This window comes from Diadema antillarum, unplaced genomic scaffold, assembly GCF_040938485.1.
Source record: "Diadema antillarum isolate AM-2024a unplaced genomic scaffold, OU_Dant_1.0 seq00000082_RagTag, whole genome shotgun sequence".
Taxonomy (NCBI): domain Eukaryota; kingdom Metazoa; phylum Echinodermata; class Echinoidea; order Diadematoida; family Diadematidae; genus Diadema; species Diadema antillarum.
In genome coordinates this window covers 68,794-197,500 of record NW_027271175.1, presented here as the reverse complement: position 1 = coordinate 197,500, position 128,707 = coordinate 68,794, and the positions used below count along the sequence as shown (strand labels likewise).

Below are 128,707 nucleotides of genomic sequence, written 5' to 3'. Positions count from 1 at the left end.
GAGACAGAAAGAGAGGTAGAGAAGAAGACAGGTTTATAGAGAGATATGAAGGCAGAGATATAGATGTAAAATGTGAGAAATGATGTGCTTTAGTGAGGGGGAGATATAGAGACAGAAAGACCAGGTAGTGAGGTAGAGAGAGAGAAAAAAAAATTCAGAGAGATATCAAGGTATAGAGAAATAATGTTTCGGTGTGAGAGGGAGATATATATGGAGAGAAAGAGAGGTAGAGAAAGAGACAGATAGAGAGATATGAAGGCAGAGAAAAGATGTAATATGAGAGAATGTGTTTGTGTTTGTGTGAGGGAGAGGTATGTCGTAGAGAGGAAGAGATAGAGACATTTAGAGAGAGAGAGGGAGGTAGATAAAGAGAAATGATATTGTGATATAATGACATTTTGTGAGGGAGAGATACACAAAGGAGGAAGATGGAGAAAAGAAGTGATATGAGAATTATGTGTGTGTTCGTGCGTTTGAGAGAGGGTTGTAAAGAAAGAGAAAAGATATGAGACAAAATGTGTGTACTGTGTGTGTGTGCGTGTGTATGTGCGCGTGTGCGTGTGTGTGTAGACGAAAAAGAATCTACCAAAAAAACTACAATTTAACATAGCTTTTGCTCACGAGAATGGCGAAAGGAAGAGATATCAGAAAGTCTTTTTATGAAGTTACATTTCTTATGAAATGTACAAGATATTGAAGCTTACAGAAAAAAAAAAGTCTTTTACATTTGTTAGTCAGCGAAGGGTTGTGATTGTTATTATATATTGTTGTTATTGCTGTTGTTGTTGTTTTGTTGTTGTTTAAATTTCCGAGTGATTTTTTTTTCCACAAAGCAAGACTAGATTTGATTCGCCTCCAGTAGAGCCAAGGGCAACTGCTTTGTACGCCATTACGTCATTAGGGAGAACAAAGTACTATCATTTTATGATGCACTGAAATAATGATTTTACACCTCTGTTATTTTAGATGACATAGACAAGAGGGGTTATATATATATATATACATATATATATATATATATATATATATATATATATATATATATATATATATATATATATAATTTGAGTGTGTGTGTGTGTTTCGTCGCCATATTCATTTGTAGAAACAGCTTCGGCATGCTTGAAAGCTTTTGAAAATTATGTATTGATGAGGAAAAACAATACTGTATATTCTCTCCAATAAATCATGATACCTAACAAGTACTTGATATTTAAGGGTGAAGACACCCCAATTTGTCATCGACCGATTAAGAAAGGCACTTAAACGTTTTGGTGATGACGCGAATGGGCATAAAATCTGGAACACGAGAATCGTTTGAAATCTGTCAAAGGATGAGGGCACGCTACTTTCTGGCCATTACTGACAAACATTCAATTCAGCGTAGCTTAACCATGACGGCAAATGCAATATCACACCCGGCGGTACCATTTGAAATCAATTAACGTCGCTGGAGTCCAACAGTTAGCGGGCAAAAGACGAATGACATCGGGGTCTCGAATTGTAAAAGTGCACGGCGACCGAATTCAAGAAGCCCTACGAGTTAACGACCCATAAACGCGTATATTGATTCTTCGCTACTCACTAACAGGGTGCAATTACATCGTAAACTCGAAGAAGTATCATCAATTCATGGAGCTGCTACCATGATCAATTCGAAAAAGGTGTGAAATGTGAAGAAGGTGAGACGCCTTGGCGATTGATACACGCCACTGAATCTATTCATTATGTAAGAAGACAAGCTATAAATGCACGTGGGTCGTAAGCACATCCTCTATAATAACCAAGGCTATACCAAGGAGGTGGCTAGTATACTGAATACAAGGCTCTCCTCGTATACCTTGAGAATTAGACTGAATAAGACTCAATGGTGTGTTTTTTTAATGAACAATTCAAATATTTTTATGTATGATGTTTGTATAATTAATGATTATTTTGATTTCTATATTGATCTTGATTTGAATAGAAGATAATATTGAATATCATTATTGTTATAACAAGACGATATAACCCCTCCCCCCTCCCTCTTTTCTATCGTGTTTTTTTTTTCTCTCTCTTCTTTTTCTTCTTCTTCTTCTTCTGGTCCCCATGGAAGACCAGTGACTCTACAACAGTGTCGCTGAATATGGGTTTTCCATCCGTTTTCCTCTATCTCACTTATTTACTTTGTCTTTGTTATCATTGTTTAGGTTCTCTGTTTGTAAATTTATACTCTTATTGTTTAATGATATCATTTTTGTATATGTTTGTATAACATTGCATTTCTGTAAACTCTGTATATTTGCAAAGTTATTTCATTTGTATGCCTTTTTATGACGGGAATAAAACCAATCCAAACCAAACCAACCTTCTTCATCTATAGTGAGCAATCCGATAGAAGACTTGCGAACGTCAGAGAATTTCATTTCAATGATTTTTTTCCACAGAACATAACATGATACACGAAGATTACACATGATCTTGAGTACGCAATAGTTGACTTTGCGATGAAAATTAGCAGTAGAAAAAAATCAAAAGCATGTACATGTATATATACAGTAGTTTCAAACCTAAGTCGTTAATTATCCATGTTCTGAAGGGGGAAAAAAAGAAATGAGGGGTCCACCAAAAAGCAGAGCTTGTACACTGTGGACAACTCGTACAATCGGCGCAAAAACTTACAAAAGGATAATATAAAGTAATTCAAAACATCACAGACAGAACAGAAAAGACAAACATGAATAAAAGCACAAATAAACATAAAAACAGGACACAAATACAAATTAGTACGACATAGAATAGAAAAAAAAGAACATCGTATATAAGCATGATTCGGACAACAACTAAATTTTGAGATGGAAGAAAAAATATAACTCTATACCGTGTATCCACCACTACTATACCTACGACTATGCAATAACTGTTCATAGCAGTTTCAAGAGGAAACTAACGGCCTCTTTTTTCCCCTCATCCTACGAACCATATGAAAAATCTGGATATAGATTACTCAAAAGTGCCCAAGAGAGTAATTCATGGAAAAAGGCGTCTAAGCATAAGCTATATGTGATGCAAGTGGAAGTATTCTTGTCTAGAAATCGGACTGAAAGATAAATAACAAGAGAAAATGATGACCGATTGAGCTTTGAGGATTCTTTTAAAATATTACAACTGACTAATTCACCGAGGGCAAACATATGTTAAACAATGACATGTTTGGCATATTTCTTTATCACGTTGTCCGCCATGTGGCAGTGGTCTACCACGTGGTAACAATCCCATTATTATAAAATACGACGAGATCGATCGAAATATCGACACTCTGACACTATAGGCATGATATTATATAGTGTACCTTTTCTTGATTCAACTATGCAAGTTCTATTGACGATTTTCCTCTTAGACATATTATTATGCACATAAGTATTACACATTCCGGAATATACTATATAAGACGGCTGTAGGTGAGCTCGTTTTAGTACCTCCTTAGTATAACTAAAGGCATCGAGACACAGGTTACATGAATACCTGTGCAAAATAAGTGTAAATAGGTAATTAAAGAATCTATTTGATGTGTACTTACATAATGAATATCACACAAAATACATATATTCTCGTTATGTACATGTATACAAAAACCACTGTGTATATAATTTAAATAATGTTTACGTATCACATTAACAACAACGGCTGCAACGCCCTGTGTGTGAGGGGAAAGTGTGTATGTGCTCAAAGAAAGGAAAAAAGGAGAAGTATTTCTTAAGTGTATACAAACAGTTCTTTTGTAAATCCAGTCGCAAAGCGTAGTGGGCGCGTCGTTAAGTCTCTCTTCCTCCCCCCCCCCCCCCCCCCCTCTTATTGATGGGCATTACAGACTAGCTGACAAAACGCAATACTCTTGACATTGGCTGCTAACATGAAAGGCAATCGTTTTCTGTTACAGTGGAATGAAACGTCACGCAGTGCATGCAATGGAGGAAAAAAAAACAACATTTTCTTTGCATGTCACATCAAGAGGTTACAAGGCTCGAATCCCCTTTTCTCCTGCGACGCCAAATGGCAAGAACGGAATGGAGGTTTAAGCGTGTTGCTAATGCTCTATATGCTGACGATTTTTAGCGGCTCTGGAGGTTATTGAGTATTACAGTCACGTGATAATGGTAGCTGTATTAGAAAGAAATGATAGTGGTGGCGGTGGTTGAAATATGTGATTGTGTAAGTGATGATGATTGTGGTGGTGTTAGGCCTTGTTAAGAGCTCGAGTGTCGTGGTAGTGGTGGTTGGTGATCGTAGAAGTGATGATGGTGGTAGCGGTTATAAGTGGTTGGTGACGTTGGTGGTGAAGGTGGTATAGTTGTTGGTTTGATGGTAGCAATCATGGTGGCGATAGTAATGGAAATATGGATGATAGCATGTAGAAAAAGGTATGGTGACTTTAGTGGTGATGCTGTACTGCTGGATAGTAGTGGCTAACACTATTAGTGGCGGAAGAACTATTAGTGGTATGAGACAGTGGTAGCACTATTGATGTTCGTGGTGGTGTTAATGTGATGTTGGTTGTGGCGGGGACATTAACAGTGGTGCTGGTTGTGGTGTTGGCGCTTGTGGCGGTGTCACCTGTAATGGTTATGCGATGGTTGTATACAGGTGGGAGGTGTTTGTTGGAATAATGATTGGGCGTGGCGGTGTGGTCAGAGGTGCAAGCAGCTACTATACATTGTGATGTACAACAGAAACAGGTGTTTCAGAATCAGGAATTGTAATACTGATCACTTTATGGCAGAGGTCACGGTAGATTTCAATGACGAATTACAGAATGGTGCGGATTGGAAGGAAAAATCAGTTGAAGTAATAATTTAAAAGGGAAAATTCCCTCAATTGATGAAGCCCAGGTCCGCTGCTAGAGGTTTATGTTTTCAATCGTTTAAGGAAACGATTACGATCAATGATAACACGCAGTCTCATATGGATGTACTGATACATGCATGTATGTATGTATGTATGTATGTATGTATGTATGTATGTATGTCTATATAATTACATGCAGTTTATATATAATTCATTACATATGACAAACAGAGACATTAATTTAAGTCTTTATCTGACCTGCAATTTCTATGGCGGTGGCTGCCACTCCGTGCAATAGACGGGCGATAAGAAACACGACGTATGACTGGCCAAAGGCGTATGCTGAAAGAACAACAGTAAACAGTCGGAGTATTATGTATTGTTATCATACATAATGTTGCAATCATTATTCCTGAAGGCTGGTGGTTTATGTATAGGTATGGAGCTTTGGATGTTCCATTGCTTTACGTGCCTACATCCCTAAACGAATGCAGGAGAATTTGATGTCCCCGCTATTTGGAATGCATATATTAAATTTTCAGCATGTTCGTCTCCAAAGATATATACAAATAACATGATCCTTACCATGCTTACTGTCGGGACATCGTAGTCATGCTTTTTCGGAATTGACAAGACAAAGATGTTTACCTATAAGAGATTGATTTGAGACCTATTCCCCAAGAAACAGCGGTGAGGAATACGAGGCGACCATGAGACCGTTTACTTAATGAGACATATCACTCAGTGATGTCAAAACCTCTTGAGTTAATTGATCCCGACGCAATTCTGTGATAGCATATTAACGTTAGTTATGATAACCCTTGTCAGTTAACTTGTGTCTGATCCACCGGGTAAAGGAAACAGAAAACAAACAAAAAATAGATAAAAATGAACGAAAAACTTCAACTTCCAACCAAAACCGATACTATATGTACATTTTACTGAATGTCAGTATAATAAGGCTGCATAATCAGACATTATCTATACACAAGACTGAAAAATAACACCTCCCACCCACACCCTCCCCCTCCCCTCCCCCCAAAAAAGAAAAAGATAGAAAGTGGCAAGAGCACAAATTGACTTTAAGTCTTGAACAGCATACAATGTATTTGTACATCCAATTGTGTAGCATGTTGTACAATGTATGTACACTATGTTTGTATGTGCGCGTGTTTCTGTGAGTACTATGAATATATAATATACATTCATACACTCATATCTGGCATATGAGTATATCCTAGTATATATTCATATACCAGTGCTCAGTGTAGTGTGAGGACAAGTAACTGTCTTAAGGTACGCAATTTCCATGTACACGTTTATATTTATTATTCATAACAAGATGAGTCAGGACCATAGAATGTTACTTGCTGAAACAAATATTGGAGAGATTTTTGGGAGATGGTCACTTTTGCGGGGACCAAAATCATCAGAAATAACTAAACCCAAGTAAGTTGTAGTTACTAAAGTACTCCAGATAAAGACCAAGAGTAAAACAAACAAAAAATGTAAGGCGATATAGGGACTTTGTGCTAGTGCACGCCAAATAATGTCTGTATTCAACCCCAACGCAATCTTATTAAGTTGGTTTGGTTTTTGTCTTTGTCCGTCTGCTTGTCTCTGTCTGTTTTTAGGACGTGGGCAGACATATGAGGTTACTCCTGTCAAGTGGATCCTTTGTGCCTATCACAACGACAAATATTGATCCGCTTTGGATGTTCAAATATTCGAAGACCAGAGCAAAGGGGAAGAAATCCCAATGAGATTTGTCTTTCACCCTGATATTGCAGCGAGCCTGAGATCTTCTTGGGTAGTTTTTATTACCCTACGACAAAGACTCCAATATCCATCCAGGATTTGAATGTTAACTCTTTTAGTACCATCGGTAACATAGGCCTATTTATATACAAAGTCAATGGGACTTATAAGACTCCTGGTCCCATGTTGGTTAAATCGCGTTACGATTAAAAAGTGATACGATTCGATCAGTCATGTTGATAACACTCTCCATTTTTTACTACAAAAGTAAAGACAGTAGGAACTCGAGGCAAAATCTTTCCCAAAAAATTAGCAGCTCTTGCCCAAAATCAGATATTCCAAATACATTTTTTTCTCTTTCAGGATACATTCCATTGATTTAAAACTATCAAGAAATCATTTCGGTAATTCAAAATGAACTCATCTCTTTATATTGGACGTAACGATATTGCTGCATAGCAATCGTATTAATCGGCAATTTTTAATCTTTCATTTCATGATGTGCCCAAAGCTCATACTGTTAAGCGCACACACACACACACACACACATACACACACATACACACACACTCCAGAGTATATAACAATAAAGTTATGAATGACGATTGGAAGGATAACTTGAATATCATGTAGGCGTGCATAAGTTTTAAGGTTTCGACAACACGTGGTCACAGAACAAATACATCAGCGGTTGTATTTGTGTTGGGTATATATGGTCTTCGGCTAGATACGTACCTACCTTTTGTTGACAAGTCTAACCGGTGCACCGGACCCGCAAAATACCTCACATTGTTGTGGAGGATTTTTTTTTTTGCCCAGTAGCAGAGGAAACAAATAGCAAACTCAAACTTCTCTTCCAAACAAAATCAAATTCGTTAAATGATTCGTAACAGATATGTGACATATTTTGAAATAATTGTATAGATCTGCTTTAAAGGAATTGTATAGTTTTAGTTGAGATGCAGATTCAGGTCTTAAACATTTTGCGAGATTATTAGAAAGTAATATTGAAGACCATGCAATCCTAAGAGGGAATTGAAAGTTATTTGATAAAAATCAATTTTGACATTGCTCAGATATTAAAAAATAAAGTAATAAACTTTTCATTCCTCATAGAATTGTATGCTCTTTAATGTGGTTTCTAATAATCTCACAAAAAGTTAAAACCTGAGTCCCCACCACAACTAACACTATACCATCCCTTTAAGAAGTCAACTTAAAGGGACTGTACAGTACTGGTTGAGGTAGGGATTCATGTTTTGAACATTTCTAAGTGAGATAATGAAAAGCCTATCATGAAATATGAAAGAACATGTAATTTTAAGAAAGATTCAACGTTTACTTGATGAAAATTGGTTTTCAAATGGCTGAGATATCCAAAAAAGTGCTAATAATAAAAGGCGACATGCCCCAACTTTATTAGTATCTCTTTGTTTCACCTTGTTTTTGGATATCTCAGCCATTTCAAAACCGATTTTCATCGAATAAACTTTTGATATCCCTTAGAACTGCATGCTCTTTGACATCTCATAGAGTGGTTTCTGAATATCTCACAAAACGTTAAAAGCCAAATCTTCACCTCGACCAGAACTGTACACACCCTTTAAATCATGTGCTGCAATGGGTCTCTCTCTCTCTCTCTCTCTTTCAGTTCCAACCATGTTATACGATATACAAATGTGAAATATGTGTATATGTATGCATATGTATGTATATAAAGTATATATATATATATATGTATACGTATATATATATATATATATATATATATGTATATATGTGCGTGTGTGTGTGTGTGTGTGTATGTATATGTATACGTATATGTGTATGCATATGATAGGTATATGTGTATATATATATATATATATATATACACCTATATATATATATATATATATATATATATATATATATATGTGTATATGTATATGTATACGTATATGTGTATGCATATGATAGGTATATGTGTATATAATTTACTCCTGAGTATAACGATAATTACATTACTTTGATTGTGATCAGTAATGAATGAATATGACTCACCCAAGCACGAACCAATCAAGATGATTGTACTGCCAAAGAGGGGGAAGAAATAACCAATCCTGTGCGTGATCAAAATGAAACAAATCACAAAATATAATTCCGGTAGTTTTATTGAGTGTTAATCTAGTCGCCCCTATTTCATGCTAACCCCATACGCACACCATGCAGTGAACATTTTTAACACATCAAATATGATATATACTATAATATTTGTCAAAATGAAGATCCACCTAGTTTCAAAGCCTGCAGCAATGTCGTCAGTGTCGATGCACAATTTTGTCTGGCATTTCCGAATCCTGCGAAGCCGAATATTCAATCAGTGCAAATAATACATCTGCGACCTTCGCAAGACTATAAAATATTCATCGCTGTGTACAACTGGCAAATGCCACTATACCAGTATATACCTTGCCTATGATACAGAACAGAGAACGAATCTCGTCAGAGCTTGTATCGTGCTCACTTCATCAGTTCATTCCTTGTCACAGAAGATTATAGTGTGATTTCAATTGATACTTCGTTTATTTGAATTTATTTGATTCTTATCTCTTTTCAAACATTGCACGCACACATACGTAATTTGATACATTCTACAGCTTGAACACCGTTTGCATTTTGGAAATCGTGTGATTACGTATTGGAGGAAATAGGATGGTTTTTAGGTATAATATGTATACATTATATTAACACCTCTGGCATATTTACCGGGCACCGATCCGATAATGATCATTACAGAGTATCATACTTTCGCATACCATTATAACCAGTATTTCCAGAAAAATCTTCACAATAATAACATATAATGCATAACATACATTTAAATGTATATACCTCTTGGAATTTTCCACGTGTTGGACTTCGAATGTTATTATTATTATAAGAAGAAGAAGAAGAAGAAGAAGAAGAAGAAGAAGAAGAAGAGAAGAAGAAGAAGAAGAAGAAGAAGAAGAAGAAGAAGGAGTGTCGAGGACGCCATTTGTAGTTCCAACAAGGTTTTTATTAACAAAATTTTCGGCCCGCCTCGGTTCTTCATCAGTGTACATATGAATATATAAATATATATAGGCGTAAGATAGTATAGTATTCCACGGGAGACGTAGCTTCTTTTTCCTATTTCCTTTATTTTGTGTTCGAGCTTTCGGCCGTGTCAGCCTTCATCAGGATTTATACAAGCAAACAAAATGACAAATGTGCCACTGCCAGTGATTTAACGCGACTTGTGGGTGCTCTTTATATTTACACACGCCATGATATGGTACTTTGTAGCTATGTTATTTCACATACATGTAAGTCGTGTTATAAATATCATTGGCAGTGGCACATTTGTCATTTTGTTTACCGAAAGCTCGAACACCAAATAAAGGTAATAGGAAGAAGAAGCTACGTCTCCCGTGGAATACTAAATATACTGTCTTACGCCTATATGATGTCTCCACGACCAGGAAGTTTAAACGTTGGCACAACATTTCTTGCATATATATATATATATATATATATATATATATATATGCAAAGAAATATCTAAACACATATTGGGTACATCAGGTTAGCAATGACAACGCGATATGAATTTGCCCATCATCAGACTATAACTGACACATCACGTAAACAAAATGTACATACAGGATTTAATACGCAGACCAATCGTGATGAGGAGAATTTGCCAAGTAAAATTTGTTCAAGATGTTTACAGGCTCTTCGTTCTCACGTCACTTGGAAATTCCATACCTCATGGTAATTTGAATGCCGTGAACGAAGTGCAAACTTCATGTCACAGCGTATGGGTTGCTGGGAGAGTTGTACTCTTGCTCTGCTAATGAATGAACTTATTTCGTGAACGCGTTTCGCTACCAGGTTAGAAATTGAGGTCCCTGACGTCAAAGTTTAAAAAGACAAAAATGAGAGAGGAAAAAACGTGTCATTGGATGGATACTCTCCTCTCCTGTGTTATTAACGTATTCCTCTAGTAGGAAAGGAAAGGAAAAAAACATGCTACCTGAGCAGTCATGCCTTCGTGAATACACATGCGGACGTGACTGTTAAATTGTCCTGGGGATTAGGCGGTTACTGATTAAAATTTGCCTTGACGTAGCGGACGCCTCAGTTTCTAAAAAGTCAAGCCGCCGCAGTGTTTGCCGAAAAGTTCCAATATATCGGTCGCTGTGACGGTTCAGGCAGATTTACTTTTCAGCTCGTACATGGGAGCGTAGTGACGTTGGCCTGGCCTCATAACCACGGGCATTTTTTTCCTCCTTTGTCCACTCATTGTCTCTCTAATTGGGGGGGGGGGGAGGGGAACTAATAGGAAGTATTTGGTCATGATCGCCTGCTACCAATAATTTCCCGCCTAAACGGTCAGAAAAAAAATTCCCATGATCCCACGCCTTAAAACTTGCACTTCCATGATGAATGACGGAAAAATCCAGAGTGATGTAACTTGGACGGATCTGTTTTTCTTTATTTTTCAGATGTAATGAATGACGTTGTAATTACATCACGGCATTCGAAAGTTTGTCAGTTTTGATGAATCGTTTGAACTCTACTTCTGGCGACAAAAAGCTCGAAAATGTAACTATTGACGCTCTTCTCTGCAATCAAGGTGTCACTATCATTTTTTTTTCGCCCGTATGAAGTAATACGATAAACATAATCATATGCATCCCGTATCCCATAAGTTTGAATTCAAATTTCCATTGAATGCTTCTTCTCCTTTTTTTTTTTTTTTTTTTTTGGGGGGGGGAGCTGGAAAAGAGTGATACTTAAAGAACTGGTTTTGTCTTCAAAGAGAGGTGTCTGGTTGGTTTATTGAAGACAAGAGTTGATTCTATTACGGAACTAATACGTGTTCTGGGCCCCGTTGCATAAAGGTCGAGATCGGACATAAGTCTGAAATCAAACATAAATCTTTGAATACTCAGCTGTGATTGGCTGATACCTGACTTATATTCGATTCTTTTACTGTATGTGTGATTGCATCGTTTTATGCACCAGGGCCCTGGTCATCAATTGATCTGGGATTATCGCCCTCGACAATTAACTTGACCTACTTTTTGCTCTTTTTTTTCGGTTGGAAATTAACTAATTCCTCTGCTATTTGCTTGACACTATATTTGACTCTCTCAGACACGCCGACATTACAATGAAAATGCATGTATTCAGTAATTGAGCCTACCTACCACTGCCTAAGATGATAAATATTTGAGTGAACTCTCCCTGTCCCTCTCATTTCTAGCTGCCTTTGCAGAACGATGGAATGATGTTTATCAAAGAATGAAAAGTCAAATACGATTTTTGTTGACCTTCATCAGCTGACATACATTCCTGAGCCAAATTCATTATAGTTTAACCCGCTCGTCACCAGAGGTTAAAATTTCCATAGACGTTGAATACGAAATGCCATCTGGTGGTCGTAAGTCATGGTTATAAACATCTACTGTCGCCTTTACCATATTCATTATGCTACATGTCTACACTATATGAATTGTGTGCATGGTTTTTCATACAAAATTGGTGAGATCAATGGCACTGCCTTAATCACGTTAACATTATGAAACATCTAAGCCTTGTAAATTAATGAACCTACCAAAGCTTTACCTCTGATAGTTTGACCTCTGATCTTTCATTCATTGCTAGTGATTATCATTATAGTCATTAGAAATTATACATATATATATATATATATATATATATATATATATCCCTAGTTGGCACCTTAGGGAGACATATTGGGGGGAAGTGTTTTCATTAGGGAGACAACTGGTCATTAAGGAGACAATTTTCGTGTCTCCATTGCGTAAATTGCCATTGAACATGTATTTTAAAATTTGCATATAAAACAAATGGAAATGTCTTCCAAATGACCCATCTAGGAGTATATATATATATATATATATATATATGTGTGTGTGTGTGTGTGTGTGTGTGCGCGCGCGTATGTATACATGTAAACATATATACTTGTATAATGTCGTTGGAGTTCCAAGACCTTGGATCTCAAAATTTGATGAAAATTTCTTTTTGGATTAATTGTCGGTTTATCAATTAAGTGATGCCACGTCCAAACCCTGGCTGTCTTACCAAAAAAGGAAGCCACCACAGCATGTCAAAGGAAAGGCGATTCCATTTGATAAAGTGCTTGGGCTGCCATGTTGTTGCTCTATTTTTTTTTTGGGGGGGGGGGCGGAGGGAGAGATCGCTCTGCTGAACATTCGACATTTTTAGATACGAGATTTTGTCACCCAAACAGATACATTATGCATACGTGACCTATACAATATCATAATTCATGATGGCGTCTCACCATTCTGTGAACATTCCAAGCGGCGCACTGAGGACCAGCCGCACCATGAACTTGGACGCCAGGAGCAATCCGGTCTTAGTGTTTACGTGCTGGCTGCACTCCTCCTGCTCCGCGCTCTCAAACCTGGCTCTCATCACCGACACGTTCACTCCGTTGCCATGGTGACCAGTGATATTTGCCGCATCCCTTTCGCGTGGGTCGTACCAGGAGTATTCCTCCAAAATCTCGGCGGCATTGTCCTCGTCGTACCAGGAGTAGTCCTGGAGCCGTGCCGGCGGCACCAGCTCTGAGCGGCCGTATGGTTGGTAGAGAGGTCCATAGTGTGCGGATGAATCACCGGCAGCAGTCGTATTTCCACAATATGATTTCATGAACAGATCCGGAATGATTGGAACTGTGGTTTGAGAGGACATAATTCAATGAGCTAATAAACATAATAATTTCTCTCTGAAGTCAGAAAGTCTTGCCATGAAACAATAAGCGCGAAATAAGTTGAGGATTAAATATATTCCGGGAATCTCTTAAAGTCAAACACAATTTGAATAGTTTTCTTGCTTTTCTTATGGCTACCATCCCTTCAAGGAATGATACGATATTAGATAGATTTCTTCTTCAACTAGAAAAAGAAGAAGAAGAAAGAATCTGCGCAATGTGAGAGTTACAACCATGGCAGTGTAAGAGCAAACACACAGTCCATGATTCACTTTTTTGATGCGCCATTCTAGGGTGACAGAATTTTGATTCGTTAGGCCATATTTGACATGTTTGACCCACATTATTGAGATATTTATTGATGCAAAAAGAAAAGAACGCGCGCGCACACACACACACACACACACACACACATACAAAAAAAAAAACACAAAGAAGCATACCGACTACGGTCATCAACGTTTCGTCCAGAAAGAGGGCGAGCAGGATGACGACCAGGATCACGGACCTCGACGACCTCAGCTTCGACGTCGCGCTCGACATCCACGGCGCCATCGGTATGGACTATGATTAGGTTCACGTCCTAGAACCCGTTATCAGTTCTTTAACAGCGGAACGGTTGCCTGCGTATGAAAAGGAAGCGGTCCTCTAAATATGATAAAGGGATTGGATCAACTCCACTTAGTGAAGAGGAAATTAGACCAGAGCATCCTACGCTCGGCAACATGTGCTGTTAACAAATCGTGTTCTAAAGAACGTGTATTATGTTGTAGTTTGCCTTTAGATCACGTTTAGATGATCTCAGAAAAAAGGCGAGATCTTTACCACCTCATAGTGGGGGCGCTGTGGCATAGTGGATAAGACTCTCGATTCCCAATCGCAGGACCCGAGTTCGAATCCCTCCCAGTGCTTACGTCCTTGGACAAGATGTTTTTACCCACAATGTCCCTCTCGACCCAGGTGTATAAATGGGTACCTGGCAACGCTGGGGTAATATTAATGGCAGGGCCCTCTGGTAGAGCAGTGGCAACACTGAAGAGGCTACCCTGGATAAATAAGACCTTATTGTTATTATCATTATTAAATAATTCTCGAGTTTGAGTTATACTGTCTGAGAGATAGTTTAAATGGCTGCTTTGACCATTTTGCTCAGTGTCTAACATGCATAAACGCATTAATGTATGAATATGACATCAGATCATTATAGATTATACTACAGTCATTGTTCAAATCATAGGTTATAATTGTCTCAATTATAGTCTAGCTCCGACGGAGGCTTGTGACTGATATTTTTTTTTTAAAATTATCCCTATGTACAGCGGTCTTATGTGTAAACCTGGAGAATGCAAATCCCTAAAAGGTATAGTTCTAAGCCCACTCATTACCGCGCCCGTGTACACACAGAGACACAAACGCATAACATAATTCATGTAACCTTATTGCATTCCTGAGTATATTGAATAGTCTATAGAGATACTGGTTGGTGATTGGTCACAATGCATTCACGAGACTAACGTAGCAAGGATTGGAATCGTTTTATTGCGAACAGTGCCGTCACGTCAGGTAACATGATTCCGAAATTTGACCGGCTGCTGATGGGGCTGGAATGAAAGGATGTGTATTTATGCGGACCATACGATATAACAAATATTGTGTTGTTTATTGTTGTAATATAACGCTTGACAGCCCATTGGGAGTTATATTTTTTCGTCGATAAATGAGACATTTTTTTTTTTTTTTTTTTGGGGGGGGAACATAATTCCAGCGGCTATGTCGAGTTGTGTGATATTAAACTTTAAAAAAAAATCAAGTGTATGTATGATATCAGATCGCATTATATTGTATCATACAATATCAAATCAACCTACAGTTTATCATAATCATTTTATTTTGTTATATCATAATATCGTCGGCTTTATGCCTAAAGGGTCGTAAAGAACTTCCACCGCTATGCCAAAAGGGCACTTAAAGCAGTGTACAAAGTCCATGTCGTTAAGGGCCTTTTTGCATAACAGTGAAAGTGGTTTAAGGCCCTTTTATTTGGCATAAGACCGACGATATAGTATGAAAGATTCCACATTATAGTTATGGGCCGACAACGATAATAGTATACTGTGGTATGACCATGTGATATCATGTCAATATGCACTCAAAACAGTATAATAATTATATTAGTCTTCACAGTCCCGCACTGTCATCATTTCCGCTGATATTGCTGCACTGCATATTGTGTGTACATGGGAGTACCGAATAATAAAGCATACACTTCGCTGAAATTGAATTCAACTGATCTTTCTGTGAGTCTATCTCGCGCACAGAGATACCGTGACAGATTACAATAGAATTTGACGCCGACGACTGACATTGACGCACATGCCAAAACGTGTGAAGAGCGCGCTGCCGCGTTAAAATTTACACTTTCTTCGTGAGTGGAACCATCTCCGATAAGCAATATTATTTCAACTGAACGCTAGTTTCCACAAATAATTTCAGTCGAAGCTTTTCAATAGCACGCTCTACCTCTATACCCTTTTTCAATTACGGAGGAAATCTGCAAGCACACGTGTAGGGGGAATATTAAAAGTCTGTCTGCATTGCAAAGTCAAGTCTGTTCCATAAAACAAAACAAGAAAATTAAAAAAGGAGAAAATTCAACATTACATCTTATCGTCAAATTAACAGTAACACACACCCAAACAAAAACAAAAAAAATCAGGTGAGAGTTTCTTCACTTTGTCTCCCTCTACAAATTAAATTTGTTAAGATCGCACTGGCTGCTGATCTGTAAATTAACAAACATGACGGAAAAGGGAACCCCCCCAAAAAAAAAAAAATCGTTGTTAAAAGTTGAACTACAGTTCAAAAGCTCGTTTTATTGTATGACATAAGGAGAACCTGATTCAAAAGGATAGATATGATAATTTTTTTCTTATTTGATCTCGTGCAAGAAGAGGGAATTTTAGTAAATATTTTGTGTTCTCATAAAATATTAGGCCTGCATGACATTATCACCTGACCTAATCTGCATATGTGATTGCTAGACTTATCACTGTTTGGTAAACCGCAAAGTTCAACGACTTTCACATTTCGGTCAGATAAAACCAGAAATTCCTGTTCGATTGGCATTATTCATCAAAGTCAATTTGACCATAAAATGGCATTGCCCTCAAAGGCGTGCATCAGCCTTTGATCTGCCCCCTTTTTTTCTATACTCGGTCTTTATCGGCAGTTAATCCTTTGAGTGCTGATTGACACAGAAAACCTCTCAGTGTTCTACACAGTGTCCAAAGTCCCGGCTACAGAACGGTTAATGCGCGTCAAGTCTAGCTGAAGTAAGAGATGAGAAGCACACTGTTGCTATATGGTTCTTTAAGCGTCCAGTGGCCGATGAATGACAACGAGTAAAGAAAGAACGAAGTTGTGTAACGTCGAATTAACTCGATGTTAAAACGACAACATAATAATTTCGATGTCCTATTTAGCGTCACTGTACGCGTTGTTGAGGCATTTTATGCATATGCTTGCAGTTTAATACTCCGGTAGCTTCATCCAACCAATAAATAGCTTCATGGCCATTGCAAAAGGGAAACATTTATTATACTCCTTTCCCCCATTTCATTGAATTCTTTGGTTTGTATGCAATTTAAGACACAAAATTGATGACGCACCGGCTAAGGTCAAGAGTCAGTCTGCATTGTGAGAAGCAAGACCAAACTGAACTCACTTTCACTCATGTGGTACAGTGACTCAGTCTACTTCGTTCTAGGGAAAGTGACTAAAGTCGTATTGTAACTTAATTGAGTATGATATAGAGGGTCGTTTGAAAAGTGATCCATATTTACTAAGATTAAAAGGACGACAGGATGTAATTCGTACCAGAATCATCCAAAAGTCATGGCCAGTGTAATAATTATTCCCTTGTATCATGGAGTTGAATTCAGTTTCCCCTTTGATTAAAGCTATGGGTTCTTCCCAAAAATTCTTTGAATATATCGTAATAAGTCATATTGTCACTTATATAAATACCCTAAGTCATACTGGTTACGGTAGCTACCACGTGAAATTCAGAGCACACTGTCTTAAACAAACATTCCACATTAACTGTGTTAATTTTTCTTTGTTTTCATCAGTTTTATGGCGGGAAATTTCATGTCAAAAGTGACATACTATAGAGCCTCTGATTTTTCGCGTCGCAGAAAAGCGGACGAATTTAAGTGTACCGCGCGTGATTATGAGTCAGTCTGCGAAGAAGCAGTAAATAATGAAACGCAAATAGTTTCACACAGCTGCTGTGCAAACATGTGTCCGGACATTCAGCTACGGATAGTAAAATCGATAAACACTTGGGTGATTGTTTATCTTTGCTAACAAGCAGAAAAAAATGGTCATTTTTTTTAACTGAGAGGAGAAAAAACAATAATCTAAATCAATATTTCCACCATGCAGCTATTGAACGTAGAACAAAGGCAAGTAAACATATACATACATTGTCCACCTCAGCAGGAATGCAAAGAATGCCTATAACTACTATAATGATCCATTACAATTAAATTAAAGAATGTGCCAATGTTTGCCAATTTCTCCTTTTTCAAAGCTCTGGTTCATATAATATAATTATTTGTAAGAGGAATTCAAGAGACTAGCAAGATAGCAGATAGCACAGCCCTTATGTGGGATTTTAGAATGAAATCTATGTGTAACTAACTGCACATGGAATGTTTTGATGTAGTTGTTAGAAAATCCAATATCTCTACATACAATCAAAGAGGTTATGTAATCCAGCATCCTTGGTAATTAATCTATGACCTATGAGTCAACATAGGGTGAACATAGATTTAGTCCTACATAGTGGGGGATCTATAAGTATGTCATTCCTTGAAAATTACAAAACAGGAGTCCTAAATTGTCCTAAGACACGACGTTCAGTTTGCAAATTATACCAACACGAAAAATTGTTGCAAAGCAATTATCGTGTTTGACGTACATGTAAGTTGCTCAACTGGGCCAAACCACACAAGGTCGTAATTTGGAGCTCTTCTTCTCCACGATATTTAGTTGTATGCAGACAAGTGCAGATAGGCCTACTCAGAGATAAATGACTAGACGTATGAAGAAAAAAAGAATGATTAAACAGGATACAAATATTTAAACGTACCATCGTTGTATCGCTTGCTCCGCTTCTACGAGAAGAATAAGACGGTTGATATGATTGTTTGCGAGTATCCTTTATTCTGGTGGATCGTTTTGGCGGCGGCAGCGGCGGCGGCAGCGGGGTATACCAACAACAAGTTGTAACAGTCAAAAGCGAGGAATCAAATCCTTCAGTAACGGTTATATTCCTCAAGTCCTGTGGTCACAGCATTCCTCCATCGAGTGGAATTGCCCAGGGAAAGAGGAATGATGCAGAATTTGGCACGCGAAGTCTTCTTTAATCTTTCAGTGTCGTCTGGTATAATCATATACCCTTTCTTCTGCAGGGTCATACTTATGGGTGAAGCGCGCGCGAAGAGTTGTGAGCTACGAACAGCTTATGTCGGGCTATCAACACAGTTTGACGGAGCTTCTTTAATCGTCAGACACGCTGGGTGTGTCCGTACGCAGCGCATAATATATCCATTACGTATTGCCGTGTATCATTTTCAAAATCAGGGGGAGAAACACTTAAAACCACTATTTACCATTTGCAGATTAAAAAAAAACCAGCTTGGTGCTTCAAATGGTTCTATAAAATGTGAATAAGGGAGAGAAACAACCAATGTAAAAATGTTAATCGGTATAATCAATGATAAGTTTTGCTAAATATACAAAATGTGAATAATAGTTTTACTAAAGATTGTTTCTAGAATAAACAGTCTACAGTTATGGTTTATTGAGAAAATAAATGGCATCTCCTTATATTTGTGGCTTTATTGCAAAATTTTTATATGGTAGCACCATGATGTTTTGTGATACAACTAAACTATGCATATGCATCAAAATGTGGTAACTCAAACATTGTTTTATCACTGCTCCCCATGGTAACCAGTGGCTTAAACCATGATGGTTATGCCTAAACTGCAATAGTATACTGACAGTTTACGAAAATCTATATAGGCCTAAATGTTATTGCTCGGCTCTAATGTATTCAAACAACTCTGAATCAAGATTTGAAATAATATATGATTATATTTGATTACATGACTTGTATTCATTACCATTTGACTCGCATAGCTCTTTCGGTTTATGTGTGTGCGTGTGTGTGTGTGTGTGTGTGTGTGTGTGTGTGTGTGTGTGTGTGAGTGTGTGTGTGAGTGTGTGTGTGTGTGTGTGTTAAATTGATTTGGTTTAGTTTTGTTATGTCTTGTTTTCATTTCGATCCAAAACGAAAGGGTATATAGTCTTGGACAACCTTCACTTAAAGAGAGGGAAAGAAAATATAAACATGTAAAAGGTATAGAACGCAGGCAGAAAGCAGGAGTAAAAAAGAAGATAAGGCAAGCCTGGAGAACTGGAAAGTTAATAAAAAGGGGGAAGGGAATTGAAGAGAAGAGAGTGAAAGAGGGAAAGACAGCTATAAGAAATCAGAGGAAAAATGAAAGCCAAACAGCCAGGAACCGTATACGAGAGCACTGTCACGCTTGCACATACGCCGGTTTCACCAAGAACTGATCAAATTTGAGCTCGTCCGCGCGGAACAACCAGTTGACAACAGGTGTTTACCTTTCGATTTCTCCAGAGGGGGCTAGGCAGTGCTAGGCGTACTTGTTCCGAATGGAGGGCGGAAATCGAGCTACTTCAAGAGCCGACGTTCTAAGTGAGCGCAAACATTCGTTTCAGGATATACCCGGCAATTCACAAGATCAGCGAATCATATAAACTAGAATTATGAGGAGGGATAACGAATCACACTCGAATGGATGAATCGCTTCGAATATATACTTCACAGATCACCGGATTACGACAGGGGCTGTAGAGCAATTACTGGAAATGATTCTCCCCATCAGCAACTGCATGGGCGGTTGGATTTGAAGTATCTAACGAGCATTTCTTATCTAAGACGAACTCAAGCCACTGAGAGATTTTTATCTTTTCTCCTGCTACCGATGATGCTAATGCTATATTGCCATTTCTTATGATGACTACGACAATAATTGTAAAGATGATGAGAACATGACATGAATCATGATAATCATCATGGTAGCGGCAGCATCAGCATCAGCGGTAGAAGTGGAAGAAGTGGTGTAGCAGTTGTAGGACTACTCACTACTCGAGACAGTAGAAGTAGGGCCTACTTTCTTTCGAAGTAATAATAAAGACAGGACATTACAACAAAAGAGTATTTACAATCTACATTGTCATCACGAATTGCGGTTTCATGTAGTTCTTGATATAGCCTGTCCTCATGTTTGAACAGAATTTTCTTCCCCCTAGAAGTCAATATTTCACGTGACTAAGGAATGCAATGCGCTACCAAGAACTTGTGTATTTGAACGAAATACGGATTATTTTTTTTTTTCATTACATTGCATGTACCAATTGGTTATCTTTTCTAGTGAGGTTTGGTATTGTATGGTACTGATGTTCTTGATGCATGTATATATTGCTGCGCCCATACTACATTCTATAAGTCATTCATCTATCCTTCGATCTCGTTGCTAGGATACATATTGATGCTCGTAATGCATTTCTTTTTTAATACTCATACTCAATAGCAGGATGAGTTGTAAATACTGCATTTTTATAAACATACACGCGTGCGAAATAATGCATGTATTGGATAAACGTTGCACAGCGTGTCCCAGAAAAAAACGAAACCGAGTTTCATTACAATTCTTTGCGATCATAATCATATATTTGCATTATGAGATATGCACGAATGGGAAGATATACATCTCTTCTTGCATTTGATGCACAACTCATAGTTCTTAATTCATGCATGACGGAGTTAGAACAATACCTAGTAATGCCACTAAATTTTCATTTGCACGAGCAAATAGCAACTTTGAATTAGATTTTCAGGCTTTTTTCGGCAATCATTTGGAAAAAATATAATCATAGCCTTAATACCCATTCTTTTTCCTTTCATATGACATCTCATGCGTAAAAAATGATCTACGCCTGTTCGAGAAAACTTAATTTGAAAATATGCTTCCATTTTACCCAGAAAGATGGATAGTAAAATAAGGAGCCACTTTAACTTCGCGACGCCTGCCTGACTTGGCAGATAACAATGGCCTTCATGCCTCAATGAATTTACACAAACATGAAGGGAGGTGCGGGAAGGGAATGTTACCAACGATTCGTATATAGGGACTAAAATTAGCACATGATCATGAGCTTGGCTGGCCATGCAGCAAACCACAGAGCAAAGGGTGTTCATCAGCGGAATGTTGAACAGACCGAAAAAGCCCTCTGAGCCCCCCCCCCCCCCCCAAAAAAAAAAAAAAAAAAAAAAAAAGAAAAGAAGACGACTTTCAACCCTGCATTTGTACATTTGAAATGTTAGAAGCACACGTTCAGTGATAAAAGAAAAAGTGATGTACCCCCTCTTTCTGCTTCACTTTCCCCTTCAAAAACTTCAAAACCCTGTCAGTGATGAAGGATGAACCACTCGTGAGGGAAATGTGGAGAGGAATGAAAACAGTGAGATGAGTTTTAGGTATCTTCAATTATTAGTTAAGTCGCCTAGCTTACTCTAAATAAATGACAACAAAGGTCTTTCCGTCTCACACAGCATTCTCTGTAAATACCCCCCACCCCGAGCAGTATTCACTGTAGCACTGTCATTGTTTTGTGTGAATTCAATGGCACTGGTGAGCCCATTGTCTAATGCTAAGTCGGGAGAGCTGAATGTTTGTTTTTCGACAATCCGTATAAATCGGTAGAAATGAAGCATGTTTTCATGCATATTTTTCTGAAGCATGTTTTCATGCATATCTTTCTGAAGCATGCGTTATTCATATTTGATGCATAGGGTATCATACGACAGAAGAAAATATGGATATTTAGGTTATGAACTTTGTTTTTCGAAAACGTAACGTTAAAAGTCTGAAAATTCACTTAAAATCACCATTTGCGCTTGCAAATGAAAATTTGGTAGCACCACTGTTTGTTGTTCTAACTCAGTCATGCATGAACGATGAACATTAAGATGTACGTCAAATGAAAGAAGAAAAGTTCATCTTTCCATTGATGCATATTTCAAAAAGAGAATTTATGATTTCAATAGTAAAAAAAGTTGCAAGGAAACTCGGTTTCGTTTTTTCTGGGACACGCTGTATATTCATTTTTCGATAAGTCATTCATGCACATATGTATGAGTGTATGTACTACAGACCACTCATTGGTTCAGTTGTATCGCTACCTTAATTCACTTTGTTCTTTTTCTTTGTTCTTTTTTTTTGGCATCAGCGTTACTGTTGTTGGTGTCATTCCTATTAAGCCATTGGCATTCCTGCCTCAATTATGAATATAAAGCTCCGTCTCAATGATTTTATGTGATTACGTTTTCCTGAATGTTGTTCCCCGATATGCTCTGTTCGTAAAGAACGAAAATAATTACTGTTAAACTTGTCCGACCTACGTTACTGCTATAAGCAGACCTCCCAACCTATCTGACATAAAAGTAGGCTGTAGGGATAATTTGGCTCAAAAGTAGGAAAAGAAAGAGCAGATCCCGTAAGAAAGTAAAATTATCAAAAAAAGTAGCAAACTGTTCATGAAACAAGAGCTGAGAATGGTCAAAATTCAGATACTTTCCTCCAAATTCAGAATGGTAAGGAGGTCTGTATTAGCATTGCAGCCGGTGTGAAACCGAGATTGCTCTGTAGTCGTCATAATCACATTTACAGGCGATTACATGTGCGTTAATCATATTATTGTAACGTTTGGCTCATCATCAGTGGTTGTGATCATCTTCATTAAGGCAATCAAAAGCATCCTATCGTCGTGACCATCACCATCATTTTGGTACCAAACATTATTCTCGAAATAACCAAGCACCATTATACAGATCAGCAAATCATACGATAGATCGAAGTTATGAAGTCATATCACATTCACTCACACGAAAAATCATCATCATTATCATCATCATTATCATCATCATTATCATCATCATTATCATCAGAAGAAGAAGAAGAAGAGGAAGAAGAAACAAGAGGAGGAGGTTCATTCAAATCGAAAAGAAATGCAAACGTCACGGAATTCCCAGTCATATGTTTTCATGAAACAGTGAAAGGAGTTTGCCGAAATCGGTGAAAATACAGAATATCGACTATTTCAGCTCAAATTACTGCAGATTTTGTGACTTTGGAAAAAAAAAAGACATTACGGCAAAGGCCGTTGTAGTTGCTCTCTCTCTACTAATTTGAAGGGATGGTATAGTTTTTGTTCAGACGGGGCTTTGGGTTTCCAACTTTGGGGGAGACAATGAGAAACCTCATTATGAAATAATTATGTAAGAGCAAGAGCATACAATTCTGAAGGGGAATTCAAAGTAAATCAGATGAAAAATGGCTTTGAAATGGCCGAGATATTCCCAAACAAATTAGTCCTATTAAAAGGTCAGACCTATCTCTTATTAGGATCATTTTGTTTTACCTTGTTTTTGGATATCTCAGCCATTTCAAAACCGATTTTCATCAAATAAACTTGTATTTCACTTACTCTCATTCATATTTCAAAGTGGTTTCTAATCATCTCACGAAAAAGTTAAAATCTGAATCGCCATCTCAACCAAAACTACTAGTATCCATCCCTTTAAACTGAACGACTTGCACTTTGCTCACACCACACAATGAAAAACACGAGGAGACACAAAAGAAGTAAATCCTCTTCAGACCATATGTTTGCTATTTAAAGAATTCATCATCCACAATCATTCTTTAATTGTGCATATAATCTTGACTCTTTTTGTCTTTTCTCTTCCTTTTTTTTCTCTCTTTTTCTCACATGAATTTCATCCATCCTTGATCTCAAAAAAAGTATGTCAAACAAAAACACGACATTCATGGTTTTGATATCATCTTATAACAAACAACTCACGAAGGGGGGAACATCAAACTGGCCAACACATGATGAGGTCCCCTACCACCTCCACACTCGGATTGCACAGACTTAACCGGAGGATATACACTCAAGTGAAGACCAATACATTATTATCAGAATAGTACGAAACACACAAACTTGATCCACGACCGTGTACACAATTCTAGGAAATGTTGCATGCATGCATATACTTCATCACATCTTTTCATTGCTGGAGTCAACGATTCATGACGTCATTACACAAAGATGCGGTCAATATGGTGGAAAACATGATTCAGTTTGCACTCTTAATTAGACACTCTACTACAGACTTTTTTTTTCATTATCATTCAGTACAAATACTTAAGAAAGTGTTCTTATTTCTTTCCGTGGGAAAAAAAAACCACATCTCTCGAGAGGATATATTGTTGAACGAAGTAGTACATACAGATCACGCAGTCGTAAAATTGAAAGAATTCACAAACTGCAACATACATGGAGCTCTCTGTACACTGTGAACAAGAGAACTCATTCAATAAAATACACAGCTATTTATCATCTCATATACATCCATTGGTTCGTCAATAATTAATACATCTTATTCACAGAATGTACAAAAAATCAAAATAAAATCAACTCTGTTCATTAGAAATCTCTTTATCAAACAACGTCTTCACTATTCTGTAATAAACTCTCCACAAGTAAACAAAGTTTTTCGCAAAAATGTAGTACAAGTAGGTAAAAGCTACTGAAGTTTGGCATACTACTACGAGATAAAAAGGAAACAAAAAACTTCTGTGACTCTTAATTACGGAGGTAATAAAATAACATCTTCAAGATACTAAGCTGCGAACCACATTTAGACTTATTGTTTGGCATAAACTATCATTAACAGCTTGAGCCCATACAAAAGGCAAACAAATCATACAAAGCAAGATTTCTTTTCACACCCTATCTTAGGGTATGCACCAGAACAGTCCACACTTGTTGTTGGCTGCCTTAAAAATGGGATCTTGAATATCACTGCAGGCAGTCTGGGACTACAGCTTTCCTTGACTGAAGAGATGCAAGAGCTAAGGGAGGGGGGGGGGGGGGGGGATTGTTGTCAGAGAAACCCACTCTTAGAAAATAACTCCACAATTTCTATTTTGACTGTCCTATGGGTCTGTATCAAACTCTTATCTCACTAAATCAATGACCAAGTATTGTCAAAATTCAGAAGTAATATTTTGAACCAAATTTGGCTTTTCCTTTCATCTTTCTTCTCTACTGCTCATTAAATTAAGGCATGGGGAGAAAAAAGGCATGGCTAAAACATGACAGGACAGTGTCGTGGACATTGTTGAGAGACTTATCAGTAAACAAAACTCCTTCCAACAGCTTGCACACATTACACTGAGCAATGATTGATAACAAAAAACGTTGATCCATGGTTGGACTTCAGCACTCAAAATCCAAATTCATGATTTCCATTCCTTAAGTTTGAAGCTTCAGAAAGGGATTTCAAAAAATAAAAAATCTTCTACCTCCCCCCCCCCCCACCAAAAAAAAAAAAGCAAGCAACTAAACAAACAAATAAACAGCATTTGTATCCACAATACCAAAGCAGACAACATGCTCAACAATGATATTATATTGATGCATACTACATTTGCATTCATTGTGGTAAAAAAGCCATAACACAACAATAAAAGCTTATTTTCTGCTTGATGGGTTTCAGACGGGGGAGAGGGGTGGGGTAATCAGTGACAATATGGGTGCAAATGACCTTTGAAATAGCTCACCAGCACACAGGTGGTAAAACATCTATTCAGAATCACAGGCACGCACACGATATATGTATATCTATTGCAGAGCTACATGTACATGTACGTCTATTAATCTGCTGTGTACTACATTGCAGACTTAGATATGTATATACTGAACTACAAGAACATTATAAGTTGCTGTTTCCATTGCTTTCTGAATCTGCATATTAAAGGGTTGTTGTCATATTTTTTTTTAGGCATAGCATTGTGACAAGTCATTGGCAGAAATGTTAACATCATGTTAACTTTCACATCAGTGCCGGGGGATTTCCCTCACAGGTTGAGAGAAAGAAAAGAAACAATTTAGAAAAAAAAAAGAGAGTAGATATAAAAAAAAAGGGACACACATGGTTGGTGTGTTAACTAACAAAGTAGTAAAGAAGTCTGCCCAACAGGCAAAGGTTTTTCCTCCACATACACACATCAACAGGGTGTGATGAACATCTACCGAAGTACCCTAGCTCCTTCCTACAAAGTCAAGCTATAACCCTAGCTCATAATCACAATGAGTGTGTACGCACAATTATCACAAATTGTGGACGAAATCGAAAACGATGATGTTAACGATACGCCAACGCAGCGCAAACGGCACTTTCAGGAGTTCAAATCTATCCAATCAATTCTAATGTAATTATGAACTCATATGACTCATACAATGGTAGAGTGATCATGGCCTTATTAACACAAGCTAACAGATTCCCACGCCAATAATAAGCTGTTAAAGGTGTCTTGCTGTAACTATAAAAAAAAAACCAACACATTTCCTGATGTTCAAATGCTACAATTTCACACAGAATATACAGTCACTTCACTATCTATGCAGACATGTATCAGATGACTCGACCTCTCAATAAACCATGTGCAACAAACAAAAAAAAAGAAACATGCACTGTATATCTTTTGTTTATACAGAATGTCCATTCTTTTCTTTGGCTACTCGGTATCCCCCTCACAATTGTCCACAAATGAAAAAAGAAAATGCTTTACAATTGAATACTGCAGACTATTTCCTCCTATCTAATTACATGGTACACTAGATAAATTGGCAGCCTATACATTTCCTTTTCAATAAGTGCAAAAATGAGGTCCAAGGTGCAACTGCATACCACATGCAAGCATTTTGAGGCAAACATGTTCCTCAAACTAGAACACCTAACAATGAAACTTATAAGCAGGTCTATTATATGACAAATTGCGGGTCTGTGTGTCTGTGTCTGAGCAAGTGCACACTTATGCTTATGCAAACTACACAAACTGCGATATGGGCAGTGATTCAAAACAGGATGCAAGTTTTATGACCCAACATATGACACTGTATGCAATTCACCTTTTAGTACAGCAAGCTACTGCCTGATATTCTGTTACGCTACCGTTCAGTGCTCGGAAAACTAGCAAATCACGCAAAAGCTCAAAATCTCTGTGACTAACTAGGTTAGTGTGGCTTTGTTGGCGAGAGCAAATAAAACAGAAAGACACATCACAAGTGGATATCGAACACATGCACCATTTTTACCTCCACATGGAATTTGCATGATTGTCCTAGGTGTCTCCAGTCAAAACCCCTCCTAGTACTATGTATTTCACATGACACGGGTGCAAATAACCAGCTAGCCTTTGAGACAGACTTTCCCATTTTATGTCGACTGAGAAAGCTAATATTCTACTGGATTGGACGGTATGAATACAATGTTCAAACTTAAAGAGAAGGGTTTCAAAGGCAAGCCAGCATCAAACAAAATACCAAAGGGTAGCTTTTATGACTGCTTTGTATTCCCATATTAAATGCCAAGTCCCGCTGAGCATAAATTGGCACACAAGTTAATGACATATGCTGGGTCTTAAAATGACATACAGGGCTTTGGGGTTTTCAGCATCATGAAAAAAAAAATCAAAATACAGCACAGAATGCGGGCAACACTGCACAAATGCCTGGCATCAAATATGCATTCAAACTGAACATTCTGCCTGCGAAACATACCCATAAAGGAAAACGCGATTTTGATATATATCCTCAAATACATATTCCTATACCCCTTACCATCCCAACCCACTCCATCCCACCCTACCCTTACAAAGAAGAAAGAGAATTCATGTCAATAATGAACTGCATTACATTAACTAGAGAGCCGCATCAACTTTCTCTCTACTGCCACACTCTAAAGCTATTCTTTTGGCCATGATTATTAAGCAACTAGAGTCCACGCTTCGAAAAAATAAATCCATTGTTCATGAAATGTCTTTGGTTTGGAGCATTCTGTTTTTGGACGATCACTTTAACAGGAAAGGAAAGAAATGAAAGTATGACGTAAATGTAATGGAATACCTGGAAGGCCAGAACAAAAATTTTGAAATTAAAAGACCTAAACATGAACACTTTTATATCACAGACACCCTATCTCATGATCTGTACCTATGCAACTGCACAGGGATCCTAAAACTTGTAGAACATATACTCCATAATCAGCTACAATTAACATTATTATAAGCTGAAAAGTAATCAAGTATTTAAAGCACAACACCTGCTTCAACGTCATGGGCTACAAGAAGAAGAAGAAAAGAAAAAGAAAAGGCAATACCATACGCTTTGTCTTTTTTACTTTCACAGGAATCTATTATGAAAGACTTCCATTGAATGGGTCTCAGTTTGTATAACATTTATTAGACAACAGAAAAATACACGTATGGGACTGTCCAACTTAAAGGACTGCAACTAAGTCTACACCTAGACAGAATTGATCATTCTGACAGCAATTTATGAGAAATTTTGAGTGGTGCCAATTCAGTCCAATGGAATACATTCCCTAAGGTAAGACCAACAAGGGCAAAACTAGTGTCACACAGACTACCGAGCTTCCTGATGATATTTTGGGAGAGTTGACCATAACTCATGCAGCACTCAGACTTTCTCCAGGAGACTGTAGATGTATAAATGGTGCTTCTACATCTACAAAATGTCTGGTGGACTGCACCACTTCAAAGTTGACGAGTGAATTTTATCTTAGTATTGCTGTTTCAATCATTTTTTGTACATATATATATATACTCATCAGAAAAATGGCTTGCTTTTCACCCCTTGCCATTAGCCCTTTACGTAATCTCAGTTTGTACGTACAGATGTAAGTTTCCACAAAAAGTCAAATGGAATATTTCACAAGGGTCTGCACACATTAGGTTGTTTTACTGTTGATGCCTGGTTTCAAAGGCATCGCAGACATCTTTCAGGTGATGCAAGATTCTCAGAATAACTTTTTGCTCTAACACTTGGCAGACTTTTGGTGGTTTCAAATGGAAATGACAGCTCCAACAACCGTTTCCTGCACAGGACTATGAAACACCCATTCATCAAACATCGAGTGTCAAGTCTGACGGGTGATCTCCTAGCACGGGTCATGTGCACTCTGGCAGGCAGAAAACACCCGATAGAATCCTACGTGAGCATACTCTAATTACAGACCTCAGGCTTCATTCTACAGTTGACACAGATGCACGATTTGAAAAGTATTATAGCTTTAAAGGCGTGATGAAAACGGAATTACAATCACAATACGAACTCACTCGATCATATGCCGATGGTGTTATCCTCAAAGAAAATACTGATATACCATCATCAAAGTTGTGGTTTCTAGAGAGCTCAAGCATGCTCTTATGACATGACCAGAGAATGTACGAGGTGGTTGCCATGCATGCAATCACAATCAGTGTCAGGAGAGTGAAATAAAGAAATGTGTGTGTGTGTGCGTGTTTTGTGTGTGTGTGTGTGTGTGTGTGTGTGTGTGTGTATAAACATATTGAAACAGAAAAGGCTTCAATCACACTTACTAGCTTCTTCTTGCTTTCTATAACAAAAAATTTGAATGAAAGGAATGTTGCAACGGGGGGTATGTAATAAGTATCAAATCCATTCAAACCCAAAGTAAGTTTGAACAACAGTTCAAAAACTTGGAGAAAAAAAAAGTATGAAGAATCATGAGCATCAAAAGCATGTTATTCATGTTGCCATGGTGATCATCAGACACGCCCCCGGCCATCACTGAAACAGAATCAGCCAACATAAGGCTTGCTGCTCTCTCTCTCTTTTTTTTTCTTCATTTTTTTTTCTTCCATTTTTTTTTTTCAAATCTCCTGGTCAATTCAGATGGATCTTTGTGACACAAAACAAATATGAATATTGCTGAAGAGTTTAAGTATAAATCACAATTCGTGCCGATATCATCAAAAAAGTACTTGTCGGTTGTGCTCCATCTACATATCTGTGCGAGGTTGACAGCCCAAAACTTGTAAACAAAACCACAAAAAAAAAAAAAATCACGATTGTCCACAGCAATATGAAAAGAGACAGGGACCACAAATATCTCATTCAGTAGGGACACCGTAAGGTAATGCTGCTACATTTAAATGCCCACGTGTGACACTCTCGTAATGATTACGTACGTTCTTAAGTATAAAAACGAGCAACTTTTTTCTCTTTTCTGCTCGCTATTAAAGCATACTCAATAAAGTGATCCTATATCATATAAAGTGAACAAGAGTACAAGGAAACATTACCACTACAGTTGTTAAGTACATCTTCTGGGAAGACTGGCGTTTTTTGTTTTTTTTATTCTTGCTGTCGACTCGCAAGGCAAACTGGGAAGGGCCAAGGGGGCGGGGTCTACTTATCTCACAAGACTCATCAAATATATTAAGTATTTCATCTCATCTCTGCGTCGGACGGGACAGATTTACTCCTCCTAACTCCTCGATACTACTGTCGATTTTAATCCCTCACCAACCCAACCACCCTATTAATCCCCTCCCCCCCCCCCCATCCCTCATCCTTAATCAGTTGTGGCCATCTCTTTGATTTCTCTCAAAACTCTGGCATCCCACTGATCGTTCCTGGATGTCACGTTTCGTTCGCATTTCTCAAAACCTTCAACAGTCACACGGAACAAGCGAGACACACTTCTTCACAAAATGTTCACGGACGGTTCTCTGTACAGCTTCTCCCACGCTGAGATGAGATTCTGTACATTAGGGCAGTGATTGTTTTCTTGTATGCGTGTCTGTTATGTTTTTTGCTCTTAGACACTCGGTACAGAAGAATCACAAATAGACCAACTGGCGCTATATGGCACACTCCCTCAGAGAGTGATGGAACGAAACATCAACAACCACAACAAAAGATTTTTCACATCTGTGATAATCCTGCACAGTGAGAGAATTGGATGACTGAATACGTTTAGAGTACTTATCTGCTGATTCTTTTCATTTTTTTTTCTTTCTTTCACATACCAGTCCTCAGTGTATACGTGGAGATCAGAGAGCTGTTTCAAAAGCCTGGGAGAAATGAAATGAGTCTCTGAAATCTAAAGTTTGACGAGAACATCAAGTGTGACTTTGACTAGAATGGGACTGCTTTGGTTAGAAACTGCCATGCTATATCTGAACTGCCTCTATTTTTTTCTTTCCAATTCAGTTTTCTCATAAAAGGTCTGTCCAATATTCCCTCACTGTTTTCCCCCAAGCTGAGCTATCATTTATTCAAGGTGTTGAACCCTCTTCACAGGAGGGGAGAAAACCCTGTAATCGATGTTTAATCAGGAACAGTTTGTCCCATTGTCTACCAGTTCCCTTGATATCTTTAGCTTTCTGCAAAGCTACTGCTATCAACAGCAGTTCTGCACCTCTCACTTCCCTCCGCAAAGAATGCCAAGAACCACGCCCTACGATCCCAAACCTTTTCCCAATTCCGTGCTAACAACCTCTCTCTACTCCCCACCCCCACCCCCATAACCACTCCTAATACGTCTAACTCCCATCTCTCGAATAACTACTGACCACCGCAACATCACTTGACCTTCTTGTGGCCCATGGCCCGCATGCCCTCGCGGGCCGCAGTCCAGAGCCAGAACAGACCCGTCCCCAGGACCCCCCCTAGCTTGCCTCGCCCCGCCAGTCATTGGATGACGCAGAACTTGCGGTAGTCCGCCTCGATCTCGTCCTCGATCGGCGTCATGTCCGGGTGCTTGCCGGACGTGTCCGGGATGTACTGGACGTAGGACATGGAGCGGCACTCATAGAACAGCATGTAGGCGTTGTCCATGTCGATCTCCTCCTTCACCTCCTGAATGGGGAGTGACAGAAGGGAGAGAGAATACATCACTCTGAGTAAAATTGGTAATTAGCATTTCTTCACGATCCCATTCCAGTCTTCATTGAACGCTTTGTGTGTAACATTCGTATACCAGACTCTGCAGACAGCTTGCCAACTTTGCACGTTTTGCTCCAACACATAACACAATCACGCACAAACCGATCAATAATTCACAATATGTCACAGTACACTGAAGGAAGGCCTTTTGAGATCTGCTTCAAACATTATTATTCATGGAACATGAACCCTACTGAATAGTCATATCAACAGGCTCCGGTCGACCAATGGAATGGCGTGCTCCGCACATCCTCTGTCTTGGCGTTGTCCAGCCTGTTTGAATGCATCTTATGACCACCAGTGGAGGTCTGTGGCGTGTATGCGCCATACAATATGCAAATTGGGTTCGGGCAGTTCGGGGAACAAAAGTTGGTAATTCAAAGGGCTAACATGAGAATGCGAACCAGATCTCAAAAGGCCCTCCCACAGTCCAACTCAGCTGAACTCGCCTCGTTCACCCCCACTCACTCACCACCATACAGTGAGTACGGCTTTGACAAAAGGCTAGAAGAGGATGGGTAAAATGCACATGCACTCACCTTGACACTGCTGTCATTGTAGCAATACCACTTCTTGTTGGGATTGACTGCATAGGACACGTAGTGTCCACCCCCGAGGATGCCTGTGTGGCTCTGTGGTCAAACAAAAACAGTGAAATTTTAGCATTTAACCTTGACCTTTAGCCTCTGACTTTGTGCATGTGTGCCCGATAGTTACTAGGCGCAGCTTTGTCAACTCATACATGTACATGCACATGCCAAGTATCAATTGGGTTCCTCTGACAGTTCTCAAGTTCTGTTGTCCACAAAATTTATAAAAGAGACACACAGCCCGAAAATATACTGCATCTGGCGACACTTCATGCAAAGGAATAAAAACAGAAACAATTCCTCCAACTCTGAAGGTTGACACGAAAACTGGATTTCTCTCCCTCCCTCTCCATCTCTCTCCTTTTTTGGACACTCTTTCCTACTCCCCTCTACCCACTTTCTTTGTTAGCATTTTAACTTCACAAAAAGGGCTGCCAACATTTATCTGTCTTAAGCCACAAGATTTCAAAGAGCCATCTGAGAGGTACGATGTACTTGTGACTTTCATGCATCACAATAGGCCGTAATCCCTGAATGAGGGAGGTTTTTACAGTCTCCTGTCACAACACAATGAAGTACAGGCAACTCAGGCTATAATGGAAGTCCTCAGGAATGGCAGTTTTCTTTAATTTCTTATTTCCATATTTCCTTATAACTGAACAAATAAAGCGTATAAAGATATTGTGCAAGCAATAATTTCGGGGCCTGAGTTTCTACTTCCTTGTCACAAAATTTTGTTGCACCCATGTCGGTTCATTATATTGGGAGTGCACTGTACTCTAGTTCTCAGGGAGTTGCCGCAGGTCAGAATCTGTCAAGTGAAGACATTTATGAAGAATCATCAGTATGTGGTGCACAGAGAGCCACAACAAGAGACTTACCACGACGCCGTACAGGTCGTACATCTGATTGTCGTCCACGTCTTCGGTGTACGTCTCGTGGAGGAGTGGGTGGGCGTCCGTCGCGTCCACGGGCGGCGTGAGCAGTGAGGCCTGCTTCTTTAACTTGGGTTTCCTCGGTGAGCTGCCCCCCTCCGAGCCCGCGGCATCTCCCGATCCCTCCCCCTGCCCGCCCTCCAGGGTGCTACACCCACTGTCCTGGTCCTTCTGCTCCACCCCTCTCTCCGCCGGATGGCCATTGGGTAGATCGGAGGCGGACCTCGCCTGACCGAGTCCGTTCACTACCTGTCCGGCATCGTCGTCCGACTTATTATTGAGCTGAAGGGCTGATGGTCTGTCGTATCTGCTCTTGTTGGTTCCTGCATCCGAGCCACTTTGGTGCTCTGCTTTGCTCGTTTCTCTTCCTCCAACCTCCGCATCTTCATTGGTTGTCTTTTCATAGCCTTGATGGCTGCTCTTCATTTCTATCGTGTTCACGCTGACTCCGGTGCTGGGACCCAGGACGCTGTCTCCATCCCCGTTCTTCTCCGGTTCTCCGCTGACGTCCTCTGACGACGACGACGGGTCCCTGTCCCTCGGCACCACAAAGTTACTGATGTTGAAGTTCCTCTTCGGGAACTTGACTATCTTCTGGGACTTGACCCATCGACCGTTGACAAATTGGAATCTCTTCAGGTGCACAATCTGCATTCAAAAGAATGACAAAATTGAATATTAGCTGCTGGTTTATTTTTCATCAACGTGCAGAGCAAACCAACATTTGGCTTTTAAAAACAGCAAAATTAAATCGCAACTGCTGATTTATTTTTCACCGATTTGCAAAGCAAACCAACACAGGAAAAACAGATTTGTCCAATTCCTTTGCTAGATCCTTTCTGACTTGATTCTACAGGTTCTAACATTGTAGTAGTTAAGTAAACAAACTGAAGATGTTCTTAGTTTGTTCTTTGTAATTGTCATAAAAATTCAAGTGATTATGATAGAAGTAGCTCTTTAGATTAACAGTGAGAATGACAAGGGTGATAAATGTTGAAGAATAATGATGATGAAAATATTGATGATGATGATGATAATGATGATAATGACGATGATGATGAAGGCAATAGAAGCAGTGGAGATGCTGATGGAGACGGTGGAAACAGTGACATGTATAATGGTTATAATATAATAGTAATGAGAAGGATGATAATGATGCTGATGACAATGTTGGCATGACAACTGACTTACCAGTATTGGTGGGAGTTTCCATATGTCCAATTTCTTGGCGGCTAGCCTATGTTGCTTACACTTGGAGCAATAGTACAATTCATCCTCCCCCAGCTCCTCCTCCTTGGTGAACGCCCGGAGGCAGTCGTCCAGGTTGATTGGTTCCGTCTGCAACCGCCGGCTGTTCTCGCAGCTCCCGTGCTCGCTCACGATCTATACCAACATCAAACACAGCGTTTCAAAGCCACCCTATCATAGAGATTCGCATCTGCTCAATATTAACCCGTTGAGGACGGTTTGACTTTGCTACAACACACATTTCCCGTAGACATCTGCCCGAGTATACTCGGGACTCGTCCTCAAGGGGTTAAGTTGCATACACTGCCCAGTGGCCTAGGCACAGGTGCGTACATCCCAAAGTTCACTGTGATTCTATTTAATACTTCACAACTACTTGACAAGCATTACACGTATTGCCTTTTCAGTGAGTCCCTCCATTTTTTGTAAGAAATATTCTGTATGCTTTGATGATTTATGACAATGTTTCACTATTGTTGCATATTCATTTTGAAAAGTATCATCTACATTATTTACTCCTTTGTTGGGTGAAAGAGTGAAGTGTACAATGTTTACTGCTATGTAATGTTGAAAATGAAAATAAAATTTGAATTGATTTGAAATGACATTCATCACAGCCTTTTATCCAAGGGATGGTAAGACCATAAAAACTTTACTTACTTCCCTTCCAATTCATTTCCTAATTGAGCCAAGAGCTGTGCATAAGATTTCATGCTCTTCCCGCATCTTCTAATTACACCACACATCTTCAGTGAATGAGATGGAACCGTGTTTCTACCACTCACCCTCTCCTGAGACGTCTGATACCGGAGGTGCAGCGCCGTGGGGTCCCACTCGATGGCTAGGTAGGCCACGCCCGTACCAAGTGCCTCCCCGTCGCATTGGACCTCGCACCCCCTGCAGAACCTACATGGGCAGGAGTTGGCATGGTGAGAAAAGGAGAGGTTTACCAGCAATATTGCATACAACATTCTATGTATTCTAGGTAAGACGAGATGAGATTGCTTTGCAATCATCCAAATTTAAGCACACATTATAAAAAAAATCTACAAACTTAATACCTTTGATACAACTGACCACTTTTTAACACAAGCATTTGATCTATCCTCAAGCCAAGAAAAATGTAGGAAACTCCTACGACTTACCAAAAATAATTCAAATTGTACCCTGCTTCATACATTTCCTACAAAAGTAAAACGAAGGAACATCAAGACATCTTTTCAGTCATTCACTTGAAAATGTACTGAATGAGAAGTTCAGCAGTTTTGATATGGGAATACACACTGATTTTTTTCTTTTTTTTTCTGCAGCCTTTGAAAAAAAAATGCAATATTCAGGGGAAAAAAAAATCTCTGTACTTGTACTTAGCTCTGACCCATCAGATTATAACCAATACACACTAAAAAAAAAAAGAAACCAACAGCACATACATGGTTATCTTTTAAATTTTGACAAGTTGGCGGCATCCGGTATCAAAGCAGATTGAAATGGTGGGAATTCACTGTCTAGGATAACCTAATGCTGTGCTGGGCAGTGCCATTGCTGTGTTACAGGTGCTGTCTGAAGCATGGGCAGGGTGCCAAACAAACCATGCAATCAATGCGACTTCCCTTGGCAAATCAATCAAGCATGTACATCAAGCTGAGGAAACATTGCATCTATATCTCTCTTGCCTTCCTTACACCAACTAACCCATCAAGCCTTTTTAAACGCAATCTGCAACACAGCCTATCTTGTCATAAACCCCAATTTAACTCTTTATGTGCCATGGTATAAACCCCCTGTGTGCCACAATATTGTGAGACTGTAGCATAGTTATGCTTTGGGGAAAAGGTTCTGTTTTTCAAATCTATGAAGCTTTTATAGATTTTTGTTACCCTGGACATGTAAGGCGCAATGTTGGAGAGGAAATGCCACGCTTTCTTTTTTATGTAAATTCTACGACAAATCTGTGATTGCTTTGACCAGTAGCTACATTATTGTAAAGGCATGATTTTTGCACACAAAACAGTGACAGAAACTTAGAATTTACTTGCAAATCCAGTAAGGAACACCCACTGATAGTCAATCACCACATTAAATACAAGCTACATGTAGCACAAATGGAATCAGGAGAAACGCGTTCACTGTACTGCGGCATTTGGCGATTAATCGATCAGTCTGGGCGGGTTTGTGCGTTTGAGCAGAATATGTGAAGTTGGCATGCCGTCGACTGTGTCAGGCGTGTGAACGTGGCACATAAAGAGTTAAATCTACTTGCTAATAGTCACTTCGTATCAAAACGAGGTGGCTTGTCATTCATGCTAATGTTGCAACCAGAACAGCAGAGAGGCTTTCAGGGCTGACTGAAGTTTTTAACACTGTTCTAAACCTCAGCTGATCACAGTTTACATGGGATTACAAGTCTACATCAAAGCAGTTCATACTCTTCCATTAAAGCACACTGATTGATATCGATTTACAACTTCTGACACATCTGTAAGCAAATCGGAGCACACACATTAAATTCATATTATTAAAAAAAAATGCTACAAATTCACACCAACTGGACATTATCCACTCACTATCAAAAAAAAATAATAATAATAGAAGAAATAAAAAAACAAAGAAACATTATTCTGCCTAAACAAATATATTGATCATATCAAGACTGTATGATAATATCTAGATTCTGGCAGATATACAGGCAGAGGGTAATACACTTAAATGTTTCCCAACTGGTCAAACTTGCAAATAACCAGTATCTTTTTCTTCTTCTTTTTCAGTTTTTTATTGATTGTGAACCTGTTTGAGGCTCGGTTGCCATTTAATGCACCGACGTCCTAGGATCTTTCTTCACCAGTTTGGTTAAAGAAAAAAGCAAATGTTGAGGAGTACATCTGTAAAAGGAATGACAGGGCAAAACACAAAGAAAAGAAGGAGGCTTGTTCGATGCATGCATGTTCTACCATGAGCAGAGCTTAACTGCACTGCACGATGAGAAGGCTAGAGAGGGCGATAAACACATCTCGTCAGTAGTGGAGGGAGAAATGCAAGGAACATAAGAAAGAGAACATATCATGCACACATTTGCATCGCATGCAGTTGCGACTGAAAACAGGAATAGCTGAATATATGAAAGAACCAAAGTCCAGAGAATTTTCAAGAAAAAAAAAATCAAACGACATCTTCAAATATGGACATGGACCGTTCTTATATTCAGGAAAACGTGCCACCCAACAGACGTAGACGTGAGCGTGTATTCTCTTGAGCAGAAGATGTGAAATCATGTAGTCATCTCCTTCATGTCTATCCGATCAAAATCAACCTATATGTACTTAAATCACCATGATTCATGGGTCTACATGTAGCATGTAGTTTGTTTGCTTCCTTTTTTTTTCCGCTCTTTTTCGACCAATTTTGCTCATTGCTTCCTTTCTTGATAGCCAACAAATTCCTAACACTTCTGTGAGGTTACATCTTGAAAGATTTAGTTACGTATCTAGGAATTCACTTCTCTCTGCTCACTCCAAAATTTATCTGTCACTGAGAATACCAGCCTATGTCTAGATCGTCATTTGGTCTGATGACAAGTGCAACATTGTCTCTTTGTTTTCACACTATATGCATACGATCTTCATCATGCATACGATCTTCATCATGCATTTACTAAAAACGAGAAATAATTAAAAGTCATGCTGCAATATAATGAGTTTCTATCTAGACAACAAAAATGAAGAAGTTTGTAACCTCTTATGTCACAGAGAAAAAAAAAAGAGTAAACTGTTATGTTATCAAGTAAACATAAAAAGAGGAACAAAAGACCAAGAAAGTCATACAAGTGGTTAGTCTACAGTGAAATTCACATCGAGAATGAAATTCAGTCAGATGTTACTGCATGTCACAGCAAAGTAAAACAAAAAAGTCATGAAAATGAGAGTATAGAATAACACCAGTCTACAGGCAAGTACAGCTCACGGATGCAGTTTGAAAGCGCAAAACTCGCACATCTAATTGTATACTTTTCATCAAATTTTCACCCCTTTTCCATTTTTCAGACATTCTCTGTATAAAGCGGCTGCAAACACTCTGAAAATAGTTGACAACCAAATTTCATCTGGAAAGGAAACTGCTACAGCTTAATCATTCACCCACTTGGCAACATCTCTAAAGAGAGCTTATTACATATAAAAAATGTCTATAACTTAAAAATCCGAGTGTCAAAAAATCACATAGATGAATAAACTGTACGTTTGACTGCTCTGCACTAACCAGCCCTCCATCATGCACCATCAAACTGCATCCGTGATTCAAGAGATTGAAAACAAATATATAAAATGATGTTTATTAATGAGAGATACAAATCAAGACAAGATAAATCTGCACATTAAGTGAGAGAGTGAGAATCAACAGACAAACTTCATTAAACAGGCGTGTCTACCGAACGGACCCGTCGGAATGAGCGACTTACCGATACCACGGGCACCACGCGCAGGTCAATCCGTCCTTCAGCACGGCCTTCAGCGTGAACGGGTACTTCTGGCGAGGACTGTCGCTAGCAAACACAAAAGACGTATTTTACATTGCACTTGGGCAGTTTGCACTGTCACCTCTCTTAGCAGGCTACAGTGCACTTTCATTTGCAGTGGCAAACGGCCACCAAATAAAATCTCTTGCTTGAAAAGGAGTAAGCTTCTTCAATCTGAGCTACATAGTGTATTATACATCTACTACAGTATTAGTGATTTATTTATTCATTTATTTGGCAATTTATTCATTTCTTTTTCATTTATATGTCTCTTCATTCATTTTTCATTTCACCTGTAATATTATCTTTAGCATTTATTCAGTTACTCATTTATTCACTTATTCATTCATTTCTTTATTTTTCTTGATTTTGATTTTGTCATTCCTTCACTTATTTGACCTTCCAGTTATTCATTCCTTTATCATTCATTAAGTAATCATTACAACTATCATCAATCAGGGCTGCCAATGTGCACCCAGTGAAATAAGGAAGGTACCAAAGAGCTATATGGGATGTATTAGGGTGTTCAAAGTATTTCAAAATGGTGAAAAATGATTCCAAAGAAAAGGAGGATTTGATTCTCCTTCTTCCAGGACATGAAACAGCTGTGTTAAATTTTACAGGATGATTTTTCAGGAGGAATCAGGAAGACTTTGTACGTCTGCCATCCTTGGGCACCCGCATCATTTCTACAAAGACGGACCAAAGGATGGCCCACTGGACTGTGTGACCATGCCTGCAGTGACCACTGACCATCTCATGAGTTGACTAAATTCCTACTCTTTGCATCCAGATGCAAAAGTGTCACATCCATGCCAGAAAGTCGGAGCAACAAGACGCAAACTGTCTGAAGAGAGGGAGGGGGACAGGGAGAGACAGAGATACAGAGTGGGACAGAGAGAGACAGAGACAAACAGAGACAGACAGAGAGAGACTGAGAGAAAAGGGAAGAGGGGAAACGAGATACCAGCCAAGACCTCAACTCACCAGTCCTCGGCGTGGTTCTTGTTGTGGCCCGTGGTGTGGTCACTGGGCTTGGATGGGCTGACCAGCCGGGCCACCTGGGTCCAGACCAGCTTGTAGAGGTCCTCGCGGGCCGTGCTGGGCTGGCAGGGCAGGATCAGGGGCAGGCCAAAGAGGCACGGCCGACTCTTCTGCCACGCCAAGAAGTACATATCCATACGAATCTGAACACAAGAGAGACACACAACAACAACAACACCAAAATGAGATGGCACTTGGTTATTTCACATGATCTGGTGTAGCAAGAAGTAACTATAACATGACGCATGTCTACATTAATATTGAATTAATATTGCAATAATACTGTGAAGAGAAAAAAAAAACTACTATACTTTCTCTTTTGTAGCACATTTACAAATGAAATGCTTCAGCCACCACCGTAAATTGTGTGCAACCACAAAAACAGAACACACACTTAACTTCTGTCAAACATTTTTCCGGGCTTTGTGACCACAACTCTCACTCTCTCTTTCTCCCTTACCATCTTGCGGTGCATGCCCACCACGAAGCCGTCAAATTCAGCCCCGGGCCGGGTCTGCAGGGCGGCCACCGAGCTGCCCACGCTGGCCGTGCTCGGCGTGCGGCTGTGCTGGGCCTGCGGACTGCTGCTGGACTGGCTGGGTGACGACGGTGAGGGGTTGCCAGCAGCAACGGACTCCCTGCCCGGACTCATTGCCTCTTCTGTGTGATGTGGAAGGAGGGAGCAATTTGTTTGCTTGTTTTCTTGTTTTCATCGTTCAGAATTTATGGAAAATATAATGTACATATACCAAGCACAGTAACACTAAGGTAATGCACACATAAGCTCTTGACCCATTGAGGACGGGCTGATTTTGCTACGACACGCATTTCCCATAGACCCTTGCACGAGTATACTCGGGACTCGTCCTCAACGGGTTAATAGTGGAAAGAGTGGCCACGCAAACAATGTGATGTGGACAACACAAGCAACACTGGTAACTATCCATGATATTAAATGGGTTAGTCAAATACCGATTAGTGATTGGCTAAACACAGTCACGTGATGGAGGTACATTCGTTATGGTCGCCCTATGGGCGAACATTCTTATGAATGTTCTCCCATGGGAAAACATTTTCACATATTAAACAAATGACAGAAGGCCTAGGACCACGCGCGCACAGTGAATTTGGCTCTGCAATACGCGAACGAGCGATCGAGTGTGTTGTGCTGGTGGTTGACGTTGACGTATTTGACTAACCCATATAATATAACAGATGATGACTTTTGTTGTCGGGAACATATACCAAACGTTCCACCCTCAGGGTTTGAAATGCTGAAATTTGAAATGAATTGATTTCGGGAAGCTATAAGTCCCTCAATAGCATTTCAAACCCTTCTGGTGGAACATTCGGTATGTTCCCTCCCATGCCAGTCATCGTTTATATAAAGTATTACTGTGTAACTTCTTTGACAGTAGAAATGGTCCAAGTTCATCTCAAGACAACACCCTTAAACAGAAACTGAAGAAACTTGAGGTGAGGCCAAAGAAGCAGAAAACATAAAAACTAAAAAAGAAAACATCGCTAGGTAGAAAGAATTTCTCGTCTCTTCTAATTAAAGCATTCTTACAACTTTATGCAAGAATTCATTAATTGGAATAAATATGCAGTACACTGTACCCGCTGCAGTAAGGATTACAACCTGCACTGACTGTGGGGCGAAAGCTCTGTGGTCTAGTGGATACAACGCTTGTCTAGCATCAGGGGGATAATGTCATGAAGCATTTTGTCAAACTGTTATAAGCTACTGAAACCCATGCATCTGATTGGCTGAACGCAGAATGCTCCCCAGGAGATCATTGGTTTGAGTCCAACCTGAGTATGTACTGTATGGCCATGATTTTATCATCATGGTTACTATGCTAAAACATTGAATATTCAGTGCTTTTTCACGTCGATCAAGGGCAATTTGTCAATCAGTTAGATTTTTCATCTTTACTTAAAACAGTGGGCAGTACCCTTTCTCCATGGAAGGAAAGAAGGAAAGAAAAGGAAAGAATGACTCTCTCTCTCTCATCCTCACCCCTCTCTTCCTTGGTTGCCATGCCATTCTCCAATCTCCGCCTCTCCGCCCCATCCGCTCTGGTACTGCTGGAGTGCGTGGGCGATCCCTGGCTGATGCGGGGCACGTTGCCGTTGAGCGGCCTCGTCGGCGCTGTCTCATCTTTGGTGACAGCGTTGATTGGCGGCAGGGGTTGCTCCGTGGGCTCGGAATGTGACGTCACACCTGGGGGGAGGGAGGGGCACACGAACAAACCCAAAGTGAACTCAAATCAGTTCCTTTATCTTCCATAAGTAAACGCTTTCACAAGCAGGTGACCATCTTCTACTGTAAAATGGGATCCTCAAGTAACAGGGCTGACATTGTAGAAAACAAATGCCATGTAGATACTGTTTCAAGACCACTGCCATGATGATTACTCCTAATTGGACATGAGAAGAAGATTAGAAAGTTGATACTTTAAAGGGACAGTACAGTACTGGTTGAGGTGAGGATTCAGGTTTTAAACATTTTTTGGTGAGATAATGAGAAATCTCTTCTGAAGTATGAAAGAACATGTAGTTTTAAGAAGGATTCAACATTTATTTGATGAAAATTGGCCTTGAAATGGCTGAGATATACAAAAAAGCAATCCTAACAAGGAAAAGTAGAAATTACGCGGTGCGTAATATATGTCCCCGCTGGAAGTAGCATTTTGTAGCAAAATGTACGATATAGGTAAAAAATCAAGGTCAAAGGTCAAAGAAGTCAAAGGTCAAAATCCTGTGTAGAAGTTTTGAAGCCCTCACCTTGTAGTGCCATCACATAAAGCAAACGGAATCGAAATCGGGTTAGAAATGGCGAAGGAGTAGCATTTTGTAGACAATGTACAATGTAGGTCAAAAATCAAGGTGAAAGGTCAAAGCAGTCAAAGGTCAAAATTCTGTGTATAAATTTTGAAGCCCTCACCTAGTGCCATCACATAAAGCAAACGGAATCGAAATCGGGTTAGAAATGGCGAAGGAGTAGCATTTTGTAGCCAATATACATCACAGGTCAAAAATCAAGGTCAAAGGTCAAAGAAGTCAAACGTCAAAATTCTGTATAGAAGTTTTGAAGCCCTCAACTAGTGCCATCACATAAAGCAAACGGAATTGAAATCGGGTTAGAAATGGCGAAGGAGTAGCATTTTGTAGCAAAATGTACAATATAGGTCAAAGGTCAAGGTCAAAGGTCACAACTGAAATTCTGTGTAGAAGTTTCAAAGCTCCCATGTAGTGCTCTCATATAAAGCAGACAGAATCAAAATTGGCTCATAAATGACAGAGAAGTAGCAAATTGAACATTTTGATCACACACGGACGCACACACGGACAGACGGACACACACACGGACACACACACGTACGGAGCCCGTTTCATAGTCCCCTGCTCGAACTCGTTCGGCGGGGACAATAAAATTGACAGGCCACGACTTTTATTAGGATCTCTTTGTTTCACCTTGTTTTTAGATATCTCAGTCATTTCAAAACCGATCTTCATCAAATAAACTTTTGATTCCCCTTAGAATTGTACGCTCTTTAGCATTTCATAGGGTGGTTTCTAAATATCTCGTACAACGTTACAACCTGAATCCTCACCTCAACCAGTACTGTACAGTCCCTTCTATACCAATATGATATGACTGGACAATTTGCTGTTGTTGTATCATATTGCTGCATTATAATTGTAACATCTTGGATTAGGCATAGAAACAGATTCATTTAGAGTAAGTTTGTGCTTTGGATGGTCCCACCTCTGCCCCCAGTATTACATACCTGTGCTCCGGCCGTTGGTGCTGTGAGAGTTGAGTGAAACTTGGCTGGACGACTTGGTGACCTTGGAGGAGGAGGAGGAGGAGGCAGCAGAGGAGGAGGTGCCAGGCTTTGGGGGCGGGATCTCATAGGCATAGAGAATCCCCCCTAGGAGGGTGCGGATCTTTTGTGCTTCGGACGGAAAGCTCTGCATACGGTCGAGTTAAACAATGATGGAGAACTCGAATGAACGCACTGCCTCACTTTAAGCCCTGGCATCTGATACTTGCTACATTATTCTTTCCACAAAGAAATCCCTTATAAGCAGTAGCAAACACCCATCATTCAAGATTAACAAAGTCTGTGATCGTTCCAGATAGAAATTTAGTAATTTTTTAGAAAGCAAAATTCACCATCACAGGACAATTCATGATGGATATACAGTTACGATTTTATTTTTTTTTTCTCAGCGGATGGGATGCAGGGTCGCCCACATTTACGCATCGGGATAAGGGCAGATAAACACCCCACCAACACCCCCCCCCATCCTCATGAAAATACATAAATACATACACACACAGCTTATCTAATTCATCAACTACAACAAATTCAAGAAAAGTTGTGATGGCTCATTACTACATCACAGCCCAGAAAAAACACACCTGTCTACATCACATACATCCTTATTTAATATCATATACACGCATAACTACGTCAAAGAATTGGTACTTGACCCGTTACTCAAGTTGGGATCACCAAGCCACACTCACCCTAACCATGGCTCCCCCGATTTCGGCCAGAACGAGCTGGTCAGCGGTCAGGTCACACAGCTCGGCCAGCTGCTTCTTGAGGGATTTGTACTTGTCGTCTGTGTTTAACCGTAGACCGTACTTCACTGGAACACTGCCATCGAGTCTGACGACTGGCGGGCATTGAAAGAAAGGCAGACACAACAATACATATGCATTAAATGGAAACTCAACTGTGTGGTTAGCCGAAAAAATAGATAAATTTATGACATTTTGAAGTTTAGCATGTATTCTTTAAACAGTCAATATCCCACATGCCTTTCAATTGTACTAAGGCCATGATGTCATCCTCTTACATCTCTCCAACAGATTTGAACAATGATAAAAATTCAAACATACCAAACTGTCACTGGCATATAGCTCACAATATGTAAAAAACAAGTGTATGAACACATTTTCAGTTTCACATGCACTTCTCATTTTCCTTACCGACAATCTCGGTGTGCATCGAGCTCTCCATGGGCAGGGGGAGAGACAGGAAGGTGAAGGGGTCAAACCTGACGCTGATGTGGCCGCAGGTCTTGCACCGCACCTGAGACTTGAGCTGGCCCTGGAACAGGTCCACGATGATGGACTTGTTCCTGATCAGGTGGTTCTCCCACGCCTGACACAGTGAAACAAAGAAACAAAAACAAAAACATAAGCAAAGATAAACTACGGACATCTTTTACACAGAAAAGTTCTGGCACAAAGAGACCTCTGACACATGGTCACATGATGTAAGATGATGGTCATCCTCCAGGCTACTCCATAGAATTTTGTGATTCACAAAAAAAAAAAAAAAAAAAAAACATGCCACTTCCAGATTCTGCTTTAACCCTACAAACAAACAAAAAAAAGAAACAAACAAAACAAACTTGCACCTCCAGATTGTGCGGCAACAAAGTCGGAAAGTACCTAACAAAAAATAATGAGAATGATGACGATTATTATGAAATAATTAACAGACACTGTCACAATAAATGTCACAGTGCCTTACAAAAAATGTGTTTATTTACATAAAATCATTAATATCAACTTTAGAAATCATACACAGTACAGAAAATTAACAATTCAGTGCCTGATAAAGAAACACTTACGATTACAAATCCATTACAATTTAAGGAATAAATAAGTTTAAAGTGCATTTTGCAAATGAGGTACTAGTACACTTGTAATTGTAAAAGATTCTCTAATTGACTGAGGTAGTGCATTCCTTACTTCAGGGGAATAAACACAGAAACATTTACCTGATTGAATCTAAAAACTACCAGATGTTCACGATCATGACTAGAACAGAGATTACACACTGATTTGTTGGCAATTAACCCTTTGAGTGCATGGAGTGCCAAATGGAACATAAAACCTCAGTGTTATACACACTGCCAAAAGTCCCTGGCACAGGAAGGGTTAACATGACAATTAGATGCCGTGGTCTGAGATTACTCATGATTTTGAAGACACTCAAACAAATTTCCCGAGTCAATGCGGCTTGACCGACTGACCTCCGTGGAGACCTCCTCATCTGGCCGGCCGTCGCTGTCCTTCAGCTCCACGTAGGGCTTCTCGTGCACCCTGTTCAGGTCTTCGTGGAGTCCGTCCAGGAGGAAGGCGAGGAGCTCCTGCGAGTCGTGCTGCTGGAAGCCACTGAAGCGCGGCGCGTACTTTGCTATCGTCCACTGAGGGTGAGAAGACAGGTCAAGGTTTAAGACTTTACTCTACCTCTGGCAAAATTCAGAACTCAATTTCGAACGAATTTAACAGATATATTTATAAGGGACTTCTCATGCAGTTTCGGGGTAGAATAAGAGTCGTGTATATGTAGTATTAAAGTAATTACACATTTCTCCTTTTGGACAGGCAAATGAACGTCACAGAATTGATGTGGAAATTTTCCTTTGTCATTGCTTATCGTGACATGCAATTACTGTGAATTCACTGGATAAAACTTGTTCTTATTCCCCAGAGTCTATTCATTGAGCATATTCTTCAATGTAACAAACTTCACTTGTCATTATGCATGGTCTAAAGTTTAAAAGTGTGACAGTAATGAAGGAATACAGCAGCTCAATACAAAATTTGCTTTAAAAGGTTATACAAAGGATATCCTATACCAACTCCATTGAACCAAGTACAAACAGACAATTCTGCTGCATTTCCACACCAGTGCTTGAAAGCTTGTCACTCACCCTAAGCTTCAGGGGGGCTATACTCCTGGTCGTTCCTGCCCAAAGGTCGTTGACTAAGTCACCATACCTCTTTGCTAGGTGCCCTTTCATTCCAAGAGGATTTGTTCTGTCAGGGAAAAAAAATAAGAACACATTTACACTAATCTACTGAAGCAGAGATAGGAGGAGGTGTATTTCATCTGTTCAAGAAACACACCACATCCTTTTTCTTCTTTTAGTTTACCATTTCGTATGATAACAACATTACTTTGAAGACTAATGTGATGCAAACTGGAAGACTTTGGAATGCATTTTTTGAATGTTTTCCAGATGTCCCGCAAAAATGTACTCATTCTCATCAACTGGCAAACTAAGGAGGGAGAGGGGGGATCTTCTTGACTAAGAAATCAAATCTGGTAGGAAAACAGAAAGAATAAACTTCTTTTTCTAATCCCTAAGTTACAAGCTAAAAAGACCAATCTATTACCATATGCTCAAAAACCACAAAAATGCCAAATTACATTTGACAGAGGCTCATATCATAAATCAACCATGTGATTCTGTAACCTCGAATCTAGCTTCAAAATCATACTATGTTTTATGACACAAAGAGCAATGAAAAGCAAAGCTGGAGAAAGAGCAAATGAACAAAATACTTACGGATTGAGCTCGTAAAGGTAGGACTTGGTCTGGAAGTATAGCCGGAGGGGCTGCGTGTTGCTGATGCACTGGACGGCCGAGTTCATGAAACAGGTGTTACCTAGGTTGCTGAGGCCTGTCACTCCCTTCTCTGTCCGAACGCCTGTCGTCGTACATGGGAATAGCAAATGAATGGCATTAAAGGCATTATTTACAAGTTACAGATGAAACAAAAATCCAGCTTTAGTGCTTCAAAACAGTTATAAAATGCGAGTTAGGGATAGAAACAACCAATGTACAAATGTTAATCTGTATAATCAATGTTAAGTAGTGTTAAATATACAAAATGTGAACAATAGTTATAATACAATTGTTTCGAGAATAACCCATCTACAGTTATGGTTTCTTGAGAAAAATAGTGATATCTCTTTATATTTTAGAGTTTATTGCACAATTTTTATATGGTAGGATGTTTTGCGATACAACTGACCTACACATAAGCATCAAATGTGATAATTCAAGCACTTTTGAACTCGCTGCTCTCAATGATAAACAATACCTTTAAAGGCTTGCAGTAACATTAGAAGGAGAGATATTGACAGTGACCTTACCACTGACAAAAGACAGAAACCACATGTACTTAGCATAAAAGCAAATTGTCCAATTCCAATATCTTAAAAATTACAGTTCATCTTCTACATAGATACTGTTTAAGTGTCATTCCTTTTGTAACAAAACATCAACTCACTGCTGCATTTTCACAGAATTATACACGAAAGGTACTCTGCCACTTTAGGATATTTTCAATTCTATCTCAAATTATGTCAACCGTATTTCCATCATTTGATATTTTGAGTCTATACAAGTGCATGTGTAAGTGTGCATGTTTTTTTTTTCTCTTAGAAGGAGAGTGGGGGATCTCTTGAAAGAAAAGAACACAATAAACGTATCGAAGAATATTCCCGAGAGAAAATTCTAATTCATACTATGAGAGTTCAACAAGCTGACAACAATAATGAGTTTTTTCTTCACACCTTGGCACTAAAAATTATGATATACAGTAACATCGTAGACACAGCAAGTGGAATCTGGATCAAAGCTGCATCTACACAGCTCACACTCCCCTACCTGGTGACAATTCAAGCTGGGCTCCGTCATTTTCGGTTTCACACGCACGTTAGCGTCCAACAATATGAAAATCTAGCTTTCTACTGGGTACCTACACATACACGCAAACCATAGTAAGGAGGGGTGTTGTGTATAAAATGTCACATTTGAGGGCACACAGACAGGAACAATCAAATAGAGTGGGAAAGAAGTTGGAGTGGAATGGGGTTGGGGTGGGGTTGGGGTGGGGGTGGTTACACTCACTCTGTTGTCGGTCAGCTTTCTTCTTGGCCAGCAGCGACATCTCCTCAGGCCAGCTGAGATCCTTGTTCCTGATCTCGATCAGTAGGCTCTGCTCGTCCACTATGCTCAGCTGTTCAAGGGTGCAGGCGTCTTCCTCTAACACCACTGGGTTGTTCTGCAGGTGGTGGTGGTGTGTGTGTGTGGGGGGGGGGGGGGGGGGAGAAGAAGAGCACATGTGAGGGGGTAGATGTGTGGTGGTGGGGAAAAGATGTATATTAGAGATGTGGGGGTGGGGTGGGGAAAAATAGAAGGTGTGTGAGGGGGTTGATGTGATGGGGTGGGGCAGGATGTGAGGTGGAGATGTAGGGGAGGGGTAGGGGAGAGGGGTGGCAGGAGGGGGGAAGAAGAGTGCATGTGAGGTGTTAGATGTGTAGTGATGGGGCAAAGATGTGCAGTAAAGATGTAGGAGTGGGGTAGGGGAGAAAAATGGAAGATGTGGGAAGGGAAAGAGTGCATGTGAGGGGGTTGATGTGATGGTGGTAGGGGAGGATGCACGGTAGAGATGTCGGGGCGGGGCACGGGAGAAGGATGGAAGAGAGAGAGAAAGCATGTGATGGGAGAAGAGTGGAGGGCAGTGGGTGTCATGGAGGTGGGATAAAGATGCCAGTGGGGTCGGGTAAGGGTGTTTGGGGGGAAAGGAATATATGGGTGGGGTGGAGAAGAGGATATGGGTAGAAGATATATGGAGGGGGTAGGATATAACGGGGTGGGATAAGGATGCAAGAGACAGGGGGAGAAATGTGTTTAACAGGCGGAACGATGTATGTGTTTTGCATATGGGGGCAAATGGGATGTTAATTAATACCGTCTAATGGACTGATCTGCCTTTGCTCTTACAAAATTTTCCAAGAGAGGGTGGGGGGCTTGGGTAATTCTCACTGTCTCTATCAAGGATAACTTGTCAATTAAAGGTGTAATAACATTTATGATCACCACACACACATACAATGTGTGACATTGATGTGAAGAATGTCATTGTCACCAAAGAGTTACTGGCAGGTAGATACCTTACAAAGCCGGTAAAAACTCTGCTGCATTAATCTAAAGAAGAAAAAAAAGAGGCTGCAAATTCCAGACCAAAATTTGCTGCATATTAGACTATTGTATTCTATTCTTAACATTTCAGTGAATCCCACACAGCTCATCAGCCTCACAGCACTATTATCAATGATTTCAATAGGTCATTTGGTGCTCAAAAGATACCTTGCTGTATGAAATTTCCCCTATGCTATACAAATCAGAATGATTTTGCCAAATCGTCCTTGTTGCTGTATCTTTGGATAATTTCTTATACCAGTCATTTCTAGTGTTTCATAAGGTGAACAGTCTCCTTCATTTGAGTTTTTGGTTTTCATGTATACCAAATTTGTTTTGGTCACAGAATTTTCAACAGCCTTTTGATTGCTAAATTTCGAGAGGATGCTTCAATTGGCAACATATTTTGATAAGATCAAAGTTCTCATTTCTATTCCAGATGGGGGCTCCTTGTTACTTTCTTTCAGATTTTTTTTTTCCAAATTTGATCAATGCTGCCAAATTCATCAACCAGTAATCATTCTCCAATATAAGATATGCAGAAAAAATTCAGAGTTGCCCATTTTGTGGTAACAATATAAATTCAGAAACGAAAGAAAAAAAAAATATCCTCACCTCATCCTTGAGATTCCAGAGGCGCATCTCCTCCGTCCGGACCCGGAGCCGCGCCGAGAGGAACTCGTGCACCTGCAGCAGGGTGTGCATCTTGCTGAAGCAGGCCATGTAGGCCAGGTAGCGCTTGGGGGCCTGGGGCGTGCCGCTGTTCCCCGAGACGTTGATGCCCAGCCCGGACGAACTCAGGGACAAGTTGCCTGTCCAGAGAAGACCAGCGTACAACAAAAAATGCAACGATGGTATTGATAGTGACAAGCAGGACAGATGGTGACATTAGAAGTGAATTATTTTTATTTCATCCTTTCAAACATATGCTTACAATATGTGGTCTGATGCATTTTCCTCGTCATGAACATTTCTTTTATTTGATGACGATAACCATCGTTGATAATAGATTTGCAAGTTATGTTTATTGTATATCCTGTGGTCCACAATGTTGAAAAATATTATCAGTGATATTATTTTGTATTGAAATGTAAAAAAAATATATATATATAAATGATGTCATTTGGTATTGATATGATTACAAATGCAGAAATAAAACGAAACAAACAAACAAAACAAAAAGTTAACCAACAAATAAAAAATAATTGATCTGGCATTGTCTCCATGGGATGAAGTATTGGCAGATGAGATTCTGCTTCACTTATTATATTGTGCAGCCCTAACAATGCATCGATGAGGTATTGCGTGCAAGTGAATGAACTCGTGATGAATATGGTAAGTGCCGCTTACCCAGGCCCAAGTTGACCCCACTCCACCCGTTCTGCTTGGCTTGAGGTGTCTGGTGCCGCAGTAGCTTCACACATAGCGGGTACAGCTCCAGCTTACACGTCGTGCTCCCCTGGGGTGATGTCTGGACGATCACCTGCCAGAGATGGTGAAGAAAAAAATCATCATCTCGAAAATGCATCGACAAGCTCGAGGTCCACAGGGGACTATGAGTGCCCATGTGGCACAACCTGGCAGATGCTAAGGATTTTTGCAAAATACATAGAGCTTGACGTTATAACATTAGTCGCAATTGCTTATCGCAATCATTATGCGAGCAGATACAGTTGATGCAACATTATATGGTTTTCTGTGAGCAGATACAGTTGATGCAACATTACATGGTTTTCTGTGAGCATAAAATCATTGCCTTTTTTTTATATTGTGAAATTGATACTGCTGAAAAAAATACAGTACAAATGAAGCACAGGGAAAAAGAATATAACTCAATCAAGACTTTACATATTTAATTTAACTGCACTGAATAATAACTTATAATATCCCATCATCTGCATTCACTTCACAAATTTTTCGGACGTCATGTTCTATCATACCGTAAGTCCTGTCACGATAAATCAAATGACTTACAGCACACAGAAAGAAAGATGATTTTGAAAAGGATGAAATGGATTAAGAGTAACTGTTGCAATTCAACAAATCATTCTTGCAACAGACCAGTCTATAAAGATCTATGCATACAAGATTGAAAAAGTTTTTTAATTTCTTTTCTGACCTTGGAAGAAGCTTGCCCACGACTTGGAAAGGCAAGGGGGAAAAAATCTATGAACAGAATATACAAGTAAAACAGCCAAAAACAGGCTACAAGAACTAAACTCCTGCGGCAAGCTCGACAAACAGTACTGTTAAAAAGGTTGCGATCGTGCCAGTGGAGCATTCCATACAGTAGATCAAAACATAAAGGTAATGGGCAGGCAAACTTACGTTCCTGGGCAGTGCAGGGCCGCCAGCGTACCACAGGGCCAGTGCTTTCCACACGGGGTCAGGGATGACCTCATAGTCTTTGTTCTGTGAGATGGGTGGGTGTCTCCGTAACCTGCCTCCTTCATTGGTCAGAGTGGTCACCTGCTGTAGGGATCACAGGATCAGAATAATGTAATAATTCATTTTTTTAAACCACAAATGATAGTTTCTTCTCCTTTTTTTTTTTTTTTTTTTTTGGGGGGGGGGAGGGGTGAAAGGATATGGAAGAGAGAAAATGAGGTTTTGACCTGAACTTGGGTCACTGCCACTTACAACACACATTCTTAAAGTATCAAATTGAGTCCTAGCATTGCATAATCTCCCATTCTTTTGAACCAACATCATTTAATTACACTAAATTTCCACTTCACTCGACCAAAGTATAACACAACAACTTGAATTCTGTTTTGAGGGTAAAATGACAAGAATTTACTCAATTATCTCATCAATATCTGTGAAAAACATGAGAGAGCCTGTCAAAGACATGAACGTGAACATGAACACTGCTATCTGTACAGCGGTTTAAATGTAGGCGAAGGCTTCCTATAAACTATCACCTGACTCATTGGCATGATACAATGTATTTCCATGATCTTTAATACACAGCATGTCTCAATATGAACAACCAACTGAAAGTCTACCCAACCAATGGTTTGAATGTCAATGATCACTGGAAAATGGACCACACCATTACACTCATTGTAAGAACATTAAGAAAGAGAGCATACCTTTTTGTTATCAGCTGCTACTAGTGAAGTATTGTCTATTGGGCCTGGCTTGGATGGCGGTTGGTTGGTCGTCATGGCAACAGCATGCCCCGGCCTCTTGCGCGAGGGGCTGGCGCTGCTGAAGGAGGCGGCGTGGTGGAGGGGCTTGACGCTGCTGGCCGACCCGCCCAGGCTGGAGTACCGTGGCAGCGAGTGGGAGGAGCCGGGACCCGACGTCGTCATGGCGTTCTGATTGGACGACGGCGAGGATGGGGAGGAGCGCGTCTGCGTCTGGTGGCGGGCCAGGGCGTGGTCGCCCCACGCCTGGCCCCCGGCATGGTGGGGCGTGGCTGAATGGCTAGTGCTGTGGTTGGGGGAGAGGGCCGACAGACTTGTCTGCACCCCTGCATGCCTGGAGGTCTGCTGTGTACTGCTGTATGGCTGAGAAAGAAAGAGGAGAGAAGGGTAACAGAAAAAAACTAGAAATATCACTGAAGGTGATTAAAACCCCGCCCCGTGACGACAGTCTTACCCAAGGAATGATCTTTCCTTGACCTTCTGCCATTTAAATGCCGTTACCATGGCAACGCAGCTTCCGACACGTCCGAAAAATATGTCTTGCACATCTTCCCACCAAGACTATTGTGTGTGCCACATTTCATAAGCTTTTGTCCAAAACTGAGGAAGTAGTTCAATCCACAAGATCTTTCCTTGATCTTCCGCCATTAATATGCCGTTACCATGGCAACGCAGCTTCCGACACGTCCAAAAAATATGTCTTGCACATCTTCCCACCAAGACCAATGTGTGTGCCACATTTCATGAGCTTCAGTCGAATACAGAGGAAGTAGTTCAATCCGCAAGATCTTTCCTTGATCTTCTGCCATTTAAATGCCGTTACCATGGCAACACAGCTTCCGACACGTCCGAAAAATATGTCTTCCACATCTTCCCACCAAGATCAAGGTGTGTGCCACATTTCATAAGCTTTGGTCAAAAAACTGAGGAAGTAGTTAAATCCGCAAGATCTTTCCTTGATCTTTTGCCATTAATATGCCGTAACCATGGCAACGTACTTTCGGGTACTGTCAAAAAATGCGTCTTGCACATCTACAACCAAAGGCACACATCTGTACCAAGTTTCATGGAAATTGGGCAAAAACTGAGGAAGTAGTTTGCAACACAAAATTTTCCATCATTTTGGCTCATAATATGTGAGCTGTTACCATGGCAACATACTTTTTGTCACTGTCAAGAAATGTGTCATGCTGACCTATATCCTAAGACAAACATTCAATATGAATTCCATGAGAATTGGAAGAACAATGATGAAGCAGTTTTGCCATGAAGCATTTTGCCCTATATTTTACCAATAACATGCCGTTACCATGGCAACGCACTTTTTGCCACTGCGAAGATATGTGTCTTGCACATTAACATATTCAGATGAACATCTGTACCTAATTTCATAAAAATTGATCAAAAACTGTGGGAGGAGTTCGCGACGCAAGATTTGTACCCATTTTTGCCCATAATATGCCGTTACCATGGCAACGTACTTTTGGGTACTGTCAAAAAATATGTCTTGCACATCTACAACCCAAGGCACACATCTGTGCCAAGTTTTATGGGAATCGGTTGAAAACTGAGGAAGTAGTTCGCGACGCAAGATTTGCAACGGACCGACCGCCCGACCGCCCGACCGACCGCCCGACCGACCGACCGCCCGACCGTCCGCTGATTCCTATATACCCCCTTCAAACTTCGTTTGGCGGGGGTATAACAACTAGAAATGTCGCTATGGCGACTGATGCCTCCGCCATAATGCATGATTCTCCCAAAAGGCGTATAGTACAATGTCTTCACAATGTGTGATCCATGACAGTTTCACATGACTGGCAAAATATTGATATGACAGGTTTGTCAGAAATGACTTGAATGTTCACTTTCCTTGAACTGGGTTTGCTATAATTGTCGAAGAGTGCAGGTACACATATTCGGGGAATTGAGAATTTTTACTTGAATTCTGACAGACCCTTTTATAAGTTTATGCATTGAGTAATTTCCAAGGTATGAAGAAAGAGTGTAATTATAGTACAAAATAACCTTTGACCTTTGACATTCTGGATGGAAATTTCCTGGAGAATCTCCATTAGGTAATGTATACATGTATATATTATGTTTGAAAACTCGTTACAAGCATTTCATATAGTAGTGTATGAGGGAAATAGTAAAATATTGAGGAGTTGACCTTGACCTTTGACCCCATGACTATTGATCTATGACCCCTAAATTCCCTAGATAATCTCTGCCAGTCAGTACATGCGTATGTACCAAGTTCCATGAAGATACATTGAACCATTTGTGAGAAAAGTGATATTACAACATTTTCACCTAACCTTTGACCTTTTGACCTTTGACCTTATGACATGAAACTCTCTCTGGAGAATCTTTCCGCAGTAGTGCACGTCTACACCAAGTTTCAAGAAAATACCTTAGGGCATTGCATAGATATTGGGGAAATAGCAACATTTTTAGCATTTGACCTTGACCTTTTAAAGGGTGTGTACAGTTCTGGTCGAGGTGAAGATTTAGCTTTTAACGTTTTGTGAGATATTCAGAAACCACTCTATGAGATGTCAAAGAGCATGCAGTTCTAAAGGGTATCAAACATTTATTCGATGAAAATCGGTTTTGAAATGGCTGAGATATCCAAAAACAAGGTGAAACAAAGAGATACCAATAAAGTTGGGGCATGTCGCCTTTTATTATTAGCACTTTTTTGGATATCTCAGCCATATGAAAACCAATTTTCATCAAATAAATGTTGAATCCTTCTTAAGATTACATGCTCTTTCATATTTCATAAGAGGTTTTTCATTATCTCACTTAGGAATGTTCAAAACATGAATCCCTACCTCAACCAGTACTGTACAGTCCCTTTAACCTTTGATCTCTTGCCAATGTCACTAAAATCTACTCAACTAATTTTCCCATCATACATCATCCTTGGACCACGTTTGATGAAAGCTGCTTCATTCAGTTTTGAGTTATCACGTAAAAAGATAAATTTCAGGATTTGACCTTGATCTTTGACCTTTGACCTCAGTCCGATTTCACTAAAAAACTAATCAAGTAATTGTCCCATCATACATCATCCTCCAACAAAGTTTGGTGAAATTTGCTCGATCCAGTCTTGAGTTATAGCGTAAACGGATACAATTTCATGATTTGACCTTGACCTTTGACCTTTGACGGATTTCACCCAAAATCTAATCAACTAATTGCCCCATCATACTTTATACTTGGACCAAGTTTGGTAGAATTCAAGTCAATATTACTCAAGTTATCGCGTAAACGAAAGCGGACGGACGTACGGACGTACGGATGTACGGACGTACGTACGGATGGACAGACAACCCGAAAACATAATGCCTCTGGCACCACTTCGTGGCGGAGGCATAACAATGCATACACAATCAATTCTAGGTCTCTCATATCCAAGCATTCACTTTGTACGCAACCTATGACACGGCATTACAATTCCTAGAGCAGATGTTACACATTTAAGGACGTTCCTCAGTTAAAGTGAAATCCATGTCATTTTCTTGAAACTTTCCATACCGTAACTTTGACCCATCCGAAGCCCAAATATGTAAATAAAACCATAGGTTCATGTGCTTGTTTTCCTTCTACGGGACTTTGAAGAATATGACTAATCTGCCGTCCTGTACCAAAATGATAGCGTTACATGATCAAGACCATGATTGGCAACAAAATCTACAATGACAAACGTAAATCCCCATAATTCTTTCAAAATCCACGTTATTTTCTCCAAATTTGCAAGAATTGCAGAAAAGGGTACCCAAAACGAGGAAAAGGTTTTAAAGCTGGGTTTACACTCTCATTCTTCAGCAAGCAGCGCCCTCACGCGGCAGAAAACACCGAAATCTCTCAAATCCTTCTCATCGACGTTTTCTGTTAGGGGTGAGCAAAAGGACAACGTTCATAAAACTTATGCTGTACATTCAAAACCCATGTCAATTTCACGAAACTTTACCAAATTGTAGACAGAGGCTTACTTATTCCAGAAAAACAATCAAAAGTGGGGGGTTCATGTGCTCGCGTTTGTGCTAGCAGCGCCCCTATGCGACATATCATCGTAAGTCCCCCAAATCTGGTCAGGAACCTATGCAGGGATGCCCTGACAAGGTGGGTTCATAAAACTTATGCTGTACATTCAAAACCCATGTCATTTTCACGAAACTGCACCAAATTGTATAAAAAGGCTTACTTATTCCAGAAAAACCATGAAAAGTGGGGGTTCATGTGCTCGTTTTTGTGCTAGCAGCGCCCCCATGCGACATATATACCAACGTAAGACCCCCAAATCTGGTCAGGAACCTAAGGGTCGCCCTGACAGGGTGGGTTCATAAATCTCATGCTGTACATTCAAAACCCATGTCAATTTCACGAAACTTCACCAAATTGTAGAAGAAGACTTACTTATTCCAGAAAAATAATTAAAAGTGGGGGTTCATGTGCTCGTTTTTGTGCTAGTAGCGCCCTCATGCGACATATACTATAGTACGACCCCATAATCTGGTTAGGAACCTATCCAAAGTCGCCCTAACATGGTGGGTTCAAAAATCTCATGCTGTACATTCAAAACCCATGTCATTTTCACGAAACTTGGCCAAATCATAGAAGAAGGCTTACTTATTCCAGAAAAATAATTAAAAGTGGGGGTTCATGTGCTCGTTTTTGTGCTAGCAGCGCCCTCATGCGACATATATCATCGTAAGTCCCCAAAATCTGGTCAGGAACCTATGCAGGGATGCCCTGACAAGATGAGTTCATTATAGGCTTATGCTGTTCATTCAAAACCCATGTCAATTTCACCAAACTTGACCAAATTGTAGACGAAGGCTTACTAATTCCAGAAAAATAATTGAAAGTTGGGGTTCATGTGCTCGTTTTTGTGCTAGCAGCGCCCCCATGTGACATATATCACCGTAAGTCCCCAAAATCTGGTCAAGAACCTATGTAGGGATACCCTGACAAGTGGGTTCATAAAACTTATGCTAGCTGTTCATTCAAAACCCATGTCATTTTCACGAAACTTTGCTAAATTATAGAAGAAGGCTTACTAATTACAGAAAAACAATAAAAAGTGGGGGTTCATGTCCTAATGTTTGTGCTGGCAGCATCCCCAGATGATAGAAATCACCTCACCAGACCCCAAAATCTGGTTATAAATCTCTCGTGGGTGTCCTGATTATAGGTGGGGTTCGTGAATGTCATGCTGTACATTCAAAACCTATGTCATTTTTACGAAACTTTATCAAATTGTAGAAGAAGGGTTACTTAATGCAGGAGAATTGTAAAAATGGGGGGTTCATGGGCTCGTTTTAGTGCTAGCAGAGCCTCCTTGCGACAGAAATCATCGTAAGACCCCCAAATCTGGTCAGGAACCAATACAGGGATATACCCTGCTAGGATGCCATCTCATGCGGTTCACTCGAAACCCCATTTTCTTTAAAAAAAACACACACACACAAACAAACAAAAAACACGTCACAATTGCAGTGATATGGTGACAAATATTCAGAAAGAAAGGTCCATGTGCGTTTTTGTTATCATTTCCCTTCCACAGCCATAATGATATTATGTGGATGCAAGCGTGGAAAACTCCATATTATTGATATGCACGCTTGTTTGTTTGTTTTACCCACTTGCTGTAACCATGTACAAAAGGTGATAATGGAGGAAGAAGAATAAATATAAGGAAATAGGAGTTTTGGCATTAGTCTGACGGTCCTCCAAATGAAAAACAAATCTTAATACAATGACGTTGATTGTAGATTTCATGTGTTGGTTGTTGCAGTGGTTGGTAAAGTGCGTGTTGTAAGCTATGGAGATGTACCTTGCCCACCCCCCCCCCCCCCCCCCCCCCCCGGAAAAAAAAAAAAAATTGATTCTCCTTTTGTTACACCAGATTTGGTAGTAAAAAAAAATAATATATGAATGGTGAAAGTGATGAATAGTCTTGTTTGATAACACTTTCGTGACCTTGTATTTTGTAACCAAAAATAAAAAACCCAATATTTTGTATTACTAGTAATGACAAGTTTAGATCTAATTTAGATTTTAACAGAGACACTCAGATTGTTTTAGCTCCTAGACCTAAAGATGAAATGTGTGTCATATGCTTGTTTTGTTGTTGTTGTTGTTATTGTTGTTGTTGTTGTTGTTGTTGTTGTTGTTGTTTTAACACCTAGTCCAATAGACTAGTGAGCCTTAGACCCCGACTAGGGCCTATAGGCCCTTGGTACCTTAGCACTCGACTTTACCATGTTGATGACCGGATAATGAACTTCATGTCACAAAACAGATCTATGGATTGAAAATGGAAACAGCTCTGTTCCACTTCCAAGCTTCGCGATTCCGTCAATCAGTGTTGTGCTACAATGACCATGTATATGCGGCCCGGACCGCTGAACTTTGCGTGGTATGTATAGATTGTAACCCGTACAGTCGGCACGCGAGCCGAGCGAGACCGCCCAGCGCGGCTGCCCGGCGCGGCCGCGGTGGGGAGCTGTCGGGTATCCGTACACACATACCACACTCTAGCGCGATCTACTAGCAGCTGCTAAGCTCAGCTAGCTCAGCTCAGCTAGCTCAGCTCATCACTCGTGTGTGCGCTTCTACGCTCTTTGTTACGTCACTGACACGTGCGCAGCTAGTATGCGCACAAACTCAACTGAGGAACGTCCTTAAGTCCATTCACATGAACTCCTGGATATGATTACTCCCCCCCCCCCCCCCCCCATACAATGTTAGGTCTCATATGAATGAATAAATGCATGAATGAAAGTTCAAACTTACACAAACAGGAAATCATTAAACAAATAAATTTGGACTACCACATATCTAAACTAATAATTCCCATCCACATTGAAAAAAGAAGAAGAAGAAGAAAAGACTTACACTGCTGGTAATCTTTTGCATACAGGTTCTTCTACACATTCATACATTTTTCAAAGACATTTCTTGCAGGAACAAACATAATCATGTGGGAACTGAAATATCACACTTTACAGAGGATCCTCTGAAAATACACCATGTTGAAATCACAAACAAGAGACCGGGGCCCTATTTGCTACAAGATGTTAGGACAGCAACTCTTGCTAGAATAGTAACTTCCCGTAGCAACAGCCAATCAGAAAGCTGGATTTTTGTCATTGCCATGACAATTGCCATTTCAGCAAGAAATGTTATCATAGCAACTTTTTAATGAAAAGGGGCCCAGGGCCATCACGCTCACTCACCCTGTAGCTGACGTAGTCGTTCCAGATGCTCCACCAGTGGGCGGAGATCAGGTACCACGTCTGGGCGGGGCGGAGTCCTCTTCTCTTCTCCCGGTCCACCCAGCCCATGATGACTTCCTTCTCTTCCGTGGTGGTCTGTGGTCTCAACCCAAGGATGATGTGACACACCTAGGAGATACATGTATGTACCAAATGAGTCAAATTAACCCCTTGAAGACTAGTCCCATGTATACTTGGGGAGGTGTCCCTGGGAAACACCTGTTGTCTGCAAAATCAGTTTGTCCTCTACGGGTTGATACTTACTGATCTCTCATCTTTTTGCTTGTTGATGATTGAATTCTACTTTCAAAGTTTTCGGTTTAATTGCAAAAAAAAAGAGAGAACAAGATTTTAATAGCAATCCTTTCATGTCTTGGAAATGCATACAACCACGTCTACAAAGATCTCACAATGAATTACACAGTATGGCCTTTTGTAATATTTCATATATTTGTAGTGCGCCAATCTGTCAAACCATCAAAGAGGCATAAGGGCAATTCCGCGGTTAGTAACGTTACATTTGAACAAATTTAGATATTTGTTTCTACTACTGAATTACCATTTATTCATTTCAAGCCAAAATTATGTCAAAAACATGTTCATCATTCCCAGGTTTATGATATAGAAAAGCATGAATACAATCCAAGAAATAATAGCATTGCTATGGCAACTTAAATGGCTGGTTAGTAACGTTACGAAAAAAGGACATGACAAAAAAATCAATGTCTTGTAACAAAAAGTGTGCAAAAATTCAAGTTACTTCAAACAAAGTGTTGCATTAATTTCAATTATTGCATCATGACAAATGTTCACACAATGTTTTTTAGCAGTTCGACCAATAATTTCTTAGCTAGACCCCCAAAAGCATGGTTAGTAACGTTACGGTTAGTAACGTTACATTTGTCCGGAGTAATTCCGCAGGTCATTTCACCCTTTTGTAATCGACAAAATGTCACATGACTTCTGGAGTATTTAAATGTATTTATCTTTTACCCTTTAGCAAAACTTTGAGGAAAAAATGTCAAAGGAACCCACTGTAATTTGCATTTAAGTGAATTTCAGCATCCCCAGTCCCACATGTACATTTTAAATGATGGTTTTAGATCTCGCGAAATCAATCAATACGAAAGATAAAATCTACTGAATTTGAAAGACCTTAATGATTGGTGAACATCCATGGCATTAGTTGATACCTAGATTAAAGAGTAAGATAAAGAGGCACATTTCTTTTATCCATGTCATGTCCACCTAACTGCGGAATTGCCCATAAGTTGTAGGTGAAATCTTTGTCTTGGAAGGGATGTGCCCACGGAAGGTTTTAGTTCTAGCGTAAAGTTTGACTTTCACAGGAAGTGCTGTCTTTCTATGAATTCAATACATGAGCAGTCTGAACAGTCCGCAAAATATAAACTTCCCATAAAATTCATACACCATTGTCACTGCCATATGAGGAATCACAAACAGCAAAATAAATGTGATGTTTTCTGGGTGATGAGGACTTAAAAGAGTTTGCTGTCACTTTCAAAATAAGTGTTTTTGATTGTAATGTCGTATAGTCCTGAATGCTGGGAGATGACTGTTGGTGAACATACCTGAAATAGCAGCTTATTGAAGTCGTCCGGCAAGCTGTTCTTGACAGCCCACACCTGGAACTCCTCCGCTGTAATGCCCCTGTCCTTGTCTCCCGCGTGATTGGACAATATGTCCGCCGCTATGGCAACGGGATTCAGGTTCTCGACTGCCTTGAAATCCTGGCAAGGGCAAAACCATGGCAAAAATTGTGCCATTAAATTCGGACAAAATGCACAGCAGGTCAAGAGTATCCATTCTCAAAATTCTCTCTTCCTCCATGGAAGTGATACCATAGCAACACATGATTCTATTTCTCCTTCAGGGTACATTTCATAACCTAGTATTACAGGGTGTCAGTCATCAATACTATGTATTTATACGCACTATTTTTTCACTCGTCGCACTTAATAGGACACGGGAGTTTGTATCTGTGCAAAGTTTGCGGGGAACAACGAATAATGTCAGTTTGTGACTGCCCAAACCTTGCTCAGGTGGATCCTGACTGAGCACTGTATGTACAGTACATCTCAATCACATATAAATGTGCTAGGCTCATAATCTCCATAATGCAGCACACACACAGCCAAAGAATCATGCTTGTCTGGAGTTAACAGTTACCAATGTGCATACGCTTCAGTGCACAAATATACTGACTGGCAATTCTATTTTAGTGGGTTTGTGCTAGTCGTGCTTTTGGAATGCTTTTGGAATTTGATTCAATCGAAGAACCACAATAACTGAAGACCGACTCCCTTTAAATTGTGGTATGAAATTTGGCAACGAAAGTGTCAAGAAGTTCAAAAGCAAAATTCAATGTTTTCAAGCAAAAAAATCAGTCAATCTTTCAAGGGCTTGTGCAGAAGCAAAACAAATACTATCAGCATCTAGCACCCAATTCATGTTAAGACAAAAATATTTATTCATCATATGTAGGAATTTCTTCAGAGAGAGTGAAAAAAAATAATATAACAATGCAATATTATGAAGTGAAAGAGATATGCTCGTTGATTTAGGTCATGCTTGCTGTTAGTTACAAATCTTTCTTTAAAGTGTTTGAAATATTGAAAAAAAATTTAAAGTGATTGATTAGAACAATAATTCATTTCCACTGTTAACAAAAAGAGGCAATAATATCTTTTTCCTCACAGAAATGAATAAAATCAGTGTATGCAGTAGATCACAAGTTCAAATTTTCAGTGAAATCAATTTTTGGTAATTTAGACTACTTTAAAGGTGTATTCAGGGGGGGAAAGCAATGATACCCAAAAAGGTTTGACTTCCCAAAATTCCACTCTTTTCCATTTATAGGTGGTATAGTTAATTACTCATAAGTACCACATCTATAATCATATTATCTACAACACGATTTTTCATTTCCAAACAAAAATAAACACATGTATCAGTGAAGCACAACTTCAGTATTTCAATCTTTTTTAAATGTGTTTCTCAAATGACACTGCCTTTAAAAAAAAAAAAAGATCGCGATCTCTCTTTCTCTTTCTCATTTTCTCAGAACTAGAAGAAAAAGAAGTGATGATTGATTCACATATTGACAAATGACATACCCTCCCTCCATTCTCATTAGCAATGCACAACTTTTGTGCATCCAATAGCTTTCATTTTCACTTACATTACACCTCCAATGGCTCTGCCTTATTCTCCTATCAAGACATTACAAGTTATTTTTACCTGGTGCAGACCTATTGTGCAATGAATGTTTTATTAAAGCCAAAAACGTCAGTTGACAAATTTACTATGAAGACTGCTGGGCATTTTTAGTTCATGCTCGCAATAGCCTAATGTCATTAAGACCTTTTTTTTTTCTGCCAATGTCAGATGATTTTGATTAAGAATTATGAATGTAGTGTTAGCATCACAAAAGCAAATATCCATTGGTGCATTAAGAAGAGAATGTGACATTAGCTTACGTTAATTTCATAAATCCACAATCCACAAACAGACAGTGCTTAAGATGGTCAGAATTTCAAAATCTAAGCATGAGCAGACTCTAATTTAGACAGAATAAGCTCACAAGAAGTAGACTCAGAAAATGAAGTAGTGACAGAGTCCGACATATACAAGTCTCGACACTAAGAACAGGCGAGGAGGATTCTTTTGTGAAGGCAGGCAGCAAAGTGGCCAGAGCGGTGCTGGGAAGACTTGGCACAGAATGCACTCGGCAGGCTGGAGATGAGGCTAGTGGCAGCAGTTGTGCAGTTTAGGAAGAGAGGCCAAGTGACCAAACACCAGCAAGGCAGAAAAGATGCTCGCAGGCTGGAAGTGAGACTAGTAATGGAGGTGAGGATGGAGTTGTTAGAAGAGAGTAAAAAATGGGTCTACCGTGTGCTACCAGTGAACCGAAGCCCGAAGCCATTCCGGGTGACGACCATGGATGAAAGTCCACACGAGCTCGTTTTTTTTTTTCTTTCTTTCTTTTTCAGCCCCCAGAAAGAGACCCACTCCCACTTTCTATCTTCTACTACAATGGCCAACAACACAAGAGTTCTGTGATATGTGTTGTCATGTTCTTTACGATCAAGCACAAGTGTAAACTTCCTTACAATATTATTTGAGTTCGAGGTGACAAGAAAATACAATTCGTTAATTTTTGAATGCATGGATGTTACTGAATAAACCTGCATATCTGCCAAAAGACCCTGAAATGTCTATTTCTGGTTCCCTCCCCCCTCCCCCCCCCAAAAAAAAAAATCCAATAATACCCACATTCACTGCACCACATATCTTACATGGAGAGGTGAAATCCAGAATGATATGCAAAATTTCGGGAACTTAACATGTAAAGGACTTAAATGTAAACTCTCCAAAGTTTTGTCATTTGTTACGTCCTGGCACTTTCAGGAAAAAAAAAAAATTAGCTATTACATATGCATATTCAAATGCCTAACCAGTGAAAATGAATGTTCATAAAACACTTTGTGACCAAAACTGTTCATACAAAGAGAAATCAATAAATCACCCAAAAAGGGGAGGGGGCAATTAAAGGGGTGAATATGTTGTATATGATGAAATGAATGTTAGAATAAACAATGAAAGGAGAAGAGACAGTCCCTTTCTATCTAGACAGGGTGACATATCAGAAGAGGTCAATAATGACATGACATTGTGACACGACAGGATTTGGAAAACAAAGAAAAAGTGACCTCAATAAAGTTGGCTAAATCCAAACTTTTGACCAAAATTATACTGCGCATAGGCTGAGTTAAACCTATAAAGATTGGATTGCACAGATGAGGACTTTGGGAAAAATAAAAATGTGTAATACATTGTCTTTGGATCTTTACCCCATTTTTTAAAGAGGAACTTCAGAACAGTCAAAAGTTTGTCTAAAAGCAAAGAGTAAGATTTTACAAGCACAACAGTGAAAATTTGATTAAAACTGGATAAAAATTAGGAAAATTTAGAAATTGCAAAGTTCCTTTTCATTTCTTCACAAAAAAAAAAGTTTTTGAACAGTCAATATAAATATGTAAAGAGTGAGTTGATGATGTCATCGCCTCACAACTTACCATATAGTTTGTACATAAAATCTTGAAATTTTCAGGGTTTTGTTGTTGTTGTTGTTGTTGTTGTCGTTCAAATGCAATTATGCCATAATCTCAAATCCTAAATGTATCTAAGTGATCATTACTTTGAAATTATTTAACTAGGAGTAATTATTATTATGCCATAATCTCAAATCCTAAATGTATCTAAGTGATCATTACTTTGAAATTATTTAACTAGGAGTAACATAATATTTTACACTGTCATGGTAGAAAAATTGAATTTTCGTTATTTCTCTTTGTACGCAATCAATGGAAAATTGTGAGGTGATAACATCATATGCATATATGTTATATCAACTGCTGAAGAACTGTTTTGAAAAAAAAAGAAAAAAAATTCACAACTTCCTTTAATAGTTTCAATTAGATTTTGAACAAATTTTCCACTGTGGCTGTGACGGTAACATTTCACTCTCTTTTCTCAGAATAACTTGTATCTGGTCTGGAATTCCCCTTTCAGAAAAGCTAATAGTCCTTGAACGTTTACAGGAATTGAAACTACTGCCCAAGACCATAGGTGTTGAGATGATTGTAACTTGAGATTCTTTGTGTGATCCTTTCTATAATGGGGATACAGCAGGCATGATACTAAATGGTTGGAGATGAAGAGGAAATTTTGTTGCTGGGTAATCTTTTTATTCATTTATTAGGTGATCCGAGTATCCTTCGGATCACCTTCTGTATCTGTACGGATTCTTTCTTCTTCTTTCTTTCTTTATTTCTCCGCAAAAGTTGTGCAGAGGTTAGCTCAGAAAGTCCGCTGCCTATCAATTTCAAAATCATACCATGTATGCATCATGTCCCAAAGACGGCAAATCTAATGTATCATTGTGATCAGTCGACCGTGACGTCACTATGACGTCATTATATGAAAACACATTCTCAATCATATCTCATTAATGAAATAGAATTTTTCAATGAAATTTACGTCACATATATTTAAAGTTATGCGCATTCTACTCATGTTCTCAAAATTCATATTTTCTCTTAAAACGTGCGCGTACGCGCGCGTTGAAATATTTGTATGCTCCAATCGAGCTCAAAATTTTTTTGCACACGTTTCAGACCATTTGGAGCATTTTTTGAAAAATTGAAAAAATCGGACGGACGCGTACGCGCGCGCGCATATACGCACGCACAGCTCATATGCAATTGAAATTTCCAGTTTTTTCACTTTGATCGCATGTCTGAAATGTCAAGGAATATTTATACCACGTTTCAAGTTAATCCGACTCAATATGACGTCATACGGGGCCGTCAAAGTTGAAATTCCGCGCGCGCGTCAATGGCGATATACAGTGCAACTATGCCAAAAAACTGCCAATTTTAAATCCGATTTAACTCGTCAGGATGGACGGTGACCCCCCATTTTCTTTACATATATTGAAAGCTGATGAGTTGTACATGTCATTTCATGGGTAGGCAATGCTGACAAAATGATTAAAAGATATCAAATTTCTTAGTAAAGTAAAAAAAGTAAATTTTCAAAATGACGTCATCAAATTACAAGTTTACTCGAGCGTATCTCACTTATCCTCTGCCAATTTTCTCCCATATTTCAGTATGTTGTAGCTTATGAAATGTTCTTTCATTAATGTAAAAACAACCTTTTGATTGGATGACGTCATCGCCTCGTAAAAATGGATTGAATGTATCCTTGTAGAATTTGACCAGTTTACGTGTTATCTCTATGGGAGAGCAGTTTTTCTGGCAGTGAAAATTGACATGACTCTCTTTTTCGAGCACTAGCTCACTTTTGCTTCGGTGAATTTTTCCCAGATTTTAGTATGTTGTAGCTGAGACTTTGGGCTATCGTAAGTGTGCCCTTCATTTTTTCATACGACGTCGGCATCACGTCGAAAAACTTGGTTGAAAATGGCACGTGGCTTCGATGCAGCGTCATTTTGCTTAATACACAGGGCCTATGGAGCATGAAATAGGTCATTGCATAGCGCATCCGACTCGTAATCCTAAGGTCCCTGGTTCGAGGCTCACCCCTGCCAATATTTTTTTTTTCATTTTTTTAAACACTTTTTTTCTTCTTTTTCTTTAGTTAGTCTTAATCTCCCTTCCTAACTTTATCTTTTTCTGATTTTTTTATGCTTCTCCTTCAAATTTCTATAAAATAACATATTTTTTTCTTTATTTTTCTTTCTTTCTACTACTTTCTGTGCAATAGATGAACAACAACAATGGCTATCAATCCCATATTTTGCACATGTTTAGTTCATGTCACGTACATTATTTCATAAAATAACAACTACTTGATCAGACACCATCTTGGGTATGTAAATTAGGGTCAAAGGTCATAAATGTTTCATCCTGTATCTTGGTGAATACATGTCCTATCTTTCCCATATTTTGCACACACAAAGACCATGTAACAAGGATCATTTCACAAAATAACCACTTTTTGCTCAGACGCCATCTTGGGTGTGCAAAGTGAGGTCAAAGGTCATATGTACTTCTTTCTGTATTTTCGTTATGACGTGTTATCTCTATGGGAGGGATTTTTTTTTAATGTGAAAATCGACATGCTTTTCTTTATCGAGCACTAGCTCTCACTTACCCTTCGGTGAATTTCTCCCAGATTTTATGTTGTACCTAAGACTTTGCATTTTGCATCTTGGTGAATACCTGTCCTATCTTTGCCATATTTTGCACACGAATATAGACGATGTCGCAAGAATCATTTCACAAAATAACCACTTTTTCCTCAGATGCCATCTTGGGAGTGTAAAGGTGGGTCAAAGGTCATATGTATTCGTTGCTGTATCTTCGTTATTCAGTGTATACAGAATTGGTACCAAAGATGGCAGATGTGACTCCCTTTTCTAAATGAGAATCCAAACCTCACACGGCCAATGTCTCTAAACACAGATGAAACTTGTATTGTCATGCCTATTACGATCAGGACTCAAATCATTGATTAAAAAAAAAAATCGGATCACCTTAATTTGTCAGTGATGACAAATTACAATCTCTAGTTAGGTGATCCGAGTATCCTCTCGGATCACCTTCTGTATCTGTACTGATTCTTTGTTCTTCTTTTTCTTCTTCTTCTTTATTTCTCCTCAAAAGTTGTGCAGAGGTTAGCTCAGAAAGTGCATTGCCTCTCAATGTCAGACTTATACCATATATGTATCATGTCGCAAAGACGACAGCGCAAGTAAAATCATAGTGATCAGTCGACCGTGACGTCACTATGACGTCATTATATGAAAACACATTTTCATGTATATCTCATTAATGGAATGGAATATTTCAATGAAATTTACGTCACATATATTTCAAGTCAAGCGCATTCTACTCATATTCTCAAAATTCATTTTTATCTCAAAACGCGCGCGTACGCGCGCGTTGAAATATTTGTATGCTCAAATCCAGCTCAAATTTTTTTTGCACACGTTTCAGACCATTTGGAGCATTTTTTGAAAAATTGAAAAAATTGGACGGACGCGTACGCGCGCGCACATATACGCACGCACAGCTAATATGAAATAGAAATTTTCAATTTTTTCACACGGATCGGATGTCCGAAATTTCAAGGAATATTTCTACCAAGTTTCAAGTCGATCCGACTCAATATGACGTCATACGGGCCCGTCAAATTCAAAATTCCGCGCGTGCGTCAATGGGGATACACAGTGCAACTATGCCAAAAAACCGCCAATTTTAAATCGGATTTTACTCGTCAGGATGGACGGTGACCCCCCATTTTCTTTACATATTCTGAAAGGTGATGAGTTGTACATGTCATTTCATGGGCTGGCTATGCTGATAAAATGATTAAAAGATATCAAATTTCTTAATAAAGTAAAAAAAGTAAATTTTCAAAATGACGTCATCAAATTCCAAGTTCACTCGAGCGTATCTCACTAATCCTTTGCCAAATTTCACCCAAATTTCAATATGTTGTAGCTTATGAAATGCTCTTTCATAAATGTAATTAAACAATTTTGTTTTGATGACGACATCACCTCGAAAAAATGGATTGAAGGTAACCTTGTCAAATTTGACCAGTTTACGTGTAATCTCTATGGGAGTGCAATTTTTATGGAAATGAAAATTGACATGACTATCTTTATCGAGCACTAGCTCACTTATGCTTTGGTGAATTTCTCTAAGATTTTAATATGTTGTAGCTGAGATGTAGGGCTATCGTGAGTGTGCCCTTCGTTTTTTCATACGTTGTCGGGATTACGTGAAAAAACTTGGTTGAAATTAAAGTTTTTCTTCGATGTATTGAAATATTTCTTTCTTTTTGCAACTTTCTTTGCAATAACTCAAGAAAAACAGCCCCTATCAACTTCATATTTTGCACATGTTTAGTTCATGTCACGAAAATTATTTCATAAAATTACAATTACTTGATCAGACGCCATCTTGGGTATGTAAATTAGGGTCAAAGGTCATAGATGTTTCATCCTGTATCTTGGTGAATACATGTCTTATCTTTCCCATATTTTGCACACGTAAAGACAATGTTACAGGGATCATTTCATAAAATAACCACTTTTTGCTCAGATGCCATCTTGTCTGTGCAAAGTGGGGTCAAAGGTCATATGTACTTCTTTTTCTATCTTTGCTATGACGTGTTATCTCTATGGGAGGGAATTTTTTAGATGTGAAAATTGACATGACTCTCTTTATCGAGCACTATCTTACTTATGCTTCAGTGAATTTCTCTCAGATTTTAATATGTTGTAGCTGAGACTTTGCAGTATCAGGACTCGAATCATTGATTAAAAAAAAGATCGGATCACCTTAATTTGTCAGTGATGACAAATTACAATCTCTAGTTAGGTGATCCGAGTATCCTCTCGGATCACCTTCTGTATCTGTACGGATTCTTTGTTCTTCTTCTTCTTCTTTCTTTATTTCTGGACAAAAGTTGTGTATCTACGTACTCAGAAAGTACTCAGAGTATCAACTTCAAACTCATACCATATATGTATCATGTCCCAAAGACGACAAATCTAATGTATCATTGTGATTGGTTGATCGTGACGTCACTATGACGTCATTATATGAAAACACATTCTCAATCATATCTCATTAATGGAATAGAGTTTTTCAATGAAATTTACGTCACGTATATTTCAAGTTATGCACATTCTACTCATATTCTCAAAATTCATATTTTCTCCTAAGACGTGCGCGTACGCGCGCGTTGAAATATTTGTATGCTCAAATCGAGCTCAAATTTTTTTTGCATACGTTTCAGACCATTTGGAGCATTTTTTGAAAAATTGAAAAAATTGGACGGACGCGTACGCGCGCACACATATACGCACGTACAGCTCATATGCAATAGAAATTTCCCGATTTTTTACGTTTATCGGATGTCTGAAAAGTCAAGGAATATTTCTTGCAAGTTTCAAGTCAATCCAACTCAATATGACGTCATACGGGCCCGTCAAAGTTGAAATTCCGCGCGCGCGTCAATGGCGAAATACAGTGCAACAATGCCAAAAAACCGCCAATTTTAAATCCGATATTACTCGTCAGGATGGACGGTGACCCTCCATTTTCTTTTTATATTCTGAAAGCTGATGAGTTGTACATATCATTTCATGGGTTGGCGATGCTGAAAAAATGATGAAAAGATATCAAATTTCTTAATAAAGTAAAAAAAGTAAATTTTCAAAATGACGTCATCAAATTTCAAGTTCATTCGAGCGTATGTCACTAGTCCTTTGTCAATTTTCACCCAGATTTCAGTATGATGTAGCTTATTTAATGTTCTTTCAAACATAAAATTACAATATTTTGATTGGATAACGGTATCACCTCGTAAAAATGGATTAAAAGTAATCTTGTCAAATTTGACCAGTTTACGTGTTATCTCTATGGGAGTGCAGTTTTTCTGGAAATGAAAATTGACATGACTATCTTTATCGAGCACTAGCTCACTTAAGCTTCGGTAAATTTCTCCCAGATTTTAATATGTTGTAGCTGAGACTTTACGCTACCGTAAGTGTGCCCTTTGTTTTTTCATACGATGTCGGAATCACGTCAAAAAATTGGGTTGAAATTCAGGCTTATCTTCGATGTATTGAGATATTTCTTTCTTTCTGCAACTTTCTTTGCAATAACTCAAGAAAAACGGCCTCTATCACTTCCATATTTTGCACATGTTTAGTTCATGTCACGTACATTATTTTATAAAATAACAACTACTTGATCGGACACCATCTTGGGTATGTAAAGTAGGGTCAAAGGTCATAAGTGTTTCACCCTGTATCTTAGTGAATACATGTCCTTTCTTTCCCATATTTTGCACACGCAAAGACCATGTTACAAGAATTATTTCACAAAATAACCACATTTTACTCAGATGCCATCTTGTCGTTGCAAATTGAGGTCAAAGGTCATATGTACTTCTTTTTGTATCTTCGTTATGACGTGTTATCTCTATGGGAGGGAATTTTCTTTAATGTGAAAATTGACATGATTGTCTTTATCGAGCACTAGCTCACTTACCCTTCGGTGAATTTCTCCCAGATTTTAATATGTTGTAGCTGAGACTTTGCGCTATCGTTTTATTTCATTTGTTTTTTCATACGATGTCGGGATTACGATAAAAAATTGGTTGAAATTAAAGCTTATCTTCTATGTATTGAGATATTTCTTTCTTTCTGCAACTCTCTTTGCAATAACTCAAGAAAAACACGCCCTATCACCCCCATATTTTGCACATGTTTAGTTCATGTCTCGTACATTATTTCATAAAATAACAACTACTAGATTGGACAACATCTTGGGTATGTAAATTAGGGTCAAAGGTCATAAATGTTTCATCTTGTATCTTAGTGAATACCTGTCCTATCTTTCCCATATTTTCCACACGTATAGACGATGTCGCGAGAATCATTTCACAAAATAACCACTATTTCATCAGATGCAATCTTGGGAGTGCAAAGGTGGGTCAAAGGTCATATGTATTCATTGCTGTATCTTCGTTATTCAGTGTATACAGAATTTGGTACCAAAGATGGCAGATATGACTCCCTTTTCTAAATGAGAATGCAAACATCACACGGCCAATGTCTCTAAACACAGATGAAACTTGTATGGTCATGCCTATTGCGATCAGGACTCGAATCATTGATAAAAAAAAAATCGGATCACCTTAATTTGTCAGTGATGACAAATTACAATCTCTAGTTTATTTTATTTTATTATTTTATTATCTTTTTTGGTGGGGGGGACTATCAAAGGGTGTGTGTATTAGTACGATAAAGTGCTGAAAACCATGGACCTCACATACACTAGAATGGCCACTTTTTCCAACACAAGTCCCTCTTCTACACACGCAGTGACACAGGTTTCGGACTACATATTTTGTTTGGAAAGGGATGTTGAAGAATACACACGAGACACACAAAATTATCTTAGTAGAAACAAATTCTAGATACACCGTTATTAGCCTCAAAACAAGCAACAAGTTGAATATTAAGTCTTTTTTTTTCTCAACGGGTTAATTTCAGCGATACACAAGTATATATTCTGCTGGCATGGTTTGATATACGAGCTGCTTTTTTTTTTTTTGAGGGGGTCCTTTTTGTATGTGTGTGTGTGTGTGTGTGTGTGTGTTAAAAAGGCTAGAGAAGACAGATTTTGCTAATACGTATAAGAGTGGGAGCGGGTCCTTTCTGGCCATTCACACGCGGGAATCAAACAACTCACAATCTCCATGCCCACCCTGGATTCTCGCCGAACGTTGAGCAGCGCCCGGCACATCGTCTCCAGCTCCTCCAGTGACAGCACGTTGTCCCGATCCTTGTCGAAGATCTTGAAGTAGACTGTGGACAGACATCAGACAGACAAGAGAACATCTCCATAACAAAAGACAGAACAAGAGGGAAAAAAAAAAAAAAACAGGCTTGCCATCCTTTAACATTAACATACTTCAGGAGAATTCTGGACTAGTTACAATGTAACTCTTTATGTGCAATGGTGTAAACTCCCCTGTGTGCCACATTATTCTGAGACAGCAATGTAGATTTATGCTTTGGGAAAACATTCTTTTTTTTTAAATCTATGTAACTTTCACAGACTACTGCTACCCTGGACATGTAATGAGCAAAGTTGTAGAGAAAATGCCAAGCTCTGCTTTGATGTAAATTGTATGACTAATCTATGACTGCTTTTCTTTCAAATGACCTGGAGCTACATTACTGTCGAGGAATGACTTTTGCAGGAAAAACAGTGACAGAAACTTCAGATTTATTTGTAAATCTAATACATCTGTAGAAAACACCGTTGACAGGCAATTACCACATAAAATGCAAACTACATGTGACAAGAATGGAATCACAAAAAATTATTTTATTGTACTGTGAAATTTGGTGATTTATCGATCGGTTTGGGAAGGTTTGTGCGTTTGAGCAGAATATGCGAACTTGGCACGCTGTCTACTGAGTCGAGCGTGCGAACGTGGCATATAAAGAGTTTAAAGTTTAATAATCAGGAAAAAAAAAGGTACAAATTTAATAAGCACAACAGTGATTTGATTACATTAGATAAAAATCAATGAATTAATGAAAATGTAAACTTTCGCTAATTTAGATAAAACAGTTCTCGATCAGTCATATTAATATGAAAATGAAATATGACAATTAATATGAATATGCCAAAATACGACAAAGATAGGACAAAAAACGAAAACAAAAACCTGTGAGCCTTGTGCCAAGGCTACTCACACTTCTGCCTCTCAGCGAGTGGCCCTCGGCAGCAGGCAGACAGTCCACAAGCCATCTCCTTCAGGTCCACGTGGTTATCTTTGTTCTCATCGAATGCGTTGAAAACACCTAAAGGAGAAAGGGTGGGGGATGGCAAGAAAAAGAGAGTAGTGTAAATGATAGGCACACTAACTCTACTACTGTTACATGTACAATGTACCTCTACTACGAGTACCGACTACTACTAACTACTACAACTACTACTACTACTACTACTACTACCACCAAGAGCCATAGAAACGGGGGCTACGGATCGGGGGGGGGGGGACAGAACCAGGGGCTCCCCCCCCCCCAAACACACACACGCACACATACATACCATCGTATACATACTTTTTTGGCTTGTCAAAAAAGAAAAAAATTGAGAAAAAAAAAACTGAAGAAAGTAGAATCAAATTAACAGGACAGTGAAACAACAAAAATAAACAAAAAGGATATGTGGGACTATTTTATTTCACTGGTTTCCTCAGTCACAGATTACCTAAGTGATGATGATATACGTTTTCATGTGCTACATCTCCCATCTTCTTATGCACAAACACCCACCACACATACTTTTCACATTCAGGAGTCAACAATTTTATCCTATCATGCATACCATCAAAAAACATCTCTTATGTTTTCATGTGCAACACAACGAACGTTTTGATGCAATCACACCTTGCTATTAACAGAGAATTTTTGGTTTGCATTTAACCAGGTTTTTGCAGAAATGAAGTGGAAGAAAAATTATTAAAATAAGGCTCAATAATGAAGAAATGACAGTGATGATAATGTCTATGATTATTCCTTTTATTGTTTTTAATGACCATTTGACAGCAGGATGGTCAAAGAGTAATATCTTCCATCACTACTACACTTGGGAATAAAATCTAAATAACTGAGCAAATAAAGTGCAAACAGTACATTTCTATGTGTACAGTGTATTACCTACATTTACGATTTAGGCCAGCCAGCTAACATGTCATACTGCAAGATGGGGAAACTTGCAACAAAGAAAATAAAAATGAGTTTGACGTAATACAGGAACTTGCAAGCATCCCATGCCAACACAAGAGAGATATGTCAAAGTCAAATTTTAAGGCAGCAGCACCCTGTAGGAAATGCACCAGCAGAACAAGAAAAAAAGCACATCAATCATACAAATTTCTCTCCTTCTTGAATTCCACAAGAGGTGTCCAACACATCCATAAAACTGTCAAAGACACGAATATGCAGAAGCGCCCTGCCTGCGTACATACACGCGTGCCCGAGTAACGCAATAACTGGGGTAACATTTCTCCCCGAAACCACACGGAGGAAATGTCAACAGAGAGGGCGTCGTGTATCTATCCAGAGGCGGAGCCAGACAATGAGAAAAGATGAAAGAAAAAAAAAATTTGAGGATTACTCATTAATGTCTGATGCTTGAGCATGATACGCAATATGTATGGAAAATGCCAGCATGCGCAAAGCTCTTCATCTGGTATTGTGCATTATGCGGGGCGCGCCACAGACCTGCGGTAGCTTGGATACCGACTGTCAACACCCAGCAGAAATGTCAACAAAAGAGGGAGATGTCAACGTTATACAGAGAAAAATGGATCTGGGGATTGGGCTGGCATTCGCAGGAAATTGAATGATGATGCACTTGCACAGAAAATTTCCACATGGACCTACATGTATTTATCAAGGCTATGTATGACACATGAGGCAAAGTACAAGTATGGAGTACTACAATTTTTAATACAAACCCATTTTCTTGCTTGCCCTGGGCAACAGAACCTTACTGTTGGGCAAGCGAAATGACCAAAGACTTGCCTATTCAAAGAAGGGGGTTTTCGCTTTTTGCTTGTGTGCCCAATTGGGTGAGAAGAAAGTTTGTTTCATTTTATTTTATTTATTTCTTTTTTGTTTGTGTCCTATGGTGGCTCGCTGTTTTTGTTGCCAATGCCAATGTCCTATTAAAAAAAAAAAAATTGCAGAAAACTATCCATAAAATTTAAAGACCACAGGAATTCCTTGAAATGTTCTCAGAATTGCTGTCGATGTAGGAAGGATCAATGCTTGACCACATATACTGTACCTCAAACGAAACCAACTGCATCTTTATTTGATCATCCATTGAATAAGTGTTCACGAACGAAATATGAAAACAAGCAGATATAGCTGCGAATCACCAGACTAAAAATAGAAATGACATCCTCTAGTAATGGGGGGGGGGGTAAATAAATCAGTCCCGCTCAAAGGACAAGAGAGTGCAGATCTTATCTCAGTCTGCTGAAGTACTCATGAGCGATGATCTTTGAACTCAGCTCCGACCCCAAGAAGCCCATACCCAAGACTAACATCAGTAAGGCATGCGGGTAAACTTTGATCGTCTTCTCTGCAATTAAACGCACCAAATTTGAAATGATTATTATTACATTCTCTCATGGAATTGATCTCATAATCTTGTTTAATGGATGTCCCATTTTTCATAGTGGGTAGTTGATCGACTGTTTACTTACTATCAGTCAAATTTACGTATAACAACCATGAAGGCTAATACATGTGCACACAAATACGCTCAAACACACACACACACTCCCTCTCTTTCCCCTCTGTACATAATATACATACATGTATACAATATTTACATTAATAAGATATATCATTATGTATGTATCTTACACATACTCCTTGACTGTTGACTTCAATAGATCAAATGACAAAGGTAGAACGAGATACTGGGTATGTGACATGCATTACCAAATAATTTCCTTTTTAATGACATTTAACATTCTGAAAGTATTGAGTAAAATGTAATTAAGCAATGGAAGAATACCACAAAAGCCATAATTATTTCCCGGAAAAAAGCAAAACACACACACAAAAAAAAAAAAAAACCTCTTCCTAGTTTGCTGCATGTTTCAATAGTAGCCAAGAAAAAAACCACAACAACCACAATTACGTCTCCGAGGCAGTTTAAAAGAGAGAGGGAGAGAGAAAGAGCTGGGAGTTTGCCGCACATTTTAATGCATGTACATCATCGGTAAAGTTTCTGTGGTTCACGCTGGGTGAAGATTTTGCCTTGGCAAAGACAGCTGCCATCACATTTCCCACAGGGTTTAGTCTGTTGATGTAGTCAAAAACAACAGAATATCGGCGGAATAAACTGCCTCGGCAGTGCGACAATGAAAAATCAAATGCATTTCAATGTTGTTGTTGGTGGGTTTTTGTTGTTGTTTTTTGCCATCTTTTGTTTTCATTCCTTTCACATGCCTTAAAAATCGTCTCATTGGGAGGGAAAGGGATGTTGGATTCTTCCACCGAGTGCAATATGTTTCGACAGTGCTGGATGTGAGTGAGCATGCATGTATCAAGAGTCACGGAGTGTTCACACTTTATGCCAATATATCGTAACATCCCTTCAGCCACTGATGGCTACTATTAGACAAAGTTCATCCAGCTGCCATGGTGTACAGAGAGCTCACCCAGCAAATGAGAACCGTTCCCATGGGAACCCCACATTAATATGTGCAACAAATTCATTTTTCATGACAAATTCTCCGTATGCTATTTTCGGAATACAGTCGGGACTGTTCATTCTACTCAATAGAGTCACATAATTGTGCACATACAGTGTACAGAACTAAAGTTACCAACAATCACAGAGTGATTAAAAGGGATGGTATAATATTGGTTGACATGAGGATTCAGTTTTTAACTTTTTGCGAGATACTTTAGAAACCACTTTATGAAATGGTAAAAACATAAAATTCAAAAGGATTTCAAAGTTTATTTCATGAAAATCGGGTTTGAAAATGGCTGAGATACCCCAAAATGAAGTAAAACAAAGCGATTCCCAATAAAAGGTGGGTCCCACCTCTTATTAGGATCACTTTAAAAATGTTTTGAATATCTCAGTCCTTTCAAAACCAATTTTCATCAAATAAACTTTGAATTCCTCTTATATGTGCTCTTTCATATTTCATATTTGAGAGGTTTCTCATTATCTCAAAAAATTATTAAAAAACGTTGAAAACCTGAAGGCTCATCTGAACAAAGAGTGTACCATCCCTTTAAACTAAGCTCTGAACTACAAAAGGACTAGTATGAAGAAAATGATTCAGAAAAAAAAAAATATGATAGGGAATTATGTTTGATAGCTGAGTGTTTTGGTTGTTGATTTTTTTTCTCTCTCTCTTTCTCCCTGGATGATATAATACATGTTCACATGTTGTCATGAATGTCAATGGGAAGAAAATTTGTCCATGGTTTAGTGTTGTTCCCAAGTATTGGTTTTTGTGTGGGGTCATTTGCAACAGGGTCGATACTGCCCAGCACTTACAGTAAGTACAGTAGGAGCCCCACTGATACAGGAGAATCGGCCTTTCTCCTGGACCTTACCAATCACACAAGGAATACTCACGAAGCATACAATTTGTTCACATGAGAAGGTGTTCTAATGACAATGTGCTTTTTTAAACCTACATGAAGATGAAATGATCATACAAAATTGGTATACATGTACTGTACAAGCCCCACAGAAGAGTTACTCTTTACTTTCACTCTTACTTTTTTGATAACATGAAATGACAAAAATCCACTTTCATGGAAAATGCATAGCTTGTCCCATGTAATGCAGATATTTCAATCTATATTGGATGAATGCATGATCTATCAAAGCTGCACATTGGCACTGGTAACATACAAATTGTATTTCAGCAAAAGATTTTGATGCATGATTTATCATAAGTTGTACCAAAAGAAAAAAAGCAAGGAAAAATCATAAACAGATTGCATTCATGGAGGCTATTTGGAATTGCATAAAGCAAAATGTTACAGACTGACGAGAGAGACTGTTTGTGCTAAAGCTACTGGTTTCAACATCTTTGGCTTCATGTGCTTGAGTGAATTACGCCCTTGAATTTTTTTTTTTCTATAATCTACATTCTCCGCTCCTGCAAACAATTAGCTTACATAACATTCCCTTGAGGGCAATACAACATAATATGAAAGCTTCGTGATTTGTTATATATGAAATGGTTAGTTCCACATATTTACAAGCAATCTTTTATTGATAGTCTTGGAAGTTTTTGCTTTCTCCGGTACAGTGAATGAAAGACTTGAGTTCCTATAATCGATACACACATCCTCCCCCCCCCCCCCACCACCCCCCCCCCCCACCACCCTTGCAAATGAGGTCTGTGTATAAAGGTCACAACGAAAGCATTACATGATCCATTGAAAGCTTTGCAATTTAGCATATTTCCAGATGAATCCCCAAATCCTTACACAGTATCACAAGCTCTTTTTCAGCTTTCATTTTTGTGTAGTAAAATGATTGAAGGTCTTGATTTTTTCCTTCTATTTTTTCATACCTGCAAATTCCAGCGGTCACAACACTATACTGACCCTTGTGTCATATCCCTTTTTAGATCATTACAATATGAAATCAAAGTTTTGCCTTGGGTGTGTACCACATCCATGTGCAGTCAAAACAGCTCCTATTTTCCTGTTGCACAATGGCTTGGAGTCATTATTTTCTGCACTCCACACTTTCCACCTTACACAGCAGCAGATACCCTTCTATCACACTATCGCTGCAATGAATTCACCCAAAGCGACCACGTAATACTTTACATTCAGAGCGGTCGCAGAAAGTGTACCCTATTGGAATGTACATGCATTCAAAGAAAACACAAGATATGACACAACCTACTTTGGAAGATGTCGGGTGCGGACTATTATCAATATTTAACTAATAGATGAAAGCTGGGTGGATTCAATGACTCTGTATATATACTGTAAAAGTGCACATTTTCGTGGTGTGGAAATTTTCTCACGATATGAAACTAGTGCAAAAATAAAACCATATACATTTTTTTTTTTTTTTGCTTGCTATTTTATATGTCATACTGCTTCATGTTTTTATTTCGCTTTCATTCACCACTACTAGAATCACTCCAATTAAGCTTATGAGGCAGAAATTCATTTGGCACTCGGAAGTTGTTCCTAGGTAGAGCATCCCTCCAGCAAGCTCTGTGGCTGTTAAGGCAGTCTTTTGTGAATGCATAAAGCATACATTAAAATTTGAAGATACAACGGAAATAGTCTATCATACCATGAGAGTGGTGCACCGTATGCAAGCACACACACACACACACAACATACTCCCAAATTTCACACCCATAGAAATGCAACACACATGTATGTATTATTATTACTCAAAGACACCCACACAAGGATACCACACCCTCTCTTACAAGTACACTAAGTACTTCCACTGACCTTCAACCAGTTCTGCTGGCATGGGAGGGGAGATGAGGGGTGTGAAGGTATCCAGGTCTAGCCTCCCGGACTTGGACTGGGCCTGCAGCACCCAGTACTTCTTCTCCAGCTCAATGATGTCTGCCTCTTCCACTGATGAGGCATCGAGGGCGGGGCAGTGGTGGTGGAGGATGACGTAAGGATGAAGCAAACAAAATAAAACAAGGAAAACTACATTAGAAATGAGAACTGAGATGCACTTTATATCAAAGACTAGATTTTATTGTAATCAATTGATATAAGCTCTTCTATAAAAAAGAATCATTCTCCTGGGAAACTTTCAGAATTCCATCAGTTTCATTACATTTTGTATTGATCATATAATACTTATGTTTCTTTTTACATTTTTTTTTCACTACAATAGATACAAAAAACAATAATGTAATGAATGAAAAATCACATAATTAGCAACACAACAGTCATTACAACTTGAGACAAAGATTACACACAAGTTGCTACTTGATAAAGCACTGTAGGAATGATAATTCAATCGAGACATCAGCTATCATGAAACCCACAGAATGACACTCAAATGGCCTGACTTGATAATCACAAAGCTGGACAATATATCCCGAACGATTAACACATGTTCATCTGTAGCACAAGGCAAGTGCCAAATTGTGTCTCGCCCATTTGCATAGAAGAAAGTAATGTTTTTTCTAAATCCCGGAAGTTCATTGACCTGCTTATAACCTTTGACCTCGTGGTGACCTCAACTCCCCAAGGGACATTTACCATCCAAGTTTGGTCACAAACGGACAAAGGGATCAAAAGTTATGAGCCATAATCGAAACACGCCATAAAAACTTAACATTGGGCCCTAAAAGTGCGTTGACCCATGTCTGTGATGTTTGACCTTGTGATGACCTTCAACTCCCCAAGGGACATTTACCATTTAAGTTTGGTCACAAACGTACATAGGGATCAAAAGTTATGAGCCATAATCAAAACATGCCATAAAAACTTAACATTGGTCCATAAAAGTTCGATGCCCCTGTCTGTGACCTTTGACCTTGAGGTGACCTTCATGCTTGATGAAATGTGTAACTTTGTATAACCACTCTTCCCTCCAAGTTTGATTGAAATTGAAGTCCTCAGTAAAGAGTTATTTAAGTTTTTGTAGTGTTACGGACGGACAGATGCCGCAGGCGATCCCTTAGTCTCCCCACACCTCCAGTGGGCTCCACAAAAACTGAAATCAAAGCTCGTGTTTGAAACCAGCATCGAAGCCTCCAGGGCTATTTGTCACGCACGATCTGTCCACTACTTTATAAATGTGCAACACCACTGCGACAGTTGAGCAAATGCTGAAATTCACTGGAACTTTTATTGCATCGTTCCACTGCAGTATGCCAATTAATGGGAACAATAAACCAAAGTGGAACGTTTTAAAAAGGGATAGTACAGTGTTGGTGGAGATGAGAACTGGGGGTGGTATTCTGAAATCCTTCCTAGGAAGAAATTTCTTCCTAAGTCAGGATTTTTTCCTAAGTGGTATTCTGAAAATCTTCCTAAGTTTCTTCCTAAGTAGACTTAGGAAGAAACTTAGGAAGGGGGCGGGAATATGCAAATTTCTGACTTAGGAAGAAGTTGGTTTTCTAGAATGCACTTAGGAAAGAATTTTAGGAAAATATTTAGGAAAGCTCCACCCCTGTCCTAAGTACCGTTGTTAAGAATAGGAAATTGCAAGCATCGTGATAGGCGCGCTTGTCAGTCATTGCGCGCACATGTACTTTGATGCGCGAAATGAGCGTGAGTAAGGGGACATGCCGCGCACTCGTGTATTTGACCCTACGTCATAGTAATGTACGATTGTCATTGGTTAGTTCCTTATGATACGGCATTTCGTATTGGCTTAGGAAAGGACGTGGGCGGGAATAAGGATGGCCTAATTTGCATTAAGAAGTGCCTATGAAGAAATTTCAGAATACCAATTTTGTCTTTCCTAGGCACTTCCTAAGTTTCTGACTTAAGGAGAAACTTGGGAAGAAACTTAGGAAGATTTTCAGAATACCACCCTGGGTTTTTAACTTTTTGCGAGATACCAAGAAAACACTTATGAAATAGTACAGAGCATACCATTTTAAGAGGAATTCAAAGTTTATTTGATGAAAATCGGGTTTGTTATTTGGAATGACTGAAACATCCATCAACAAAGTAAAACAAAGCGATCGTAATTTAAATGTGAGTCCCACACTTTATTAGAATCGCTCTGTTTTGGATATCTCGGCCATTTCAAAACCAATTTTCATCAAATAAACGTTGAATTCCTCATGAAATTACATGCTCTTTTTTATTTCATTTAGAGGTTTCTCATTATCTCACCAAAAAATTTTAGAAACCTGATATAAGGTCTCAACCAAAATTATACAATCCCTTTAAAGGCTTCTCAACAAGAGATTATACAAGCAATAAGGCAATAGGAATCTATAAAATATAAAATCAATGAGACAATGTTTGACAGCACTTCATTGCATCATATTTAATAATTCATCAAATGAAAATTGAGCTTTTATATTGTATAACTTTCTGGTCAGTTTCCCTTTGTTCGGATTTGCATTAATTCATTGATACAGGCTTGGGGTATGATTAAATCTTATATTTAAAAAGATAATAATAATGGGGGAAAAATCAACATCCAGAGTGCCAATTCAAACAAAAGTTATACTGTCACTGTAGTGTTCAAATTCAATACCATAGGTCCATATATTGACCTCAAGAGCAGGGCACAGTAATATTGACATGTCATTGATTTTGGAGGAATTTTTGTGATCTTTGGTAGCAACAGGCAGGCATTCATTTTAGATTGTACCCTTGTCAAAAGCATCATAAAAACTGCATCTACAGAGAGTTCTTGCTATCATCATTAAAGTGTTATGCAAAGGTAGAGCAAATCAAAGCAGTCTACTTTTGGAAGCACCTATTAAACGGCAACTAGTGCTCTCTGCAGGGCAAGCAAAACAGTCTGTGATTGGCCGAGTGAAGAAAAAAAAATACATCTTGTGTAACCTCTGTCTCTCAGTGGCATACTGGAAGAAATTGTAGAAGATTTCACAGATGTAGGAGTGGCAGACCATCCTTGCAATGTAGCCATTACCACACACCTGCAAGTCTTTTCCTTTCATTAGACTTTTTTTAAAAGAACATATTGTCGGCTGAGAACCAGAAGGGTTTTATCACTTCTTTTATTTTTTTATTTTTTTATTTTTTTTATATATATATTTTTTTTATTTTTTTTTTTTTGGGGGGGGGGTATTGATACTGAATTATTGGTATCAGGTTGTACAATTTCATCTGCTCTATATTATGGTGTCAATTTTAGATTATATTCATTTTCAGTAATATGATAAAGATTAAAACCACAAGGGTGCTATTTTACCCTATATTTTAAAACAACACTAAAATATAAATCTATCCACTTTTGACTTTGAAAATAAACTTTATATTTCATGAGAATTAATTGTTTCATTTTTATTCCTGCTCAAATCTTAAAACGAGATAGCATCCTTCTGGTTCTCAGCTGATTATGCTTGTACATTATGTATAGGCTCTCTCCCTCAGCACAGAATCTATCGTTATCTCATCACTCCATGTACCCTGCTGACCAACCATTATCCACTGCCTTTTACTACCCTTTTCATCTCTTTGTGTTGCAAAACGTTACACAAAAAGAACTGAAAACAAGACAAACAGACAAAAAAAAAATTATACCACCATCTGTTATGTAGACCAGCCCATTAACTATTTAAAGAGCATAAAAATGCAGATCTTCCTCTAGTGATACAGTTTGTATGTAATTTCAAATCTCAAATTCAATGAGAGAGAAGAAAGGGTATTAATAATTGTGTGTGTGTGTGTGTGTGTGTGTGTGTGTGTGTGTGTGTGTGTGTGTGTGTGTGCAGAGCTGCCAACTTTTGTAAGAGCCTTTCAGTACTTTGATGGCTGAAAATTAGTAATTTGCACCTTTTTTGAGTGAAAATCAGTAATCCTTAACAGTGTACTAGAATACAAATATCAGACAATGATTTCTAACATCAGTAATTTGCTTACACCCTTCAGTATTCTTCTCCAATTTCTTCAGTAGAAATTTCAGTACTAGTTGGCAGCTCTGTGTATGTGTGCGTACGTACAAGTGGCTATGGTAAAATGTTGTGGCATGCCACAGGTCCACATTGGGTGCCTAAACCAGTGCTACAGTATCTGTGTGATCAAATACAGCTTGCTTCTGACCCCGCAGTGTTTGGTAACGCGAGCTCCATGGTAACACAGCCATTGTGTGAAAGTTGCAGGGTCATAGGGATGAGTTTCAAGTCCACCTTTAATACCAGTTCGCACCATGGTATGTATGTTGGATTGATATCAATTTCCCTAATCGAGTATCCGAGAGCAAATGAATACAGACCTATTTTACAGCGTCACACAGTATCCACAGGGGGGAAAAAAAAGAACTGTAATTGCCAACATATAAGAAATTTCATAAAAATGCACTTTTAAAAACTGTTACACACAAGATACGATATTGAAAAATGCATTTATTTCAGGGGAGTGTGGCTAAATTCTATTCTTAGTTGCTGACAGTGCAACTGCTAATTGAGGCTTGCTTGTGTGGTTGAGAAAGTCAGAGTGCAATTACACAACTTGCTGCATGCCATTTATAAGAACAAACATGGATAAGAATATGTGGGATTACAGTAAAGTCACGTCATTATAAGACTGAACTTCAATACGCTCTGTTGTCTTAACCTGGCCAATACAACATGTCTTCCCCTTCCATGACAATCATCTAACCCAGGGATGCCAAGTTCAAAAAAAAATTATGATTGAGATTTTCATGACTCGGCATCTCGGCATGCGAATGTGCGCGCAAGCGAGGGTGTGGGAGGGTCCCCCCCCCCCCCCCCCCCCCCCCCCCCCCCGTGGCTTTCCACGGTAGGGAGCTTTTTCAATTTTTAGCTCTTAATGGTGCGATCAGGTGCATACTTACTGTAAGTGACTATTTTTTACTTATTTTGAAAGACAAAAGGGAAATATACCTTCAATTGGAACTTTATCACTTTAATCTTTTCAGCTATGCTCATTATTATAGGCCCAAGTTGCAGACTTCGCCCGATGCGTGAGAAAAATGGGTGTCATGCGTGAGATCGTGAGATGGCCCCTAAATGCTTGAGTCTCACGCAGAATGGGTGAGACTTGGTAGCTCTGCTAACCATAAAGTCTATAACTTGCATCAAAAATTAGATCTTGAATTGTGTTTTCAAAACAGAGCCTATTCATGCCCGAAGAGATGCAGCATAATTAGCATACGGTGGTACATCTGAAAAGTAAATACTCCTTTGGACTTTTTATGTACATATTCAAAATAGAGCTTTACCTGAAGAAAAAAAAAAGAATATGGGGAGCCACATTACATTTTCTTTTAAATAAATCAGTTTTGAGAATTTCTCTCAATGTTCATTTTTCCTTCTTTATTACTTTCTCTCTTCTGGATCTCCAGATTTGCTTTCATTTGCCATGACACTTAAATTTCAGGACATTTCTTAATAATATAGAGGGTAAAATCATTCTCTTTCCCACAAATTTGAATGGGGTGCTATGTAACAAACAAAATTTCTAGAGCCGAGGAGAAGTGTAGTACATTCAACATACTGCCCAACAATAGACTGGCTTCAGACTGATCTTGAGAGGGTGGTTTTGACACTGAATGTATGCAGGAAATTGCTATTAATAAAGCAATTGACAGATGACCACAGAAAAGTATACAAGGACAGTATGTGTTTAATGATGGAATCAAATACATGACAAATCGTATCAAAAGTAATAGTGATCCTTCACAATAAATCAAAACTGAAATCAAAACACTTAGGAAGCCCCTTTTCTCTTTTTCCTAATGGTTGTTATTCATCTTTCTCAAAAACGAGGTTTCTTCATTTTGGTTTGATTTTCTGCGTATACAGGAAATCGACATGAGTTCTATCGTGGTTATGCAATGGTTGGCAGCACATAAGGTTTCCTTCTAGATCTCGATACCACGCATGCATTACACAATGATCTGCACACACTGAAAGTGAAGTGTTTTCCACAGCCAAGAGCAAGGAAGACATACATGAAGCCATGTACTTCCTAATGACTGTCTGCATCACTAGAAACTTCACCCAGAGAAAAGTAGCATTTTGCGTAATGAACGTCACCTTGGTGTATAATGAGAGTGGGCTGACCATTAATGGATTACAGTGTGTCTGCACATACAATGTATCTATTGTATGCACATTAGTATCACACAAACGTACATACTGTATCAATTGCAAGATAATAAAAAATATATACAAAATTTTTACGCATCATCCTCTCAAAAAATAGCTCCCAACATAAGCTACGTTTGTAGCAATACTCAAAAACAAGTGTTGGATTCAAATCTTCACAAAGAAAACAACTGAAGATTTACCCATACTGACAAGAGCCTATGATTACTTCACATGGTTTACATATGGTGACTAAAGTCTTTAATAGCCACATCACTTACAGTGTGTGTACTAAATCTACCTCCGTCCAAACCAACACACAGTCCTATTAACATAAAACCTCCCAGAACTTCTTGTTCCAAGTATCATCAGTAGCTCAGCGTAGATGCCAATAAAACAGACAGGATTAATTTCCAATATGATCAAACAAAGGGTATTATCCCGATATCCATAAGAGCAAAGCCATTTTTTTTTTTTTTAGGTTTCTCTTTTGTATTGAAACTCACAGTGCGTCACGCCGGCCAGGGTCTGGTAGAAAGTCGGTGTATCGCTCTCATCCGACAGCCTGAGGCCCTGTTTGGCGTGGTCCTGCAGTAACCATGCCGACAGCTTCATGACGTGATTGCGCTGGAGCAGCCATGAACAGAATTGCTCGTAGGACACTCGGTCAACCTGCAAAAAAAAAAGAAAAAAAGAAAAAGAGAAAAGGCATTACACCAAAATCTGTGAGATCACATCGGCACGCCATGCTATTAAAATCAATCTGCCGTGCTGGTCAGTGAACGCAAAAAATTATTGAAGTAATATTGAATTGCACCAGTCACTGGTGTGCAAATAGACAGTGAAAGAGAGTCATAACGTTCTCATAGAAAGCCCATAGTTACAGTATTTCATCAGTTTGTTATTTTCTATCTGAACGCAATCAAACAATTTGGAAAAAAGATGATAATAATAATAATGATAATAATAACAATAATGATAATAATAATAATAACAACAACAACAATAGCAATAATAACAACGTGTCAAACCTGCCATAGCGACCGCCTGTCTACAACGGCCACTTTTTTTTGTCTCTCTTGGGTGGCCACTAGAGACAGGTTTGACTGTAATGATAACAACAACAACAATAACAGCAGCTATTCTAAACAAAACATCAATGAATGCCCTAGATCAAATACAATTGTTTCCCGATGCAAGATTCGACCAATCATCTGAATGTGGGAGATAAAACTACAGACACAGACATGGACCAAGAAACAAATCAGCTGTAATAGGTTTTTTTTTGTTTTTTGGTTACTTCCCTTTTTGCCAGTGACAATTTTTTTCGACTGTGATATCCCAAGCAATCATTAAAAAGAAGTTCTGAACAGCCACATAGGCCTTGAAGACAGCAACTCATCAAGCCCACAACAAACGGCTGGAAATGCACTTTTCCCCCCTTGAAGTCGAGGAAGAGATGGATATGCATGCATATCACTGATGTGAAGGGCAGGCGATCCAAAAAAAGGAACCGTTCAGTGTTCAATGGCCCATGCCAAATTAACTCATTCATTCTCGGCTGGGCTAAAGAATGTCATTAATTACACTTGGCCGGCCTTGTGTCGGTACACAGTGACAGTTACAAAATCCTCCATGTTGCGATTCCCATTGTGAAGACAAGGAGGATTGATAAGTTTAATTTCACAACTTGACAATCAAATTCATTGCACTCGCCTGCTTGATACAACAGCATCGCTTAATAAACCCTTAATCACACTATGTCTAAGTGATAATGGAAGTATGGAATGTTACTTAGCATCGCCTGAGAATTTACTATGAATGCTTTACATCAGAGGTTGATTTGTGGCATTAAATACAACTTTGATAAAGAAATTAATTCTTTAACACCAGAACTATTCAGGGTCACCCTTGCATGTGTACGTTGTGTACGGGTGGGGGATGCTAAGAGTGTCAAAATGAGTGTGGTTCTTCACCTGGTAGGCCTACTTGTACAAGTGTATCATCCCTGCATCACCCTTCTCAGCAAGTACAGTTTCTACCTGCCCATACATACATAATTAGACAATCGACTCATGCAAAAACCATGCATAATAGAGTGAAATCTGGGGGTGCATTTCATGAAGCATTTTGTCCAACAAATTTGTCGGACAAATTTTCTCTCAGCCAATCACATGCAAGGATTTCAGTAGCTTATAACAGTTTGTCAGAAAAATTAGTCTGACAAAACACTTCATGAAATGGCCCCCTGCTGACACTTCCTTCATTGAGTATTCTTGGCCTTCACTGCAAGAGAACTCTCGAAGCTAACAGATCGGCAGAATTTCCATGTTGAAACGAATGTTGTTTTGACTGAGATTAATACTGTATACGTCATATATTTCGCGAGTCTAAGTTTTCGCAAATCCGGACTTCCCGACAATTTCGCAAGTGGTTAAATTCGCGATCATGGAGTCGTGTACTGAACGGAGATATGTAACGCGTACGTCACATTCAAATTGGCATTTAAGTCAATATTTTCATGTGTTTTTAATTTCGCGAATAGCAGCTGACTCGCGAAAATCGCGAAAATAAAAACCTTGCGATATCAGGGGTCGCACTTATCTTTTTTTTGAACTAGCCAGGCGGACTACTTAGAATCAATTTTAACACTGAAGCAATATTTTGGCAAGCCAGACGGACTAGTAACTTCAGAATTTTATGATTTTTAGCTAGTCCGACCTGATTTTGGGTGGCCAATGGCCAGCGGACCATCGCCAATTTCGAACCCTGGATATATTCGGCATATACAGTAGCTCAAACAAGCAGATCAGCAAATGCCTGACATATGCAATATCAGTGTCACTGGAGTATTAGAAATTTATAGAAATATCACTTTGGTTTCCTGTGCAAATGTCTTTATACACTGTACACTGTAGTAGCCAGATAGATCACATGATGAAGTCATAATTATGCATAGAATAATGTGTTGTAGAATATGTTGCAGAAAGAGACCATAGTGTGGTGTACAATGTATCTTGATTTCAAGCACTTCAAAGAATTCACTACACTACCCTTGAGGATGTGTACATATTGATGGTTCTAGGACAATTACCCCCTTGACAATTATCCCAGACCCTTCCGCTGACCCTAGCCCTGATCCTAATCCTGGAACTAATCCTGACCCTAACCCAAATTCTAACCCCAACCCTAACCCTTACCCTAATCTTTACTCTTACTATATCACCAACCAGTATTCTTTTTCTTTTTTTTTTCTTTTTTTTTTTTTTTTTGGGGGGGGGGGGGTAATTGTCCTGACACATTATTTGCTATCAGATCTGGAAAATCTCTGTTATCTTACATTTCTTTCCAACGATTTGTGAAATATATGTGACACACCAAGCATTTAATATATGACTTTCAAGTCACACCAAAGAGTCTTGACCTTCGAAGTTAACATTTCACAGGCACTTTAGTTTTTACTTCTGAACATTTAATGGTTACGACTCTGTCATTATTCGTCTGGTTCAGACAATTACTGTTACATATCAAATTTGTTTCATTGCACTCGAGACCAGTCAATGGAACACATTCATCTCACTGGTTCACCCATGACCATCAAACTTTAAGTAAACTCCTCCAAAGGACAGTATGACATTCACCATTGGAGATGATGAAAGTCATTCTAAAAATGAAGTTCCTTTTCATCACAATTTCCCCCCAAAGGCAGTTTAGAATGGCCCGGCAGATGGCATAAATAATTATGCGTTACGGCAAGTATCAAATGCTATAAAATTGATAACTTTCATTTACGTGTCCTTCACCGTTCATACATCATTTAATATAACCCTTACCCATCATCAATATCTTGCACTTCTGAATAAATGGTGATTTTGTTCTTGTTTTTTGTAGAAAAGTAAGCCAAAATGAATGTAAGAATACTACATTTGTTGTACCTCTTGGGTTCCCCAGAGCTTTTAAATGTAGATGGTCATTAGATTGGAAAAAAAAATGGAGGCCATTTCCTAATAGAAATGACTGTATGCATCTCTGATACTGAGTCATAGTACTAATAGTCTTATACAGATGTAGGCAGAGGCACACACACACACAAACACACACAAACACACATACACACACATACATTTATACACAGAGCATATAGGGTGGGATTGGTCGTCACAAGCAGACTCATTACAGCCTCATTTGATGACTCACATGCATTTGGTACAGCATGGTAGTATTCCGCGACATTATTTTACAAACGTACCACTCGGGGTCATGATGAAAACATTATTAGCATGAGATGGATATCCCAGCCCACATCCTCTCCTTTCCTCAGGCACTTCATGGTTCACGCCTTGCACCGCAATTTCAAAGAAAACGTGAGCGAAATTCCGACAAACGCTATGTCTCTTCGACAGCAACAACTGGCATCAGCTTCATACATTGTATATACACATGCTTTAACCCTCTGCTGTTTGGATTGCAAAAATAAACCAATGAAAATTCACTAAATAATGATCATCAAAATTATCTACTGTACACAGACGATTATCATAAAAGTAACAATGATGATGATCACCAAAAGTAGAGAAAGAGAAAGAACAGCACTCCAAGACAGCAGACCTCTGCCAAGCAGCCATGATCAAAATATCACCATTTATAGAGACATCTACAGATGTATGCAGTAAATTTGGTGAAAATATGATCATCCATTGTGAGTTATCGGGAGATTAAGCTTATTCTATGTCCTTTATGACCCTATGGCATTACGACCTTTGACCTCATGATCCCAAATATAAATGTGTCTTTCTTATTTCATCATAAACACACCCTGCAAGTTTGGAGAAATCTAATCATCTGTTCTTGAGTTATTGGGAGATTGCTGTGAAAGTGGAAATTTTCCCTGTGTGGAAAGTTTTCCTTGTGTGGAAAGTTTTTACGCATTTCGTGCAACCATAAACTAGTGCGAAAATAAAAACATGAAAACATTTTTGCTTGCTATTCATTCCAGTAGTTAATGCCTTAATTCTGCTGAATTTAAAGACATGCAAAATTCATCTTATCTGATCTAGCGCAAAAAAATTACATGAAAATATCCACTTTTACAGTAAGCTTATTTCAAGTCCTTTATGACCCCTATGACCTGTCACCTTTGATCTCATGACACCCAAATTTTTTTTTAAAAATTCTTTTCGACTTTATTATAAACACACCCTGCAAGTTTGGTGAAAATCCAATAATCCATTCTTGAGTTAGTGGAAGATTGAGCTTATTCTATATCCTTTATGACCCTATGACCTTTGACCTCATGACCCCAAAACTTAATTCTTTCTTTCTTTCCTCATTATGAATGCACCCTGCAAATTTTGTAAAAATTCATTCATCCGTTCTTGAGTTACCTTGTACACAGACAGACAGACAAACATGCATTATTTAGATACAGAACCGAAAACATAACCTCCATCAGCAGTAGGTCTACTGACAGAGGTAACCAGGGGTAAAATAGTAACTTCAAAATAAAAATGGCATTCCTCTGAAGGTGAAGTCCAGTGCATATAGTGAGCCTACACACATTAGACTCTATGTAAATATATCAAGCCCGTTCCACTACAAGATGAATCACCAAATTCATCATAACCATATAGTACATCAGATGCAAATTGTGCCACACTTTGATTTTAAGTACACTGGTTTCTAATGATTTACATTCCACATGCATCCATAGCAACCTTGCATTGACGGCTGCACATGCAGACAATGTGAACTGTACAGCATCCTTCTCGGAGGATTGCTTGGAAAGTGTGTGATATTCATTTTTGCTCTCCACGCAGATGTACAAATACTTAGTTGTTGATGCTCATTTTCTACCCCACATACAGCAAAGATAAGTGGAGTCACAATCCATGATAACCCCTTGGAATTTACAACCAAACACAAAATATGAACACGGACCAACATTTCTTTTTAATACTTTACACTTCAAGCATTTCATGTTTGATGCTTGAGCAAAGTCTTAATATTTATTCATATACCACAATGCAGCACTGATTTTAGCACAAAAGTAAGTAAAGTTTGAACTATGAGGGGGAAAAAAATTGCATCTTGGAATTCTTAGTATATAAATTAAAGCTGCTGCTAAAAAGAATTCTTAAAGCGGTCCACATTTCATTCGTCAGCTGATCGTTTGCTAATGACAGCTCCATGCAGGGCATCGGAGCTCTCGCAAATTTTACGAGGGCGGCAAATTAATAGGAGCCGCAGTCAAGATCCCAAACAAATTTGTTGCTCCTGGGATGACGATGGGGGGGGGGGGGGGGGGAGTAAGGAGGGAAAGACTGAGGTCAGAGGGGTCAGTGAAGAAGACATGGCCATTCTGGATGGGGATGAGTAATAATGACTGGACTGAGCAAAACTTGGCAGGGTGGCAGAAGAAAAGGTCAGTCCCAGTCAATACATGCATGACCAATTACCTAGGGAGAGATAAACATAAAATACACTGCGGACAGGAGACAATATATACGACGACTCTTATTCACCCAATCAAATCATATTGCTTACATTATACAGTGTACGGTATCTATAAAATGTATGTATTGTGGTATATTCAGACTTTGGAATGAGAACTGAATACTGGGGACTTAGGATCACTGGTTAGCCATATTAAAAATGGTACATAAGATCAGATTTTAGTAGAATGCATATGAGTCAGTTTGACTTGTGCACAAAATGTGAATAATTAACATTTATCGAACCCTTTTACAGGATGTGCACGTACGAAAAATGCAACATTTTCAAATTCAGCCTTGCTATACTCGTCCTCCTCATTTTATGTTGACAATTATTAGTTTCTGTACGTTTTCTTTCTCAATTCCATATAATGTCAGTCATGGGTATTTTAGTTTGAGATATAAACCTTTAACTTTCATTATCGTGTGTACCATCTGTACATAATATCAAATCAAACCATGATTTGGTACAAATGCACTCATACAGCATTTAAGTGGCCGACATTCATTATGCTTGCATTCACTGCTAGCATTGCTAGCTGGATTTAACTGCAGTCACAACGCTGTGACCTATAAAAATTGAGAAGCGACTAAGTAGTGAAACTCTGTAATAGCATCGAGAGCATGGCTGATGGTTAGACCACAACTCAGAAATTTACGTCTCTGCTAATGCCGGTAAATCCTCCAGTATGGCAGAGGTCCAATGTGCCATGCATACTGGTAAAGTGACAGAGATCAAAGCCATGTGCATCATGTCAGTGTGTTTACTATTAAGCACAACACTGACAAATTGTTTCTATATATTTCAGAGGAGAATGGGCTTTTAGTCTCCCATACATCTTCCGGAAGACTGTGTCCTTGAAACATCTGCTCAAGCAGAATCAGAGAAAGACCAGTCTCTCACACAAGGAATTTAAAAATCATTGACATTTGATGCAGAATTAGAAAAAGGGGGAAAAACAGGAAAACTAGCAAATACCACATAAATGATGTGCCATTCTCGCAGCCAAGGGCAACTCCTCTGAAGTATCTATTGAAATACTACAGTATGTGGTCAGACACTCAAAGGCATTTTTTTTTGTACCATCACTTACACACACACATACACACACAAACATACACATACACTGTACAACCTCTACGTGTACAACTGTAGAAGCTGTTTCTTTCGCATTGATATTTTGCAAATGAGGTCACAGACATTTTCATGAGTTGATGTTATCACGATTTGACACCAAGGGTATTTCAGTCAAGTGCACTACTGCCTGTCCGTTCATTCTGCTAATGTATCAGGTGGTGATATTTTCATTGTTAAATTCGCAGCCCAACAGTGATTCGTAAAATTTGTGAAAATTAAACCCTCACAAAAATAACAGCTTCTACAGTATGTTGGATCTTTTTTTTTTCTCTCTAAGGTTTTGGCTACTGCCACTCCTGCCACGATTAACTCTACCATTAGAGTTCAATCTACACACTGGCTCACTGCATGATAGTGTGTGTAATACTGTAGCTGTCGTTAGAAGCCAGACAACGGACAAGAACAAGTGTTGGTTGTGGGAAGTACTCGGCCTTTGAACCTACGATCTATTGAGGGGAGACCTGACCACTAGCAGCCAACAAACTTACAAGTACATTATGTACTTCAAACTAGAGCAATCCAACTGCAGTGCACAGTCAACTTTTCACTACACTCCGCAATAAGTTTGGTTCATTTTATGAAGTCTACTGTACTGATCATTAACATCAAACGACTCTGAGGATTGAATTTTAGACCCCCTTGCAGGCAAAAAATATTTCCCAAGTAATTTCTATTCATCTTCATACCACATTGAATCATTTCTGGACCTTCAAAGTGGAAGTTACGGCAAGAAAATAACATTTTTTTTTCCAGCTATTTATAATCTAATGTAAGTGGTCTTTGACCTTTCACCTTTTACCCATCATTCAATAAAAATATATTTCATTGAACTTCTATCCTTCTTAGCGCATAATGTAATATCATTCTTGAACATTTCTGGCTGAAGTTCTTCCCAGAAAGTAACAAATTTAATCAAAGTTCTGTGACCTTTGACTCACACCTTTTTTCTTTTCCTACTGTCCTTTCACAGAAGAAACTGACTAATCATAATTTATTCCTTCTTTTAATTAGATCATACCATCAATGAATATTCCTCGCTAGAGTTATGGCTGTTTTAGTCAAAGTTTTGTATTAACAACTGTGTACAATTGTACCTTTGATTGGGCAGGATTTTGCCATTTTTTGCTTGACAAACTTCATCAATTTACTCAGGACTGACTGTACAAGATTTTCACTTCCATTCACAAGCAATGTGAAAAGCCCCACATAAATTAAGGATAGTGTACATTATGTGTCAAAAATCATGTATGCTAGTAGCAGTGATGTTTGGATTATAACTACAGAACAATTTGTACGGTATGTTCCATGCAAGCAGTCAAAGACTTTGACAAAAAATGGATATGACTGGCAGTGACCCCGCATTTACAATGCGAATGGCTGCCACCAAACTTGACACAATATGTGAAATGAACAGGTGTCTTCATGGGTAAACATTCTAAACACCTGTCTACAGGGATATCCCAAAGCAACAGTCAATGGACAAGAGCATGTACGGAAGCACATAATATGCCAGCCAGGGTTCATTTATAAACAGTAAAATAGTTCTGAAATTAATGAGTATTCCCCCCCCCCTCAATGAATTGAGCTTTCTCATTATCAAATATATTATGCAAACATCCACTGCATTGTGCCTGGAAACTATGGACACAATTGTCATTTATCTTCTCCTATTTTTTTGTAGCGATGTGTGAATGTTAATACCATGTTAATGGTTCTACCACCAACTCTGGCCTTCAGCCACCACAAATTGGTTTCTGCCGTCCACGAGATCTGCCTGAGCTAAAGGTGCTCACTCATTGACGTAGGTAGCCGCCGTTCGGTTTTGACAGCGGTGCGTGGAAGTCATTTCGAAGATCAGGAAATGAGACTGCTTCCGTCGAGAGCATTACATCCCTGGAGACCCATAGGTGTCAGTGCTTTTTGTTTTTTCTCAGGTTTTCTGTTTGTTCATTTGTTTGTTTGCTTGTTGTTTGTTTACAATCCTTGTGTTCATGGTCACGTGGAGAGATTTTCAAAGAACAATCAAAAAATCATGATCATGCAAATCATTGAGATTGGATTGCAAGTGTTGGCTATGGGTTTGTACACTTCTTGTGCAGTTCCAGTGTCCAGTGAAATTTCACCTTTTTTTTTAAATGCATGTCCTTGACAAATAAGAAAGTCTTCTAAAAAATCATTCCTCCACTTCCTGCAAAGCTTTACTTTCATATGCCAGATAATTCCACAGTTTACCCCAAAAAGAATTAAATTGCTGGTGGGTCTATTCAGCAGTTGTGCATGCATGGAGTCTGTTCTCCAGTGAAAAAGAATACATTTTTGTGTATACAGATAGCAGAAAATGACAAATAACTCCCCCCCCCCCCCCAAAAAAAAAAAGAGAGAGAATAAGAATAAGAATAATGAAATGAATAAATAAATAAAAACAGAACTGATAAGTAAAATTCTATATTTCTCTCTATAAAGCCAAAGATCTACATGTAATTTGTAACAGACTGAATCATTTTTTGTTTCTTTTACTATTCCATTGAATGAAAGAGAGAGCATTTGTTCCTGGGAGCACAGAAAGTGTTCTGATCTCAATTCTGGGATGAGATCTTGAGCCATTTTCCAGTGTCTCTAAGGAATTATGGAGTGTTCAGACTCTGAAAAGACACTTGTGTTTCAAGAAATGATATTCTACACATGAGCTGTGTTACAAGTTCCACAGCCTGTCAACAGAATACTAGAAATAAAAACTGATCTCAATTTTGGAATGAGATCTTGAGACATTTTCCAGGGTCTTTTAAAAATTTTGGAGCGTTCAGACTCTGGGAAGACATTTTTGTTTCGCAAAATGAAATACTATACATGTGCTTTGTCACAATTTCCATGACTGGTCATTGAAATACTTATTTATAATATTAACTGATTTCAATTTTGGAATGAGATTTTGAGGCATTTTCTGGGGTTGTTTAATATGAATTATGGGGTGTTCAGACTCTGAAATGGCACTCGTCTTTCACCACATGGTATTCCATACATTATGAGCATTGCCACAAGCTCCCTGGCCTGTCCACAGATGATGTAACCCTTGATGAGCTCATATCATGCAAGAGTATCATGTATCATCACATATGCACACATCATGGAAGAAGAGAATGCAAGATCAAGCTGAGCTCCTCCTCCTCCTCAATTGTGTTTTACGGATCGCATTATCCAACTGCAAATGTGCGCCCAGAATTGAACCAAACTCGATCACAAATCATCTGCCACATATCACAATCCGCCACGTGTGATAAAGTGGACTTCTGTCATAACAAAGTGCTCGGGACCGGCATTTTTCTTTCGTTGTGTCGAAATTTCGTTGTAACTGAACAAATAAACAATAAAAAAACATAGACCTGATAATGTTGGAGCCGAAATTGTTACTTCGTTGTAACCGGAATTTCGTTATAACCGTGTTCGTTATAACCGTGTTTGTTAATATAACGGGAGTGCACTGTATGAGGTGCACATGCAGCGAGCAACATGATATAAGTTTGCCTACTGACCCACGAAAAATTGCTTGAATAGCACGGAGACACGTTTCTTATGTGTTTACAAACCAGATCCTAGCTGAGATTGGTCAAAGCTGGCCATGGATTTCAAGGCCCACTGAAAGGGCCCCTGCTCCTCTCCTAGCCCTATCTTAACTCACTGAGGACGGGTTGATTTCGCTACAGCTCGCATTTCCCATAGACACCTGTCCGAGTATACTCAGGACTAGTCTTCAACGGGTTTAAGGGTTAGTTCCTACCTCTGAGAACAGCTCTGCCAGATCCACTCCAGGTGAGTTGCCATCGCATGCAGCGATGAAGTTGTTGAGGTCCATCTTGGTGACGTACATGCCATTTTCCTGATTGGCGCACAAGCCAAAGATGACTGGAAAAGAGAAGTTGGGGAAAAGTGTTACAACGCCTCATTATAGAATACCTTATGGTGTCTTAAGAAAGCTATATCATTAACTTACTCTTGTTATGGTTGGGGTCAAATAATTCTAAAATACCTGGCACCTGTTGATATATTGTAAATGTGTACCAATGCCAGGAAGATGGTATTCATTTCATGACCATCAGCAGAGCATAAAGTGCTAAAGAAGTTAAGAATTGCATACATGTGCTTATGTACATTATAAGACTCTTGGCAGCATGACAATTTTCACACATTTTGCTTTCCACTGAACTGCTATCAAGCTTGAAGGACAAGTTCATCGTAATACACACTTGGATTGAATGAATGCAGCAATATTTTACAGTAAATATATTAGGGAAGCTCTGAGAAAAATGGGTCTACCTGTTTAAAAATTATGAATTTTTGAAGTTTCAGTGCCACCATAACTGGATGAGAAGACTATTTAAACAGTTTGTTATGTCACATGAGTAGAAAAAAAGATATAACGAAAATATACAGAAAATTCAACATATTATCACTTTTCTCCCATAATAAAAGAGCACTTGACTTGCCTCTTTCAGAAGGTAGAGGAATCAGTAACAAGTCAAGGGTATGCATACTTTTTTTCAAAAAATACAATTTTGCAGAATTCTCTCTACATTTTCTTTGATTGTTCTACTATAACAAACTGTAGTAGTCTTTTCATTCAGCAGTGACTGGGCAGAAACGTTAAAAGTTAGTAACTTTTGAATGGGTTTTCCTCAAACTTTCACTGAAGTGTCCTACTAATATTGCTGCATTCACTCAATCCACATGTACTTGACAAATTAAATATGAACTTGTCCTTTAACATGCAATTATCTTTGAAAATATAAAATCATGCATTCAATACTCTTGTCCTTTAAAAAAAATCATAAAACAAGCAAAATGTACTGTAACATTGGCACTGGATAAAAAAAAAACAACAACAATTGCATTAAAGTTTCACTTTTATCATAGGCAGTTTTGAACTGCTTTGTGGTGCTGAAAAGTGCTTTATGCCGCCTATAAAAAAAAAAAAACCTGATCTAACCACAGCTCTGCTATGCTATGCTATGCTATGCAGTTTACCCTGTGTGACAAAATTCACAAAATATTAAAGGACACTACAAACATGTCCTGGTGCAATACTACAATGCATGAAATCAGTAAATCAACCAGAAGAGACATGTGCATACCAGTTGGCTTTCCACCCATCACACTCCTTCATCTAAGGCCCATTCACACATTAGACATGAAACACCTCAGTTTTTGGCACAGTAATACTTACTGTGAATGCAAATTAACCCAAAAAATGCACCACAGAATACATACATCACGACATACAACATGTACAAACTTGTACCATGGTATTTCATAGGGTGGTATTTAAATTCAAACTCTGCAAGGAATGCGTACATGCTAGAACTGAGCATGAATCATTTCACAAAGATGTACCTGCAGCACTGCACCTCTGATAAAGAGGTATGTATTTCTCGCATGATCTGACACACTTCCTGTCTTCTCCCTGTACAATAGTTAGAGTAGGAGATTTATGCACACTTGCAGTACATGTACTTGCCTCAGAGAGGTGTACTTTCGGGCTGGAAATACCATGGTATTTTGTGAATGAGAATGGTACCACGTGAAGTACTGCAGTATTTATTACCGTAGTATTTTGCCAATAACAATGGTGCCAACAAATTAGAGTGGTACTTGCTATTTATCATAATTCTAACTATACGAATGCAAAAGCACACACTTGCCTCTGATTTTAACCTTTGAATCCAAACATACGATTTGCAGGCAGCTGATCCCTGGCTATGCCATCATTAGCAACTACAATTGGGTCAATCCATGTCAAATCATCCAGTGCTTGTCACCCAACCCCCTCCGATTTTCTTTAAAATCGCACCAAATGTTCCCCAAAGTGTCTGACGGAAAATTCCAAAATATTTTGCCCCAAGGTCAATTGGTTGCTAAGATACAGCCTCACATAGCAACCGATGCGCATTCCAAAATATTAGTTAAAAGAAAATTAGGCATTTTTGATTGATTGTGGTAGCATGGATATTTATGCAAAAGTGTTCATTATCTGGAAATTGAGAGAACTTTATAGTCTTTGCAAGAAAAACTGACTGTGACGCGAAATTGACTTTTCGTTAACGTGTACAAGGTCACCGAAAATGGTGTTAAATGTTAATTTCGAAAATTTTAATGCATATTTAGAGGCTAATATCTTCCACATTTCATCACCTTAGGTTCTAAAATATTATGCTGTTGAAGGCTTTGACTTGCTCAGTAATTTTGAAAAAAATCGGCGGATTCGTGCCCACCGTTTTTACGGAGAGCGCCCTCAAAGTTGACAAAAATGAAAAATGTGCCAAATTCAAGGTCACGGATCACCCTTCGTCCCACCTAGGAATGGCATCATTTTTTTTTGTATTGATAGACATTTACCTATATTATCGTGGGTTACCAAAGAAATTTTGCTCCCGAAATGTTCAATGGTAAATTTACCCCACTGAAAATGGTCGTAAACGGCCAAATTCCCATGTAATATCACATATTGGGTTTAGAGGACATTTCAAATGTCAATGCTTTCAAGATGAAAAGCCCTAGCCCTGTCATATTTGCAGTAGGGGTAGTCTTTTATACATATTTTAGTGATATATACCATAAAACACTTTTATTACAAAATAATGACCTTGAAATTTAATCCAAAATTTGATAAAAACAATAAGGCGCTCTATTTTCCTCATTGCACTGCATGTAATATGTGTTTTGAAAGACTTTTCACAGAGCAATATTTCAAGAATTATGAAAGCTGACAGCCTACCTTATTAAGGCTCGAAACTATTTGTGCTGTTCTTTCAGATTTAGTGTCAATTTGATCATGAATGTTATACCCTTGATCATGAAGTGCTTCTAAAAATAGCTGTAAATTTATTAACTACACATTTTATTACACACAATGACAGGTGTTTTATGGCATGATAATACTTGTGATTCTTTCACAAACACAAAAGCTTTTTAGAGTGTAAATGTTATTTACTGGAATTAATCTATACGTGCTTGCAAGATACGTTACAATTAATTGCTTTGTTCTGACAATGACCCTCAATATCAATCACAAAAGGGGACAGTAATATTTCGTGATTTTGTGTGCATTTCCTATGGAAAACAGTACTTTGTGGTGAAATTCATAAAAACTTGACCATTTTTACTATCCATCACTTTGATTAATTCTATTCAAATTATGGTAGAAAAAGTGGGCTGTGACAATTTTCAATAAAAAAAACACAAATGCTGTAGAAAATAAAAAACAAGGAAATACATAACAAATATTTCAAAAACAAGAAAATACATAAGAATGGAAATGATTTTGGAAGTTGTCATAAGTTACAGAACAAATCCCCCCAAAAAGAAGACTCTCAGTGCTTTTAATGTACATTTCACAGGCTAGAATAAGAATCTTATGTGTTGGGCGCAATGTCCATAATATCAACTATTATTATTATGTACTTAAATACAGGTCTTTATGGGCAGGAATAGGCATTTCTCCTGATTTTGAAGGTCATAAATTCAGGGTCATTGTCAGAACAAAGTAATTAATTTTAACATATCTTGCAAGAACCTATAGATTTATTCCAGTATATAACATTTACACCATAAAAACTTTTGTGTCTGTGAAAGAATGACTAGTATGTTATGCCATAAAACAACTGTTGTGTGTGTAATTTGTAGTAAACAAATTTACAGCTATTTTTAGAAGCACTTCAAGGTCAAGGGTATAACATTCATGATCAAATTGACACTAAATCTGAAAGAACAGCACAAATAGTTTAGAGCCTTAATAAGTAAGCCTGTCAGCTTTCATAATTCTTGAAATATTGCTCTGTGAAAAGTCTTTCAAAACACATATTACATGCAGTGCAATGAGGAAAATGAGCGACTTATTGTTTTTATCAAATTTTGGATTAAATTTCAAGGTCATTATTAAGTAATAAAAACGTTTTGTGGTATATATTACTAAAATATGTATAACAGACTACCCCTACAGCAAATATCACAGGCCTAGGGCTTTTCATCTTGAAAGCATTGACATTTGAAATGTCCTCTAAACCCAATATGTGATATTACATGGGAATTTGGCCGTTTACGACCATTTTCAGTGGGGTAAATTTACCATTGAACATTTCGGGAGCAAAATTTCTTTGGTAACCCACCATAATATAGGTAAATGTCTATCAATACAAAAAAAAAGATGCCATTCCTAGGTGGGACGAAGGGTGATCCGTGACCTTGAATTTGGCACATTTTTCATTTTTGTCAACTTTGAGGGCGCTCTCCGTAAAAACGGTGGGCACGAATCCGCTGAATTTTTTTCAAAATTACTGAGCAAGTCAAAGCCTTCAACAGCATAATAGTTTAGAACCTAAGGTGATGAAATGTGGAAGATATTAGCCTCTAAATATGCATTAAAATTTTCGAAATTAACATTTAACACCATTTTCGGTGACCTTGTGCACGTTAACGAAAAGTCAATTTCGCGTCACAGTCAGTTTTTCTTGCAAAGACTATAATATTCTCTCAATTTCCAGATAATGAACACTTTTGCATGAATATCCATGCTACCACAATCAATCAAAAATGCCTAATTTTCTTTTAACTAATATTTTGGAATGCGCATCGGTTGCTATGTGAGGCTGTATCTTAGCAACCAACTGACCTTGGGGCAAAATATTTTGGGATTTTCCGTCAGACACTTTGGGGAACATTTGGTGCGATTTTAAAGAAAATCGGAGGGGGTCGGGTGACAACTTTTCTGAAAATTGGATGATTTGACGTGGATTGACCCAATTATGTTCTGTATTTTTGTTATAAATTGAATATTTGCACAAAGTTAAATCTAATAAAGTGATAAACTGCACAAACAAACACTGTCCAATTGAATTTCAGAAGCATACACCATATGAATGATGACAAAGCAGGATGCTACATGTACACTGTACAAGCCCACTTGCCTCATATCTGGGGCAACCAAAACTCATTGTCTGGATAGTAAAGTGAATGGGCTACGTTCTGTTTGAGTGCCACAGCCACATGCCTGACTTTATAGTCGATGGCTGGCCAACTTCACATATTTTGCACAAAACGATTTGTTTCTAATACTGGCCATTTGCAAGAGAAATACCCACACAATTGTAGCTTTGTCATTAACTATTATCACAGCGAAGCTTGTAATTTTTCTGTACAATTTTGCTGTACTGCATTTCTATCAAGAACGCTTCTAAAGCGCTCATGCATTGCAGTCTCAGAATAACGTGGCACTCGGGGGGGGGGGGGGGGGGGGGGGGTTGAATACATACACTCTGTAGCAAACAAAGAGTTGCAGGGGCCCCTGCTGGAATGCCCACTTGGGGAAAAGTGGGAGAAACAGTTCTTGTAGTGCCCGACACAATCCATCACATTTTTTGTTCCTACACACAATGTTTTAGTTTGCTAAACTGACAATACACTGCTTTTTGGAATTCATCTGCAATTTTTTATTCTCTGTCATTCAGGAGTTGTATGTGTGCATTAAAAGAAACTGACACATCCAGATACTGGCTTTGCACAAGGCCATTAACCATGCAGAGTGGGTGTCAAAAGAGCGGACCGAAAATTCCTAGAGCCACAGCGGAGAAGGGCTCATCTCCGATGATGAAGATGGTGGCGGCGCTCCATCTTGGCATGGCGCGTCTCTCTTTCCCTCTCGCTCCATCCCTTTCCCCGAATTATTGATTTTGGTGTCTCCGTCGCGAGGCTTAGGATGGGGGTTATTGGTGTGCTTGCTATCATCAATTAATCTAATCACATTCCAAAATGTGAATAAAACGCTCGCTCTCAATCTCTCTTTCGTCTCCGGCAACATTCTTTCTCTCTCTTTGTTTCTTTCAGATCGGTAACCCCCACTAACGCCACACTTTTTTTTTTGCACATAATGGGGTTAGCATTTGCACAAGGATTTTCAGCAAGTGACGAAAATAAACCTAGAGATGTATCATTCTGTCACACATCTAGAGACATACTAAAGCTTACTTGCTAGAATAGAAAATGGGATTAATGAAAAAACAAATACATCTCCTTCATCAATTATGTGCCTCTGAACTCCTGAGTCAACATCTCTACTACGTCATTCATATGATTGTGTTTCCAGTGCTGGAAAGATACGTAATAACATTGAAACCAGTGACTAGGAATACAGTACTGTAATAAAATAATTAAATTGCAGTGCAAAATGGATTTCATCTTCTAGAAAAATATCATGCCTTTTTCAGTGGCTAAATTATTCTTCAAATACCGAGATTCCTGATACATGTATTTCGCTAAACTTGAAATATTACAATGTTACATACTGTACGCTTACATTGTATTAACTCATCAAATCTCAAAATAATTTTCTTGCATCAATGGCATGCTCCACACTTTAAATGTTTTTGGGTTTGTTTGTTTTTATTGAACAGCTGTACATGTATTCTAAATGTTGTACTTTTGATAGAGGCTGGTAACAATAAACAATATCTGTTTTAAACATGTCATATTCTTTGGGTACAATGCATGATCAACGTAGTTTTTCACTGAAAACAAAAGTATTAACACAGGATTACTACATTAATACAAACTTAATATTCCAACTGATTCAGAAATAAAACAAGGACAGACAATTGTACATGGGCAATGCGCACATGCCCGTTAAGTTTTGTTGAGAAGAGATACTCCGAGAGAAATAATAAAAATTCAGACTTTGCATTTCATTCATACATTAAAAAAATATATATATTCTATTCCATATTAACATCATTACGTCACTCTACACATTATTTTCATAACCACTTGGCTTCTGAAATATTTTTAATGCAATTTAAAGTGTACAAAATAACAGTAATGTGCTATAATCCTTACATTACTAGGTAACCTTTTAAAACAGTAAATATGATCATCATCCTTACAATGCATAATTTGCTTCAGTATCAGCAGGGAGGTGCGAAGGCAAGATTATTTCAACAGAATGAAGGTACAAGGGTGCTTTGATTTGATAAATTATAGTTAAATTCTTATGTAATAACTTCAAATGTATTAGAGGTATTCCTTAATGTTACGTTATCAAAAAGACAAAAATCACCCATGTCCTTAGTACATTGTACTTCACATAAAGTTTAATGCAAGGGAATTCATTTCTTTGATGTTATCAAAGAAATAATTGTAACCCAAGATAAAAATACCTATAATAAGAATACTTGACATGTTTATACCACATTTGAGTTGAACTTGTGTTTTTTTATGCACTGTTTGCAAACAATTTATACTTCAGCTCAACTTTTTACAAGTGAGAATACTGCACATTATTCAATTCATGTTGCCATTGTTTGTCTTTCCCCTCTTTTGATGTACAGAATGTTGAAGTACACAAGAACTTTTCATGTGCCAAAATGGAATGCAGCTTGGGCAAACACAGTCCCCTGCTACTGAACAAAGTCCATGGAAAAGTTTGGACTCCAGGAAGGTGTGTCTTGGGAGCCCAAAGAAAAACCTGACCTGACTGGGAACCATCAACTTCTTCGCAATGTACACTTGTACATTGTATGTATTACATTGCATACATGAACACAGAAAGTTATAATGCCAAATTCTGGTCATGCTTCCCTTTACAAGTAATTGTCAATAGAGTTGAGCAAGGGAGTGATACTCATCTGTATGATGTGGAAATAAAATGCTATGGGCAAATTTTGCCACCTGCTCTTATACTCTACATATATGTATGTGTCACTTCCCACATACAGTGTATTCAGAAGATATGCTCATCATTAGATTAGATGTGTACTACATGTAGTACATTGTATTTTTAAGTTATGGACAGATCAAGTGAAACCAGTTAAATTTATTCAAACGTGTGAGTCAAAACTGCATGTACGTGAATGTCAATATTCCAAAGACATGGAAGAGAATTTATATCTCCTACAATGTGTTGCAAATATAAAAATCAGTAAAGATTAAGCAATAATAAAGAAGCTCTTGAAAACTCTGCAAGTGAATCTATCACACATGAATAACAAATACTTAATCATATGAAACACTAGTTTTCACAATAAATAGTGAAATGTAGCATTGATGTCCCCCCCCCCCCCCCATTAACAGGTCTTTAAATGCCCTTTTAGACAAGTTTTTTCTTTTAAAATAATACTAGTTCTGTATTAACATCATAACAAGTACAGGAGAAACTGTGTCTCTGATTAGTGTGATGTGTGGTGAATTCAGTGCAACCACTATGATTTTGTTGATCCCCATGCTCTATGTAACAACCATTTCACAGAACTATTAAAAACGTGTGTAAGGCCATATCTGCTCATAATCATTTCTGAGATGCATGCATACTGATGTACATTGGAACACTCTGAATAATATTTGAACAAAAAAATTGTATCTTGTGCTCAGAGATATTGAGGCAGAATCCTAGGAATTTTCCCTGCAAGTGGTTTTTACTTTTTAAAAACACATCTTGAAGATGTCTCCTGTAATCATTTTGAAACAAAACAAAGAATTCTTAATATTTTTCTGGTAATGTCCCCCAAATTACATACTGTACAATGTTGGTATTTTTCCAGATACAGCTGTACACAAATTTATGACTAATGTATGAATACAAAGGAGAAGGGAAGTCTCCCATTGTGCTTTTTTTATAGTTAATACACGAGCTACGCATTTCTACTTTCATACTATCGGCCTTCACTTTCTAATGGTTCTTCGAAAAAGATAAATAAAATGGGATAAGAGCCAGTAGAGACAATAAACTATTGACTTCTTTTATTCTTTTACCCTTGGGCAAACCCAGCAATTCCTTGAAGTGATCATTGGTAAGAGTTGACTGCAGTCGAGATTTTTCGGCTGTATTGGTTCTCTTGTAGAGATCAGTAAGAAAGCTGTAGGCCTAAACAATTCAAATGGGGATTCTCAAATTTATCTGCACTGGGCCAGCCTTCTCACTCCTTGGTATTTTCACACTACCAACAAATACACACCATGTACAGACACAGACATGCACACTCAAATACAACTTGTTCATCCCATTAAAAGTCATTTATAGACTTCACATGATAGTACAAAGAACTGACTCGATTTTATATGAGGACATGTACAAACCGTACACAGACAAAACAAGTCAAAGATTTCCAGTGATACATGTAGTACTATGGCCTGGCTTTACCGGAACATTTATACCACCACATGTGATACATACATACAGACCCAAGAAAGTCCCATATACAGGTATTTTACATGATAGTGTGATGGTCTGGTTCAAGGAGGACACAAAAATAAATACATGGATGTACTATACTAGTAGCACATTGTATGTGTCTGTCCTTTCCATTCCCCCATCCATGCCCATCTAAAGAACACAAACAACAGGTTGGACACCTGATGCTTTAATATCAGAATGCCCTCCAAGGACATACATTTACCAACATTTCCTATCATTTCTACAGCTATATACCTATACACATAATACACACAAACACACAAACACACAAGCATTTGTACACACTGACACACACACATACACTGTCACCAAAAACACACATATATCGGTACGCCATCATATCCTTCCCAATGGCACCGCATTACGAGGGGCATGTACTATACATTTTATTACCAGGAAGGGGGGAGCCAGTTTTGCATTGATAAAATCAAAACTGACTTTACACACTCTCATCTCGGCAAGCAGCAGCAGATTCCCCGCTACTCCACCAAGGGGATTTGATACACAACACGTTTTTTGCAGAGCAGCCTGGGAAGATGAAAATCCCTTGGGGGAAAACATGTTGATGAGTTTACCACCTGACCAATCCATTACACATAAAGGGTGCACTGTATCACGTCATTTGGGAGGATGATGAGGACTGGTGGCGGGGATAGACCTTAGACCCTGCTTGAGAATAAGGCCACCACACGGCACTAAAGTGGGTCATCCACGGCAATACTTCCGGACATGAATGAGACATTACGGTAATTTGTGTTGCCTCTTTAAAGGGCATGCAGTCACACATACGTGTGCACGATGCGTAGAACTGCTCTTGACAACAACAGCTACAATGTAGGCCCACATTCCAGATGGCAAAAAGAACTGTACTATGTCCACACAGCCACTGCATCAAAACAACAATGCCCCCTAGTCTTTATCAAAAATGTCTATCATTTGTTTTTGTTTTTGTTTTTGTTTTTTGTTTTTTGTTTTTTTTGGGGGGGTGGGGGATGGGGTTTGCTCCACCATTAAACTGGAAAAAAAACTGCCAAATTGACAGTTCACCTTCCCTCAAAACCTTCAGATCCTTTAGTTTGAAAAGTAGTAAGCATGCCCCGCTCAACTTGGGGTGGGGCAGACGAAATCCTTTTTGATACCAGGAGCAAAATATTTTAACGAAAGTAACTAGTTTTTCCACTAAAGCGCTAACATATTCTTAAGGATCGCGCTGATATTTTCAGGGGAAAAAACGGGCATCCGAAGCCGTGCTTCAGTGCAAATGCGCCGTCAACGAATTGCGTCAGCGGGTCTCTCTCTTGTCAACGTAATCCCTGACGGAATTACGAAGTATAACAGTAGAGTTCTTAATGATTCCATGTGTCCAAAGACGTAGGCCCTATAAACTTCTAGTCACACTAAAAAATAAACAAACATATTGTCGATCGCAATGCGAAAAATTGAAAACACTAAAAAAAAATAAACAAATATTTAATTCACGGTTGAAAGTAAAGCACTTAACATCTCCCAACTGCACATGCTGAAACAAGTTGCATTGTGGGATACATCAAAGGTTTTGACTGATTTTTTTTTTTTTTTTAATGTACCATTCACACACAATGGGTGAGGCAAATTACAGCATGGGCTTCCAGAAAAAGACGAGCTCTTTTGGCATCATACAAATCAATGCTCAACAGAAACAGAATCCTAAATTCTAGATTTTTCATCTGTACGCATATCAAAAACTACACCTACCTTTAAAGAGTGGAAGTTTTGATGAGCAAAGTATTAAACGGAAATTTGAAAACTGATAAAAGTTCTTCTTAACCTCCAAAGCCAACTTAGTACATAGAAATAAAACTCATTTTCATAGATAAGACATGAAGATCTACACTGTAGATGTACAGAGACTCCAACCCCAAGAACCTTCTGATCTGGAGATTCTCCTGCCTGAAACCCCTAGCAAACGGGAGACTCCAACTTGATGTGCGTGAATTGCACATCACAAGCGCAAAGTCCCTTGCTGTCTAGGGTTCTAGATGCTCTCTCACGCTATTTAAGGCTTATTTTTCAACATACAATGAAAATTGGTATTATAAGAAATCATTTCAAGTGGGAGAACAGGAGATTCTGCAAAAAAGGGCTTTCGGCGGGAGATCTCCCGTCGAAAGCGGGAGAGTTGGAGTCTCTGGATGTACACGTGCAGCAACTTACAAAATCTACTGATATTCTTTCCGTAGACTAAAGCCCCCTCAGGACAGACACATTGGGGTTGTAGGAGGGCTTTTTTCAGGAAATAACCATGCTTTCTACTATATAGCTCATCAATTACTTTAGGCTGTGTTTATCTAAAAATTTGCTGAGGCAGAATCACGATCCTAAACGCGTTTGAGGCATTTTCAGGGGTTAGATAAACGCAACCGTGTTTTCAAACGCGTTTAGAAACGCCGTTTTGAAACGCCTTTCAAAGGGCGTTTTGAAACACGTTTGAGACCACGATCACCCTTCTGTGAGTAGATTTATAAACACAATGCCATTTTGAAACGCGTTTATATCTCAAGGTCAAATTCCGGCTGTTTCCGGTTGTGCTCTCTACCCATTGTTTGTGTGTGACTGAGGAGGCATGTTTGGTGGTATGACGTTGACCTTTACTTCCTGGGTCAAATAGCGCGAAGCAGCTGCCCAGTGACACCACTCGAATCGCCACTGTATGATGGTTAGATAAACGCGGGTCCCCGAAAATCGCGTTTCAAACCACGTTTGCAAACACTGTTCCAAACGCGTTTTGAAACGTGATTCTCTCTCTCAAGTTAGATAAACGCAGCCTGAATCCTACAACTATGCAACATACAACTTGAAATATGACCGATATCATTTCCCACCACTGTTCATATGCACGTATACACATTACATGTAATTTGTGTCTACAACGGATATAATTGCGAGATTCACTTTCAAAACTGTGGTGTCATTCAAAATGTCTACAAAATATTTTGTATGCACACATACACTGTACATGTACCACACACATACACAAAAGATGCTATCAAATGCACGACTACACACCTGATACTGATTCAATATCCCATGCAAGCGAACAAACCCATTTTTCCCCCCTTTGGCATTGATGTTTAGCAAAGGTTTCGTTTGAAATGCAAACACTGCCGACTGAAGTCTGTACTCACACTTTAATTTCTCTGTCTGCTTCCCTCTCGTCAGCAGGACCAGGCCGCAGAAGAGGTCCTTGAAGGTGATACCTTTATTTGTCCCACCGAAGGCAAAGTACAGGTACTGAAAGCAAAACCAAAGATCCAGTTAGAGTGAGCGTAAAGAGCAAGTCATGGCACTGCTTCACACACATCTTAGTAATACAATGTGTATCAAATGAAGAGCTGGTCAAACCTCTGCAAATCAGAAAACATGTGCTGATTTACAAGCATTATGCATTCTGATATCTAAAAAAAAAAAAACACTTTCTATAAAAAAATTAAAAACTTACACAATACCCATGCTAAATTGAAGCTCAGGGGAAAAAACTTCATAACAAACATTTCATTCAATTTTTTCACCTGTCTAAAATGCCAACATCATATTTATTTGATGCCATATAAAAAAGTATAATACATGCATGACAAATTCAATAATTTATCAAGAAGTTTATCATAGGTCAAGAAGTGGAATTTGGAAGGTCACATTAATGCCATCATATCTATTTAGTATACACAAACTTTATTATTACATGTATGTGAAAAGGTTAATAATTTATGTTTCTACATGTATAAACCACATCTATTCTTATATCCATTTACAGAAATAACAGCGAAATAGAGCTGCCCTACGTTACCTACTGGTATTTACAATCTACATGTATTGCATCCAAATGAAAGAATGAATACATCAAAACACATCTGACTGACATAAGAGGGTTAACTGGTTGTTGCAAAATACAGTTTAAACTTTAGATGGCGCTTTAATCTAGCCATGTTTTACTTTCACAACGTTGGACTCCTGTGATAGCTGACTGTAATTTGACATTGTTGAAACACATGGGGTCAGAGAGTCTGGTTTTAAGGCACAGACTGCCGCCTCCCACAACTGCTTACAAGATATAATCGTGGTTTCAACCAGCCATCCCCAAATTGGCAACGACAGCTTTCCTGTCTGCTACAATCTGACGGAGATGGGTGACCTTAATTCATCGAAACTGTCACTGCAATAACATTTGGAAGTGTTTAGAGAACTTCTTATCGACGATTTCAAGGACAGCCTAATATACTGAAATGCAAAATGGGTGTACACTGTACATTGCGTCTAGACATTTTCTCTTCTAGAATCAGTCAGGACCAAAACAGATATTTGACAGATATGGATATTTTCTTTTCTTTCTTTTTTTCACACAGCTGTGATGATCAGTTTCAGAATATTGCAAAGGCTTGAAGCTGAACATGGTTTGCAAAATGGTACATGTGGGTCAATCCACGTCAAATCAACCAATGGTGTTAACCCGACCCCCTTCAATTTTCTTTAAACTCGCACCAAATGTGCCCCCAAGTGTCTGACGGAAGATTCTAAAATATTTTGCCCCAAGGTCAAACGGTTGCTAAGATATGGCCTCCCATAGCAACCAATTCGTGGCCAAACAACCGAGTTTAAATAAAATTTGCTATTTTTGATTGACTGCTACAGTCAAGTTAGATGAGATACAATGCTCATTTTCTGTAAACTCGAAGAACTTTATGATGCTAACATGCACAATATGTTACGGCACGGATCTGACATTCGGTTATTGCGCAAGAGGTCACCGGAAATGGTGTTAAGCGTCAACGTTAATGTTTTTGGGTGCATGTTTGGAAGCTGATTACTTCAAAATTCAATTAGCTTAGAACCCAATATTATGCATATATAGAGACTCTCACTTGCTCTACACACCTACCAAAAATCGGCCAGAAAGTATGCTCCGTTTTCTTGGAGGGCGCCCTCAAAGTTGGCTTTTTTCAAAAAGTTGCCAAGTTCAAAGTCACAAATCACCACTCGTCCCATCGAGGAGTGACACCAGTTTGAAATGGTGTGCAAAGTTGTAAATCACTTGTGTGTTGGGAATAATGCTAATATTAAGGAATTTACAGTTGTGTTCAGAACAATGTCAAGGTCAAAATATCTGGAGATGACTTCAAATATTATTTGTAGCTTGAAATAGAATAGAAATGGAACATGATTAGAAGTTTTCAGCTTAAAGTCACCATGAGTACTGAAATGGCACACAACTAAAAATTGATGTAAATACATTTTAGCACCATTATGGTCACAGAAAATTGAGCAATTTATTGTTTTTTGTGATTTTCAGCTGCATTTTCAAGGTCATTGCCAATAAGACAAAACAATTTGTGATGTATGTCCTTTTGGTACTAGTTACAGACTATCATCACAGAAGATACCATTGTGTCTTGGCACTTCATCTCTGATTTATCACTATTTTAAATATGCTGAAAACCCTATATGTCAATTTACGTCGATTTTGGGGTGTTTACGACCATTTTCGAATGCATAAAAAAGCTATGAAACATTCCGGTTACAAAAGTTTTTTGGTAAGCCATGAAAATATAGGTAACTGTCTATCAATACACAAAAATTGGTGTCACTCCTCGATGGGACGAGTGGTGATTTGTGACCTTGGAACTTGGCAACTTTTTGAAAAAAGCCAACTTTGAGGGCGCCCTTCAAGAAAACGGAGCATACTTTTTGGCCAATTTTTGGTAGGTGTGTAGAGCAAGTGAGAGTCTCTATATATGCATAATATTGGGTTCTAAGCTAATTGAATTTTGAAGTTATCAGCTTCCAAACATGCACCCAAAAATATTAACGTTGACGCTTAACGCCATTTTCGGTGACCTCTTGCGCAATAACCGAATGTCAGATCCGTGCCGTAACATATTGTGCATGTTAGCATCATAATGTTCTTCAAGTTTACAGAAAATGAGCAATGTATCTCATCTAACTTGGCTGCAGCAGTCAATCAAAAATAGCAAATTTTATTTAAACTTGGTTATTTGGCCACGCATTGGTTGCTATGGGAGGCCGTATCTTAGCAACCGTTTGACCTTGGGGCAAAATATTTTAGAATCTTCCGTCAGACACTTGGGGGCACATTTGGTGCGAGTTTAAAGAAAATTGAAGGGGGTCGCGTTACAAATTGTCTGAAAATTGGTTGATTTGACGTGGATTGACCCATTACACAATAAATGATGGAGAATGTCGCGAAATTAAACATCATGGTCTCTTCTCTTGAGAATGAATATAAAGTAAAACCCTGACATGAGAAGAGAAACCAAAGCAGTTTCAAAGTTGTGCATGCACACACACACACACACACACACACACACACACAAAGTGAATGGAGACAATCTCAAATACGAAACATACAGACTATTTTTTTCAGTATTTTAAATCCATCCACATTACACACCATGTGTAGATATCATTCAAACAGCTTGACACCTCACTGAAGACTTTCTGCGCTAGACCAGTACCTTAATACACAGAAATCTTTTGCCAAACATTCAAAAGAATTCTCATTATCATCCGTATTTAGCCACTGCCACAGAAACTTGCAAAACCCAAGGCAGGGCATCTATCATTTGATCACTAAAAACCTGTGTCTACTTCTCAGCCACCATCTAAGCTAAAGCAACACAGAATTAAGAAATCCCCTTCAGTAAAATAATAACTTGTTACCAACATTGTGAGGCACATGAAAAAAAAGCAATGTTTAGAAAACAAACAAAGTCATTGCATCATTTACACTTCCACAACAATTAGTGTATGTAAAACAATCAAATAGCTGCAATATGGATACATGGTATTTCAGAAACAAATGAAATGTTAGACTAACGTTTATTGCATGGTCTTTTACTAATTTTGTGTGTATGGATTAGTTAACAAACAGCTGTTCAAATAAATTCTGTAACGCTAGGCAACTTGTTTCAAAAGCATTTCTAATATCTGAACACAAATTCCAGACAGGTTTCAACACAACTGTTTACCCATTAAACACAAATGAACAGTACATGTATACTCGGTTTCTGATACAATACAACTCAAATTGAGGAAATGGCTGCAATATTGTGGACACTGAAATTATTGTCTCAACATGCCTAACATTTCTGCCACAGGCAGCAGCATAAGGGTTTTCAAAATGAAATAGATGTCACAGTTCAGTGGAAATGACCTCATTTGAGCTTTGGTATCACTTAGCCATATTACAAGAAAGGCAGGGATGCCAACCTTGTAAACAGCATTGCAGCATTTCTTGGGTCTGAAGTCATATTTTTGGTGGAAAAAAAATTCTATATTCACCATATCTGCAATAGATACAGTGTAGAATATGATTTGAGAAAAACAGTATTTTTCATAAAACCTACAGTACTTGTGGCCACAAACAGAACAAAATACTGCCCCCCCCCCCCCCCCGAAAAACAAACAAACAAACAAACAAACAGTTTGCATCTCTGGAAAGGACTTCTCGAGTGAGTCAGTGTGTCCTCCAGCAGCAACATGTATCCATGTAATCGCAATCCCCCCCCCCCCAAAAAAAAAAAAAAAAAAATGATTTGAAAGGGGACGAACCTCTCCAAGCTTCTGCGGCATGGCATCCCCCATTACATCTTTGAGGAAGATGAGGCGGCTCATGTACCCACCAGGGGTGGAGTACCGCTTGAACGCCTCGCGTAGCCTCTTCAACTCATCTTCAGACACTGCAAATAGGGAGAGATAGAAAATGGACGAAGGACGTCAGCTCCTGCCTTATGAAGAATAGCTGTGTGATGGACTAATTTGACAGCAAGTTACATGTACATTTGCATTGCATTAATACTCAAAATCCACAATTACAAAATGGAGTCCACTACAATACTAATGACAACTGAATGACCAGTAAAGAATATAATGCATTTTATCATTCCATGTGATGCACTGGGATTATGTTCCAACATTTCTTTCTGGGTTTTTTTTAATCCTCTTGCGACCATAGTGAAATACGGCAAATGTTACTGTTATACAAATGCACTCACATACAGAATGACTAACAATAATGATAATGATAATGACAACAATGATAATGATAATAGAAGCAGTAGTAGTAAGTTAGTAATTATAATGATAATGACAATAATAATTACATTATAATGAAAATAACTCATATTTATTCATGAATATTCATAAAGCGCATAATTCTCAATAATTCTCTACGTGCTTGACAAGACAAACAATCATTTACATGTTTTAACAGACCATGGTAGGTTTTCAGAGCCTTTGTGAAAGAATCAAATAAAGATCATCATGCTTCTAACTGTAAGGGGTAATGAATTCTGACAAGTGGGAGCTGATGATGTGAACAATCGGTTCCCATGGTTGTGTGTCTATGTAGGAAAGACTGACAAAAGATATTGTGATGATGATCGAAGAGTGCATGTTGGGCTGGCTGAGCGAATAATGAAATATAACTTCTTTCGTTTAGGATTTGTTGTTGTTGTTGTTTTTTCAAACAGAGTTCAAACAGTAGAATTACTGGCCAATCTTTTTCAAGACACTGAATCATATAATGGAATCAAAAACAGAATTTATGCAAAGTATTTTGTAGATATTTCAGGTATCTTTCACTGATGGACCATACAAACACAACGCTTTTTTTTTTTACATAATCTTCGCTCTTTCATTATTACAACAGCTAATACAAGTAAATTCAACAAACCCTTCTGCTTGTTTGTTCATGTTTTTTTTAACTATTAAAAAAGTCACTATCAGATCACACATAAATGCAAACATTTGGAAGTACTATCAGCATTTTGAAAGTATGACAAAACAGCACACTTAACAGGTAGTGTCTGTGACATAATTTTCTCCCTCGATTATAAAAGTTTTGAGGGGTAGGGGAGAGACAAATTTGTATCACTGCCAGGTATTCTCTTTTCTTGTAGCCATTCCATTCTGAGCCACATCTAAGAGTAGGGAGGACAGTTCATCTGGATGAGATTCATTAGCATAGTATGAATAGAGACACACAACTCCTTCCTGAGAAGATGACATTTTATATATTACACAGCTGTAGATGTGATCAGACATGCACTATAGATATGTACGTACATCAATGCATTTCATGTTATAACCCATGTACAGAGTAAATCCTAATCACCCTACTACTCAAGTAAAGGGTTGTTGGTATCTAGCCAAGTTGTAATTCTATCCACACGCAGTCTTCATTTTGGAAATACAGGATATACAATGTACTTTATCTTTTCCAAGTATATACCCAGTCAGTCAGAACTAGATAAAACTGAAAGGAAGGATTGGTTGCCCTAAACTTTTTAAGCCTACTCAGAATTAAACAAAGCAAGTGACTATCCAGTATAAGTGGATGCATGAACCACATAATCCGGACAATATCACGCTAGCGTGATGATTGACAAATTGTATCTGTTAGTGATTGATATCATAAAGTCAAATACCAGTCAGCATTTGGATAAACAAAATCACAGGATAGTGGCCCACTTTACAATGTATGATACATTTTCCCATGGACAATGCAATTACTGGGATTTCTTCCATGGGGAAAGTCTTTTTGTGGACAAATTATTGCATGTTTTATTTATTCAAGTTGGCTATCTTGGAAAGGTTCAATAGAATTATAACTCATTTAACATCACTTGTGGGAGTCTCTCCACTTCATTTTCAGACATTTCATCTTCCTAAATCATAATCACATGGCATTTTGACCCTTTTGGTACAAGAATAAGTTCCTCTCCCACTAAAGTAAAACCATCATTTTATCTAGAGTGCGAAAACCCTGCCCTAGCCCTAGCAATGACAGTGCAGGGGTGCCAGGGGCAGGGGCAAGGTACTAGTACTATTATTAAGACAAATTTTGCCATTGAAAAGAGAATGCAACATGAAATTACCTACACTTACAGCTCAGGTACAGACTACATCAGTACAGTTGCAGATGAGCAAGGTTAAAATACTAATAGATTAAATGCAGTTGTCGGTATGCACACCAAGGTTCAACTATGCGCAAAAAACAAAACAAGAAAACACTATATAGAGTAAAACATCCCGTTTGCGGCAGTTTAAGCGTTGTTAAGGGTTTTTCAAACTTGTAAACAAATCAGGCAAATTATTTTCAACCATTTTATATATCATAGACAAGATGATTCATTAACACAATTGTTTTCATAAAAGAAATTTGCCATTGACCAACGCAGTTTTCATGATTCACCAGGCAAAACCCGGCATAATTTTCGCCGATAAGGGCGATATGCGACGTAGTATTTCTGCTTGCGGCACAATGTACAATCCCTATGCAATACGTGCGTGCTCCGCGATCTTTAGCTGAACGCCTTCACATGTCTCGCGAACATTGCGTAAGCGCCAATTCCCATTGCGAAAGCACGTGAAAAAAGCGGGCGCACATGCATTGGCCGCAAACAAGATCGCAATTCTGGCGGTGTTGTTGATGTCTTTCTCGTGTTTTTCTGAATTTTTTCGATGGTAACATCCACTTTCCGAACAAAAATGGTGGCCAACATCGGCTCTCGAAAGTTCTATTTTATGTGAGGATATGTTTTCAAAATCCATGAGCATCGGGAAAACGACAAAAAATCAAGTTTCTTGGACCATTATTTCTTAATTGTTATGTTAAGAAGTACGTCTACCGAAAATTTTATTTTGGATGCGATATGTTGTCATTTAGGTGAGAAAATTTCCCTTTCGTCAGAGATCGTGCCCATTTTATCGGTTGGTTTTTGATGATTGCTAGTGTGTTAGTATATGTGTAGTGTGCATGTAACAGTGCAATGCTGTGTTTAGCGGTATATTACCGTGTATGTTGTACCTGCCGCGAACGGCTGCACAGCCGCTTACTGCCGCAGTTACTCTAGTCTAGGTTTCTACATTCTAGCAGGTTGTCGGATTTTGGACGCCGTTGTGTTTGAATCATGGACATGGGCGGCTTGTGTTATTGCTTTGGCATGCTAAAGCAGATGGCCGACTTTCCTGTTTTCACCAATTTTGGTTTGGGTCGCACTGTTAGTGTTGGTTTGTTCCTTGAACTTGTCAAATAAAACAATACCAAATCAATGCACCTTGTAACGGGTTGGTTGTACAATGTAGAAATAACTATCAATTAGATCTTTTTAAACCAGTTGCCCTATGCCCTCATACAAATCTGTAACGTTAGGACTGAAGTAACGTAACTTCCCTAGTGAAGAAAGGTCGACTCTAATTAAGCCAAAACAACAAAAAATGTGTCCATGCAGTGTAATGCACTTGTCAATGTAATGACTCACCCCACTACCCCCGGACATGGGTGCGTCATTTCCTCGTTTGGTCCGTCAAATTTGTGACCCAGGTGTGCGTCATTTTACCAGCTATGTCCGTCAAATTTTTGACCGAGAGGTGCGTCAAAATCCCATCATTGTCGTCAAATTTTTGACCGAGGGGTGCGTCATGGTACGTCACTTGGCTATGGAAAATAACACGCATTATTCTGAACCGAGGGGTGCGTCATGGTATGCACTTGGCTATGGAAAACTGCACGCATTTTTGCACGCTACCAGTACCGGATACACGTACGTACCGCGAGTGAATTTACAGTGAGCGCTTTCCCGCGGCAAGTGAAAATCAAAGTCGGGAAGCGTTTTGGAGTAGGCCTAAGAGGGAAAAATGCTTGCCCGAATCTGGCAAGCAAATGATTTAAAAGCCACCCTTTCTCCTCACATTTTCTTTCCAACAAACTCATGAAATCACGCATACTCAATCTCAAGCCAGACGGACTGTTTAGCGATATAACGATTTCAACCTCACAGTACTAAATAGTAAAATCAAAGATCGTATACGGAATTCCGAATACGATCTTTGGTATACCGTTGCGTGGTGCGTACTGCGCGTACCTGCAGTATTTGTAGCAGGCAAGTCGAGTGTTAGTGGTGCGCGACTCGCTCGCTAACGCTGTGCAATTCGCAAGTGAGCAGCGTGCTCGTTATTCCTCATCGAACGTACATCGTCCATGTGTTGCATTCAACCGGACTAGAAATGGCCGCGCACATACAGCGCATCTGCAGACAAGTCATGGCCAGGTGACTATATGGATTGCATGCACATACATTCGGAATATCGTAGCAGCAGAGTGATGTACGGTGAATGACGGTACGGTGCTTACAGGGCCAGGGTAAGGGAAACTTGCCGAAACTTTGACAAATTGTGTTTACGAACCGAAAGAAAATGAAATTGCGTGAATAAAGCGTATGCAAAAATCCTTTCAGTATTTACGGGGTGCGTCAAATGTACCGAGGATGTCCGTCAAGAAAGTGACCTAGGTGTTCGTCAAAAACCCCGTGTTGTCCGTCAAAAAAGTGACTGTGGTGTTCGTCAAAAACCCCGTGTGGTCCGTCAAAAAGTGACTGTGGGGGTGCGTCAAAAACCCCGTGTGGTCAGTCAAAAAATGACCATGACGCACCCATGTCCGGGGGTAGTGGGGTGCGTCATTACATTGACAAGTGCATAAAATTACAATTAAACATTAATACAAAGAGGCAGGTTGTCTACTGAAGTACTAGACAGAAAGATCCGTCTGTCCGGAGGACTCTTTTGTATTTTGCCATTAACGCCGTCCTCCGTAGACAGACGGAAGGTTGTAGTACCCATTGCTGTGTGGATGTTCTTAACCACTGTCTCTATGGAAAATCGGGTGAGGTACCTCACCCTTCTCGATTGCGTCTAATTCACGGCCCTAGGTCGGCAAATTTAAGCTTGAATAGTTAAATCAACTATTCAAGAATAGACTACACTCACCAGATTAATGAATAATCCAATATTTCGGTCGAATTTTCAACGCAAAACACACATCAACCAGCCCGTCGCGTCGTCACGTTCAAACTGCAGAAACATACAGTATGAATCTATTAGCCAATCACATGCGAGGTAGTTTCTGCGTGTTTTTTTTACTTAATAAAGTACCTCGCATGTGATTGGTTTACAGATTCAAAATGGCGTCCTACAGCTAGCGAACGGCGATGTTGCGATATGGATAAAATTTCTGCATTATAACCGCGTTACTGTGAGTATTTCGATTGCAAAATGTGAGAAATTAACCCCAAATATTGCTGCATAATGTGTCATGTCATGTCAAACTTGTTGAATGTAAAAAATCTGTCTGAAATTTGGTTTATCGTAACATTTGATCTGTGCGCTACTGCCACACAGGAGCTGGCATCATTGACTTCGGTCTGTATACGGAGGGGATCCGTGAAGCCAGACGCAGTCTCCGCGGAACATTCCCCGACGGACAGATACAGACCGATCTTTCGGTCAACTGAAGTACACACTACTGCACTGCCATTGCCACTTTATAAAAGTGACAAAATGCCAATGAAAACATGCTATTAATAATTATGTAATGAGCTATGATCTTCTTGTCCATTGCAGACCGACAAGATCCGGCAGTACAGCACACACAGCGCGGCCGCGGCCAAGGCAAGGCAAGGACCAGGTACAGTAGTCAACATGTTATGGTATAGACACTCGTGTACAGTAGGGCAAAATGAATCGGGATCTCATACACGTTAGAACAGAAACAGGCGAAATCAATACATGCCTCTCTTCAGTGCATCCTCGTATGGGATTATCGAGGGCTTCGATTCTTTGCTCCCCATGACGATTTTTAGTCCCTCATATCCCTCCGTATATCCGAGTGGCGGGGTAAATTAGTGATGTAAACAGTCCAAGTAAAGTCCTTGTCGCGTTCATATAGTTCGACACTCAGTGACATCTCTTGTCGCCATTTTCTGCTGTCATATTGTCACTCAAGTAAGGGTGTTCGTGTGTGTATGAGAATCCTTCGCTGCTGCTTGCATACACCGTACCGCACATTGGGTAGATTATACACACGCGATACCTATCGCGAGGTGGTGCACGTAGGGTACGAGTGCATCTGCTACGAGCATTCTACTGTTGTGTATGCATGTAGTGCATCGTCAAGTCACATGACCACACCCACCGTATGATGAATGGGGGCGCTTTTACCCATCTCTCGTCTGACTTCAGTGTCAAAAATAGCACAACATCAATAGCGTTTGACGGAAAATAAACGTAATACTTATTGTATTACATATATATATTCATATTACGTGGGGAAAAAGCATATTCTGTAAAAATATATCAACAAAATGAGCTTTTCCTGCGCTGTCTCCGCTGATAACTGGGGGATGATAATGACAATAATTATTGGTAACTGACAGTATTTACTAGTTTTTTCAGTGTAACTGGCATATACTATAAGCCTATAACATGTGACATTTCACGCTTTTTTTCACACTTTTTCTTCATATCATATAAGAAAAGAATAATATCGGAATGATGATAACAGCAGTCAGATTATTGATCATTAAACTGATGATGAATACACGCATTTGCAAAGTTCAACAGGTTATGCAATTCCTATTACAGAGCAATGCTGCTGAAAGATAGTATAAAGCACTACCATGAAGTATTCTCAAATGTTACCACATATTTCTCTATCATAATACAGATGGATAGATGGATATAGAAACAAAGATAGATAGACAGATAGATAGATAGATAGATAGATGGATTGGATAGATAGATAGATAGATAGATAGATAGATAGAGAGAGAGATAGATAGATAGATAGATAGATAGATAGATAGATAGATAGATAGATAGATGGATAGATAGATAGATAGATAGATAGATAGATATAGATAGATAGATAGATAGATAGATAGATAGATAGATAGATAGATAGATAGATAGATATAGATAGATAGATAAATAGATAGATAGATAGATAGATAGATAGATAGATGAATATATAGATAGATAGATAGATAGAGATAGACTAAGATAGATAGATAGATAGAAAGATAGATAGATAGATAGATACATACATACATACATACATAGATAAATAGATAGACAGATAGATAGATAGAAATGAATACATGGAAAGTTTCATCGCAGAATTGGCTAAGAGTGATCTTTAAAAGGAGCCAAAGCCTTATTATATAAATGGATTGAGTAAAACCAGTAATATCTAAGTATATAGTAGAACACATTAAAGTTTGAGGAAAATCAGATAATCAATTCAAAAGTTCTACATTTGCAAAGTTTCCATGCAGTTGTTTCTGGTTATGGAGACTGGTAGGACATCATTTTAACAATATACAGGAAATATGGGGAGAAATCCACAAAATCTCATTGATCTTGAAAAGTATATATTCCATCATTTGAATACCGACCCATAAGGGTAATATCATTCCCACTGCTTTTTGAAAGAGGCATAAGTCAAGTGCTCTTTCATTATGCTAGAAATTTGAATCGTATGTTGAATTTCGTGTAATATTTTCTTATTATTGTTGTCCAAAAGATGTCATGAATTGCAGTATTCTCCTTGGAAAGTTATGATGGCACCAAAACTTTGAATAGTCATAACTTTTGAATTGATTTTCCTCAAACTTTCACCGACATGTTCTCTCTTGCTGCTTTCACTCAGTCCACATTTATTTAGGCTTTGGTTTCCTTTGAACAGATGGGGCAAAATAAAACCTTTCCAGTGACAGATACCTCACTTACCATAGCAAGGCATATTCCTGATGTTATGATTGAAAACCATCCTGTATTTTGTTATTATTAGAATGGAGTTAGCAGGTTTTACGAGTTTTCCAAAAAAAAAAACAACAAACAACAACTCTTCATATACATCCCTCTCTCTCTCTGTCTCTCTTTCTGTCTCTGTCTCTCTCATTCTCTCTCTCCCTCTCTCCAGAACTCTTTGTTTTCGTCTCTTTCATTCTAAACTATGGCAAGGTACTTCTATAGTAATTGTATGATTTTATGGATATCCTTCATTGATCATGTTTGTTTACGTCTAGATGTGTACAATAGTTTCGTCATGCACTGTGTTTATCTGTTTTCTTTGTTTTGCTTTGTTTTCATATACAAGTTTTGTTTTTGATCATTTCTGTTACATTTATGTTGTATTTTATCTGCATGGATCTGTGGAAGAACAGTCCCCAGACTGAAGTATGTGCCATGTTTAAATAAGGAATGAAATGAAATATATATATATATATATATATATACATATATATATATATATATATATATATATATATATATATATATTTATATATATATACATATATATATATATATATATATATATATATATATATATATATATATATATATATATATATATAAATGAAGAAATAGACTGGTAATGCATTTTCTTTTGGCCAATAAAGAATGACTTTATTCGACTCAAATTTTCAGCGGCCTCCGCCTTCTTCAGGAGTCATGAGGGAGCTTTAGATTTGCAGCGTGGGATGCTTGAGACGACGCTTGAGCTTGACGTTCTCCTCTCCCCTGCGTCGTGCTGAAAAATAGCTTAATAGATTACGCTGGGACGCAACATATAAAAATAAAATGCCGCCCCCATATTATGATCGGTGCATGAAGTAGTTCTCTGCGTCGCAAATTGTGCGGACGTGAAAATAGCCCAGAACGCATAGTGAAAAACTCAAGACAACGCAAGCTAAAAAAAAATTGACTTGACGCGCGCTTCTGCGCATGCTCAGAACATATTTTTTCCTCTGAACGTCCCTGTCACGAAAATCTAAAGCTCCCTATTGTCAAGACTCCTGAAGAAGGCAGAGGTCGCTGAAAATTTGAGTTGAGTTGAGTTGAATAAACTCATTCTATATTGGCAAAAAAAATGCATTACCAGTTTGTTTCATTTCTTCGTGGAGCCAATACATACATTCTCAGCATATATATATATATATATATATATATATATTGTAGTTGTTCCACGTATTGGCAGTACTAGAAATAACAATAATAAAGTCATAATAAAGTCACAACAGAGGAATGCAGGGAATGCATTCCCTGCATTCCTCTGTTGTGACTTTATTATTGCTATATATATATATATATATATATATATATATATATATATATATATATATATATATATTTATATATATACAATATATATCATATCTATCTATATATATATAATATAATATATCTATACATATATATATATATATATATATGTATGTATATACAGTATATGTGATATGCGTAATCATAATTATGTGTGTCTGTTTCTGTCTCGGTGTAGGTGTGTGTGTTCTACACATAATGGTATACAGTAATAAAATGGCATGATTTTTTTGTTTGTTCGTTTCATTTTCCATCTGAGAAGATGGCTGGATAGCCCATACTCGGCCACACTAGCTGGTCTTCTATAAGGTCCAGTTGGATGTGAGGTAGGACCACGTCACCGGGTTAAACACCCTGCTCTTTGCGATGAATGAATGAAGCGGGATCTTTTACCTGTATCATGAGTTGTGACTATCTCACACACGGGACCTCCATTCTATGTCCTTTCCGAGGGACAGACTGTTTTGCCTCTTGCTAGAGGAGACGGTATGATTACACACAACATTGCTCAGTGAGACTCAGGAATTGAACCCGAGTCCTTTGGATCTGGAGGCAGACCCACTATGGACTGAGCCAAGTCACTGCCCTATAAAGTAGAAATTTACAGAGAGATAAAAGGTTGGATGGAAAAAAAAGAAAGAGAGAGAGAGAGAGAGAGACAGAGAGAGATCTATACAGAAAATCAATTAGGGATAAACATATAAGTGCTAAAATAGATTTCTCTTTGTAGGTTATTTACAGGAATTTCAGTGGACATGCATAACAATGATTAAACACTTGCCTAGCATTAAAAAAAAAATGAAAGAAAATAGCAGTACCTACAGTACCTACAAATGATAAAACTACTATAGGCCATGAATGTTAAGATGGTTGAAAATGTCAAATAAATGCAATCAGTAATCAATATCAAAAGGTTTAATCAACGACACTAAACCACACTGGTCCATCAAAGTCATGTACACACACACACACACACACACACACACCAACAAACAGTTCTACATTCATTGATCTATACAGGTAAACCCATGGCTCCCTTTTATATTGTTATGTATATTCTATGAACTATATACTTCACATCTATGCCCCGAGAGGTCAAGCAAACAAATTGTGCTGTATTGTTCTACGTAACCTAGAAACACAATACACTAATAAATACTCAAGGTTTATTCCACTTCATTCACAGCAAGCACTAGATGAAACACAAAATAAAGTATTTCATGTACTTAACATTTGATATATTTAACATATGTAGATATATATTCACATCATCACAAAATTGACTGTCTCAAAGGTAACAAAAAAGTATATTAATCATCAATGGTAGAAAAATACAATCATGTTTAATAGCTTACAATGGCTGGAATCTATCTACACATTTCCCTCTACCTATACATCATTATTGTAACTCAGCACAACTCTTTCCCCCATTATGGAGCAAGTTCCACTAACACTCTGTAAATGAAGGGGGACATAAGTGTTTAGATTGTCATTTCTTCAAACTGAACATATTACTCTCTACCTAAAGTTGAATTCTTGTGCCACTGCCCACTCAACGTTGTGTGATATAATGATCCTTACTGTATATTGGATGAGAAATTAGCACATTTTTCTCCTTGCCATTAAGAACAAATCTAGAGACATACAGTGCGCTCCCGTTATAACGAAATACTCGCGACCGGCCATTTTCTTTCGTTTTCTTTTGTTATAACGAAATTTCGTTATAACCAAACAAATACAATATATAACAAAAACAAGGAAACCACGCATATTCTGTTTGTTGAATACTCATCATACACTGGAAAGCTATGTGAAATGGGATGGTACCTTTTCAATTTCGTTTGAATATTACATTTAAAAGAGAGCATAAAGTTGTTTAGTGTATTGTCACACAATAAGTCCTATAGAAAATGACGGTTTAGGATTCCGTTACAGTTCGCTTTTCCAAAGATTTGTTTCTTACTAAAGTTTGTTACTCCGAAACTCTTTATTCCGAAGTTTCGCCATTCCTGGGATTCCGAAGGTTTGTTCGTTATTTTAAAGCTTCGCTCTTCCAAAAAATGCATAATTTAGATGTAAATATATTGTTTGTTTTCTGAAGGCTCATTGATCGGAAAATGAAATGAGTTTCGTCATTCCGAAGGTTTGTAAATGAAAAAATGAGAAAGGTTCACTGTTCCAAAGGTTTTTTAATCCGACAATGAAAAAAGGTTTGATATTCCGAAGAAGGTTTGTGAATCAAAAAAGAAAAATTGAGAAAGGTTAGTTATTTCGAAGGTTCTGTTATCTTAAGACGATTATAAAGTTTGCAATTCCTAAGTTTTGTCAATGGACACACCTTTTTCACTTTTGGATTAACGAAACTTTTTTTTAATGTTCCGATTAATGAAAGTTTAGAATTCCTATCATTTTCGGACTAACGAACTGTCGTAATAAGAACTATATTTCATTGTCGGTTTAACTAACCTTATTAATAACGAACCTTTCGAATAACGCTAAAATGTTCGTAAGAACAAACCCTATTTCATTTCCGAACTAACAGACATTTAGGTCTATCAGAATCTGTGTGTTTTGTAATAAAGTACCTTCGGAACAATAATGCGAACCTTGTTTAATTTCAGATTATTGTATTACAATAATGCAAGTCCCCCTCTGAAACTGTGCAGGACACAAGGAGCGAACATGTGCACGGTGATGTGAAGCGTTTGCCCATGCAGCGTTGCTCTAAATGCTTATTCCGCTACGTATTTTCGGAAGTGATCCACATTTCGTTATAACGGAGCACATTTCTTTTGTTTTTCTTTGTCACTGGTGCTCGAAAAAGACTTCGTTAAAACAAAAATTTCGCTATAACCGTGTTCATTATAAGCGAATTTTGTACCATAGACTTTAATGGCGATAATTTTGGGACCAGAAGTTTTACTTCGTTATAACGAAATTTCGTTATAACCCTGTTCGTTGTAACGGGAGTGCACTGTATAATAGTACCAATGTAAACATAATGCACAGAATAAATGCTATATTGGCACCCTGATCTCCATCATCATCATCTCTTCCTCCTCCTCCTCCTCTCCTCCTCCTCTCCTCCTCCTCCTCCTCCTCCTCCATCTCCTCCTCCTTCTCCTCCTCCTTCTCCTCCTCCTCCTCCTCCTCCTCCTCCTCCTCCTCCTCCTTCTCCTCCTCCTCCTCCTCTTCCTCCTTCTCCTCCTCTCCTCCTCCTCCTCCTCCTCTCCTCCTCCTCTTCTTCTTCCTCTTCTTCTTCTCAATACTTCTACTCTCAAAGTGTAACTAGTGACTTTCACCAGCTGCTGACATAAAATGTTGTTTCTCAGACATAAGACATACTGAACTTGTATTTACTTATATCATATTCAATTCACTGTGTCTCATAGTTTTCAATGCAAAAAAGTATGGGTACTTGTCAACAATTCAATCAACAGAAAATTATCATACTATATCACAAAGAAAGAAACTCATATCCATAATCATGCAAC

General features: G+C 38.6%; 2 protein-coding genes across 2 annotated transcripts in view; both read right to left on the bottom strand.

Annotated features, from left to right (window-relative positions):
- The window catches only part of LOC139726280 (synaptic vesicular amine transporter-like), a 23,819-nt gene extending 9,882 nt beyond the window's left edge, over positions 1-13,937 (bottom strand). Inside the window, exons 1-4 of the mRNA XM_071637348.1 lie at positions 13,801-13,937; positions 12,926-13,319; positions 8,626-8,684; positions 5,083-5,166 (exon numbers count right to left, since the gene is read on the bottom strand). Coding sequence (XP_071493449.1) covers positions 5,083-5,166; positions 8,626-8,684; positions 12,926-13,319; positions 13,801-13,912 — 649 coding nt within the window. The 5' untranslated portion in view covers positions 13,913-13,937. The remainder of the gene's footprint in view (positions 1-5,082; positions 5,167-8,625; positions 8,685-12,925; positions 13,320-13,800) is intronic.
- An 18,155-nt stretch (positions 13,938-32,092) lies between these two features.
- Positions 32,093-122,049, bottom strand: LOC139726265 (ubiquitin carboxyl-terminal hydrolase 32-like). The gene is made up of 30 exons (XM_071637332.1): positions 121,840-122,049; positions 115,821-115,948; positions 111,383-111,488; positions 98,766-98,890; positions 87,868-88,033; positions 81,084-81,215; positions 74,790-74,897; positions 73,774-73,889; positions 62,539-62,697; positions 60,908-61,075; positions 53,598-54,017; positions 52,831-52,974; positions 51,853-51,985; positions 51,118-51,314; positions 49,429-49,582; positions 48,079-48,220; positions 47,440-47,545; positions 46,756-46,929; positions 45,701-45,875; positions 45,233-45,384; positions 44,487-44,670; positions 42,713-42,916; positions 41,150-41,349; positions 40,633-40,832; positions 39,589-39,672; positions 35,924-36,044; positions 35,082-35,273; positions 33,837-34,538; positions 32,905-32,997; positions 32,093-32,278 (listed from the first exon to the last, which is right to left on the bottom strand). The coding sequence occupies exons 1-30, from the start codon at positions 121,895-121,897 to the stop codon at positions 32,111-32,113; spliced, it is 5,211 nt and encodes a 1,736-aa protein (XP_071493433.1). The 5' UTR covers positions 121,898-122,049; the 3' UTR covers positions 32,093-32,110.
- Positions 122,050-128,707: the final 6,658 nt, after the last annotated feature.

What these genes read in the sequence shown, in the direction of transcription:
- LOC139726265 (XM_071637332.1), bottom strand. Translation starts at nt 121,897, where the DNA reads ATGGGGAGCAAAGAATCGAAGCCCTCGATAATCCCATACGAGGATGCA. An exon ending in CGAGGATGCACTGAAGAGAG is followed by an intron (nt 115,949 to 121,839) that starts GCATGTATTGAT and finishes CCCTATTTGCAG; the next exon opens with TGTCTGAAGATGAGTTGAAG. An exon ending in GGCAACCAAGGAAGAGAGGG is followed by an intron (nt 41,350 to 42,712) that starts GTGAGGATGAGA and finishes CACATCACACAG; the next exon opens with AAGAGGCAATGAGTCCGGGC.